At 37.5% G+C, this 144,179-nt stretch overlaps 2 protein-coding genes across 5 annotated transcripts; both read right to left on the reverse strand.

Annotated features, from left to right (window-relative positions):
- Positions 1-22,001: 22,001 nt before the first annotated feature.
- On the reverse strand, positions 22,002-55,983 carry HPRT1 (hypoxanthine phosphoribosyltransferase 1). Of its 4 annotated transcripts, XM_074277675.1 has the most exons (10): positions 55,737-55,938; positions 37,645-37,751; positions 36,259-36,442; positions 28,985-30,047; positions 27,670-27,735; positions 26,338-26,355; positions 24,012-24,094; positions 23,564-23,610; positions 23,332-23,408; positions 22,002-22,874 (listed from the first exon to the last, which is right to left on the reverse strand). In XM_074277675.1, the coding sequence occupies exons 4-10, from the start codon at positions 29,945-29,947 to the stop codon at positions 22,827-22,829; spliced, it is 1,302 nt and encodes a 433-aa protein (XP_074133776.1). In that variant the 5' UTR covers positions 29,948-30,047; positions 36,259-36,442; positions 37,645-37,751; positions 55,737-55,938; the 3' UTR covers positions 22,002-22,826. The 4 variants fall into 4 exon arrangements, with proteins under 4 accessions (XP_074133776.1, XP_074133778.1, XP_074133777.1 ...); XM_074277677.1 differs by lacking the exon at positions 28,985-30,047 and having other exon boundaries at positions 55,737-55,983; XM_074277676.1 differs by lacking the exon at positions 26,338-26,355 and having other exon boundaries at positions 27,661-27,735.
- A 46,354-nt stretch (positions 55,984-102,337) lies between these two features.
- Positions 102,338-136,469, reverse strand: PHF6 (PHD finger protein 6). Its single transcript, XM_074278050.1, has 11 exons — positions 136,278-136,469; positions 131,775-131,958; positions 131,471-131,572; positions 119,286-119,419; positions 118,912-118,955; positions 111,204-111,373; positions 110,916-111,059; positions 110,058-110,162; positions 106,706-106,839; positions 104,335-104,464; positions 102,338-104,033 (listed from the first exon to the last, which is right to left on the reverse strand). The coding sequence occupies exons 2-10, from the start codon at positions 131,910-131,912 to the stop codon at positions 104,335-104,337; spliced, it is 1,101 nt and encodes a 366-aa protein (XP_074134151.1). The 5' UTR covers positions 131,913-131,958; positions 136,278-136,469; the 3' UTR covers positions 102,338-104,033.
- Between the last annotated feature and the right edge of the window lie 7,710 nt (positions 136,470-144,179).

The raw sequence follows: 144,179 nt of genomic DNA on the forward strand, positions 1-144,179 counted from the left end.
TTCCACTTAGTGTATGGAAAAGCAAATATTCCAGCAAATTTTAATACTTCTCTTGATTCAACTATTGCAATCATTTTATGAGAGTCCCTGGTACTTGGATAGGCAAAAAGTCTCAAATATTCTACTTGTTTTATGGGAGTCAGAGGCCAAAAGTCTCAATGCATTCTGGAGAGCATTTCATTCCACTTAGTGTCTGGAAAAGCAAACATTCCAGCAAATTTCAATACTTCTCTTGATTCAACTATTGCAATCATCTTCTGAACATCAAGTATTTGATTTATTTTATAAAATCATAGGCAAAATGTCTATTCTACTTGTTTAATGGGCAAAAAAATCTGCATTCTGGAGAGGCAAGCATTTCACATTTCCACATGTTGCTGAGAAATGTAAATATTCTTGAAGATTTCAGTATTTCCCTTGATGAGTAAGAGGCAAAAAATGTCAATGCATCTGGAGAGGCAAGCATTTCATTCTACTAATTGTTGGGAAAAGCAAACATTCTAGCAAATTTCAATATTTCTCTTGATTCAACTATTGCAATCATTTTCTAAGAGTCAAGTATTCAGTTTGTCAGAGGCAAAAAGTCTCAAATATTCTACTTGTTTTATGGGAGTAAGAGGCAAAAAATTCTCAATGCATTCTGGAGAGGCAAGCATTTCATTCCACTTATTGTCTGGAAAAGCAAACATTCCAGCAAATTTTAATACTTCTCTTGATTCAACTATTGCAATCATTTTATGGGAGTCTCTGGTACTTGGATAGGCAAAAAGTCTCAAATATTTTATTTGATTTATGGGAATCAGAGGCCAAAATTCTCAATGCATTCTGGAGAGCATTTCATTCCACTTAGTGTCTGGAAAAGCAAACATTCTAGCAAATTTCAATACTTCTCTTGATTCAACTATTGCAATCATCTTCTGAACATCAAGTATTTGATTTATTTTATAAAATCATAGGCAAAATGTCTCAAATATTCTACTTGTTTAATGGGCAAAAAAATCTGCATTCTGGAGAGGCAAGCATTTCACATTTCCACATGTTGCTGAGAAATGTAAATATTCTTGAAGATTTCAGTATTTCCCTTGATGAGTGAGAGGCAAAAAATGTCAATGCATCTGGAGAGGCAAGCATTTCATTCTACTCAGTGTTGGGAAAAGCAAACATTCTAGCAAAATTTCAATATTTCTCTTGATTCAACTATTGCAATCACTTTCTGAGAGTCAAGTATTCAATTTGTCAGAGGCAAAAAGTCTCAAATATTCTACTTGTTTTATGGGAGTAAGAGGCAAGAAATTCTCAATGCATTCTGGAGAGGCAAGCATTTCATTCCACTTAGTGTCTGGAAAAGCATATTCCAGCAAATTTTAATACTTCTCTTGATTCAACTATCCCTGGTACTTGCATAGGCAAAAAGTCTCAAATATTCTACTTGTTTTATGGGAGTCAGAGGCCAAAAGTCTCAGTGCATTCTGGAGAGCATTTCATTCCACTTCGTGTCAGGAAAAGCAAACATTCTAGAAAATTTCAATACTTTCTCTTGATTCAACTATTGCAATCATTTTCTGAGAGTCAAATATTCAACTTGTCAGAGGCAAAAAGTCTCGAATATTCTACTTGTTTTATGGGAGTAAGAGGCAAGAAATTCTCAATGCATTCTGGAGAGGCAAGCATTTCATTCCACTTAGTGTCTGGAAAAGCAAACATTCTAGCAAATTTCAATACTTCTCTTGATTCAACTATTTCAATCATCTTCTGAACAGTCAAGTATTTGATTTATTTTATACAATCATAGGCAAAATGTCTCATTCTACTTGTTTAATGGGCAAAAAAACCTGCATTCTGGAGAGGCAAGCATTTCACATTTCCACATGTTGCTGAGAAATGTAAATATTCTTGAAGATTTCAGTATTTCCCTTGATGAGTAAGAGGCAAAAAATGTCAATGCATCTGGAGAGGCAAGCATTTCATTCTACTCAGTGTTGGGAAAAGCAAACATTCTAGCAAAATTTCAATATTTGTCTTGATTCAACTATTGCAATCACTTTCTGAGAGTCAAGTATTCAATTTGTCAGAGGCAAAAAGTCTCAAATATTCTACTTGTTTTATGGGAGTCGGAGGCAAAAAATGTCAATGCATTCTGGAGAGGCAAGCATTTCATTCCACTTAGTGTCTGGAAAAGCAAACATTCCAGCAAATTTTAATACTTCTCTTGATTCAACTATCCCTGGTACTTGCATAGGCAAAAAGTCTAATATTCTACTTGTTTTATGGGAGTCAGAGGCCAAAAGTCTCAGTGCATTCTGGAGAGCATTTCATTCCACTTCGTGTCAGGAAAAGCAAACATTCTAGAAAATTTCAATACTTCTCTTGATTCAACTATTGCCATCATTTTCTGAGAGTCAAGTATTCAATTTGTCAGTCAGAGGCAAGAAGTCTCAAATATTCTACTTGTTTTATGGGAGTAAGAGGCAAGAAATTCTCAATGCATTCTGGAGAGGCAAGCATTTCATTCCACTTAGTGTCTGGAAAAGCAAACATTCCAGCAAATTTCAATACTTCTCTTGATTCAACTATTGCAATCATCTTCTGAACATCAAGTATTTGATTTATTTTATAAAATCATAAGCAAAATGTCTATTCTACTTGTTTAATGGGCAAAAAAAAAAATCTGCATTCTGGAGAGGCAAGCATTTCACATTTCCACATGTTGCTGAGAAATGTAAATATTCTTGAAGATTTCAGTATTTCCCTTGATGAGTAAGAGGCAAAAAATGTCAATGCATCTGGAGAGGCAAGCATTTCATTCTACTAATTGTTGGGAAAAGCAAACATTCTAGCAAATTTCAATATTTCTCTTGATTCAACTATTGCAATCATTTTCTAAGAGTCAAGTATTCAATTTGTCAGAGGCAAAAAGTCTCAAATATTCTACTTGTTTTATGGGAGTAAGAGGCAAAAAATTCTCAATGCATTCTGGAGAGGCAAGCATTTCATTCCACTTAGTGTCTGGAAAAGCAAACATTCCAGCAAATTTCAATACTTCTCTTGATTCAACTATTGCAATCATTTTATGGGAGTCCCTGGTACTTGGATAGGCAAAAAGTCTCATATTCTACTTGTTTTATGGGAGTCAGAGGCCAAAAGTCTCAAGGCATTCTGGAGAGGCAAGCATTTCATTCCACTTAGTGTCTGGAAAAGCAAACATTCTAGCAAATTTCAATACTTTTCTTGATTCAACTATTGCCATCATTTTCTGAGAGTCAAGTATTCAATTTGTCAGTCAGAGGCAAGAAGTCTCAAATATTCTACTTGTTTTATGGGAGTAAGAGGCAAGAAATTCTCAATGCATTCTGGAGAGGCAAGCATTTCATTCCACTTAGTGTCTGGAAAAGCAAACATTCCAGCAAATTTCAATACTTCTCTTGATTCAACTATTGCAATCATCTTCTGAACATCAAGTATTTGATTTATTTTATAAAATCATAGGCAAAATGTCTATTCTACTTGTTTAATGGGCAAAAAAAATCTGCATTCTGGAGAGGCAAGCATTTCACATTTCCACATGTTGCTGAGAAATGTAAATATTCTTGAAGATTTCAGTATTTCCCTTGATGAGTAAGAGGCAAAAAATGTCAATGCATCTGGAGAGGCAAGCATTTCATTCTACTAATTGTTGGGAAAAGCAAACATTCTAGCAAATTTCAATATTTCTCTTGATTCAACTATTGCAATCATTTTCTAAGAGTCAAGTATTCAATTTGTCAGAGGCAAAAAGTCTCAAATATTCTACTTGTTTTATGGGAGTAAGAGGCAAAAAATGTCAATGCATTCTGGAGAGGCAAGCATTTCATTCCACTTAGTGTCTGGAAAAGCAAACATTCCAGCAAATTTCAATACTTCTCTTGATTCAACTATTGCAATCATTTTATGGGAGTCCCTGGTACTTGGATAGGCAAAAAGTCTCAAATATTTTATTTGATTTATGGGAATCAGAGGCCAAAATTCTCAATGCATTCTGGAGAGCATTTCATTCCACTTAGTGTCTGGAAAAGCAAACATTCTAGCAAATTTCAATACTTCTCTTGATTCAACTATTGCAATCATCTTCTGAACATCAAGTATTTGATTTATTTTATAAAATCATAGGCAAAATGTCTCAAATATTCTACTTGTTTAATGGGCAAAAAAATCTGCATTCTGGAGAGGCAAGCATTTCACATTTCCACATGTTGCTGAGAAATGTAAATATTCTTGAAGATTTCAGTATTTCCCTTGATGAGTAAGAGGCAAAAAATGTCAATGCATCTGGAGAGGCAAGCATTTCATTCCACTCCGTGTCAGGAAAAGCAAACATTCTAGCAAATTTCAATATTTCTCTTGATTCAACTATTGCAATCACTTTCTGAGAGTCAAGTATTCAATTCGTCAGAGGCAAAAAGTCTCAAATATTCTACTTGTTTTATGGGTGTCAGAGGCAAAAAATGTCAATGCATTCTGGAGAGGCAAGCATTTCATTCCACTTATTGTCTGGAAAAGCAAATATTCCAGCAAATTTTAATACTTCCCCTAATTCAACTATTGCAATCATTTTCTGCAGAGTCAAGTGTTCAAATTGTAAGTCAGGCAAAAAGTCTCAAATATTCTACTTGTTTTATGGGAGTAAGAGGCAAGAAATTCTCAATGAATTCTGGAGAGGCAAGCATTTCATTCCACTTAGTGTCTGGAAAAGCAAACATTCTAGGGAATTTCAATTCTTCTCTTGATTCAACTATTTCAATCATTTTCTGGAGAATCAAAGATTCTACTTTTGTAGAGTCAGGCAGCAAGTCTTCTTGCCTTCTGTAGAGGCAAATTTTCCACATGTTGCTGAGAAATGTAAATATTCTTGAATATTTCAGTATTTCCCTTGATGACAAGTATTTCAATCATTTCCTGGAGAATGAAATATTCCACTCTTATGGGAGTTACAGGTGGATCATGGAGAGACAAGCATTCCACTTGATATTGAGAAATGCAAATATTCTAGGAAATTCAAGATAAGTAAATTTGGTACCCAGAAATCAAAATATTTTGTCTCATTTTTGAAGTCTCAATTTTGGACCCACTAGGTTTATGGGATCACAATTTTTTTTTCCCTGCCTGGTTTCTGGAATCTACATTTTTCCACCTGGAATCTACAATGTTTTTCCCAACTCAAGTGGAAAGAACCTACTAGTTATTTTTCCCCCTCTGCTTGGGTTTCTGGAATATTCATTGTATTTTTTTCTGCCTAATTTCTGGAATATTGGCCTTTTCTATGCCCAGTTTCAGAAATGTAAAATTTTATCCTGTGCTTTCTGGATTTTTTTTTCCTGCCTGGTTTTTGAAATCTACAATTTTGTCCTGTGTTTGATTTTTGGAATTTTTCCTTCTTGGTTTCTGGAATCTACTTTTTTTTTTTTTTCTTAGTTTTTGAAATTTACAGTACTATACTTTGTTTTTGGAAACATTTTTCATGCTTGCTTCCTGGAATCTACAATTTTTCCCCCCTATGTTTTCTGGATTTTTTTTTTTTTTTTTTTTTTTTTTTTTTTTTTTTTTGGTGCCTGGTTTCTGGAACCAGCACATTTTACTCTACCATGCTTGTTTTTTGCAGTCTTTTTTCCCCCCCTGTGCTTTATGTGGAATATTAATCCCCGCTACTTTCACTTGGAACATTAAATTTTTCTGCCTAGTTTTTGAAATTTTTTTCATCTGTTCTCCCCCCTTTCACTTGGATTATGAAATGTGTATTTTTCCCCTCTTTTTTTTTTTTTTTCCCACCAGGTGGAGTATTGGTAAGTATTGATTGGTAAGTATGATAAAATTTTATTCATTTTGTGGCTTTGGTAAGCGCCACTTTCCCCCCCTAGGTACTGATTTCAACATTTTTATGTGCCTTCTGGGACATTCAAGCCTTCTCCAAGTTTTGTGGAATACAAATTATTTGTCTGCTGGGAGATCTAACTCATCCTCCTTGATTTTTATGGAATACAATCCCCCCCCCCCCACCAAATTTGTGGGATCCAAACTATCAGCTGAGACATCCAATCATGTCCCCCCTCCCCCATTTTCTATGGAATACAAGCTTTCCCATCTTGTTTTCTGGAACAAATGATTTTTTTTTTTATTAGTGACTGGGAGATCCAATCATGCCCCTTTTTCTGTGGAATACAAATTAAAAATTTGGGGCCACTGAAAGAGCAAATCGCCTTTTTTATCTGTGGAATACATTTTTTAAAAAATTGATGGCTGGGACATCCAATTAGTTTTCCCCTTTATTTGTGGAATACAATTTTTTCAATTTTGCAACTGCAAGATCCTTGATCTGTGAAATACAAATGTTTTTAAATTGACATTTGGGGGATTCAATCATTCCTTTATTCTGTGGAATACAAGTTTTTACCTTGGCAACTGGCAAATTGTCCCTCTTGCTTTTGGAACACAATTTTTAAAAAGGAATTGGTTGATCCACTTTTGTGTTTTTGTATTGTCCCAACTTGGCAGCTAGGAGATCCAGTCATCCCTTTTGATTTGTGGAATACAACATTTTAAGATTTGGTAGCTGGGAGAGCTACCCCTGTTTTCTGGATTATAAGATTTCTTTTTCAGTTTGGCAGTTGGGAGACAATTACTTTGTAGAATGTGTTGGCTTTTGTTTTTAAATTTTGATTTAAAATTTGGCAGCTGCGATGTCATTGTCCCCCTCCATTTGTGAAACACAAGTATTGGGTTGTTTTGGTATTTTTGGTTTGTTTTTTGTTTCTAATGGCAGCTGGGAGATTTCATCCCCGTTCATTTGTAGAGTATGAGTGTTGGGTTAAAATTAAAATTGGCCACTAGGAAATCCAATTACCCTCCTTTGTGGAATACAAAAACTTTTAAATTTGGCAGTTGGGAAATTCCATTTCATTTGTGGAATACAAGTGTTTTTGTTTTTGTTTTTTAATTTGGCAGCTAAAAGTCTAATCATCTTCCTTGTCTTGTGGAATACAACACAATTTTAAAATTTGTCAACTGGGAGATCTAATCATTACTCTTCATTTATGGAATACCAGTTTGGTTGTTTTCCATTAGAGAAAAGCTTGGAGATTTTTATTTGTGGAATATAATTTCAAAAAATTTACAGCTGGTTGATATAATTTGTGGAATCTTTTGTGGTTTGGCATCTGGGAGAGCTAATCTGTTGTGGAATACAAAGGTTTCAATTTGGCATGTGGGAAATATAATTATGGAATATAAGGGGTTTGGTTTTTTTTTTTGTTTGTTTGTTTTTTCCATTTGGCATCTGGAGATCTAGTCCTCTCATTTTGTGGAATGCAAGTTTTTGCTTTTGTTTCTTGTTTTGTGGAATACTAGCTATCTTGTTAGTATGCCCCTCCCCCTCCCTTCCTTCCCAATTTGGCATCTAATCCATTCCTCAGTATTAGTTGTGCTTTTATGCTTTTATTTATTCATTTATTTAGTTTCTTTTGCTGGAACATTCATTTATTATATTTGTGGAATATAATTTTACATTTTGCAATTGGGAGATCTACTTGTCTTATGTTCAATCTAAACTTTGCCTACTGGGAGATGTAATCAATGTCACTGGTTTGTGGAATACGAGTTTTTGTATTTTTAATTTGGCAAGAAATGTTTTTCTTTTAATTTGGTGTCTAATTATGCTAAATATTTTAGACTAAAAGTTTGTAAATTGGCAGGTGGGGGAGATCTCCTTGGTTTATGAATACCTACTTCCTTTCCCCACATGTTTGTTGCATACAAATGTTTAAAATTTAGCTGCTCAGAGATTTTGGTTTATCAATTCAACATGTTTTATTTAGCAACTCATTGAAGCAGTTGACCATCTTAGATTGCTATTCCCTACTTTATGCAATATTTTTTTTTGCTGCTCTAATTGTTATCTAGGAGAGCTAGTTGATCTCCTTGGATCATGTAATACTGGTTGTTATAATTGGCTTCTGGGAGAGCTAATCAATCCCCATGGTTTACATAACATAAATTGTTATTTTAATTGGCAGCTGGCCTCCCTTGGTTTGTGCAGGATAGTTGTTGCTTATTTAATTGGCAGTTAAGAGATCTAATTTATTTTTATTACATAATATTATGTAATACAATATAAGTGGTTATTAAACCAGCAGTTGGAAAAGCTCATTGTTTCTCTTGGTTTAAGCAAAATATACAAGTTGCATTTTAATTGACAACTGGCAAGATCCAGTTAATCCCTTTGCTTTATGGAATAAAAGTTGTTGCTTTTCTCATTGGCAGCTGGGAGATCTAGTCAAGTTACTGACAATTTAGAGAGATCAAATGGTTAAGTTGGTTTATGCTTGACTACTGGGAGATCTTAATGAATCCTCTGGAATTGTGTTATTCTACAAGTCGTTTTCATTGGTAGCTGGAAGATTTAGTGACCAGTAACCAAAATGGATTTTTTGTTTGTTTGATTGGTAGTTAGGAGATCCAGTCATCTCCTTTGATTTGTGGAATAATTAGTGTGTTTTGGATTTGGTTTAGAGATCCAATTGTGTCTTGGTTATGGAATATGTTTATTTTGTAAATTTGGTTGGAAGTAACAATTTTGCTTGATTTGCTATGAGATCTGATTTCTTGCCTGTGGATTTTGTTAATGATTTGTGGAATATGTTAATGATTTGTGGAATATGTTAATGATTTGTGAAATATGTTAATGATTTGTGGAATATGTTATTGGTTTGTGGAATGTAATTTTCTTTGGCAGCTGGGAGATATAATCCTCTCACTTTTGTGGAATACAAATTCTTATCCTTGTGGAATACAAATTCTTATCCTTGTGGAATACAAAATGCTTTTGGCACCCTGGAGATCCAGTCTTCCTTCATGGCTTATGGAATACAAGTTCTTATCATTGTGGAATACAGTATTTTTTTTTTTTTTTTTTTTGGTGGCTGGAAGAATAAACTATCCTCCTTGATTTGTGGAATACAACTTTTTTTTTTTTTGCATGGTGTTTTGTTTTATTTTTGTTTTGTTTTTTTCATGGTGTATTTTTTGGGGGCATATGCTGCCTGGAAGATCTCTTTGGTTTGGAATACATTCTTCTTCATCTGTGGAATACAAACTTTTTTTTTTTTTTTTTTTTTTGTGCTTGGAAGAAATCACCGTCCTTGGTTTGGAATACAAATAATTTTTCCTCTGCATTTGTGGGAATACATGTTTGGTTGGTTTGGTTGGTGCTTGGAAGATCTCATCGTCCTCCTTGGTTTGTGGAATACAAAATTCATCATTCCTCATTTGAGGAATATAAGGTCTTTCGGGGGGTTGCTTGGTGGTGCTTGGAAGATCTCATCATCCTTGGTTTGGAATACAAAATTTATTCTTTGTGGAATACAAGGGTCTTTTTTTTTTTTTTTTTTTTTTTTTGTGCTTGGAAGATGCCATCATTGGTTGGAATACAAAAAGTTCACTCATTTGTGGAATACAAAGTCTTTTGGTGCTTGGAAGATTTTTTTTTTTTTTTTTTTTTCTTTTTTTGGCTTGAAAGATTTCATCATCCTTGGTTTGGAATACAAAAAAAATTTTTTTTGGGTTTTTTTGTTTTGTTTTGTTTTTTCCTCCTTTTGGTGTTAAGAAGATCTCATCATCCTTCCCTGATTTGGATTACAAAATTTATCGTTCTTTGTGGAATATAATTTTTTTTTGGTTTTTATTTTTGGTGCTTTGGGTCCTTTTGAGTGCTTGGAAGATCTCATCATCCTTGGTTTGGAATACAAAATTTTATTCATTTGGAATATAAATATTTTGGTGTTTTATTTTTATTTTATTTTATTTATTTTTGCTTTGAAGATGTCATCCTCCTTGGGCTGGAATACAAAATTTATTGTTTTTTGTGGAATATATTTAAGAAATTTTGTTTTTGTTTTTGTTTTTATTTTTGGTGCTTTGGGTATCTTTTTTTGATGCTTAGATGATCTCACTTATGCTTGGTTTGGAATAATTTTTATTTGTGGAATACACAATTTTGGGGGGGGGCTTTGAAGATCTCATCATGCTTGGTATTGTGGGATACAATTTTTTTATTTTTGTTTTTATTTTTTGTGCTTTGGGTCTTGTGTGTGTTTGGAAGATCTCATCATTCTTGGTTTGGAATATAATTTTTATTCGTTTGTGGAATACAATTATTTGGGCTTTTTTTCTTATCCTCATTTATTTATTTATTTTTGCTTGGAAGATCTCATCCTTGATTGGAATACAAAATTTTTTATCATTCTTTTCAATTCTTTTTGGTTTTTATTTTTGAGCTTTGGGTCTTTATTCTTTTTGTGTGTGTGCTTTGAAGATCTCATTCTTGATTTGGAATACAAATTTTTGTTTTTTACTTTTGATGCTTTGGGATTTTTTGGTGCTACAAGTTAATTGTTTTGGGCAGAATACGAGGGTTTTTTTGGTGCGTTAGATTTTTGTTTTGTTTTCGTGTGCTTAGGAGATCTCATCCTCAGTTGGAATTCAAAATTTATCCTTTGTGCAATACAAGGGCTTTTTTGGTTTTTATTTTTGGTGCTTTAGAATATTGCATCATTTTTCATTCTTTATGGAATACATAAAGAAAAAAATTTGGTTTTTATTTTTGATGTTTTGGAAGATCTCATTTTCTTGGTTCCACAAAATCTATTTTGTGGAATACAAGGTGGTTATTTGGGGGGGCTGGAGGCTACTTAGAAAATCTCATTTTTCTTGGTTTGCTATTCTTTACATTTGTGGAATACAATGTTTTTTTTTTTTGGATGGTATTGGTAAGTGGAATTGTTGTTAAGTGGGATCTTCTCACTTCATATAGGTAAGTGCCAAATTTAATCTTGATATCTGCAATATGTAAATATTCTAAAGGCTTCCTGGGGAAGGGTGGGAAAAAAATACAAAACAGGAAATCTCCACCATTGGAGAATGAATAAGAGGAAAATTATACTCGTTTATAAAATTATAGACTATAATAATATATAAAATTATATATTAAATATAAATAAAAGTATAAAATTATAGACTCTTTTATAAAGCATTATATTTCTTGATCATCTGGAGCCAATGTTTTATTTACATGACAGGTAGTCTCTATTTCTGGGAGTAAGTAAAGTAAGAGGAAAAATATTATAATTAAAATACAGCTCTGCTGTATTTTAGAGGATGCTCTGCTACAATATTGAAAATAACATTACAAGACTTGGAATTAGGGAATTTAAAAGTCCTTGGTTTGAGGCTGTCACTTTCTCTCCCTGGGCCTCCATGTACTCCTTTTAATGTGTGGAATTGAAATTTAGTTGATCTCTGAGGTCTCTTCCACCCCCAAGTCTTCTGAAAGTCTGTAGTCTTGCAGTGTGGTAGATGAAGTTTATATTTAAAAAATATAAGTAAAATTCAAGATTTAAAAAATTAATGAATTTTATTATTTAAAAGAGTTTTTCCAACCCTCATAACTATGTATGTAATATGTATAACTTGCTTTCTAGGTGTGGTACAGCCCTCAAGTAGCCGTCCAGGTTGGATCCTTTCATTGTGGATTTCTGGACCAAAATCATACATGTTGAAGGTATAGGTTCTTATTCTGTCTCTTTAAGGGAATGTCTCCTGTACGGGAGATTTGAGGTCCTTTGAAGAATGCATCAGTGTATATATCTAAGACTCTCTGGGTGTCTTAGGAGACCACTTTTTTTTCCTTCTCTGTATTCTTTATCTCTTGTGAGATATAGTGAGACATTCTAAATAAGTATTGTGTAGTCATTTCCTAAATAGATTTTCTTTATTACAATCCCTTTAGTGATAGAAAAAGAAAAAAAAAATAGTTAGAAAATTAGAAAAGTTCTCCATTTTTTGCTATTGACTTCCTTGAAGCATATTCCCATTTTGGTTTTTTTTGGTTATGCTCTGTGAACGACCTTATGATCCTTTAAACATTTATAGTGTCCCGTGGATGCTGGATAGCCACCATCTGACATGTTCCTTTCAATGAGAAAGAGCTGCTATAAGGGCACCTGTAGGATAAAGGATAGTGATCTGGTGCTTTAAAGTCTTTAAAGCCCTAGGTTCCAATCAGGCCTGTGACATTGTTTTAGATTCAAAGGGGATCTTCACCCAAGATAATGTCTGTCTCATAATCTTGTATAAAGCTTTTGGTAGAATTCTGAGGGATATTAGAGATCTGAGACTTTGTTTTACAGCAGAGACAATGCAGGCCTTAAGAAGGAAACGAGTTTCATGATGTTCTTAAAGGATTCCGTACACTACTCTCGTTTTTTCTTTGTTCACATGCTAGTTGCATCCATTGTCGAGGAAACCTACCACACCTGTCCTGGGACCAGAGAAGAGGAATATCCATCCACCAAGAAGAGGAATATCCATCCACCAAGAAGAGGAATATCCATCCACCAAGAAGAGGAATATTCACCAAATTTTTTTTTGTTGTTAATTTCTTCAATAATTATATGTCCTTTGTCATAATTATAAATCATGTCCATAGACTATAAGCTTTATCTGCCTCTGAATTGTTAGTTTCCCATCCTTTCCCTGTTATCTTATGCTTGTGTGAACTCCAATGTTTCTTTCTGTAAACTTGCTGCTTTCCTCACTTTTCTCTCCTCTCCCCTGTCTGCAGCCCCACCCCCACCCCCAATCATGTACAATGAATAAAACTTTCTTTTTAAAAGAACTTTCTTGGTATCTGAAATGATTTCTTGAGGGGTAAATCTGGGATCCAAGCCAAGAAGAATCAATTTATTTTGAGTCAAGGAGATGAGCTGATTGGGTGGTAGCTGTCCAGTTGATTAGATCACTAATCTAAAATCAATTAATCACTAAGGAATCACTAATCCCAAATTCTGGGTCTGAGTTACTGGTCTCTTGGCCACAAATTCCTCTTCAAAATGAGCAGAATCCGAGTCTGCATCTAGTTGCGTTTGAGTCTACAGCAGACCCTGTGTATCCAACCCTTCCCTCCATGCTAGAAATCAAGGCTACCAGTCAACACCTTGTTAGCCTGCCCGATGATTGCAATTTTAAGGCAGACCCTGGGGGGTCCCTGGATTTGAACGACACCCATCATTTTTTAGGGATAGATAGCCTCTGCTTGCCTCATTACTTAGCTCAGGCTTATTTACCACAATGGTTCCTAAGCTTGATTTTCTCAGCCTCCCGCCACCACCTCCCCCATTCTCCCACATTTATCTGGCTCTGTTTATAAGACCTTCCCTACCAGAATCCTTTGGTAACTGATAGGGCCTCATACCCACAATTCATCAATTCCATTTTTATAGGCACATCTACATAGCAAAGATGTACAGCTGACACAAGGGGGCGCTACAGCTACGGGTCGACAGGAGGATCCCTGTTCTGCTTGAGGGGGCCAGTCCGGGGGAGATGAGGGAATCCTGGGGGGTGGGCCCTGAGGGAGGGAGGGGGGTGGCTAGCAGGGCAGCTCCGTGGGAGGTGGGAAAGAGGCCTTCAGCTATAGAACACCCCTGCTGATTTAAGCATAGCCCAAGAGCGGGGCGAAACCCCCAAATAAGAGCCCTGCTCTAGAACAACTGAAAACATGACCACGCTCATTTGGAAGGCAGCCCAAGAACAGGCCTGCTGTTCAGGTGGGGGGTGAGGGGGGGATGAGAAGGGATGAGAAAGATTTAGCTCACCAGGTTTTAGTTAAAACCACCAGGGAAGCTCCTGGCTTTGCTCCTCACCATCCTCCCCAGGAAGAGGCCCTCGAAATCCGTGAGAGACCCCAGCTGAGCTCCCGGCTCCCCACGCTCTCCCTGCCCACCCGTGCAAGTGGAGCACCCTTTCCTCTGACAGCTCTTCCTGGGCCCGAGGGCTTTGGGGAGATGCCAACAAGAAGGGGACTCCTGTTACATCCCGGCATTCAACACAATCCTCGTGTTTGGGGGCTAAGGAAAAGAAAAGGCCCTTCTTCCTTCCCTTCTGACTGGGGGGGGAGGGTCTTTTACCCATCTCCAATAACAGAAAGAGTGGCCAGTAGAAGGAGACCTCTCTCTCTTTTATTTTAAAATTTTTATTTATTTAGGGTTAAACTGTTTTTTTGTTTTTGTTTTTTAATTAAAGCTTTTTCTTTTTCTCTTTTTTTAAAATTAAAGCTTTTTATTTACAAACTATATGCATGGGTAATTTTTCCAACACTAACCCTTGCAAAACCTTCTGTTCCAACTTTTCCCCTTCTTCCCCACAACATCCCCTCCACTAGCTGGCAGGCAGTCCCATACATGTTAAACACGTTAAATCCAATATATGGATACATATTTATAAATGGGATCAAGAAGGAAAAAAAAGCTGGGAAAGAAAATAAAATGCAAGCAAACAACAACAGAGAGAGTGAGAATGCTAGCTTGTGAACCACACTCAGTTCCCATAGTCCTCTCTCTGGGTGTACATGGCTCTTCATCACAGATCATTGGAACTGATCTGAATCATCTCATTGATGGAAAGAGCCAAGTCCATCATGCTTTTAATTTTTCAAAAGACTCACATAGATAACATTCATCCTTGCAAAACCTTGTGTTCCAATCCCCGCCCCCTCTTCCCCCATCCCCTGCCTAGATGGCAAGTAGAGACTTCTAGGAGTGGGCAAAAAGCCCTGAGGTTCCCCCCCCCCCTTCCACCTTGTACTATTCTTTATACTCCTGTTTCTAGAGATAAGTTAGACATTTACCTGAGTCACTTCTTTAGTCCTACAACTTTGACCAATCCCTGATCAACGAACGCTGGCCTAGAATTAACTTAGGCCAGAATTAAACTTGGACCACAATTAAATAAATTTTATTCAGCACCCTCCCTCCTCTTGGTAGGCTGCTGAATATTACCCGTTTGAGGCCTGAAATCTTCTGAAACACTATTCCTTTGCCCTTCCTGCAAACCCTTGGAACACTTTTAGAAAATGAATCCTAATTAAAAGGAACTTTAGGATGTAGTCACTGCATAGGGAGGGGGAATCAGGCCACAAATAGGGTCCAGAACTGAGAACCAGCTCCCCCAAACTCTACTGCCCTGTAGGGTTTCTTACCCAGGAACCCGTGCCTTTTGAATAATTTGAATAATTTAATAATAAGCTTAACTTGCAACATAATATGAATTCACTTACATTTTTAGTCTTTTAAAAACCTTATAGTCAGAAGGGAGCCATGGGCCTGCCCAGGTTGGGACCCAGATAATTCCCCAAGCAGGATGTGAAGACCCTATAGAATCATGCACCTCAGATTTGATCCCATGATCCCACAGTAGTTTCTGAGGCTCTGCTGGATTCATTTTCCTGCTGCTTTGATACCAGGAAGGGAGTCCTAAGTGGGGAGTACTTGTGTGCCACCTCTAACCCTGATTTCCTTCTTAGCTATGAGAAGTCACCCACGCTCCCAATCTAGATGTCCTCCACGTTTTATCAATTGTATTTCCCATCTTCATCAGGCCACATTTGGCCTACTGCTGGCCGCTGCTTGGCTAGGTCTTATTTTTATTTATTTTGTTTTGGGGTGTTTGTTTTGCTGAGGCAATTGGTGTTAAGTGACTTGTCCAGGATCACACTGCTAGCTAGAAAGCGTTAAGTGTCTGAGGTGGGATTTGAATTCAGGTCCTGCTAATGCCAGGGCCTGGTGCTCTATCCACTGCGCCACCTAGTTGCCCGTTTCACTCCACACTCCATTGGGCATCAAATCAATCTTCCTTAAGTCTGGATATCTTGGGTTCCTCATCCCTCCCAATCAATAAACTAGTGTTTGCCCCCAGGATCCCATAGAAAATCTGGCTTTTGGGGGAAAGCTTTTTGGAACCTGGGCCCTTCTTAGGTTTCCATTTCCTTAGCGCATCTGACTCCCCTGGCCCACCATGGCAGCGGTCTCCTGATTGCTCTGGCCCTGGAGCCAGCTCCAGAATCCGGGCATTTCCTGGGCTGCCTGGGATTGCCTCTGCTCTGCTCTGCCTCCTGTTCACCCAGTGCCTCTTCTCTGAGACCAGCTTCTTCATTAAATTACTCTTAAGTGTCCACCTGAGCACCCACTCCCTCCCCCCCCACCCCCCCCCCACCCCCGGGTCTGGGGGCTCAGGGCAGCTTTCCACTACCCCAGGCCTGCAAATGCTACTTTACAGCAGCGATCTCAGAAGCCGGGGACAGCAGGACCCGGACCGGCTCCCTTTGTGTATCCGGGGACCCGGGTCACATCTGGCACCCCCTCCCTTCCTGTGAGCCCCCTGATGGCGGCGGCTCTGCCCCATTTCTCTTATTTCCCAGCTCCAGGGCAGCCTGGCCCCAGCACATGCTTAACAAACTGAAGAGATATTTATCTTCCTGGTGAGCAATGATGATGGAATGGGTTCCAAAAAGCGGACGAAACCAAGGAGACTGGCGTCTCCCCCAACCGCCCAACGCACCCAAGTGGTGTTGCTTATGTTTTTCCCGGGGGGGGGGGTCCGCGGAAAGTCCCCGTACCCCATATAAAGGCCCAGAGGGGCCTGGCGGTTTGGAAGCCTAGTGATCAGGGTTACGCCCCTTGTTCCGTCATTTGCTGCCTGTGGCGCCTTGAGAGGCCCTTTCTGTTCATCGTGCTTCAGTCTCCTGCTCTATAAAATAAGGGGATCGGAGTAGATGCCCCCCGAAATCTCTCAAACTCAGGTTTCCGAGGGGTAAAACCCAAGCGCACTTCTCCAATTCGGCCACCAGGTGGCAGGCCAGGACTAGAAATAGAAGGCTGGAAACCTGGTTTTTGGCAGACGGCACCGGACACAAGGGGGCGCTCCGGCTACGGGCCGACACGGCGGAGCCGCGATCTGCCGGACGGGCGCGGAGCCGGCGAGCCCCGGGCAGATCGGGGAGCCTCTGGGGTCCGGGGCGGCTTAGAAAGGCGGCCGAGACCGAGGGGAGACTCGGCGAACTTCGGCGAGTCTCGGAGAGCGAGCGCGCGCATCCGACTCGGCTGAGCCGGGGAATCGGAGGCGGCGCGGAGCGGAGAGGGGGGGGGGGGGGGGTCTCGGTCTGCGGCCGCGCGCTCGGCCTGGGCCTCCGCCGCTCGCCCAACACACGCGCCCATGAGAGCCCCTTGGCCCCCCCCTGCTCCCCTCTCGGGAGGATCCCGAGGATCCTCCTATGTAATGAAAAGAAAGGGCTCCAGGCGGCCCCACACAAGGCTTTTGGAAGCCGAGACCCTTAAGTCCGGGGCCTTCCCTACCCCTGTCCGGACACCAGGGGGCGCTCTTCGACTACAAATAACCGCCTTTGGCCCCCGTGCAATGACCGACCCTAGCCAACAGGGGCGCTCCTCGACTAGAAATAATGCCCCGGGCGCCAAATACTGGCCAATGAGCGGACGCGGTGGGGGCGGGCCGGACGGAGGAGCAGGAAGAGACGAGCCAGCTGCTGCCGGAAGGCCCGCGTGGTCCCTTCTCTTCCCAGCGTTTTAATCTTTGAAAGGCAACCGATCGCCTCCAGCTCGGGAGGGGAAATTGAGGTAGTGCCTTTGCCCAGCGTCCCTCACTTCAGTCCCATGCTCTGGCCTCCCTGCCTCCCGGGCCCCTGAGAACGAAGGGCAAACAGCCCGTAGTGCAGCACTCTTCTCCCGAGAGGGACGAAGTTACTTTCTAAGCCCCGGGGCGTCCCGTGCGCACATGGCGCACGCTGCCTCTTTTTGCCCTGGGTTTTCTCCTCCCGCAGCTTAGCCCAACTTCCGCCTGGGTCCCTCAGTTTTTCCTATGCCCCTTTCACCTCATTCGGCCGGTCCCCGCTCGGGGGGCACGCAACACCTTGCTACGTGGATGGCGTAGGATCTCTGGGCTAAGGGCGCGAACTCGTCGTTCAATCATCACTGTTCTGCTCGCCCCGGAGTCGAGCCACTTATTAGCTGCCGTCTGTTTGCCCAACACTGCCTAGTTTAATCTCTCTCTGCCAATTTGGTGGGCACGGACTCAATCGCAATTTGCATTTCCCTATTTATTACTGATTTGGAAAATGTTTTTATATCTGTAATAGTTTTCATTAAAAAACAAAACAAAAACAAAACCTTTTTATCCTTTGCTCATCTTTGGGAAAATAACTTAGTCACCTATCTATTTACCAATTCTGAGTATTTCTTGGGTATCTGCTTTATAGATTTTGATGTAAAACTGCTTCCCCCCCCAAAAAAAAAAAAAAAAAAACTTTCTCCTGTTAGGACTGTGCAACAATGATTTTTTTTTTGTGCCCTCCTTTAGCTTATGATTATAAAGTTTGCTTCAAAGCCAAAGCTGCAAAAGATACTTCTATTATTTTGAATAATTCGACTCCTTGCCTTCAAGTTGCTTCTCAGTTTGCAGCTTATTTTGTATCCCTTCAACCACTTAATGAATGCTCATTAAAAATGTCAGCCTGGACCCTGGTTGATCACCCCATCCTGTCCTCCACCTAGACTGCAGGGAAGGAGAAGGCTGCTTTCTTGGCTCCAGGCTAACCTGACAGCTCCTTCTGTTTTCTTATCTCCATCCAGGCCACAACCACAAACTGCAGAGCTCCTGATAAGATCCCATGGGGTTAAAGATCTGTAGATGTCTCAAAGTTCCTGGCAGCTCCAATCTTTCCTGAGCACTAGTCCCATATCCCAGTTCAGCTTCTTGCAAGTCCTTATCACCTTGAGCTGGCCAATATTCTTCAAAATATCTTCCCCACATCTCCTCTTCCATTTTCTTATTTGTTGACTTGGATGTATTTTTGCATGACATGGGGTGTTCCATCCTTTTAACCACTGGCTACTCCCCACCCTCTTCCTCTATATTTGTATTTTCTTCTACCAGTTAAGAGAAATAGCAAGTTCTATCCTTTTTTTTTTTTTTTTTTAGTTTCTACATTAGTATCTTCCTTTTTACCCTCTCCCAAACCATAAAATAACCCATCCCCCCCCACATACCCCTCTCTGTTTTTCTTATTTAGCTCTTTTTAAAATTTTGAAGACATTAAGGTTCTAAAGAACAGTGGGTTTATCCCACTGGTCAAAGAAATGTTTCCCTAGATCTCTTTGGATTTGGGGAGACTTTTCCCCCTCCCTCCCATAACTTTGGTCTTTACAGGCACTTTAAAATCTTGTTTTCTATTAAGGCCCATTTTCCACCTTGCAAGGAAAGTTATAAACCTAACCCTTTTAAGCTTTTGGAATAGTGCATTATTGCATTTGAACCATCCTCTCGGATGCTCACATCCCCCTTTCAGCAAGAACATAATGTTCCAATTCTTGCAAAATATGCCATTTGTTCTGGGCCAGACTTGAGCAATTTCATAACAATTAATGGAAAATGCTGAAATAGAATGAAACACTCATACTAACTCAAAAGTTAACAGAAGCCGTGGAAGGAGATGGAAAAGGTCTCAGGAACACCTTGAGTTGATTTGCACAAAAAGCACTATTCACAATTCTCCACACAGGGGGCTTGAAACTTCTCCTACATGTTTTTGCAATCCGGAGACCAGGAATTGGTAAGACTGAGCCTTAAAGATGGTCTGGAAATATTTCAAGGAAAAATTAGCTGAACTTGGAGTAGGGAAAGGATTTGTTCCATTATTGTTCTGACCACATGCCCTAATTCATCCCCACCTGGACTACTGACTCACCTTCCTCTCTCATTTCTTTTTTTTTTTTTCTTTTCTGATGCTGGGGTTAAGTGACTTGCCCAGGGTCACACAGCCAGGAAGTGTTAAGTGTCTTGTCTGAGACCAGATTTGAACTCGGGTCCTCCTGAATTCATTCCTATCCACTGCACCACCTAGCTGCCCCCTCCTCTCTCATTTCTAATCTACCTTTTGCACAGCACATATTCAAAAGCACAAGCCACTTTGGTTTTGGTCCTCTCTCCCCACTACCGTTTAACATAGTTCTACAACTGCTAGCATAGCAGTAATATGAGGCCAAAATGAGAGAGGTAGTAACAAGAAAACAAAAATGGTTTTCATTTACAGGTCACAAAATGGGCCTCTTGGAAAACCCAGAAAAATCCCTCACAAAACTGAGATAAATATCCTCAGCCATGTCAGCAGGATACAAAAACGTCTACTCCTCCACAATCATCATCATGTCTATACCGGTACCAGTACTGATAAATAAGCCAGGAGAAAAATTCTACTTACAGGCCCTTCAAATGTATAAAAGAAATTTTTAGGTAAAGTGACTTCTGTACACAAACAAGATTCATAACCGTAGAACTATAAGCCACTCTCAACTTTATACCAATGAAGTACCCAAATAGGTACTTAAGCAAAATAATAAAATCCATCCGTTAGAACAAAAGGGAAAAAGAAGCTTACGAAACTACAAAAACAGGCAGAGAAGAACATGGAAGGCAAAATCCACAAATACACAAAGGTGCTGAAGAAGCACGGGCTGCTGGTGTGAGTTCAAGAAAGTCTATCATCTATGGCAACTGGACTCCTGGCTCCTTCTGTCCCTTTGTGCCAGTGCCTCCCATCAGGGGAGGGAGCACTTTGGGGGCCCCCATACACAGCAAGCAGGGCTTGAAAGGACATTTAGTGCCATAGATTTGTCCTTAACTGAGGAAGGAAGGAAGGATTCCTAAAGTAGGATGCCTGCCTCTGAGGAGTGGTTTGTTTTCCCTCCAGGGTTAAAGTGATGTGGCCTGGGAATGGAGAGAAGGGTCAGACTACATCTGCAAACTCCTACAATCTTGGGGTGAGGGCACTGGAAGGGATGGGGGGAGAGAGGTCCTGTGGGACTTGAAAATCTTTCCAAAGACAGAGCTTGGTATCTGTACTGCTTTGTACCCACAATCCAGATGCTTAATAAATAAAATGTTGAATTAAAAAAAAAAAAAAAAGGAATTCAGAGAAAAAGTATGGAAAAAAGGGGCAGAACTTATTAGACTGCAAATGACATTGTAAAAACACTACTCATCTGAAACATTTTGATACTGGTTTAAAAACAAAACAAGACACAAAAATAAACCAGATTAGATAAGTAAGAAAACCAAGGCAATCAAAACTAGCATCCTATTGTTCGAGAGACCCAAGAAGATAAGATTGCCAGGGGAAATAATTCCATTTATACTTGGAAGTCTCTTATTTGTTATTATAGGGTTTTTTGGGGGTTTTTTGTGTTTTTTCTTCTAGTGTGGGGAAGGGACAGTTGAGAGGAAGAGAAAATAGATTTTTGCTAATTTAAAACTTTAATGGGAAAATTCCTAAGCATACAGGATCATAAAAGGCAATTAACTGTCTAAAAACGTGGACAAAAACCTGCTTTTCAAATCTATATAGACAGAAATATCTAACTTCCTAATAGCTGAGTGGTCAAAGGATAGTTCTTGAAAGTACCTATGATCCATTTGAAAAGTCTTTAATAAATTAATAAAAAATTCAAATTAAATCTTTGGGCTTTTATCTTACCAGCTGCAAACTGGCAAAAGATGAAAAACTTGGTTACACTGAATGTGGAAAGGGTTTTATGTAACTGGTACACTAACTACTGTAGGAAGCTGACTCCTCCATTCTAGATATCAATTGGAAATTGTGTAAAAAAAAAGTGAATCAATTTTTTTAATAGTCTTTTGACACAGCAATCCTTCTAGGTATGTACCCGCCCCCACCCCCACCCCAAAAGGAAAGAAATCAAGGCCTATTAAATACTATAATTCATGGCAACACTACAGCAGCGACCCAGAAACCAGCATTATGTCATGTGGATGTAATGGAAGACTAAGGAATGATGAATCAAGAATTTAGAATACGTGAGATTTATATGAAGTACTAAGAGAGTAAAATAGATGCCAAGAGAAGATACAAAACATGATACCGCAAATGAAATGAAGTGATTCCTAAAGAACTGAGCAACTGAAATGGTCTTGGAGATACAGAGAGACTCTGTTGTACATACTGTCAGATGCCTTCACTCTAGTGGATGTTTTTGCTTAATTGTTTTTCGTAAGGAAAAGGTTCAGTCTGGAGGAAGGCGCTGAAATGTTTCATGTAAAAGACAAAAGTCAAATTTTTTTTTAAAGAGACAGCCTTTATTTGAAGCGTTTTGCATTATAGATTTCAAAAGTAAAATGTCCAGAATGTCAATTTATACTTAAAAGAAAACTACTTTTGACTGGCGAGCACAGAAAGGAAATAATCTGTAAGAGTGGGACAGACAGCTCAGCGAACTTTTTTTTTTTTGGCTTTTCGTTCGTTTGCCCATCTCAGTAAAATTAACTCTTTGCTTCCATTTTAATTCCTGTTAGCAATAACAATCAAAATTCTTGAAATAATGTAATATCAGGAGATAGCTAGGGTTTAGATAGGGTTATCATAAAATAATCAAACTTCTTGGATTCTGTAACAGAACTGGAACAGATATTGAAATTGACTGCTCCCTCTTTGACACCGAAAAGGTGTTAACTAACAATATTCAATCACTTCTCTGCATTTTCAGTAACATATAAAATTAAATTACCAATTTAAAAAATCAATATATCCTCTTTAAACATCTCTTACATTCACAATACTTTAACTATTTCAATTCAGTGTCGGTGTGGTTTAAGTAATTTCCCATTCGTAAGTCAAACAGCAATTCAAGCAATACAACCCACCCAGGGGTAGTGATAGTCTCTTTAGGTTTTGTAGTGCAAATGAAACAGCAATCAGAACTGCAGCAACTGTTTGACATTCCTAAAATATAAAACAGACAAGATACAGTACATGCAAAAAGCTCTAATAAGCAGATGGTCACAGGGCTGAAACATTGGACAAATTTAGCTGGTGGTCCAGAGGTGAAGTTGATGGGTTTCCCCCAAGTGTTTCAAAGCTTCTCTGCACACCAAGTTGCATCTCATGCTTTGTACTTGTCTTTGCCAGTCTCACTAATGACACAGACATGCTGGAGAAAGAAAAGCCGGAAGGAGACATTAAGAAACGGAATGATTGATCCGAGATGCAAGAATCAATTGCATGTTCTAAGACGAAAGACAAGATTTATTTGTGTTTTATGTTCAACTTGGCTTTTTTCCCTCATCTCCTCCAACTCTTCACAAAGGTATCTGTGTGACTCTTGCCATCAGAGAGTGGGATTTTGACATTTCCAGGGGGAATGAATGAAACCTCTCTTTAAGTTTGGTTTCTCATGGACAAATAACAAGAGAAAGTTGTTCAAGGGGGCTCTGATCAGCGGGAACGTTCCCCCTATCCTGGTCAGGCGCCAAGCTCCAAGAAATGTCTGTTCTGGACAGGAGCTTAATGTGCCTACTGGGAATTACCAGACCGTTTAAATTACGAGGCATAGAGAAGCAAAACAATTCTCTTTCTGAAATGTTATTAAAAACGAGAGCATTACTTACGTTTAAGTCCCTGAAGTATTCGTTGTAGTCAAGGGCATAGCCAACGACAAATTTGTCAGGAATTTCAAATCCAACAACTGAAAAGAAATCACAATTTCTATCACTAACATACAGAAAATCTAATGCAAAGGAACAAATGCTTGCCAACACATCTTCCCGACGTAGTTTTAAACATCTATGTCATTTTATATATTAACAAAAATTTAGGCTGAAATTCATGAAGCTGACTTACAGTCAGGTCTGTATCCTACACTGCGAGGTGTTCTTTTCACCAGCAAGCTGTTAAAAAAGAAAAGATGAAGGGAGATACTTAGACAAAAAGATGGAGAGGCTAAAAAATGGTGCAAGTGGAAGCTGAACCTTGGAAATCGGCTACATGGCTCTGAGTGCCATTTTTCAAAATTCAGTCAAATTATCCAGGGTACAGGGAAGGGGACTACTGTAATGAGGCACCTTCAGTCTACAAAGATAATTAAAGAAAAAGGATAGATGAGCAATAGTTGTGTAGTCATGAAAAGCTCAGAGATGCTTTATCAGGTCATGGAATACAAGACTACTTCTTGAAAATTCAAAGGTTAATAGAACCACTTACTATAAAAGCAACAGTTGAACCAAAACTCAAGGGAGGACTTTTTTATGCACTTCAAATTAAAAACCTATTTACTATCAGGATGACATACCTGGCTACTTTCACCATCTTTGGATTGTACTGCTTAACCAGGGAAAGCAAAGTCTGCATTGTTTTACCCGTGTCAATTATGTCCTGATGGTAAAAAAAAAAAAAGAATATGTTAAAATTACAAAGTAGTACCTTCAAGTTCTCCAGAGCTCCTCCTTGTAGATAAGAAACAGCAATGCGGGGGAAAAACGACCTAACTTAAAGTGGCAAGAAGAATGTCATAGCTCTCATGAATTTAAAAATGCTGAGTTTTTGCTGTGAGGTATGGATTATCATATCAAAGCAGATGATTTTCATCCTTTTTTTGTTTGCTTTTTTCCCCCTGTTTCTTTCCTTTTGTTTTTTTTTTTTTCCTCACAACATGACTCAATATGGAAATATGTTTAAAATGATTGTAACATGTAGAACCTATTTCAGATTTCTGTCTTGGGGAGGGGAGAGAAAAAATTTGGAACCCCAAATCTTTTGAAAAAGGGAATGTTGAAAATGATCTTTACCTGTAACAGGAAAAATAGAATACTACTGAAAAGTCCAAAAAACGTTTGCTCTTACTGATTACAGGATCAATCATTTCAAGCAGAAAAATCTTGGAGGTTGCCTTAGTTCAAACTGCTCAAGTAGAAGCCCAGCCCAGCCCCATCTCCCCCAGTGACCATCATCAACCCAGGAAGTGACAACTTCATTTTCTTCACAGAATTAAAAAATAGACAACTCTCGCTAGATTTAGTCTAAATTTTAGATTGATGTATGAACATCTTACTTCAAACAATCAGGGAATACTTTCCATCAGATTGGATTGATTTTCATGTTTAAAAAAAAAAACCTGTCTATAAACGGTTCCAATTCCTTCCAACTTTTAAGACTGCTTTTAAACACAGATGCAACTGAATTCCAACACTAGGAAATGTGGCTACATCTCACATTCAAAACATAGATAAGTTCCCATTTAAAAACAAATAGGGATACATGCCTGAATCCCATGTATAACTTTATGTTCTTCCAGTATACTAGTATCTCCTGATAAGAAATAAACCAAAGGCATAGCCCTGAATATAGTTTCTTCAAAGAGCTGTGGATTATTACTAAGTTGTCAAAGAGGGAGGGGCCATTTTATTCAATAAAAAAAAGTTCAGAGGCTGTAAAATACAGATTCCCAACATTCTGTGTGACATTTTGGACTCTCCATCTCCAAGTTGCAACTGCAAGGTGGCTCGGATCTAACAGCCACCAGTCGGTCATGCCCAGAGAGCCAGGAAGCTAGGAGAGGCCCACCCTAGCTCTCGGGACTTTGGGTAATCCAATTGGCTTCCTCCTCTGGAAGGGGAGGCTAATGATTCTTAGGGTATTTACCTCCTCGGTAAATCTGAGTTTTCTGTAAATAGCAGCTGTAACTCCAGCTTGAGCAAGTTGAGTTGGTGAAGAGAAAGCCAGTTTCCAGAAGCCTGGAAAGGCCTGGAGGTCCTGCCTTGGACACACACTAACCCTGCCTTTGGAAGAGCTGCAAGGTTTGCCTTCGACTCTGTTACAGAAAGTTCCCTTTACTTGTATGTCCAATGAAACCACAGGCTTATTCCCTATCTCTCTCATTACAGTCACTGGAGTGAAGTGTCACAAATAAGGTTGAGCAGGGGAAGAAAGTGACCCATTTTTGTTAAAAGGGACTTTGAAATGTTAACACTCATTGGGTATCTAAGTTCTTGAACATTCATGGTTTTTAAAAAAAATGTTTTATAATAGCTTTTTATTTTCAAAATCCATGAAAAGGCATTTTTCAACATTCACCCTGGCACAACCTCGTGTTCCAAATTTTTTTTTTGTCCTCCCCCTTCCCTCTCCCATTCCCAGACAGCAAATAATCCATTATAGATTAAATATGTACAATTCTTCTAAACATTTCCATATTTATCATGTTGCACGAGAGAAAAGTCAGATCAAAAGGGGGAAAAAAAACAAGCAAACAACAAAAGGTGAAAATACGAGAAAATTTATGTTTTTAAAAAACCTCATTACTTCAAACTTAAACCACTTCAATGGGCCTCCTGATGAAATGCTCAGGTTCCCAGACTCCATTCTTGTCCCACTTTTACCTCTAAAGATGTTTTAGGTATAAATGCCTCCAGAATCCTCTTTGGTCTCCTTGCCTGTTGCATTTCCACCCTGAGAAAGCTCTCCTTTGAGGTCCTCCCCAATGACCACCCCCCAGGAGCTTCTCCCTCTTCAGCTTCCCCCTTTGCCCAGCGCTCAGCACAGTGACAAATAAATGTTGGAACTATCTATCCATTTAAATCAATCACCAGAAAAAATTCCAATAGTAACATAGTACTTACTTCAACAATCAGGACATTCTAGAACAAAGAAAAGAACAAGGTGAAAAACATTATGTTCAAGTCAGAAAACAAATATTTTTAATTCCCAACCCCATCCCATGACTGAGGTAATAATGCTTCCCAAACTTTGAGCTAAAGGCCCACATGGATGGTGGTGAGGAGGGGGGCATAGTGACTTTGCAAGAGGCCTGCAACTTTATGTGGAAATAAACAAACATACCTTCAGGTGGACAGACTGCCTCACACATATTATATATTCATTTTCCCAATGATGCTGCCGTAATCAATAAGACATCCATTTCAAAGCACTACTGGATTCACAGGAGCTTTTTCTCATTGAGCACCAAGTATTTCTTTTCCTCATCATGGATACTAACAGTACGCTACTATTATGCAGGGATCTGTAAAATTTTTTGCTGCTACAAGGGGTTCTCAAATTTGAAAAGCTCTATGGAACTGTACTTGGAGAAACACTGTTTAAAAGAAGTGGTTCATTAGATAGAAATATTCAATGGAATGGAGTTGGAATAAGCTCTGGGGTCCTGAGGTACCTTCTAGCTTTACATTTATGATTTCAAGTCCCTTCATCTCCCTGGGCCTCATTTTCCTTCCCAGTAAAAGGAAGGGGTTAGACTAGGCCTTGGAAGGCCCTTCCATCTGTCTTATCTACGATCCTGAGTCCAGGCCATGGAAAGTCAGGGTTGCAGTTTTGAGCCACAGACTATACTACATTTGGTGTCTGCTAATATAATCTTGTACCTTCAAACAACTATTCCTGAGGAAAAATCATCGCAGCATCACGTGGACGATTTGAAGAAAGTAGAAAGACCAGATCAGGGAGATTAATTAGAAACTTGCTCCAATAATCTCAGCAAGAAGGTGAGAAGGGGCACGAGTGGAGAGAAGCTTGGATGGAACTAAGAGATACTGTAGAGATGGGATTGGCTGGGCGAGTGAAGGAGAGGCAAGAGGCCAAGCTTTGTGAGCGTAGGGAACCGGGATGATAGGGATCCTCTTGAGAAAAATAGGGAGTTTAGGATGGGGTGGATTGGGGGTCAAGAGAGAAAATTTTGTTTGAACACCAAGTTCTCCATCCCAAAAGTAGGTGGGTGGTAAACATCATTTAAAACATGTTTATAAGCCCTGCAGATATTATCTCAAAGTCTGGTGTGGGCTTAAGCTTATATGCTCCCATAAACTGGAGAATAAAACACTAGATGTTTTCTAATAGGTCACTAGGACTCCACAGCATCTGAAGAAAGCCATGGTAGCGTCAATTACAACAAATCTGTGAACACATGATGCTCTTTCTTTATAATCCACTATACAAACCTTTCCAGTTAAAGTTGAGAGATCATCTCCACCAATCACTTTTATGTCCCCAGTAGACTGGTCGTTCTGTTTGAAAAAAAGTAGGTATTTACGACATTCCGAGAATTAATGAGAAAATTGCACAAGTTAGCTGTTCATGCCATTGGGATATTACTCTCTGTCTAGCTGTATATGGTTACAAAGAAGTTAGGAAGAAGGACGAGGAGGGGGGACACAATTGTACAAGCTGGAACTGGAGAGGCATAGGGAATATTCCTCAGTTTGAGGGGAGTTGGCAAGAAGGTGGAAATAAAAACATAGGTGTGGGAAAATGCTAGTGAGGAACCTTGGCATGGGAAGTGGCGGGCCCGGGCACCTTGCCGTTACACTGGTAAGGGAGTGTTCAACACTCTGCTAAGCTGCTAGACATCTTAAAACTCTTTCTTGCTAAGCAAAAGGATCTCAACTCGGTATTTAGGGAGTAATTTTTTCCCCCTGGGATCGGTAGTCCCACTTTCTAATGGAAGTCTAGGGATAAATAAGATTCTGAAATGTAGCTAGAGATGAAATTTAAAAAAGTAAGTCTGTAAAGAGCTGCTTTTTGCAACCAGGGGTAACTAAATAAGGCAAAATATACCTAATTGGTTTTTTCCAAAGCTCATTAGGGTAGTGAAGAAAGGGTTAGCCTTGGAATAATAAAAAAAAAAATAACAAACCCCAGTCCTGCCTCTGAGAGATACTAGCTGGTGACAGACAAGTCACTTAAGAGCATCAGGCAACTCGTGAAGTCTAGACCTGTTACAGGTGAGTTGCTGATGAGCTGCAATCGATGGAAGAAGTTCCCATCCTGATGGAAAGCAGGTTGAATAGAGCCCTCCCCAGTTTTAGGAAAATCCTGTATTTATTTTCTTTCTCTTGTTTCTCCCTCATCTCCCTTTGTTTGACTATTGTTACTACTCTGTCCCATATCATCATTGCCAATATTTAAGTACCCAATAAATGAATCCAAGGGAAGGAAAAAAAAAACCTTAATGGATGACATCCTTAGCAAAGTAGTCAGAATGACATCTCTAAGACTCGGCAGGGGAATCGTTCTTACTCTACATTAATAAAAAGGACAGCCAAATAGCAACTATCACAGCAATGTAATGATGGACAAATTTGAGCAAATTTAAGATTATTTTCTTAAAGAGATTTCAACAGGCTGAGATGGTGACTAGCCTCTGGATTGGGCATCCCAGAGCAATTTTTAATGTTGTGGAATTGGCCTTTTACTTTAGGGAAAGAATAAACTACTGTGTTTGGTTTATTTTTATTTTTATTTTTCTGTGCTTGCCTGAATTTCTTTAACATCCTCAGGAGAGCTAGCTTCTTGAGGACTTGGGGAAATCTTCTCCTCAGTTTCAGAGGACTCCTGGCTTTTTGATTTAGGGGTGACCGGCTCAGAATCTGTTGTCTCCTCTTCTAGGTTGGGTATTTCTCCATTCTGTGCTGGGCTATCAGGATCAGACTTATTTTCGAGAGGATTATTATTTTCAATTTCTTCTTCCTCCTCCTCCTCTTCCTCCTCCTCCTCCTCTTCTTCCTCCTCCTCCTCCTCTTCCTCTTCTTCTTCCTCCTCCTCTTCTTCCTCCTCTTCTTCTTCCTCCTCTTCCTCTTCTTCCTCCTCCTCTTCCTCTTCCTCCTCCTCCTCTTCCTCCTCTTCAATCTCCTCTACCTCCTCCTCATCTTCCACCTCCACCTCCTCTTCATCCTCATCTACCTCTTCTATCTCCTCCTCATCCTCTGCCTCATCATCATCTTCCTCCTCTTCCTCCTCCTCCTCCTCCTCTTCCTCCTCCTCCTCCTCCTCCTCAGACAGTTTTACCTTTTTCGGGGGAATCTTGTCATCAGCTTCAGAAGCAGCTCGCTTGGCAGGCAGATTCACAACCTTCACATTATTTTCTTCGACATCTTCCTCCAGCGCAACCAGATGCTGGCCACTAATGTACACGGGCCCGGAACCGCATTTCAGACGCAAGACGACCGGAGGGGTGATCTCAAAGCCACCGAGGGAGACCGTGGGCTGCACGGACAGTTTCAGCGACGCCAGGGTGACCGTAGTCGGGCTGCCTTCAAAATTGAGGGCCTCGGCTTCGACGACGTGCAGCTCGTCCTTGGCGCTGGCTCCCAAGCTCACGGTTCTCAGGGAAAGCTGGTGCTCGGTTTGGTCGTTCCCCACCTTGAAGTGGAAATCTTTGTCTGCCTTGAGCTCACACCCGAAGAGGAAGCTCTGCGCCCGGATGTGGTTCACATCCATATCCGTGTTGTCAGTGGGGCAGTTGTACGTAAGGCAGCGGGAAATGGGGGGTGCTGGGATGGGCAACGGGTGGCTGCTGGGCTCTGTCTTCCGTGGAGTTCTGCTCAGAACAGAATCACACAGAGGAAAAAAAGCAGGAAAGTATATTCTTTCAAGCCATTAGGAAACTGCTTTCCAATTATCCTCAGTCTACCTGTTTACTCGCTGGGACACACTCATCTCCCCTGTATCCAGCTAGTCGGAGATGGAAACGTCTCCTCCTCCACATTTCCTACCCTTTGACCACATCCTATACACATACAAAAATGTCTACAGAGCATATACCTTGGGAAGCCGTGGGTCTGTCAGCCGGGCCCCTCCTTCCACTGACACAGACCGTGACCCTTCTATGGTTTCAGAGGGTCCTGAAGAGTTGCTGTGACCAAAAAATTCATCTCTATGTGGCCAGCCTGGTGGTAGAAGCCTTTCCATACTTAGTTAGCCTAGGTTCAGGACATAGTGTATATAACCAGTCTGGCCTATCCCCAAAGCTTTTCCAGCTCTCTAGAACCCTGCTAGGGTTCAAAGGGCTGTGGCTCATCCTCCAAGAAGCTAAGTTCAGCTTTGTGTTATAACGAGGCACGAGACCTGACTGGAACACTTGTACCTAGAGCTCTGTCAAATACATGCACATGCACACACGCATCGCACAGATACATGTGTGTACAACACAGATGTCACACAAATACACACACCCGCACGTGTGTGCGTTGTGTGTATGTGTGCACACACATTTGACCATGCTCCCTTCCCTCCCTTCCAATCTTAAGAAAGAGATATGAGAAGATCAATTGAGTGTTAGTGTTTTGGAACTCCAAGGGGCTTAGTCATCATAGTGACAAATCTTGAGGAAGCACTTGTTATGTGCCGGGTACTATACTGGCATTTAATACCACACGGTACCCTCACGGCCCGGAGATGATGATGTTATTTTTTTCTTTGATAATGTTGTTATTAACTGCTACTCTGGGGCTTACTCTTCAGACTTGTTTAGGCTGTGGAACCCTTTGTTCTTTTCTTTTTGGGAAATGCTAGGATCCTGGGTTGGGGCCAGGGCTTAATGGTGAAGGCACAAATTAGACCCATTCACCACAACTACTTTCTTTCCTGGCGTCTTTACTGAATCCTGAGAAAACTGAATTCCTCAGACCACAAGCTGAAAAACCAATAACTCCAGCTCCAAAGCAATGAATAGGTCTGCCCAAAAGGCTGCCTACCTACCCAAGTAATTGAGAAAGGGACACGCCCCATCTTTTTTTTTTTCGGGGGGGGGGGGGGCGGGCACTGGTCTTTGAGCTGGTTTGGAGCAAGTTTCCCAATTACCAGCACAGGTATGCCTTATTCCCATCCCTAATTATTTAAATTGGGTGGATTTTCACACTCTGCCCTTTGGTGCAGTCATGAATTCTATTTACTTTTTATCTGTTTATAAAAGCTAAGCTTTAAACAATCAACTGTCAAGATGTGCAGCCAATTTTTACCAAAGTTACTGACTACAGACACATGCACACAAAGGTCAAGCTGAAGCTACAACATAAAGGACTAGAAGAAAACACACAGCGAGCTACAATTCTCTTTTCCTGTTCTGGTCAGATCACGATCTGAGATACTGTGTTCAGGTCTGAAGTGCCACATTTTAGGAAGGGCATTGCCAAGCTGAAGCATCTCCAGAATAGGGTGACCGGGAGGCTGAGGGAACTGAAGTTCATGTGATACAAAGATCAGTCGAAAGACCTAGGGATGTACAGCCTGGGAAGAGAAGACTTGGGGGGCAGGGGGGAGAGGAGGTTGGATGGTTTGAAATGTTTAAAAGGCTATTATGGGGAAGACCGATTCAACTTAATAGTCCCCAGAAGGCAGAACCAGCAGCAGCAGGTAAAAGTTGTAGAGAGGCAGATTTGGGCTCGATATAAGAAAAAACTTCCTAGCTCAGAGCAGTTCCAAAATGGAATGGATCTCCTTGGGAGGTGGTAGGGTCCCCAGCGCTGGAGCTCTTCAAGCGGAAGTTGATGACCCCTCATTCAGACATGAATTGGAAGAGATGACCTCTGTGGTCCTTTCCACCTCTCAGATTCTCGTAGTTTTTCTAATTATCATTAGCCATCAAATGGCAACTTTATATTGATGTTTGCATGTATGAAATGACCTTTGAAAGCATCCATGTCTGCCGAGTTCTCCTTCAATGCTTCACCGCGGCACAGGGATGGTAGTAGGAGCTCAAGTTCTGGCAGGTTCTACTATGCTGTAAAGGCTTTGAATAGGTCTTGGCAACAGACCAAGTCTGCTTTCCAAGGATCAGCCTAGCTAATTATGAAGAAGCTCATCACCGGCAAGTTAGCCACTTGGTTACGAATTCTTTGGCCATGGCAACTCAGAACAAAGAAAAATACAAAATGGCCAGTGTTTCTCTTTCTTCTACTGGACTGATGAAGATCAAGCAGTAGAGAAAGGGGCAGGGGATGATATATATGAAGCTAAAGATTAAGGTGAAACACAGGGACAGGTTGAAATACAATTCTTCGTTTCCCTCGTACTTCTTTGTCTATGGAAATGCTGACGTTTGTTGATGCCTGTCAAGTTTCTAAACCAACTAATCGGCCTCGGGCGCTCTAAATGTGAGATCTTTATCCAGGGAATGAAGGGACATTTTTACTAGAGGAATGAAAATCCTGTCGATCTTGAATTCTTGCTATAAATGAACCCAGAGAGAAGAGGAAGCTGCAGTCTATTACCAGCCAAGAATTGTGGAGAAGTGGTATAAAGGAAGTCACCAGAGAGATGTAGAACTGGAAAGGAAGGTGGGTCAATCATGTAGTGTGAGCAAGGGGCAACAGATGGACAAGCCGTCCGCTCCAACGGTATCCGTGCGTTGTCAAGAGATCTAGAGGAAGGCTCCTATCCCAGCACGTTGGGTGCACTCCCTGTGGAGGATCTACAGGAGGACATGGACAAGAGGCACACAGGATAAGAAGGCGTGATTGGTGTTGCAGATCTGCATCGCTGGAAGGAATGGCCATGTATCAAGGAGATCACAGATCTATCCAAGTGCCTATAAAGTCATTTTAATCTTGAAGCAGGAAACAGCTGCTTATTCATGACCCTTAGCAAGTGAGTGTAGTGTCACTGAAGACTGACGGTTGTGACTTGGCTGTAATGAATGAGGAATGCTGCTGGAAGAGGCGAAAATGAATAGCTGGTTTTCAAGCAGAAGTCTCTACTAATATGGAATGAAGAAAGAAATAGGGCATGAGCCCCAAGGGAGGCGTGAACATTTGTCAACAGATCATAATTCTTAAGTTTCCCATGTAGTGTGAGATTTCAAAGTCTTCACAGATTTTTTTTTTAAGTGGGAAAGAAGAAATTGGGGCAGAAGGGAGGGAGAGACAGGAGAAAATAGCAATATCAGAAAGGAATACATTTTGTTTTTAAAGGAGAGGCGTTTAGAACACACTTTCTTTAACACTACTCATGACCAGACTAATCCTATTTTAGGCACATATCGGATCATTTAAACTTTCCCTTTGGTTATTGACTATGACACAAAAAAATGGCAAATGCCTGTCACCCTTACCTGTCATGACTTAAGAACAGAGATCTGGGACAAAATTCTTACACTGTTCAAACTTTATTGCCCTTCCAAGATACTTTAACAAAAAATTTATTAGAGAGTGTGAAATGAAATAAAAATTGAACAGGAAATCACATTTGCACAAACAATGCATCAGTAGTGGGTTGGGTTTTTGGTTGGTTTTTTTTTGCATAGCCAGAAAATTTAATAGGTTATAGAAAGGTTCAAGATTAGTATGGATTAGCTAGATTAACAATTCACTGTTTTAAAATAACTTTAAAACAAGTGCTTAGAGATCAGCATGTGAATTCATTTTATCCTCCTCCCATTAATGTTAGCTGATCCCATAAACAATTTTAATCTCCACTTCGTGGATTTAAGAAATTAAGCTTCCAATTTTTAAAACTTTCCATTGGCTTTCCATGTGTATACTTACTTGAAAGGCACTCTTTTGTGATTCACTGCCCTCCTCCCAAATTTTTAAAAAAATCATTTCTTGAAACAAATGTTTTTCAACAACAAACAGATTTTTTAAAATAGTTGCAAGTTAAAAGTTTCACATGGATAGCCACAAGACAGAAATTAGTTATTAGGATTAAAAAAAAAAAGAATTAATTTGCTTCCACTACAATGTTATGCCTCAATGTGATGAGGTAGGCACCCTGGATTTTCTAAGACTATACCAATAGAGCAAATGCTCCACCAGGTCCTACCCAAGCTGGAAAGGCTTCAAATACAGGCTCTGTGATGTCTGTTGTTTGAAGAACACCCCGTTTGGAGAGGGCATAAAGGGAACAAATGACATTTTTAGCTAGAGCAACTCTCTGCCAACCAAATTAATATAGAGGGGTTAAGATCTGTATCGATGGAGAGGATTATCCATTCTAATGAAATTACAGATCCTTAAAAAAATCTTCCAGAATTTTGACTAGCAGGGGAACATTTTTAAGAATTTGATTTTTCCCCCCATTTATAATTTCTAAGAAAATATTGTTCCGGATTTGCTCCAATTTCTTAAATAAAATTCTTAATTAAAAATAAGAATAGAAAAATCTGCTTCTCTCTTTTTATATAATCAAAAAAGTAGACATTTTCAAACTGCTAGCTTTTTATTAAAGTTTACCTTGATAATTCCATAGGATCTAAAAACAATCTAAATAACTTTGAATAAAAATCTTAAAAGCAGAATCAAATTGTTAAATATATGCCCATGCCCTTCCTTGAAATATAGCTATTAAGAGCAGTAGAGAAGAATATTTAATTCTTAACACTTTTTAGTTCAAAACAAATGGATTTCATTCACTGCAATTATTTCTTCTACTCATCTCTGCTTTCTTAAAGGAAAAGTTCTCTGTCCAATTTCCCAGGCATATGAGTTTTGGTCATAAAAAAAAAATTAATCACCAATGTTCTCAGGTGGCTACTGGAAGAGGAATGGACTTGCTCTGAATGGAGACATATTGCAACAAGTTTTAGCTTGCAACAGCTGCAACCTCAAGGTCAGTCAGCCTTGCCACCAACAGCTGTGCCCAATGAGCGAGGGCCATTGTTGTTTTGCTTGCTCACCAAAAAAAAAATTAATGAATGAGCCTTATTTAGCGCAAAGATTCTCAAATTTTGTGCAGTAAAACAAATGTGCAAGTGAGACATCTGGCATGTTACAAGAAGCTTTAGGGATGGAAGAACGTCTGGTCGGAGCTTGAGCTGGCACCAAAATTTTCAAGATGGTGGTGGGGAAGACAACATCCACACTAAATGGTCTGGTCTATTGCCAACAGAGATAAGTACCAAAGGATTAATTCCTTCAGACAAGCAAACCATTGTGCGAATGAGGCCAACTCCAGCACCCCAGTTTAAATCGAAAGAGAAAGCATTTTCAAAGAAAATTCCCACATAAGGAATTTTCTATGAAAACTATGGCATCCATTCTGAAGAAAAAACAGAAATGGCGAATATGATATTTTGCTCTGATCTTTTGAGGGAAATGAGACAAAGCAATAGGCTTATTGAGGAAGAAAGTAATCATGATGGAAATAAAAAGTGTTTCCAGCATGACTTGGGGAAAAAAGTGTATAATTCCACAGTGGAAAATAATGAAAGTCCCAAGACCCCCAAAAGCATACATATTTAATCACAAATGGACACAGCGTTCTCACTGTTCATGGACAATTCATCCCATAACACTTAGATAGTCAATTACTTCTGTAGAAATTCAGAAGCAATAGAAGACTTCTGTTTTAACAAAACAAAAATAGAATCTCATTGGTTTGTAGCAATTGCTCAGACTCAGAAGTCACTGCTTGGGAAAAAGGTTTTAATCAAAAATTCTATTATATGACCTACCTTCTTCAGGCTGGGCTCCAAGTAGCCACTGGCTTTTTCTCAAAATCAAACCTATCTTCTCAGGACAAAAACTTACCTCAAGTGCAGACATGCTACAAGCGCCAAAGGTAGTTTGGAAAAGTAACTGCTAACAACACAACTTATTTAAATTCATATAGTCATAGATTTAGATTTACTTTTGTCTTAAAAGCACACTAGATAAAAATTGAAAACCATAGAATTTAGTGCTTCAGAGAACCAATGGCTCAGGCTTTACAGAAAATGGACAGAAAAACCTTCAATTCCCATGTAAAAACCCATTCCTAACAATTTTTCCACAGGAGACTCTTCAATCACTTTAAACAATCTTGAATATACTTACACAGTAGCTCTTCAGTCTGATAAAATCTACCGTCATAGGAATTGATTTGTCACTATTCCTGTTCAGTGCCTTGATATAATCCAGCAAATCAGCAAAGAATTTGTAGCCACCTTTGAGGACACACAGGGCAACAATATGGTGGCCTCCCATCTCCTTCATCACATCTCGGGCCAGACGTTCAGTCCTAATTGGAAAAAAAACCGAAAAAACAAAAAACCAAAAAACCCAAACCAATATTTTAACAGAATGTGTTTAATATTGAACACTCTTTCCTAAAACTCCTTGAACTCAAGTCTTGAACTGTATTCATCTACCCTACTCCCTCATTGCCTCCTAAAAGAGTTGATTTTATTGAGGTAAAAAAATTCATTAAAAAATCCAGCACCCACCAATGATGAGTTTCTTCAGCGCACCTTGTTACACAGAAGATGTATAGGCTCATTTGGCCTCTTGTATTTCAGCCCCATTGAGTTTCTCGGTAATGGGAAGGCTAATATATAACTGGTAGTTTCACAGAAGAGTTCTCCATATTCTCTAGCATCTGATTCGGGGTTCCATTTCTCTCTATAATACTCATTACTAGAGATCTCCCATTATCCAACAATGTTTTTTAATTTAAAGATTATTTCCTTTAGATTTTTGTTTTTCTCAGTTATTTTCTACTCCCTACTCCCCTCCGCCCCCACATTAAGCAAAAGCAATGATCCCATCTGACGGTGTATAGACAATATAGCTGTAGTCCATTGCCTCAATCTTCTATGTGTCTGTTTCACCATTAGCCTTTAGGATTGGAAGAATGGTGGTTTTAGGTTTTTGTGAAGAGGATTTTAAAGTATGGAGAACAATGGCAAGAGAACTGGACCCGGAGTCAGATGGCCAGGGCTCCAATTTCCACTGTTAAAATTTCTCTGGGTCCCAAACAATCAGAAAGTCAAAGCTGGAATGACCAGTCTGTCTAATCTTCATTTAGAGATGATAAGACTAAGGACCAGATGGGTTAAACATCTTGTCTCTTATCACAGAGTTGACAAAGTGTCAGGTTTTGAACCCAGATCTCCAATATTCTGCATTCAGATTCAATACTGTTACTCATCCTGCCACTTTCCTGATAACAGATTGGTCTTGATGGACTTTCTTTAAAACCAAAGTCCTATTTAAATTCGATATGCCTTTTAAGTTGCACAAATCAAGTTTTCAAATCTTTTACATACATTAGTAACCAACATTTTCAAAATCACATTTGTTTTGTAATTAAAAAAGAAATTGCTCAATCTTGGAAAAATTACTCATGCATATACTTTGTAAATAAAAACCTCTAATTTAAAAATAATAATAAATTACATTTGTAAAGATTTGACATTCTGATTAATTTAAAATCTCACTGACCTGTCCATGATAAGCCCATGAGGAATGAATACTTTCTCCAAATCCTGGGCATAATGCTTAGGGATGCAAAACAAGTCCAGGTCATAGCCTGGTTCATCATCATCAATCTGAAAAAGAAAGTTTCACATAAAGTAAGAGAAGTTGGATAGAAATAGCACAAGCTGCTGACCTTGATCCGGGAACATCAAGTCTTAGGCCAATAGTTGCATGTCAAGCTGCAAGATTAACAAGGGACTGCTGCCCTACAAGGTCCTAACATCAATCTACAGATAAATATCTATAAAGAAGTACAGTGGAAGACTGAGCCTAAATTCCAATCACCTGACATATACAGCTAAACCATCTGCTAAACATTTATTTCGGCCCTAACCGATTCCTCTAGGTAACTGGGAAAGAATGGGGCTTGCAAAATCACTGTCCCAAAAGAATGAAATACAAATTACAAAGAACAAGTTTGCCTTTAAAAAACAGGCCTTTCTCCTTCATGGAGTTAGGGGGTATAGAACATTACCCCCCCAACATCTGATCAGCTTTGCTAAAAATAAATAAATAAATTTATTCCCCCTTTAAATAATAAATCTCTGGTCTACAAGAAGGTTCTCTGGGAGGGGAAATGATACGAAGGAAAGGAAATTTAGATGGTATAAAAATCAAATATATCAAGTGTCCCATTTGGTTACCTTTTCACAAAATCCCAAAATGCTAAACATGACTTTCTCCATGTCCTTCGTGTGGGGCTTTTGGACCCTTACTGCTTCTGCCAATAGTATCAACCGGGGCCAAAGGCTCCCTTTAATTCTGAAACAGGAAGGGCAGAGCTTTTCTTGGAAGATATAAGGTTGGGGAAGTAAGGGGCCTTGAGTGATTGGCTGCAGAGCACTAGCAGGAAATTAGGAAACTGCATTGGGAGCTAACAAAATCGAAGAATCTGTCTCTGAAGAGATCTCACAGGCCATCTTGTCCAAGTGAAGCAAGAGGCCACTCTTTGACATACTTAAGAAGTAATGATCACTAGTCTCTGAAGATCTTTACCAAAGAGAAAAAATCATCATCTTCCCAGTTAGTCCCTTCCATTTTTGGAAAGCTGGTTTAATAAGTTTCCTCCAACTTCAACTTTAAATCTGCCTCTTTTTGCAACTTAGGCACATAAATCTGGAGCTGAAAGGGCCCTCAGAGGTCATTTGCTTCAAGCCCACTCATGACACTGCCCGGAACCGCATGCACATTCTTTTTTTTTTCACTTCCCTGGGACTACTCCAGTAGTCTCTCTTGTCTCTCCCCATTCAGCTGGCAAATTCATTTTTCTAAACCCCAGGCTTACCCACGTTATACTCCTCTCCCCCTTCCAAAAAACTCCAGTGACTTCCTAACACTTCCAGGAACAAATATAAAATTCTGTTTGGCATTCAAAATCCTTGGCACTGCAACCTGGCCCCTCCTAACCATAGGGTCTTCTTATAGTTTTGTACTTTTTGGCCAGGCAATTGAGGTTAAGTGACTTGGCCAGTGTCATATAACTTGGAAGAGTTAAGCATCTGAGGCTTCATTTGAACTCTGGTCCTCCTGATTTCTATGCTGGCGCTTTCTCCACTCTAGCACCCTCTAGTTGCCATCTTGACTATGCATTTTTACCAGCTATCCCTAGAAGATTCTCCCTCCTGGCTTCTTTCAATAAGCATTTACACACACACACACACACACACACACACACACACACACACACACACACACACAATGACTATGTGTTATTAAAAATAATTATTTTATATCAGGGCACTTCAGGAATCAATGCAGGCTTTGCCTATTTCATGCAAGATTAAGAAGCTTAATTAAAACAGATTCATATTATCAATGCAATTAAATCAATATTAGTTTAGTTAGCTGAAATTAACAAATATATTTAAAAGTGGGCAGCAACAATTTCCATGTCTAGAGACATAAACCACAAATTAAAAGTAGACCATTACAATCACCAGAGCAGTACCAGATAATAAATTAACACAAGCAAATACAAATGGACCATAGTTTTGCATCCTTCTGTAAGGCCATACTTTAGTAACATCTTAACAGAGAAAGGGATGAAAAATGTAATTAATAATTGACTTTTCAATAACTTTAAAGTTTACAGTGCAGTGAGAAAAGATAATAAGCATTTCCTAATTCCTTTCCTTTGGTTGGTTATAACTAATTTATTCTGTATGCATCTTGTTTGTATGTAGTTGTTTGCCTATTGTCTTCCCTATTGGACTATGAGTATTTTGTGGGGAGGAACTGTCTTTTGTCTTTCTTTGTACCCCCAGCTCTTAGCAGTGTCTGGCACATAATAGGTATGCTTTAATTAATGAATGCTTATTGACTTGATTGACTGAGCAAGTTATTTCTCATAGTTACTTCCCCTTACAAAGAGCAATTAACCAACAATGGGTAATTTGGTTCAGCAACAAGGTATCAACACCAGACTCTACCCCCTCCCCATTAAATTTTCCAATCAAATTAATTTTCCTCTTCTAGTGAATTCACTCGTGATAATAAAACTTTAAGCATCTAATTATAATTTATATATTAATTTAAGCCAATTCTTTGTTTGTTTTTTGTTTTTTATACATGTACGGTCAATTGAAAACAATTCCATATTAGTTATATCCAAAAAGAAAATTCAGAAAAGGGAAAAACCACAAGAAAGAAAAAAAGTGAAAAATAAGATATGCTTTGATCTGCATTCAGTCTTGATAATTCTTTCTCTGGACATGGATGGCATTTTCTATTTCAAGTCTATTGGAATTGTCCTAGATTACTGTATTGCTGAGAAGAACTACATCTATCATAGTTGATGTATAATTACATAATTTTGCTGTTACTGTGTACAATGTTCTCCTGGTTTGGCTCATTTCATTCAGCATCAGTTCATGTAAGTCTTTCCAGGCTTTTCTGAAATCAGCCTTAAGTCTACTCTTTGCCATTCCATTAGATATATAATATAAGGATGATCCTCTGTTTCTAATAGGGGAGAAAACTAATACTCAGGAGTTTCAGTGATGTATCTCCTACCATCTGTATTCTACCCCCAAAAAATCATAAAAAAGGAAAAAGGAGCCACATGTACAAAAATGTTTGCAGCACCTCTTTTTATGATGGCAAGAAACTGGAAACTGAGTGGATGCCCATCAGCTGGGGGAAGGTTGAATAACTTATGGTAGATGTTCTGTAAGAAATGACCAGCAAGAGGATTTCAGAAAGACCTAGGAAGACTTATATGAACTGATGCTGGGTAAAATGAATAGAACAGGAGAACATTGTACACAGCAATAAGACTATGTAATGATCAACTCTGATGGACTTGACTTTTTTCTTTTAAACAATGAGGTGATGTATGTCCATTCCAATAGACTTGGTTCTTTTCATTAATAACTTTTTATTTTTCAAAATACATGCAGTTTTCAACATTCTCCCTTGCAAAACTCTTGTCTTCCAAAATTTTCTCCCCCCTCCCCTAGGCAACAAATAATCCAATATAGGTTAAATATGTACTATTCTTCTAAATATATTTCCATTTATCATATTGCACAAGAAAAATCAGATCAAAAAGGGAAAAAATAAGAGAAAAAAACCAAGCAAGCAAACAACAAAAAGAGCGAAAATACTACGCTGTGATCCACACTCTTTCTGGCTGCAGATGGCTTTCTCCAATGATCTCCTGGTTCTCTGCTCATTTCACTTAGTTATATATGTCTCCCCAGGCCTCTCTGAAATCATCCTGCTGGTAGTTTCTTTCTTTATTTCTTTTTGTTTTTTGCTAAGGCAATTGGGGTCAAGTGATTTGCCCAGGGTCACACAGCTAGGAAGCGTTAAATGTCTGAGGTCACATTTGAACTCAGTTCCTCCTGACTTCAGGGCTGGTACTCCAATCACTTCACCACCTAACTGCCCCATGTTGGCTGTTTCTTATAGAATAATAATATTCCACAACATTCATATACCACAACTTATTCAGCCATTTTCCAACTGATGGGTAGCCACCCAGTTTCCAATTTTTTGCCACTTCAAAAAGGGCTGCTACAACAGGGCAGCTAGGTGGCACAGTGGATAGAGTGCTGGCCCTGAAGTCAGGAGGAGGAGGACCTGAGTTCATAAATGACCTCAGATACTTAACACTTCCTAGCTGTGTGACCCTGGGCAAGTCACTTAATCCCAATCACCTCAGTAAAAAAAAAAAAAAAAAAAAAAAAAAAGGTTGCTACAAACATTGTTGCATATGTGGGTCCTTTCCCCTTTTTATGACCTCTTTGGGATACAGGCCCAGTAGGGACACTGCTGGGTCAAAGGGTATGCACAGTTTATGCCCTTTGGGCATAGTTCCTAACTGTTCTCCAGAATGGCTTGAATCCATTCACAGTTCTACTAACAATGTATCAGTGTCCCAGTTTTCCCACATCCCCTCCAACATTTGTCCTTGTCTTTTCCTGCCATCTTAGCTAATCTGAGAGGTGTGTAGCAGTATCTCAGATTTCTCTTAATTTGCATTTCTCTGATCAACAGTAATTTGGAGCCCCTTTTCATATGATTAGAAAGTTTTAATTTCTTTGTCTGAAAACTGCCTTTTCTTAGCCTTTGACCCTTTTTTATCATTTATCATTTGGAGAATGGCTTGTGTTTTTATAAACGAGTCAATTCTCCATATTTTTTTAAAAAATGCCTTTATCAGAACCCTTAGATGTAAAAATTTCCCTCAGTTTTTGGCTTCCCTTCTAATAATCTTGGCTCCATTGCTTTTATTTGTACAAAAACTTTTAAAATATAATCAAAATTATCTAGTCTGCATTTCATAATGTTCTCTAGTTATTCTTTGGCCACAAATTCCCTCCTTCTCCACAGATCTGAGAAGTAGACTATCCCTTGTTCTCTTAATCTGTTTATATTTAAATCATGTTTATATCTAAATCATGAGTCTTTTTTGACTTTATCTTGATATAGGATGTTAGATGCTAGTCAATGCCTAGTTTCTGCCATACTAGTTTCCAATTTTCTTATCAACTTCTGTCAAATAGTGAGTTCTTATTCCAGAATTTAGAGTCTTTGAGTTTATTAAACACTAGATTACTTTTTTCTTTTTTTTAAATTAAAGCTTTTTATTTATAAAACATATGCATAGGTAATTTTTCAACATTAATCTTGCAAATTTTTGTGTTCAAAATTTTCCCCTTCTCCCCCCACCCCCCTCACTCCCTTTTCTAAATGGCAGGTAATTCAATATATGTTAAATCAAATATATGTATGCACAAGAAAAATCAGATTTAAAAAAAAGTGAAAAAGAAAACAAAATGCAAGCAAACAATAACAGAAAGAGTGAAAATGCTATGTTGTGGTCCACATTGAGGTCCCACAGTCCTCTCTCTAGGTGTATTTGGCTCTCCTCATCACAAGATTATTGGAAGTGATGTGAATCATCTCATTTTTGGAAAGAGCCACATCCATCAGAATTGATTATCATATATAGTCTTCAAACACTAGATAACTATAAGTCAGTTATCACCAAATGGTTTTGAGGATTGATGCTTTATAATATAGTTTTAGATCTGGTACTTGGTTTGCATTTTTTTCATTAATTCCCTTGAAATTCTTGACCTTTTGTTTTTCCAGATAAATTTTGTTATTTCTAGCTCTATAAAATAATTTCTTGGCAGTTTGGTTGGTTTGGCATTGAATAAATAGAGATCTAAGTTTATTTGTATGAAAAGTTTTGTAATTGTGCTCATATAGTTCCTAGCTTTGTCTTGGCAGGTAGATTCCCAAATATTTTATATTATCTTATTATTTTTTTATATTTTAACATATATTTTAATTTTATATAATTAATAATAATGTATAAATATATTATACATCTATTTTTAAATGGAATTTCTCTTTCTATCTCTAGCTACTGGGCTTAGTTGGTAGAGAAATGCTGATGATTTGTGTGAATTTTGTATCCTGCAAGTTTGCTGAAATTGTTAATTATTTCTAGTAGTTTTTAGTTGATTATCTAGGATTCTCTTAAGTATGCCATCATTTTAATTTTTTTTCTCTTGCTAAAGCTAACATTTCAACTGTTTGGACATGTATACATATATTGTATTTAACATATGCTTTAACATATTTAACATATATGGGTCTACCTGCCATCTAGGGGAGGGGCTGGGGGGAAAGAGGGGAAAATTTGGAACAGAAAGCTTTGCAAGGGTCAATGCTGAAAAATTACCCATGCATATGTCTTGTAAATAAAAAGCTAATAAAAAAAATAAAGCTAACATTTCTAATACAATATTGGATAGTAATGGTAAAAGTGAGCACCCCTAATCTTACTCAGAATGCTTCTAGTTTATCTCCATTGCAAAAAGTTCTTGCTGATGGTTTTAGATAGATGATGCTTATCATTTTAAGGAAAACTACATTTATTCCTATACTCTCAAGTGTTTTTAATAGAAATGGGTGTTGTATTTTATCAAATGCTTTTTCTGTGTCTACTGATATGATTATATGATTTCTGTTAATTTGGTTACTAACTAAAATAATCAATTATTCTAATAGTTTTCCTGTTATTGAACCAGCCCTGCAATCCTGGTATAAATTCTACTTGGTCACAGTGTATTATTCTAATGATAAGTTGCTGTAATTTCTTTGCTAATATCTTATTCAAGATTTTTGCATCAATATTCATTAAGGAAACTGGTCTATAATTTTTTTTTCTGTTTTGACCCATCCTGGTATAGGCATTAGTACCATATCTATGTCCAAAAATTTTTTTGGTAGGACTCCTCCTAATTCCAATAGACTTGTGATGGAGAGAGTCATCTACACCCAGAGAGAGGACTGTGAGAACTGAGTGTGGATCACAACATAGTCTTTTCACCTTTTTTGTTGTTTGCTTGCTTGTTCTTTCCCTTTTGATCTGATTTTTCTTGTACAGCATGATAAATGTGGAAGTATATTTAGAAGAATTGTACATGTCTAACCTATATCTGATTGCTTTGCTGTCTAGGGGCAGAAAGTTATGAGGAGGGAGAGAGAAAAATTTGGAACACAAGGTTTTGCAAGGTTGAATTCTGAAAACTATCTTTACATGTATTTTGAAAAATAAAAAGCTATTATTATAAAAAATAAAAGAATATTACCTATCTGACATCTCGTGTGTGTGTGTGTGTGTGTGTGTGTGTGTGTGTGTGTGTGTGTGTGTGTGTAACTGGGCAAACTTTAACTTCTCAAAGCTTCAGATATTCTATAAAATGGGGATGAGATAATAAGAGGGCTATGATTGAATTTCACTATCTACAAAGTGCTATACAAAATAAAACAAAATTGTTATTAATTTATTAATATCTATGATTTTATGAATATTAATTAATATATGGGATTATGATCCTTACAATTTTGTTAATGTAAAGAACACATTTGATAATGATAAAATTCATTTTATTAATTGCCAAGTACCATGGAAAAATAAAACAGCATTGTCATTCTATTAAAATTTTGTTAATGTATTTTTACCTTTTCAATTCTGTTAACATTTAAGATTTAGTTTATAGGATCACTGTGAAAAACAAATGAGATGATGGCCATGAATTCATTTCATTAACAGTAAAATCCTATTATCTTAGTGATTTTGTTAATGTTAATAGTTAGGATTTAGGATTGTGATTACCTAGTTGCAAGGAAATACAAAATGGCACTGTTACTTATTAAGCCAATAAGCATTTGATTTCCTTATATTAGCACTGTTATTAAGAATATCTTTTTAATTTTGTTAATGTTAATATCTACTATTTAGGACTGTGATCTTTACCATTTTGTTAAGGTAAAGAGCACATGAGAGAATGATATGAATTAATTTCAGGAATTGCAAGGCACTATACAAAATAAAATGACATTGTTAATTTACTAACATTATCCATAATTTTGTTTATGTAAATTAGTAGAGTTGTGATTTTTGCAGTCTTGCTAGCATTAACAATTACATTATAGCATCTCTGAAGAGCAAATGAGATAATGGCCAAGAATGTGCTTCATTAACAGTAAACTCTTAGTAGCTTTGTGATTTTGTTAATGTTAATAACTAGTATTTAGGATTGTGATCTTTACCATTTTGTAAAGGTGAAGACCACAAATTCAGTTCATTAACTGTGGTGCTATACAAAATAAAATGTGTTATTAATTTATTAACAGTTTTACATTTTTGCTAATGTTACATAGAAATTAAGATTGATTTTTACATTTTGTTAATATCAAGAATAATGAGATTTATATAAATTCACTTCATTAACAGCAAGGTGTTATACAAAATGAAATGGCAGTTATTAATTTATTATTCTTATTTTAAATTAAATTTTTGTTGATGTATTTTTACCTTTACAACATTGTTAACATTTACAATTAAATCATAAGGTTGTTATGAAGAGAAATGATATGATGGCCATGAATGCATTTCATTAAGTGCTTACACATAAAACAAAACATTATTATTTTAAATTATTCATTAATAATTAATATTACCTTTATGTTTTTATTAATGCCAATAGCAGATATTTAGGATATTAAATTTAAATAGCATTGTTATTAATTCGTTACTATTATTTCTATTAAAATTTTATCAATGTTTTTACCTTTACGGTTTTGTTAACATTTACAATTAGTTTATAACACTGTGAGGAAGAAATGAAATAATGGCCATGAGCATATTTCATTAACTATAAGGTGCTATACAAAATAACAGTATTTTATTATATTATTTTTATAATTTTCATAAAAACTAATAATTAGTATTTAGCATTGTAATTTTTAGATTTTATTAATATAAAAAGCAAATGAGATAATGATTACATTTCATTAAGTACTAGTTGCTATCAGATAAAACGGCATCATCATTAATTAATTTTCACCTTTATAATTGCTAGTGTAGATAATTAGTTCTATTTTTTAAAAGCAATAATAATAATAAAGCTGCCAACATCCAGTGACTCCATCAAATGTGTAAATAATACTTGATACTATATAAACAATTAGCCCCAAATGTGATTCAGTTCCTACCTTTTCTTCTGGTTTGACTCCCATTCAACATGGTTCGAGATCTTCCGGATGTATGAGTGAATGCTACTTTGACACCCTCAGAGCAGCACTATGGCCTAAGGTTGAAGTCCCAGGCCAGCTTGTTTGAACCCTAAAATCTTGCAGAGAGCAGGCCCTACAAAGGCCTATACAGATAAAACATCGATTCACCAAGTAAAAGAAAACTTGGGCCGGAAGGGCAGTACTTTGGCAGATACAGGTGTAGTATAGGGCTAGGTAATTAGGACACAAAAAGCATAGCCTCTGCCATTAAGGCACTTCCATTCAAATTACTAGGAGAAGATGGCATATAGTAGGGAGTGGTAACCAAGAAGGGTTATTTTGGTCAGGGAAATCACAGGGATTGCATCCAATTTTGAAGGTCCATTAAGCAATGACAGTATCCAACTTTTTCTGTGGACACAAGCCATCATGTCTGGCTTCTAAAACAGTTTAATCAGGGCCCACTGAAGCAAGCTTCAGCAAATGTCTAAGGAGACCCATCCAAACTGGCAAAGATGGCTGCCGGAATGGGAGCCAAACTCTAATACAATCCAGAAAGATTTGAATCAGATTGAATAATGATTTTTAAAATTACATTAGAAACCTAAGGGACTTCTGCTGCCCTGCCATGGGTACTCTAAGACCAGGACAGCAGAAGTCTCTACTCTTCTATTCTGAGGATCCCTGAAGATCCAGTGCTCTGGATATGCTATTTAATGCTTATTTTAAATTTAATATCCTAAGGAAAATGTTGGAAAGGCCAACACAAGGGCACTTTACCCAAAAGCAGAGAGCAGAAGGAGATAGAACCTTTCCTTAACACAAAGCCCACATTCAGGAAGTCAAGCTTGGAGATGTGAGTAAATCAAAGAGACCTGGATACAAAACTAATGCAAAATTTGAGATTTATCCAAAAGAAGAAAAGAGGGAAAGTAACTATTTATTAGAAGTATCTATGGGACAGTGGATAGAGCACCAGCCCTAAAGTCAGGAGGACCCGAGTTCAAATTTGACCTCAGACACTTAACATTTCCTAGCTGTGTGACTGTGGGCAAGTCATTTAACCTCAATTGCCTTAGCAAAAGAAAAACAGTACCTAAAGAAGGTCTTCTAAATGAAGTGGCACAATGGATAGAGTTCTGTGCCTGTGTTAGGAAAATCCTAAAAGACTCGTGAAGACTTGGACAGGACTGAAAAAAATAAACTATGGGAAAGAAAACAGTAAAATTTTTCTTCAACTAAAAGCTCAGAGGCTCAGAAAAAAAGGATGGGCCACAAGGACTACAAGTAAGATTTAAAAAAACAAAACAAAACACACACACACACACACACACACACACACACACACACACACACACACACACACACACACAAAAACCGAAATCAAAACCTTGTAGGAAAGAAATGAGTCAAATAGCTTATAAAAGAGGCAAATGTAATTCAAGAAATGGACTCCCTGAAAAAGAGCACTTAGAACAAAAATCAACATTAAAAAAACCAACTAAAATGTAATGTCAGGGAGATGATATAAAAAAGAATTTGTAGTAATTTCATCTAACTAGAAATACTGCCTATATATCAGCTATGGTAACAACCAAAGTCAAGCAAAAAGGAATCTTTTATTTCAAAAAATCCTAAGATTCATTAGGATCTTGCTCAGGTCTATTAGAACCACAGGGCAGAAGAAAGAATCCCAAAAGGAAATGTCAGTCAAAATCCATAGTCCCCACAAAACCCTGCAAAATCCATAAAGAAGCAGTTCAAGTATCAACAACTCCAGCTAAGCAGATTGCAGATTCTTTTAGAAAAAAGGAGATTTTGCATGACACTATTCTGAAAGGAAAAAGAGATAGGCTTACAGCCAAGCATAACTGGTCCTGCGCCAAGTTGTATACAATCTTTCACAAGGGGAGCAAATGATTTTTTAATGGAATATAAGACTTTCAAGAATTCTTCATAAAAAGACCAAAGATGAGAAAAGCACTTTGAAATGCAAATATAAGAATTTAGAGAAACTCTGAAAGGTAAATGTATTTGAATAATTGAAAGCTATATTGTGATATAGTGCTAACAGATAAATAGGGGAAGAGAACAAACAAGTGTCCCTTCAGAGTTTTAACATCTTCAAAGGCTATTAAAGGAATTAAGGAAAAACAGAGGAGGAAGGGTGATTGGTTCTATATATTGTGGGTTCTTACGAGAAGAAAAAGGAAAAGTTAAAAGGAATGCATTAGTGTAGAAAGAAAGAAGGGGGTGAGTAAAAAGAAAAGCATACAGAGGTAAGCCTTCTCTTTGAGGAATGACTAAATAAATTATGGTAACTGGATCCAATGGAATATTATTTTGCTCTAAGAAATGATGAAATGGACAATTTCAGAGTTAGCTGATAAGATCTCTGAACAGAACTAGAACAATCAACACAATAACAATATGAAGAAAAACATTTTAAAGACTCCTATAGAACCCTGGTTTAATGAAATGAAGAATCCAATGAAGCTTAGAAGTAATGAACTTAAAAATGCAGAAAGACATATATTTTCAGATATGGTCAACATAGGAATATGTTTTGCTAGATTATGCAGCAAATTTGTTTTGCTGGAGTCTAAAAAGCTTTATTTTCCAGTTTCCTAAAAAAAAAATTACTCAATGGTAGGGTTCAGGAAGGGACAGATTTGCAAAAACTACTGCCAAATGATAAATTTAAAATATTTATTAATTTAAGAAAAATAAATCTGTTCTGTGTTAACAAATGCTATTTCCTAATAAATTAATTTTAGCGAGAAGAATGGTATTGTTTTATGTGTTTCTGCAAATCTCTTTAATATTTGGCTTAATAGAAAACAGCTGGATTCTCTTATCTGCTTTTGTTTTTAGTTTAAGAAAAATTGCATCTTCACAGATATGTAATTGGAAAAGGGAGGAGTAATTAAAGAGGCAGTATTTTATATAGTATTTATAGCTGTAATGTTTCATATGTTATATATTTTGATATCATTTTAGTATTATGGAAATAGTTTCTATCTTTCAGGTTTTCTGAAATGGTTTCAGAGACACACTTCCCCCCCCCCCCCCCCCCCCCCCGGAGTCTGAAGAACTGATACATGAAATTGAACTCATTCTCCCAGATCCAGTGCTCTGTCCATTAGTCCACCATCTAAAAAGTGGTTTATTAATGTGGTAGAGAATTATACCACAGGAAAGGACAAAAGTGATGATTTCAGAGAATACTGATGCAAAATGAAAGGAGCAGAACCAGAAAAAACAATTTAAGCCGCAGTGTTAAGAGCTTTCAAAGCCTTCTTATCAATTTAATGACCAATCTTATCTGCAGAGGAATTATGAGGAAGCCAGACAGACCTTTTTAGATGCAGCCACTGTGGACTCATTTTGCTCAATTGTGCTCATTTGTTCCTATTTCTTTATCTCATTCTTTAATGGGGGAGTAGGGAGAAATCATGGGAAGGTGGAATTAGTACTGCCAAAACAAAGAAGGCATTGTAAAAAAATTCTTTAGAGCTAAAAAATAGAAGGAAGTTCAGACCAGTAGGACAGTTTTGAATGTATAGACTTTATTATATAATTTTTTAAATCAATCAACGATCCAAAAAAGAGATCCATGGTGTCATATGGATTCCTCTGTATCTTTTGTGTTGTGTATGAAAATGTCTCCTTTTTGGGGGAAGGGATTGTTTTAGAATTTTAAAAAAATCACCCCCAAGAAAAACAAAGAAACTCAAGGATTAGTCAAGGTTCGCTCTCTCAAAATATTGTTTGAGAATAAAAAATCATGGAGAGAATGTTCAAAAATGAGTGAAATATTTGTCCACATCCCATTTTCCCACCCCAAGTCCTATATCTGGAAATCAGGCCAACAGTTTCCCATTATCATTAACTCTTCACCTAGGCACTCCAGAAATACTCCAACAAGTCCTCAGTCACAACAAATTCAGATAAAAGTACAATGATCAAAAAAGGAAAATATTAACACGTTACATTTACAACACAGCCAAACCCGAACAATTCATTGAAATTCAGTCTAAAATTCATGTAAATATGCTTTACTTTGTCATGGAAAACATGAAAATACCTTATTTCAAAGACAACTAGCATAATACATTTTAAATAATTTCATGATTTAATAATTTTATGATCTAATGATTTTATGACTTATGTAGGCACACAGATCATGCGTAATGGGAAACAATCTTCTTTTTGAGGAATCTTTATAGGAAAACAAAGAAATGAAGCAGTCTGCATTTACCCCATCAATTCACTATTTATGATTACTGATCTCTAAATACCAATCAAAAGATGGCAACAGGATCAACACAAGAGTCTCTCAACAAGAAAAACAAAATGGCAGCAAAGGGGAGCCCCAGGGTTAAGAGAGGCACAGTCTTTAATACAAATAAGGTAGTCTATATTTTTAATATCTAGCTTTACAACTGTAATTTACTTTTTTGATTTAAGAGATCCTCATTGTTCAAAAGGCACTCTGTGGAAGATTTTCACAAAATATTTTCATGAAATTAATTTTGATAAACATCTGAGATCATCTGAAATAGCCTAGAGTTTTATTAAGGCTGCTAGTAAATATTGAACTACATGGTATTAAATGTTAATTAAATTTATAGACACTCAGTATCTTATTTTACAATAAGTCTTGCAAAAATGTACTATTTATGTGTTTGTAGTTTTAATATTTTTACTATCAAAATCCTCTTCTTTCAAGGCTCAGCTTTCCTCCCTGAAGCCTACTCTGCAGTTCCCCTTTCTTTTTTTATATTTCAAGTACATGCCACAATGACTAGCAAATAGGAGCTTAATAAATGTTTTCTGATTGAGTTCAGAGGTCATTAATGATTTTTCCCTTCTTCAATTTATCTTTGGATCATAGAGTTTTGAAAGATTTCAAAATCTCAAAATTCAAAATCAAAGGTCAATGAATCAACCCCCTTATTTTACAGATTTCCTGGGTCCCAGATAAGTTGTAATTTGCCCAGATCATATAGCTAAGCTAATAAGTGAGTGAGGTAAAATTCAAACCCACAATTCCAAGGCCAGACTTTATCACCATTTCACACTGCTTTTTCAATTTACTTTGATGCTTATTTGTGGACCTGCGATTTTCATTTTTGTCTTTGAATTGTCCTGTATCTAGCATAATACCTGACTTATGGTGGATGTTTAATAAATAAATGTTGACTTTTTTTTTTTTTTTTGGTAATGTTTTATTTCCTCCCAATATTTGGTAATTTAGTATTTTATTTTTCCAATTACATGCAAAAACAATTTTAACATTCTTTTCTCCTCCAAATTGAGTTCCAAATTCTGTCTCTCCCTCACTATGAAGCAAGTAATTTCACATAGGTTCTACATGTGTAATCATACAAAATACTGAATTTTGACTTCTTAAATTCCCTTCTTCTACTGCCATTTACCCCAAAGAAATTGCAGTTCTATATGTGGTACTAAAATACTTCATACAGAACTCAAATTTTTGCCTCAGACACTTAATAGCTGTGTGATTCTGGGCAAGTCACTTCCCCCTGCTTGCCTCAGTTTCCTCATCTGAAAAAGGAACTAAAGAAGGAAATGGACAATCATTCCAGTATCTCTGTCAAGAAAACCCCTAATGAGGTACAAAGAGTCAGACATGACTGAAAGGGCTAAACAATTAAAATACTTCAAGTATCTGATTTGAGGGTGCTTACTCCTTCCCCTAATGCAGAAGGAAATCCTTCTATAGCAAGAATTCACAGTTGTGGAAATTTAAATGTGCTAAGGAAACTTGGACTTTAAGAAAGCAGGAAAAATAATTAAAATCAGCAATCTTAATCTAATGCTCCCTGGCTCCAGTAAACAACATCATCCATTCCTCTGCCACACTGGGCTCCCCCCCTTTCTTTTTTTTAAACCTTGGAGACCCTCTGATAAATCTCTGAATTGTTAAGGACTATTAAGGTCCTTGAGGGTTGGGCATATTTCTGCTTTTTTGTTTTTGTTTTTTTCTTCTTTGTCCTTAGCAGAAGACTAGAATCAGGTGTTTAGATACATGGGTACGTCTCCAGGCAAATCTGCAAGCCTTTTCTGCTAGGTAAAACCTGATGGAAGCTTGGACTGGGCTGCGTTGCCTAGGAGACCACAGAGTGCCCTCCACTCCAGGATGAGGCAAGGGTGGACTGGAGGAGGGGAGGGGAGAGGAGGAAAAAGAAAGGGTAAACAAATACCTAAATTCAAAGGCTTTTATGTGGCTTCACAGATCTAAAAAATTATTAATTTGCAATATTAATACAAAATAGGCAAGAAGGTAGCCAGATGCCAAAAACAAAACTGGAGGGGAGCCCCCAGAATTTATATCCCAGCTCTGCCAGTTACTACCAAGCTGATCTTGGTCAAATCTTTTAACCTTTCTGAGCCTCAGTTTCCACATCTGTAAAATGGTGGTGGTGGTGGTGGGGGAGTCAAGAAGGTGATTTGACTACATGATCAATTTAAGGTCTTTTCCAGCTTATCCTAGGATACTGTTAAAATTACAATGGCCTCCTTATTTTTCCAGATTAATTAGGCAGCCAAAGGCAGGAGAGCATGTGTGATTATCTTATTTCTGATTTTTCAAAAGTCAATCTGCCATCATTTTGATGTTAATATATGTATTTTTAAAATGGCAGCTGATGCTTTTATTCGTATTTTACTGAAACGAAGGAGAAATCAAGCTCCTGTGGTCTTTTAATGTCCATAAAATAAATCACGCAGATAGGAAAAGAAGGGGATATATTAGCAGATGACTGCCATCATGTCTGCATCATGGAAAAAAAAAATCCGCAGTCCAGTTTCTGCCTAGCAAACCTCAGGTACTGAAAAGCAAAGCAACAGATTCCCCCTCCTCTTTTGGATTATGGTAGGCTCCATCTCCTTTGCCTTCCATTCTAACTATGGTTCCCACCTGCATTATCCAGATAAACACTGTATGATTAATCATAACACCGAATTGAAGATATACAGTGGGAGTGGCAAAGCATCCTCATTTCTCAAAATTAAAATAGCTTTTAATTGAATACCTTAAAGAATATTTTTGACCATCTACAGTCTAATTTCTAAGCCTTGACAACACAGCTGCTGGACTCTAGGTGAGAAAAAACATATTTAATAGCTCAACAAACCCTATTGCCAAGGTGAAATTCAATTCTAGCACAGGGATTAACATACCAGTAATAACAGATTTCAAATTAAGAGAACAACTGCACCTATCACATTATCTATGTACACATAACACCCAAAGTGCTCATTAATTATGTACAATTTAAAAAAAATCCTCTTCGCCCTTGCTGCATAATTTTTTTTTAAGCTAGAATTTTTTTTTAAAAATTTTCCCCCATTGTCTAAAAGGTACACATCATCCCTAGGTAGTCAAGGAAACAGACATGGCAGACAAAGCATGATGGGATTACCCATATGAAAACATCTCACCATGGGCAAAATTTTGACCACCATCCATCTTAAATCACACAATACAACAAATAAACAGCCCCGAAATTTTATTCAAATAAGCAGCACCAAAATCTTACTCAATCGCAGACAACCTTTATACACCAGGGCTTTAAAACGTATAAGGATCGATAAAATACGTCGAAATTTAATTTCTTCAACGTGTACTCCCTTCCAATAAAATACGTAACAAAACGCCATCTCCTAGGTTTAAAATGATTAACGTTTTTCCGTCTCAAATCTCCCCCCCCCCAAAAAAAAGTACGTACATTTCCAAGCCTTTAAAAGCTGAATATTAGCTCTATGTGGGGAGGGATCCTGTTATCCCACCTAGTGCAATGTACATAGTAGGAGCTTTAGTAGAAGGAATTTCTGCCCCTTGAGGGCAGAAGTCTATGATGTTACCTCCCCGCTGCGCGGGCCTAGGACTGTGCCCTAACACGAAGCATAACAATATTTCACTATATTAAATTGACGAAATAGTCGAATTGTATTGAAAAAATCTCCCTCCCAATACGTAAAAAACGCTCTTTTTGTAGGATTCACTTGGTTCATTTTTTCCTGGTTAACTGCCTGGTTCAGGTGATTCATATTTTTTCAAATCCAAAAAGAATTCATTTTCAATTACTAGAAGCTGAATGTAGCTCTGCAAGAACGGAACGGGCGGGGGGGGGGGGTGTGGTGTGTGAGATACGTCTGGTCAAACAGTATATTCTCCTGGGTATTTAGTGGTGCGTGTGTGCGCGTGTGTGTGTTGTGTGTGTGTGTGTGTGTGTGTGTGTGTGTGTGTGTGCGCGCGCGCGCGCGCCTGTGTGTAAGAGATGCGTGTGGTCAAACATTTTATTCCACTGGCTATTTTATGCATAATGGAAGCTCCCCAAAGGGTAATTACGGTCAATACAGCCGTAGAAGATCCCCCCAGGTGCCTAGTTCTGGGGGCCTTATTTGCACTCGAGGGGCACCAAATCCTTTTGCAGGATCGCACTTAATGAATGAAGGGGAAAAACGGCGCTTTTCTCTTTCCCAGCTTATTTGGCTCCGCCCTTCATTTTTGGGGGGACCCTCCACTCCTCCCTAGAGGATCCCCAGTCTGTCAAGCCTAAAAGGAGTCCAGCCGCAAACGTGGGTACCCGGCTCATCCCTCAAACCCTCCATTCTCCGCCATCCTGGTGGCCGCATATCCCCCCCCAACATGGCTGGTGACCATCTCTCTCATAACCCGCATTTTGGAGCGCAGCCCCCCTCCCTCCTTTCTAGCTCCTTCGACCGCCCCCCCCCCTTCGCTTTCCCTCAGCCGCCCACGTCGCGAAGCGGAGCTGGGCAGCGCCCCCCCCCCCCCCCCCCCCGTCTAGTCTAGTCTGGTCTGGTCTAACCCAGTCTGTGCCAGCCCAGCCCCCTCCCCCCGGGATCTGTCCCCCGGCCCTCCGGGCCGCCCAGCCGGGGGTCTGCGGGCAGGAACGGACAGGGGGGCAAAGGAACGGATGAGGGGAGGAGAGGAGCGGGCAGGGGCGACGGGGTCGGCTCACCACGATGCTGGGGCTCACGTTCGCCATGACGATGCGGGAAGCTCGACGGCAGCGGCCGGGCAGCAGCAGAAGGAGAGGATAGGAAAGGTGGAGAAGGAAGATGAGGGAAAGACAAGTAAGAGGAGGCGGCGCCCAGGGAGCAATGGAGCGAGGGAGCGATCGAGATGCGACCGTGCCAGCCCAAGCTCTGAGCTGAAATGGCGCAGACTCCGACCGCCAACCCAGCAAACCACCTCCTCCGAGGCCCCGCCCCTTCCCTTCCCCTCCCTCCTTAGTCGCCTTTTCCGCGCCTCCTTCCCTTCCCCCACCCCGCTTCTGCCCGCCCCCGCCCGGCCCGCGGCGGGCAGGCACGCGCCCCGCCACACACTCACACACTCACACAGGTACTGCCTCCCGCCTTTATTTATTTAAGAAATCAACCCGATCCATTAAAGCACAAATTATGGGCCCACTAGTGTGGGCGTCAGGCGCTGGGCAAAAGCCAGGGATGCCAAGACAAAAAGATAGTCCTTGCTCTGCCTGGAGCTTCCATTCTGGAGAGAGCTCATGCACTCTTGCAGCATGACCTGTTCTCCCCAGAGCCGGACTCCCCACCCCGCGCGCGCCATTTTCCCCCTTGAGCATCGCCCGTGTCCACTCCCCCTCCAAGGCCTCTGCAAAGCCGAGTCCCTTTCTGGTTCCTGGATGAGCTGGCTCTTTGAGGCCTTGTGATGCAGGCAGTGCTACTGCTAAGGGCCTCCCAAGACCCAGGTTCCAGGCTCATCTCCGCAGTTAACTTTTGTGACCTTGAGCAGACTGTAAAATGAAGGGGCTAATATGGATGACGTCTACCGGCCTTTTAGACCTAGAATCCAGAGCCCCTCATTGCACATCTTGCAAAGCCTTAGTCCAGGGCCTAGAACATGGTATAAAAAAATATTGGCGGCATGAATTCTCCAAAGGTGGGGCTTATTTCCCCCTTCTGTACTTGGACACTGGATGCCTCCAGCTCCTATTCCCATGCCTTCCTCACTTGGATCTCTTGGAATCCCTACTTCCTTTCAAAACACAGCTATGAAAATTATTTCCTGATACTGCTTTTCCCTTCTCAAATGATCACTTGTTAATGGTTTTCTTTTTACACATTATCTCTGCCTAGTAAAGGTAACATTGGATCTGTCTTAAACTCTCCAGTATGTATAGTGTTTAGTAGATAGTAGACACATACTGATTCAGACACCTATAGGCAGCTTCAAGACTCAACTCAATCACTTGTTAATTGTATGACATATTACTTTGTCTTTCTGGGCTTCCAGTTTCTTCATTCCAATGAGAGAATTGAACTAGTTGACCTCTAAGGGCATTTCTAACTCTGAGGTTTCTTGGATTTCTAAGATTGGCTCATTTGCTCATTCAAAAAATATTTGCTAAGGGACTACTGGGTGTTTCCTCTTAGGCCCTAAGGGGAAGAAAAAAAAAAAAATAAAAGGTTAGCTATTCCAGGGTTGCTAGTTAGAGGATAAGACAAAGAATTAAGTGAAACATGATCCAGGGCCCCAGGTTCTGGTTTGGTTAATGGATATAGATATAAAAAAAAAAAAAAAAAAAAAAAAAAAAGATACTGAATACGGAAGTATGTATACATACACACATATAGACATAAATACATATATGTATGCATGTATATACATATCAGGTTCTGTTTTGGGGCATCCTTTTCAAATGAGAGCACACTAAAATCACATGCACTTTAGTCCAAAGCAACTATTTAAGTGAGAGCACAGCAATCAATCAATCATCAATTTATTTAATTTTTTTTGCAGCTCTTTAAGATTTTTATTTATTTTTAAATAATATTTTATTTTCAAAATCCATGCAAAGACAGTTTTCAGCATTCACCCTTGCAAAACCTTGTGTTTCAAATTTTTCTCCCTCCCCTCCCTACTTCCCTAAGACAACAAATAATCAGAATCATCACTTCAAAAGAAAACTCGAGCTGGCCTGAAAGTCAGAAAGACTTGAGTATGAATCTTATCTCTGTCACATACTAGCTATTGTGACGCTAGTCAAGTCACTTAAATTCTCAGTGCAACGGAGACTATTAAGTCTTAAGATTTTACGGGTCCAAGAAAGTTGTTGTTCAGTCACTTTTAGTTCTCTCCCTCTCTGTGACTCCACTTGGGATTTACGTGGTAAAGATATTTGGAGGAGTTTGCCATTTATTTCTCCATCTCATTTTATGGATGAGGAAACTGAGGTAAAGAAGGTGAAGTGACTTGCCTAAGTTCTCACAGCTAGTAAATGTCCTTATGATTCATTTTAAAAACTCCACGAATTTTTGATGTGTAAAAAGCTATGGAAAAAGAAAAAAAAACAACCTGGAAAAAAATGTCTCTACCCTTAAGTAGTTTATATTGTACTGAATATAGAACTGAAAGGCATTTATGAACCATGCAATTCAACATTTTTATTTTATTTCATTTTGTTTAGGGGAGCGGTTTTCTTTTTGAAAAATAGAGTATTTTATTTTTCCAAATACATGCAAAGATAGTTTTAAACGCTCGGTTTTGCAAAACCTTGTGTTCCAAATTTTTCTGGCTCCCTCTTCTCCTCCCCCCACCCCAAACAGCAAGTTATCCGATAAAGGTTAAACATGTAGCACTCGTATTTTAAAGTTGAGTAAAGCGGGGCTCAAAGAAAGAAAATGACTTGCTCAGTGTTACTGAGCAAGAGGCAGAGCCACATCTTTACAAATGGGAGACAATTGTTATATCTTGAGTTTATAGAGTCTCATTCTGTCCTCACAACAATTCTGGGAGGTAGGTGCTATTCTCATCCCCATTTTGCACTTGGCAAACTGAGGCTGAAAGAATTGAAATAACTTGCCCAAATTCACTCAGCTAGTGTCTGAAGAAGGATTTAAATTTAGGTTTTCTTGACTTCAAGGGCTGATGTGCAGGGTCTTGGAAAGCTATTTAGAGGGGAGGTTTTTGTTTTTGTTTTTAAACTTAATAACAGCTTTTTATTTTTCAGAATACATGCAAAGATACCTTTTAAACCTTCACCCTTGCAGAACCTTGTGTTCAGATTTTTTTCTCCTCTCTCCCCACCTTCCCCTTCCCCAGACAGCAAACAATCCAATATAGGCTAAACATGTGCAGTTCTTCTAAACGTATTTCCACATTTATCATGCCTCACAAGAAAAATCAGATCAAAAAGGGAAAAGAACAAGGAAAAAATACCCAGCAAGCAAGCAACCAAAAAACGTGGAAATACTATATTGTGATCCACATTTAGTCTCCATAGCCCTAGAGAGGACGTTTTAAGAGTAAGTTCCCTTATTATCCTCTCTGTAAAATCTGGAATAATAATAATAATAATAATAATAATAATAATAATAATAATAATAATAATAATAGCATTTATCTAGCACTATTCCAATGCACTTCCCAAATATGATCTTATTTGATCTTCACAATAACCCTGAGAGATAGGGCCTATTATCATCCCAATTTTACAAATGTAGAAACTGAGGCTGGTTGTCTTTGAGGCTGTCTTTGAAGCTTGATGAGAACCAAAATAACATTATTATGTTGGGGGGAAGGTACAGTGTGTTCTACTGTGGTTAATTAGGCCGCTAGGAGCTGGAAGGGATGGGTACAAATCGTCCTCATGAACATTTGGAGTGGAGATAGCTCTAATTTGTGCATTTCTTTTGAAGTCCTGTAATTTCGTTTTGCTCATAGAGTACAGTGCCTTCTTTGATGCAGGCATGCCATGCTGGGAGGTCCTGGGTCGGTTCATCTCACAATTGATTACCAAGTTCTTTAGAGAGACCTTGAGACCATTTATGTATCATTTCTGACCTCCATGTGAGTTTTTGCCTTGGTCGAGTTCTCAGGAAAACCGTGTTGATTGTGGACTCCTTTCTTTGGCTCCGACCCAATGGGGATAAGGCCTGAACCTTGGATTTCTTGAGCGTGGGGATCTCCTGGACGAGGAACCGCTGCTCCAAATCAGGGGGACACTTTTTCTCTTCAGTTTAATAGTTTAGAGATTGCTTTGGGCAACTAGAGAGATTAAGTAGCTACTCGTGGTCAAGACTGCTCTAGGGAAAGGAGTGGAGGTGGAGATTATCTGAAATGTAAGTAAAAGGCAGCTTTCGCCTAACTGACCTAAAAAACTGACCAAGATCTGACGCACTGTCAGCCATGGGACTGGACACAAACCTGAGGGGTTCTTCTTGGTACAAAATCGTGGCCATCCCCACATACGGCATACCCATACCCCTCAGGAAAGAGACAACAGGCACTAGAGAAAGAAGGACAAGTGACGTGATGAAGAGGACCGAGGCTGATTCTTCTGTCTAGAAGGATAAAACTGAGAGAGAATGGAAGTGAAACCACAAATGGTAATAAAACAGGCTACTAAGCCCAAACCACAAAAAATTACTTTGGAAACCCTTTAGGGAAACATTTCCACCATCTTTCGGTCATGGCGTGTATATCTAAGGTACAGCAATCAATAAGCCTTTCCAAGCATAGTTTCCATGTGCCCCGAATTGTGCTGTTCACTATGGGGCATCAGAGGGAAATAGAAGCATTAATGCCTTTGAAGAGTTTGTGCTCCCTCCTCCCCACTTCATAGTATTTTTTCCAATTGCAGGTAAAGAGAGTTTTCAACCTTCATTTTTGTAAGATTTTGAGTTTCCAATTTTTTCCTCTTCCTCGTTTCTCCTCCTGAAGATAGCAAGCAATCTGATATAGATGATACCCACCCAATCATCTTAAATGTATTTCCACATTAGTCATGTGAAAGAAGAATCAGAACAAAAGAAAAAAAAAACCCCACAAGAAAAAAGCCCCAAAAAAATGATTTAGAAAAGTGAAAATGCCCCTTGCCTCAGGGAAAAAAAGTGAAACTAGTTTGCTTTGATCTGCATTCAGGCTCCGTAGCTCTTTCTCTGGATGTGGATGACATTTTCCATCATGAATCTGTTGGAATTATCTTAGATCACTGGATTGCTGAGAAGAGCTACCTCGATCATAACTGATCTTCAAACTATGTTGCTGTTACTGTGTGCAAGGTTCTCCTGATCCTGTTTACTTGCTTCAGCAGCAGTTCATGTAAGTCTTTCCAGGTTTTTCTGAAATCTGCCCAAAGGGCTTGCACTTTAGGACAATTCTATTACACACAAGTAATGGAGAAAAGTATCTAATTTAGAGCCTAAAGAAGGGATAAAGACTTAAATGCCATAGGTATTCAACGAAGAAGGAAGAAATCTCAGGCTGGAGTAGGACTTCAAATGGAAGTTCATTGAGGGCAGGAATTATTTCACTCTTGCCCCCCCCCCCCCCTATTCTTAGGCTTAGCACAGTGACTAACACTCAGCTAGCCCTTAAGGAAATATTTGCTTAAGCAACCAAAGTACTCAAAGGCTCATAGGATTTGATTCCTGACTTTTCCCTTGAATGGTGAATAGGATTGAGAAGGAAAGACAGATGGGAAGGAGGTGAAGATTTGAAGCAGACAAAGCAGCATGAAGGAAGACCCAGTGGCAAAAACAAACAGTGATTGTGAATACTAAAGGTAAGGGTTCCTGCTAGCAGAAAAGTGAGGAAAGGGCTGGAGCAGTAGTTTAGGTAAAATGAACTGAGATTAGAAAGAACCTCAAAATCCAGATGCAAGTTTTTGAACGTAATGATAAAATTCATTCATATAGCCCTTTAAGATCTACAAAGTAATGTGTATCCATCATCCCATTTGAGCCTAACAACGGCCTTTAATAGATGTTGGAAATGTTGTTAACCCTATATAACCAGGGAAGAGACTAAAGTTTAGAAAAATCAAGTGATTTGCACAGGCATTCAAATAACCAGGATTCTAATCCAGGTGTCTCTCTCCTAATTCCAAATCCAGCTCATTGTACTATATTCTCAGAGGAGTCATTTTATTTTATTTTTTAAAAAGAACAAGGCTTCAGATACGTTTTTTGGTACCTTAATTACATTTAGTCAAATCCATCGGTATGATAATGTGCTCAGTTGCTTATGGGAATTTGTTCTTTCAATAGAGTGAAAACAATCCCTACGTGATATTTATTTTGGAAAGTTCAATAGTGTGCTTCTCAGCTTCCATTTCTATATAAGTCTTGCAAGGGTAGAATTGGGAACTTTAAAAAAAATGGACAGTCTACCAGCGTCATGCCGGGAAAATGAATTGCTTCCATTGAATTGTCTTATGAAGATTTTGTTGTTGTTGTTGTTGCTGTTTTTTAAATAATAAGTTTTTTTTTATTTTTCAAAAACATGCAAAGATAATTTTCAACATTCACCCTTGCAAAACCTTGTGCTCCAAATTTTTCTTTTTCCCTCTTCCCCTCCTCCATTCCCTGAGACAGCAAGTAATTCATTATCTTATGAAACTTCGGAATATTATCTGGCAAGATAAGGTAGCAGACTGTGAGGTCCTCTCTCAAGCTGAACTGCCAAGAAGTCAAACTCCATTTCAGAGAGCGCAACTCTGATGGATTGGCCACTTTGTTCCAATGCCAAGAGTATCCCACCTTTGAGGAATCTTGTCCCAAGGGAAGTCACTTAATCTTTCTTAGTGCTTAAGGTGATCCTCTAAGACAATAAACTGCAGAGAAAGTGCCTACCTGAATTGGTAGAGGGCGATTCCTCTTCTAGGGGAGTCCAACACCAATAAAATCAAGGGTCCCAGCTTTTTACCCTGTTGGGTTGGAGCCAAGGAAAGGAATCCACAATTACCATTGGGTAATTGAAATTGTCTGTTTGCTGGTACACTGGAAAGAGTGCTGCATGTAGAATCAGAAGGTCTAATCAATATCCTGGCCCCATCACTTATTTCAATCATCAATAAACATTTATGAATTGCCTACCATTTACCGGGCAGTTGCTAAGCTCTAGGGAAACAAATATGAAAAAAGAAAATGTCTATCCCCAAGGCTTCTTACAATCTAATGGAGGAAGCCAGGCACTCAGTGTGAGTGGCAGGGTGGAGAAGTCAAGGTAGTGAAACCAGATGAGCAAAGAGGAGATATTCTGAAATGTTTGTTCAGTCGAATTTGATTCTTCAACACCCTGCCTCAGTGTGAGATGAGCTCCCTCCTTGAAAGGAGGCTTCAGAGTTCATGGGCCCGACCTTGGTGATGAAGGAGATTTTCAAAGTTGATGGGATATTGTAGGATAATGTGGTTTTCTCAAGATTGAGCTTAATGGAATTGGAAACTGAGTGGCTGCCCATCAGTTGGAGATTGGCTGAATAAGTTATGGTATATGAATGTTATGGAATATTATTGTTGTGTAAGAAATGACCAGCAGGAGGAATACAGAGAGGCCTAGGGAGACTTACAGGAACTGATGCTGAGTGAAATGAGTAGAAGCAAGAGAATATTGTACATAGTAACAACAAGATTATGTGATGACGGACTTGACTTGGTTCTTTTCAACAATGAGGTGATTCGGGCCAATTCCAATAGACTTGTGGGGGGGGAGCCTTCTGTACCTAGAGAGAGATTGGGCACTGAGTGTAGATCACAACCTACTATTTTCACCTTTTGTTGTTGTTTGCTTACTTGTTTTTTCTTTCTCATTCCCCCCCACACACTTTGAGCTGATTTTCTTGTATAGCATGATAAATGTGGAAATATGCTTTAGAAGAATTGTATATGTTTAACTTATATTGGATTACTTGCTGTGTAGAGGAAGAGGGAGGTGGGTGAAGGGAGGGAAAATACAGAACACAAGGTTGAAGCAAGGGTGAATGCTGAAAACTATCTTTGTGTGTATCTTGAAAAATAAAAAGTTATTATTAAAAAAAAAAAGATTTGCAAAAGAAAAAAGAAAGAATGAGCTCAATGCAGCATGATGTTGAAGTCAGTCAAAGTTCCAGAGTAGTTCAGTCAGGTGACAAATGAGAGTAAGTGATTTAACCTCGCTAGGCTTCTGTAAAATGAAATGGCTGGATTAGAAACCCTCTGTGAAACCATAATACTTATCTACCTGTATGACCTTGGCTTAGGTCAATTCTCATTTCTCAGTCTTATTTTCTTCTTCTCTATAAGATCGGCTCTGAGGATATACTAAAACATATTTAACATGTATGAGTCTGCCTGCCACATAGGGGAGGGGGTAGAGGGAGGGAAGAGAAAAGTTGGAACAGAAGTGAGCACAAGGGACAATGTAAAAATTACCCATGCATATGTTCTGTCAATAAAAAGTTATAATAATAATAATAAAAAAGATCAGCTCTGAGATATTCAGATATTACAACTCCAAGAAACATATACCTCATCCCATAATTACCTTTGTCTTCCAGAATTTTCTAGTACTAGGGTTTCTAGCACTTTTGGGAAAGTGAGGTGGGTAGCAGTTCTTCCATGAAATTGGAACTTGTGTGGGCTGGTTGGCAACAGAGCAGCTAATACTCTGCTCGGGGTTATAGCCCAATCAACCCTCAGTGGGGATTCTTTGTCCTCGACACAGTTGGGAACACTGACAAAATGAGCTGATGACAAGGGGTGCTGTATATATCATTTTTGCAAAGTTTCTGGTAGATCGAATCAACAAACGTCATCATTCTGACTCAATGAACATCTTAGCATTTCAAAGTGATCTGATCCCACACAAAGCATTACAGAATGTTCTCATCTGAATGGAGAGGTGGATGCAAGAGACTGTGGGTGGAATAGTCTGGACTCAGCAATGATTTTGTGTAGGTGAGGATTGAGAGATAAGGCTAGAAAGGTAGGTTGCCATGAATCCCGGGCTAAGAAATTCAGACTCTAATATGTTAGCAGTAACTACACTGTAATTTTTAAGTGGGATAAAGACTGCAACAGGTTTATACAAATCTTAACTATTCTTTGGCCCACTTGCAACTAAACCCCAAGAGGATAGAAATGGCAAATTTACTTTGGCTAATTTTTTTTTCCTTTAAAAGTCAGAAATAATCTAGATACTTTATTCAACTTTTAAAATGGTCTTTATTATACAATTTGCTAATTATGTATTAGCAAACATGAACATTCCCATATACAAAGAACATAAACTTGTTGATGAAATTATGAGTTTCTATTACTTTGAACTTGGTTTTATAAAAAGTGTACAGTAAATTTGTCTTACCTTAGATACATACGGGTTGTGTGACCCTGGGTAAGTCACTTAACTATCTTAACTAGATAGCTCTGTGAGACCAAAACATAGCAGAGTAGCCACCAACCTGCCTTGGTAGAGGGGATTTCTTCACCCATATACCATTGAAATCATAGGTCTACTCCATAACCCCATACATTACATTCAATGCAGTCCTCCCAACACTGCTTGTCTTGTTTCCTTCTGAATTGTTTTTTGTTTATTTCTTGAATATTTCTTTGACGCTTTTCTTCATTTTTTTTTTTTTGGTGAGAGCTACCCTTTCACTCCCTTCTTCTACCTCCCCCATCATAGATGAGATATTTCTGAAAATTGTTAGTATGTGTCTTAGCCAGTCTTGGATCAACATTTATGTGGACACTGCATAAAATGGTTATAATATTTCTCACAGACCCCAATTGACCAAAATTCTTGGCCCCGATCTCGTTTCAGGCCCTTTTTAAAGAACTAATAAAGATTTACTAGTTTTTCCATAATTAAAAAATCATTCCATATACATTTGTAGATTCATAACCTTAAAACTAGAAGGGATCTCAGAAGTCATAATAAATTGGTAGCAAATAAAATCGGCACGTTTTGCTACTCCCTGCAGTCTGGGTGGCGTTTGTTTTTGGGAACTGGATGTCTGTAAAGCTGACTTCTCTTAAATAAGCCATTTAAGCCAGTTCAGTTGGGTGAGTTTGGATGGGAGACTTCCCCTTTGAAACCCATTAGTATCTTTTTTGGGTGGTTCTGTTTCTTGAGTATTTTCAGCAGAGACAGGTACATTTGCCTGGGGTCACCCAATTTATGTTGCTCTCTCCCACCCTTCTCCTCCTATTTTTTGTTTGTTTGTATATCAACCAAAAAATTTGAGTAATTGAGCCCTGAGTAATTTTTTCACAGTGGGTCCGGTTTCAAGAGACAGCATGGTATCATGGAAAGTTTATGCCCAGAATACCTGGATTTAAATTTGAGTTCACTACTTGTGGGACTTCAAGCAGTTCACTTAACCCCTCTGATTCTTGGTTTCCTCGTCTATAAAAGGAAGGAGTTGGACTCTTTCTGGCTCAATTTTATGACTCTAAGACCTGAAAATATCAGGAGTATGATGTGTGTTAAAGGGAGCAATGGGGAAGCTTCCTGACCAATTGGATGAGTTTGCAAGGTGCTGAGCCTTAAACGTCTTTGAAAGGATACACATACCAACTACATACTATAGCATAGAATAATGATAGCAAGTTGAAAATTCTTGAATAAATTCTTGTTCAAGAAAGAAAAGAAAAGGTTGGACCAGAAGGAGACCCAGGCCACAAGTATTTTCTTTACTTCTTTGCTTAATCATCTGGTTTTTGCCATATTAGAAGGTAAAGAATTTTGTATAAGACATTTCTTGTTTTTTTTTTTTTTGTGTGTGTGTTTATTGGATTGATAGTTATTTGATTGTTGATAGTACATTTAATATATTTTAAAAACCGATTTATTATGCTTGGCAGTTTTTTCAGTATGCAAATAGCTTTCTCTATTTATATATCATCTACATGAATGTTCCCAACTCTCTACTTTTATCCCAGGCATATTCCATACTCCCAGACCTCACTTCCACACCCTCCCTGGCCCCATCATGTTTTAAGGCCAAAAGCATTCCATGACCAAATGAGTGTGGTTTATTTTAAATGTAGTACCAACAATCAGTGCTCTGTCCTAAGCAGGCTGTGTGCTTTCTGAGCTTTCTAGCTCTTTCAAAGCCCTACATAAACTTTATTTGTTCAAAAAAAAATTTGTAGAATGTTTTGACATTCTGTATTTTGTCAGAAATCACCTAGCAGGCATTAAAAGAGAAAAAACCCATCAATGTTGGGCCTTTGAATAACTTCACATACATTTGGAGCTATGATTTTAGAGAAATGAGTACTCTCTCCAATGGAAACCTATCCATAGGACTGATTCTGTGGGACTCTTGTCCATGTCACCTATATATCATGGACTTTGAACTGAGGCTCTGTTTTTAGTGTGTACCTTTGAAAGATAGACCTCCTCCCTTTCCCCCCACCCCACATACATTGAAAAGAAAAATCATTGCATTGATTCATGTCTCTGGCATTCAAAATTCAACCTTTAAAAATTGCCCAGAGTCTGGTGTTAAGACCAGAAGCTGGGAACTATGGTCCAACTCGTAAGCAGAGGACTTCTAGTCGGTGTTGAAGTCGGAATATGATAATTATGGATGAGTCAATTAGGTTGTTACTGAGGCAATATCAGATAGAGGATGATGCTTCTGACTAAGTTTGATTCCTGGCCTGCCACTTAGGGAATCAGCTACTGTGCTGAGCACTATATAGATTGAGCCCTGAATAATTTTTTTCACAGTGGGTCTAGTTTCAAGAGACAGCATGGTATCATGGACAGTTTATACCCAGAATACCTCAGTTATCTCAGTGACTATTAGCTTATTGACTGGATGCTTCAGGAAAGTCATGCCATTTCTTTGAGAGAAGAAAGTAGCATGTCATAATACAATGAACAGAGAGCTGGACTGAGATGAGATTTCAAGTCTTCACTTCTTTTTAAAAGTTTAAAAACATTAAATGTACTGTCATCGAAAAGAATGAAATAAACACACAAAGCAAGGGGCCCAAATTTTACACAAAATTCTTACCTTGTAACATGGTGTAGAATCAAATGAATTAACAGAGAAGCCAAGAAAATGCTTTTGGTCCTCCCTCCTCCCCCTTTAAGCCAGTCTTTTTTTCTTTCTTGAACAACAAAAAATGTGAATATACACATACCCATTTCAGACTATTGCTTTCATTCTGCATTAACTCATATAGATCTAATCTTAAATTATTGCATGCTTCCATGCCCTAAATATCCCCCAATTTGTTTATATATTTTCCAATTATACAATAATAACATATATTTAAATTATATATATGAAATTTGTTTTCAAACGCTATAAGAAAGGCTCACCACCCTATACATTCATCTGGTTGGTCAGGAAACTGCAATCAATTCCTTTACACAAACACACACACACACACACACACACACACACACACACCAGCTACATGACTTTGGACAAGTCACAACTTCTCAGTACTCTTCTGGCAATTCTCTAAGGCTATAAGTTGCAGAGTAGCCACTGACTTGCCCTGGTTGAGGGAATTTCCCACACAGCTAGATGGCTCAGTGAATAGTGCTGGGCCTGGAGTAGAAAGACTTAAGTTCAAATACAGTCTCAAATACTTACTAATTATGTGACCCTGGGCAAGCCACCTAACTGCTGTTTGCCTCAGTTTCCTGAACTGTAAAATGGGGATAATAACAAAACCTACCTCCTAGGGTTGTTGTGAGGATAAAATAAGATATAATATCTGTACAGCACAGTGCGTGGTCCATAGAAGGCACTATATAAGTACTTATTGCTCTTCCCCTTGTCCCTTAAACCAAAGAAACTACAGGTCTAGGGTCCGGTGCCTAGTCTTTCTCCTCCCTTCTAGACAAAATATGAGAATAGGTTTATAGCATTTAACACTAGAGGGGACCTTAGAGGTCATTTAATATAATCAACATTTATTAAACATCTACTAGGGCATCTAGGTGGCCCTAGAGTGGATAGAGCATCAGATCTAGAGGCAGAAAGACTCTGCCATCACCACTTTCAAGTCACTTGTCTCCCTTTCTGAGTCTGGACCCCCCTGGGTAGAACCAGCTTTATGCGTTTTTCAGCCTAAAGTAGCTCCAGAAGATGAGACCTTCATTCCTTTGTCTCAAATGAAATTAGGAGAGGAGAATGGAGTACAGCTTCTAAAAGAAATATAGCAGTAATCCTAAAGTCCCCTGACCTTACAGTGCTATTGTCCTAACAATCTGTCTGTCAATGATTCTAAAGTCTTCTGGCTTTAGGATAGTCCTTACAAACATTGCTGACAGACAAACATATAATCCACTTGCTGATCGTGATAACCAAGTTCCTGAGACAATAGTGAATAGGCCACTCCTCAGTTCTACTTCTGGGCCAGAAAAAATTCTGGGACATGAAGAACTGGATCTCTCTGTCTTTTCCTATAAATTTGTCTTCTTGCTCCTGGTTCTTTGCTAAAATTCTCTTTGGAACATAGCCTGCTTCAATTGGCATTACAATTACAATAAACTTTGCCCCTTGACTTGGGGAAAAAAAGGAAGACTCCTCTTCCTTAGTTAAAATTGGAGCTCAAACACTTTCTAGCTATGTGACCCTGGACAGGTCTGGAGCCAGAAAAATGTCCACAGCAGTAGTCCAACTCTTTAATTTTATGGAATCAAGACCAGGAGTCAGGCATGTGCACCTTGTATTTGGATATTCTGAGTGTGACTCATTTATCGCCATTTTGGAATGAGGCTATGAAAACAGTAGGGAGCCATTTAGGACCCTAGAGCCCCAAGGATCATGTGTTGGGTCAGGTGGTCAGCCTGAATTCCCTACCATCTCCTGCCCCATGTCCCCGGTGTTTGGAGAGCAAACACAGCGTGAATTCAGATGTGCCTTCTCCTAGTGAATGGGGACTCCAATCAACTTGTAGTTTTCCTGTTTAATAGCTAGCAAACACTCATCTCTTGCTACACTAATCCTGTGATTCGGGGTCACTGTCAATCAAAGGGTAAACTCCCTTTCCCAGATCCTTCTTCCTATTCCCATTCAGGTCATTTCTAGAGAAGTCCTCTGACCTCCCTTTCCATTGTAACCTTTGGAAACTCTATTCTAATATGAACAGGCTGCCCATCATCATAGATCGTTATCATACTCTCTGGTGGCTCCTTTTGTTTTCATTAACATGCTGGACCAGCAGGAAGAGTGAGTCCATTTACTGGCACTTCCAAACCCTTCCAGGGTTACTCCATCCAGATCCATATTTCCCACTTCAGATCTTCAGGGCTTCAGGTTTTTAGGGAACTCTTCATCCTTTCTCAAAGAAGTTAGGCTATCTCTCAGAATCTTCCTCTCTGCCACAACCCCTACTCTCAGATTTGGGAACTTCAGTATTACACGTTGATATCCTCCTGAATACCTCAGCACCCCAACTTTTTTGGCTTCCACCATGTTCCATCTTCCTTCCAGCTCAGCCTCCCAGAGAGATGGCCATATATCTTCTAGAGCACAGGAGATCCATGTGATCCATAACTGAACCTCGTCCAATGATCGACCAGAATCCCATCCTTTCAAATCTCTTTCCCTCACTTTCCCTATCCTATTCTTTATACTTTCTTCTTTGTACTCACTGCAACTTGTCATTTCACCTATCCCCATTCTCTTTGTTCTCTATCACCTCTTCTCTGGCCTTAGTTTCCTCCCTTAATCTTGACCCTGTGCTTGACCATTTCAACTATTCAATGTCCTTCCTGCTTAAAATGCCTTTCCCTTTGGTCCTTTTGCTATTCACACTGCCATTAACCCACCACCTGTTTCCCCCCCACTCCCTTATACGCCCAAGCTGCTGAATATTGCTGGAGGAAATCATGAAATTGTGCCAAATGGGTTCACTACAATTGCATATTATCTAATCTGGACTGGGTCCTCATGGACACAAAACAGTCCTTTTATTCTCTTTGATTGACTCCCTTTAACACTCACCACAGCAGCTGTTCCAAACTTTCTCTTTTCTCAAGTCCCCTGAACCACCCCACTCTGTCCTTTCAACAAAATTGAGGCCATCTGTCATGGGCCACAGACTCACAGAATCTCAGAGTTGGAAGGTCCCTCAGTGTCCATCTAATTCAAACTATACTTGACTAGGAATCCCCTTTGCAACACCCCTACCAAGTAATCATCCCACCTCTACTCGAAGGCCTCCTAGAAGGGGGAACCTACCAACTTTCCAAGGAAGACCAGTACAGGTTTGGAAGGGCTGTAGTCTTTGGGAAGTATTTTTATCTCTTCCACTCCATGTCTCAAAATCTCTCTACAACTCTCCAGGGAATGAGGAAGGATTAGTCCTTCTCTTTTTCAAAGCAAACTTCAAATTCATTTCCTCCCCTCCTATATTCTTCAGGAGTTTATACAATTTATTCCATCTCTTTCAGTCTCATCTTCAATCTCTTTTTATCTACTTGATCCTCACCTCATTTGTTTAGCAGTGTGCTTATGGTGCTCTTGCTTTCTCATCTTCACTATCCCCTTAAGCTTTCATCCTCTATTTCTCCTCCTTTTTTCCTTTTTCCTTCTTTGTTACCACCCTTTTTTAAACCTCTTGAAATCTGACTTCCCCTGCCACCTCTCCCAACACCTATGAAAATTATTTCTCTCCAGGGTTATCAACAGTCTCTCTCTCTCACTGAGGCAACTGGGGTTAAGTGACTTGCTCAGGGCCATACAGCCAGGCAGTGTTAAGTGTCTGAGGATCTGAGGTCACATTTGAACTCAGGTCCTACTGACTTCAGGGCTGCTGCTCTATCCACTACATTCAACAATCTCTTAATGACTAAATCTGGTGACCTCTTCTTTTCTTTTGGCCCTCAATATTTTTGATTTCTCTATGGCTTTTGACACTGCTGATCATCTCTCGCATTCTTTCCCTTCTCTTGGCCTTTAGGACACCACTGTTTCCTGATTCTCCTCCTACCTACATGACAGCTCCTTTTCTGGGGGATCATCATCATCATCATCATCTCTCTCTCCCCTTCGGTGCAGGTATTCCACAAGGTTCAGTCTGGGCCCTTTAAAAAAGGTCTCTGTCCCTTGGTGACTTCATCAGCTCCTGTGGACTCAGTAATTGTTTCTGTGCTTATGATTCCTAAATCTATATATCCAGTCCCACTGTTACTTCTGAACAGCAATCTTCTATTACTGCCTGCTGGATTTCTCCACCTTGATTTTCCTGCTGACATTTCAAATGTAACAAGTTCCAAACAGAACTGGCTATTTTCTGCCACCAATTCTATCCTTCCTCCAAACTTTCCTATTTCTTTTGAGGGCATTACTGTCCTCCTTTATTCATAACCTCAGAATCATCTTTGTGACCTCCCTGGGACTTTCACTAGGGAAATACACAGATCCTTGTAAGCTATACAAGTCTCTGGCCATCTCTGATTCTGCTGGAGGCATTGGTTTAGCAGTTCCAATGTGGATTAGACCCTTCCCATCCAATTAGTCACCAAGTTTTGTCATTCTACCTTTGAAACATCTCTTTAAAAAATTAAAATTGTATTTCATTTTTTCCCAATTACATGTAAAAATAATTTTAATATTTACTTTAAATAAAATTTTAAGTTACAAATTTTCTCCCTATCTTCCCCCTCCTTAAGATGGTAAGCAAGTTGATTTAGGTTATATATGTGCAATCCTGTAAAACCTATTTACATTTAGGTCATATTGTGAAAGAAGAAACAATTTACAAAACAAACAAAAAAAACATGAAAAAAATAAAGTGAAAATAGTATGCTTGGATTTGTTTTCAGATGCCATCAAATTTTTCTCTGGATGTGGATGGTATTTTCCATCATGAATCTTTTGGAGGTGATCACTGTATTGCTGAGAAAAGTGAAGACAATCATATTTGTTCATCATACTTGTTGCCACTTTATACACTATTCTCCTGGTTCTGCTCACCTCACTCAGCATCAGTTCCTGTAAGTTTTTCCAGGTTTTTCTGAAATCCACCTGCTCATCATTTCTTAGAACAATAGTATTCCATTACATTCCATATACCACAAATTGTTCATCCATTTTCCGGTTGATGAGCATCCTCTCAATTTCCAAATTCTTTCCTTGCAACTTCTCCTGTAACCATCCTCTTTCCTCCATTCACATGGTCACTTCAGCTCCTCCTCATTACTCATTACTTGCCTGGACTATTGTAATAGCTCCACAACTAGCCTCCCTGCTTCCATTCCTTCCCTCTCCAATCTATCTCTCCATAGCTGCTAAAAAAAGTTTGCTAAGTCACAGCTCTGGCCATGTCAGTCTACTGCTCAAATATCAAGGGGCTCCTTGTTGCCTCTAGGATAAAATACCAACTCTTCAGATTGGCATTTAAAATCCTCCCCAGGCCTTTATGCCTGAATGGAAGGCAGGCCATCCAGCTTCCACAGAGCTACCACAGAAAAACCCTTAGATTACCACCGGACAGAATAATGATCAAGAAACCCGTGAAGACACTGTAATAAGTAACTTTCTCTGTCTACCTTAGAACCCAATGAAAAGTCAGTCTGAAGCCCATGGGCAATGAATGAAAGTTGCTTCCAGCAAAATCCACACTGGAACTGCTAAACCAATGCCTCCAGCAGAATCAGAGATGGCCAGAGACTTGTATAGCTTACAAGGATCTGTGTATTTCCCTAGTGACAGTCCCAGGGAGGCCACAAAGACCCAGGGAGAGCAGGGAGCCCAGGTGTAAAGATCTTGGAAGCCCCAGGAAGTAGAGATGACTGGAACAGAGTGGTAGTACTCAGAACAGGAGGACAGCCTAGGTTGAAGGGCCCTGAGGTTTTGAGATGCCAAAGGTGTCCCCGATGATCCATAATCTCAGGATCCTTTTGATTTGGATTTCTCTTATTGAACATTCTTTCATATGGTTGTTAACAGTCAGCAGAAACAACAACAACAACAAGCATTTAGTAAACAACAATGTGCCTAGAGTTTGTGGGAGCTGGGGATGCAAAAGAAGCAAAAGGAAAGATAGTTTCTGCCCTCAAGGAGTTTACATTCTAATTGGGGAAGACAACATATATAAGAGGAGCAGAGAAGAGGGGAGAGCACTTTCAGGAATAGAATAGAGAAAGTTTTGAGAATCAGGATTGAAACCCAAGCCTTTTTTTTTTTTTTTTTTTTTGATAAAAGTAAAAGAACTTAGGTTTTAATTATGATGATCAAGCATGTGTTAAAGCTTCATAAAAACTTAAACAATTATTAAGATTCTTTTTTATTTTCAAAATTTTTATTAAAGCTTTTTATTTACAAAACATATGCATAGGTAGTTTTTCCCCACTGACCCTTGCAAAACCTTCTGTTGCAACTTTTCCCCTCCTTCCCCCCAACTCCTCCTCTAGATGAAGCCTAAAATGGAGGCTTTTGGAAAATCAATCAGGGGAAGGGGTGACAGAGGCAAAATGTACTTCCAATTTGAGGAGACCAGGAGAGGAGTGAATTTCTAATGTGGGAAAACTGCTGACCACATAATGAGAAAATCAACAATGTTATATTTGGCCATAATATCTTCGCTCCTAAATTACATTTTTCTAGTTGTCTGAATTTCTGATAAAATTGCACAGAATGGTTTTATAACTTCAGAAATGTTTCTTTCCATGGCATCAGTAACAAGAGGACCTGGCAGAGACAAGGGCTCTCCTTGTGCTGCCTCCCTCCTTATCTATTCTTCTTTTGAGACTGTTTGTTCATATTATTTGACTATGTAGCTAATGGGGAGCAGCTTTTGGTCTTGAATATTTCCATTGGTCTCTGGAGCTTGTATACTAAATCCTTACACGAGAATTTAGTACAAAGATTTTCCCCACTTATCTACTTTCTCATCTTACATATGTTGACTTTGTGGGTGCAGATGCTTTTCGATTTTATACAGGACAGGACATTCTCTGCCACCCATAACAAGAGAATCCCATACCAATGGGTTTTGGGACAGAGATTACATTCAATTTCTGCCTTGTAATGACTTCTCTCTTATTTTTTAGGAATATGTCTCCTGCCCCTAGCTGGGAAAGATAGGTAAACTGCTTTCCTTCTAGTTTTCTTATGGGTTACTTCTAACATTCATGTTCATTTCACCAATAAGCATTTATTAAACATCATGTATCAATGAAGCTGGTGACTCTGCCCAGCCTCGCCTCACTTAAATCCAATTTATGTGCCAGGCATATGCTTAGAGCTGGGAATACAAAGAAAGGCAAAAGAGACAGACCCTGTTCTTAAAAAGCTCACAGTCTAATGGGGAAGGCAGAAGGAAAAAAAAACACACACACACAAATAAAACTATGCACACACATGTTACACGTAGGATAAATTGAAAATAATCAACAGAGGGAAGGCATTAGACTTAAAGTGGATGGGGAAAAGCTGCCTATAGAGTTATATATACATTTTAAATTGGTTGTGGATGAATAGAGGACTTTTCGGAATTCTTGATGAAAGAACCAGAGTTGAGTAGGAACTTTGAAATGCAAGTACAAGAGCCTAGAGAAATTTAGAAAACCATTTTTTGAGCAATCGAAACGGCTGTATAATGACATAGTGCTAATGTTCTAATAGGGGAGAAGAAATATATGTCCTTTTAAAACCTTAATATCTTCAAAGGGTAATAAGGGTATCAAATAAGAAAAAATAGGTTGAGGGGAGAAAGGAATTGGTTCTGTCTGAACTTTTGTAGAGAGGAAAGAGAAGGGAAGGTAAGAGTCTAGCAGCATAGAAAGAAGGAAGAAAGGAGGGGCAGCTAGGTGGTTCAGTGGATAGAGCACCAGCTCTAGAGTCAGGAGGACCTGAGTAACACTTCCTAACTCTGTGACCTTGGGCGGGTCACTTAACTCCAATTGCCTCAGCAAAACAAAACAAAACAAAACAAAAAGGAAGAAAGGGGACCATAATAGGTGCTCAATAAATGCTTGTTCCCACTCCTCTCCCCCTGCCCTATTTCTTATAGTCATATAACAATATGGAAGAAGGGGTAGAGGAAAGAGGCACCAGGTGAACCTCACTTATCTGAAATAGACAAAGAAAGATGGAACACAGTTTGTTGTGGAAATACATAATGCAACAAGCAGGGATAAAGAGGAAGTGCTAAGAGAGACGATAATCACAAACGAAAGAAAAAAGAAAAGCAAAGAACTAAAATATAAGGAATAACCTTAGACTGGAGAATATCTGAAATTAAAGTAAATAGCTGAAAAAAATCTGGTATGTGAATGTAATGGGATGTTACTGAGACATAAGAAACAATGAAATAGACAATTTCAGAGCATCCTGAGTAACAGGAACTGATGTAAAGTTTGCAGAACCAGGAAACATTTTATAGAAGGACAACAAAATACATCTTGAAAGACTTACAAATTTTCATCTATGCAACAGACAGCAGAGACTGCATTAGTATTGTTTGTACAGAAACGTTTTAGTTTGATGGAATCAAAATCTTCTATTTTGTGATCAGTAATGATCTCTAGTTCTCCTCTGGTCATAAATTCCTTCCTCCTCCACAGGTCTGAGAGGTAGACTATCCTCTGTTCCTCTAATATATTTATGATCTCATTCTTTAGGCCTAAATCATGGATCCATTTTGATCTTATCTTAGTATGTGGTATTAAATGTGGGTCCATTCCTAATTTCTGCCATACTCATTTCCAGTTTTCCCAACAGTTTTTTTTTTTTTTTTGTCAAATAATGAATTCTTATCCCAAAAGTTGGGATCTTTGGGTTTGTCAAACACTAGATTGCTATAGTTGTACCCTATTTTGTCCTGTGTACCTAACCTATTCCACTGATCGACTAGTCTATTTCTTAGCCAATACCAAATGGTTTTGGTGACTGCTGCTTTATAATATAGTTCTAGATCAGGTACACTTAGACCACCTTCATCTGACTTTTTTTTCATTAGTTCCCTTGAAATTCTCGACCTTTTTTCTTCCATATGAATTTTGTTGTTATTTTTTCTAGGTCATTAAAATAGTTTTTTGGGAGTCTGATTGGTATAGCACTAAATAAATAGATTAGTTTGGGGAGTATTGTCATCTTTATTATATTCGCTCGGCCTATCCAAGAGCACTGAATGTCTTTCCAATTATTTAAATCTGACTTTATTTTTGTGGCAAGTGTTTTGTAATTTTGCTCATATAATTCCTGACTTTTCTTTGGTAGATGGATTCCCAAATACTTTATACTCTCAACAGTTGTTTTGAATGGAATTTCTCTTTGTATCTCTTGGACAGCCGAGACTCTGGAGGACATATGATGAAGCATGCTCCCCATCTCCTGATGTGATGGACTCAGGGTGCAGATAGACTTTTTTTAGATATGGCCCATTTGCTTTGCTTGACTATGCATATTTGTTATACAAGTTTTTTGTTGGGGTTTTTTTTTTTTTTTTTGGCTGAGGCAATTGGGTTAAGTGACTTGCCCAGGGTCACACAGCTAGGAAGTGTTAAGTGTCTGAGGGCAGATTTGAACTCAGGTCCTCCTGACTCCAGGGCTGGTGCTCTATCCACTGCGCCACCTAGCTGCCCCATGATTTTCTTTCTTTTTCTTTTTTTTTTTTTAAGGGGAGAGAGAAGTGGAGGGAAAGGAAATAGATTTTTGCTCACTGAAAAAATACATTAGAATTTTCAAAAGAAATAATGGAATATTATTATACTGTAAAAAATGATGAAAAAAACTATTTCAGAGAATCCTGAATAGTATGAACTGATGCACAGTCAAGTAGAACCTGGAAAACAATTTATACAACAGCAACAACATCATAAAGACAAACTATTTGGAAAGATTTAAGAATTCTAATCGGCAATAATCAACCATGTGGTCCAGAACAATGGGGTCAAATTCAAACAGAAACAGATCCCTGCTGGCAGCATGTTGACTTAGAAAACCACAAATTAACATTAGCTATGTCATATTATATTGTGTATTATTTTTGTCAAACGTTTTCCAATTACATTTTAATCTACGCTGGGACTTTCCTGGGAAATTTTGCAGGTCTCAACTATTGGCTGCTAAGAATTTAACTGCTCCAGAGGACATATGATGAAGCATTTGACCCACCTCCTGATAGAGAGGGTGGACTCGGGGCACAGTTTGATGCATACATTTTTGGACAAAGTCATTGCAATTATGTTTAACTGTTCACAAGAGGTTTTTTTTCCTCTTTCTCTCTTCTTTCTTTTTTTCTTTCTTTTCTTTTCTTTTTCTTTTTCTTTTTTTTGCTGAGGCAATTGGAGTTAAGTAACTTGCCTAGGGACATCTCTCTCTTTCTTTTACTTATGGAAAGGGAGAAGACAAAAGATTTTTAGCAATGGGGATACCAAAAAAAAAAAAAAAAAGGTCATTGAAAGAGTTTTTAAAATGAACAAAACGGAACAAAAGAAAGCATGTACAGCATAGTTTGAAAGTAGCAAGTGGATTTAATATACACTTTTAAAAAGTAAAAAACGTGAAATGGAAATTTACAATTTCGCAAACAATTCTATTCTTCTATTCTATGTATAAGGAAAAGGTTGTTGTTGTTTTGAAAGGGGGACATTTCAGTGCATAATAATAATAATAATAATAATAATAATAATAATAATAATAATAATAAGCCTCTCCACAATTTTGCTACAATTTACTTTTACAGCCTTATTTCATAGGGAGGTATCCCTTTGCTAATTCTATGAATTATTAGCCATCTCTGAGTGTCAATATTTTATCCCCACCCTCTTTGTGCATTCACATAATTCACATTTACTCTCTCCTCATCTCTGCTTTTTAGATCCCTTATCTTCATTCAAGATGGCACCTTAGATGCTATCTTTTCTGAAGACTTTCTTGATCCTGAGGGTATTTCCCTTCTCAAATAACTTTTTATTTATCTGTGTAAACCTCCCCCCTCTTCCCCACTAGAATATAAGCTCTTTGAGGAAAGACACTGTTTCATTTTTACATTTGTACTCCACCTCCAGTGCCTAATATAGGCTTTTCATTTAATAAATATAAATTTTGGATTGCATTATTAAGTAGCACAATAAGAATTTTTGGAGCCCCTCTCTCCCAAGGCTAATATAAGGAAAATACTTTATAGATAGATCTGATTAAAAGTGAAGCTGTTTATTTAGCCTCATTTACCTAAGGCTAAATGAATATAAAGGTCACTTTCACTACAAGATATGATGGATCAATCCCAAGTATTCCCATCCCCCTCCTAGGGAGTCAGCTGTCTCTGTCAAATCCAGGCCCTGCCAGATGTGCTCCTTGGTAAAGTCACTAGATCTCTCAGCAGCTGCCACATGCATATTATTTGCCAAGTTTCATATGATACTCCTGAGGCCCTAATACCAAGCAGAATATATGAAGTAAACTAAGTAAATGAGCCTATGGAAAATGCTTGGAAAAATAAAATTCCCAGCATGAAATACAAGACATCTAACTAATTTTTACATCCATTTAAACACATGTTGGAAAGACTTAAAGCAAAGGATCATATATATCTTCTCCTTTTATTTTCAGAATTTCAAATTTGGTATTTAATTGGAGGTTTTAAATTTGTTTTTTGTTTTTTAGTTGCATGCCCAATTCATTGGTCTTCTCTTTATTTTTTTGATGTAAGCATCTAGAGATATAAAATTGCCCCTAAGAACTGCTTTGGCCACATCCCATAAATTTTGATATGTTGTCCATTATTATTTTCTTGGATGAAATTATTGTTTCTATGATTTGCTGTCACACCCACTCATTCTTTTGGATTTTTATAGTTTCCAATTATTTTTTTTTTTTATCAATTTCCCCCTGGTCCTTTATTGCATCATGATCTAGAAAGGATATATCTGTGCCTTTCTGCATTTGATTTTGAAGTTTTTGTGCCCTAATACATGCTCAATTTTTGCGTAAAAAATGTGTTGCCAAGCAAAAAGTATATTCTTTTCTGTTCCCATTCAATTTTTCCCAAAGGTTTATCATATCTAACTTTTCTAAAATTCTATTTATCTACTTAACTTCTTTCTTGTTTATTTTGTGGTTCAATATCTGATAGAGGGAGGTTAAGACTGCCCACTAGTATAGTTTTGCTGTCTATTTCTTCTTGCAACTCTTAACTTTTCTGGGAATTTGGATGCTATACCATTTGGTGCATATATGTGTGGTATATTATTTCATTATCTATGGTACCCTTTAGCAATATGTAGCTTCCTTCCTTCCTTATCTCTTTTAATTAGATCTATTTTTGTTTTTGCTTGATCTGACATCAGGATTGCTATCCTTGCTTTTTTTTTTTTTTTTTACTTCAGCTCAAGCATAATAGATTTATAGATATCTTCTCCATCAGTTACTTCTTTTTTCATCTGATATCTTGTGCATATGGTGATATTCATATAAATGGAAATTTTCACAATTTTCCATAGGTTCAAGCTACAGCTATACTTAAGCGCCTTTTCTTTTCTGACCTGGATCATCATCACCTTGATCCAGCTCTCAAGTTGAGAAGAAAGAGCACTACTTTAATGCCACAGTCAGTAGAAGCAGTCCCATGGGCCTAGTTCACAAAATCTAGAAAATTAGATATTATCTGGTCCAACCTTGAACCTTTTTTTTTTAATAATTTTTTTAATTTTAAAAACATATGCAAAGACGTTGATCCCTGCAAAACCCTGTATTCCAAAATTTTCTCCCTCCTTTCCCACCACCCTCTACCTGATAGAAAGTAATCCAATCTAGGTTAAACATGTATAATTCTTCTAAACATATTTCCATATTTATCCTGCTACACAAGAAAAATGAAATCAAAAATGAAAAAAAAATGAGAAAAAAAAAGCAAGCAAACAGCAACAACAACAAAAAGGTGAAAAAGCTATGTTGTTATCTACACTCAGTCCCCACGGTCCTCTCTTTGGGTGCAGATGCCTCTCTCCATCACAAGTCTATTTGGAATTGGCCTGAATCACCTCATTCCAATCTTGAACCTTTATAGCAATAGCTTCTACAACATCTCTTAGAAGTCCTTGCTTAAGCTTTTTGGGGTGGTAAAGAATTAGAAAATGAGTGGATGCCCCTCAGTTGGGGAATGGCTGAATAAGTTATGGTATATGTAAGTAATGGAATATTATTGTTCTGTAAAAATGAACAAGCTGATTTTAGAAAGGCCTGGAAATATTTACACAAACTGATGCTGAGTGAAACAAGCAGAATCAAGAGTATATTATATATAGTAACAGCAAGATTGAGTGATGATCAACTATGAAAGTTCTCAGTAGTTCAGTGATCCAAGGCAATACTAACAAACTTTGGATGGAAAATACCATCTGCATCCAGAAAGAGAACTATGAAGACTGAATATAAATCAACACGTTATGCTCACTTTTTTCTTTTTTTTTTCTTTCGTGATCTTTCCCTTTTGTTGTGATTTTTCTCTCCCAATATGATTTATAAGAAATGTGTATTAAAACATTAATATACACATATACCCAGAAAAAAACAAAACAATTAATTTTTTAAAAGGCAGGCAAAAAAGGAAGTCTTTGCTTGAACCTATTCAGTGATGAGGAATTTGCTACTTAGTGATGTGGCCCATTTCACTGCTGAACAATTCTTCCTTATATCTGCCTGTAACTCAGTGGTCCTAATTCTGTTCTCTAGAACTTCACAATTGAGCACAGCCGGGAGAATATTGTACATGAGAACAGCAAGATTTTGTGATGATCACCTATAATAGACTTAGTTCTTCTCAGCAATACATTAATTCAAGACAATTCTAATATGGAATTGCCATGTGCATCCAGAGAGAGAATTATGGAGACTGAATGTAGATCAAAGCATACTATTTTCACTTTTTTTGTTTGCTTGCTTTTAGAATTTGGAGGGCCTTTTTCCTTTCCAGTATTGCCTGTCTTTTTCATCAAGCAGGAAGAAGACGGATCAAAGGCAGGAGCACTGTTTGTTTATTGTTTTTTGAACCCAGTTTGCCTACACGTTTGTACCCACTTAAAGAGGCTCCTTTTTATTACCTGATTAATGAAATGGAACTAGTTACAGAAAGTCTTCTCCAAACACCACGTGAGGAAGGACTGTGCTAATGTTCAGTCCTCTTCCAACAAGTTTCCCATGATCTGACAAATAGAACATATTCACAGTTGGTTGACATGCCTAGGTTCTCATATGAGTAGATAGAAATGACCCTAGCTGTAATAAGTGCTTTGAAAGGCTCCTCTGGGCCCAGGACCCTTCTAAATACCAGCTATGTTATTGTTGGTGCCAGGAATCTGCTTCACAAGGGTTGGACCTTTTATTAGAGTTGAGGGACTTGCCCTTTTAGAAGGGTATGCAGCTAAATAAGGATTCTACACTAAGCATCACATGCAAAGGAGGTTAGCTTGAGCTCAACCTGATCCAGGTGGTGTTAATCCCATAGTATTTTTCCTGCCCTGGGTTCAAGTACCAGACATGTTCCAAGGCTTGGGTAATATGGGGAAACTGCCATAGCCCCCAACCTGTGCCCACTTCTACAATAGCCCTTAATAGATCTTTGTTTAATTGAAATATTCCTTAGTAATGAAATGCAAAATTCAAGGGCCTGCAAATTCAAGGAACGGGAATTTGTGCCCTGTTTCATAGCAAGGACTTTAGCTAGTCAATTCACTTTTAAGTACTTTGGTTCTTCTGTGGAATCGGAGGAGAACCTCTTACATAATGTTTTTGTGAAATGGTTTTTGATAAGAGTATTTACAAAGGGTTAATTAACCAGGAGATTTGGGTATAAAATTATACTGTGGAAGGGCCAAGAAGAAAATGTTAGGATTTTTCTAAAATGAAATTTACAGTATCAACTTCTCTCTCTCTCTCCCCCCCTTTTTTTTCCCCCTGAGGCTGGGGGTTAAGTGACTTGCCCAGGGTCACACTAGGAAGTGTTAAGTATCTGAGACCAGATTTGAACTCGGGTCCTCCTGAATTCAAGGCTGGTGCTCTATCCACTGCGCCACCTAAACTTCTCTTTTGATAGTTATGTTTTAATTCCTTAAAAAGAGATGAGTTTCAACTTTTTTCTTTCTTTTCTTTAAATTTCTTTTCTTAAAATTGCAATCCAATAGCATCACATATAGTGGAGACACTTGGGAAACTTAATTTGCCTCCAGATTTCATATGTGCTAAGTACTCAGCTTCAAGGACTTATGCTTTGTCCTTTTTTGTTGAACAATTAATTGTGTTGCTATTTGTGCCAAATGATGTATATTCAAATCCTTGTTCTGCTTGCTAGAATACTCAAAAGCATCTGTCCCTGTCTAAGTCTGGAGCTGTGGTTGGGACTGAGTTCCACAGAAGAGTTTAATACATCAATTTTCATATCAATGATACTTTTCTTTCTTGTACAGTGAAGGATATTGTACTAGGATGTCTAAAATTAATGGCAAAGGACAAAATGCCCCACGATGTGTACAAGCAGTTCACGGCTGGGTATCACTTTATACAAATAATAGCTCTAACATCTATATAACATTCTAAGGTTTGCTGGGCACTTTACACATGTTATTTCGTGCGATCTTCCCAACAACCAACCCTGTGAGGGAGGAACTTTATTATCCACAATTTTACAGATAAGGAAACTGAATCACAGTTAGGTTTATTGACTTGTTGGGATCATACAGGTAGTAAACATCTAAGCAGATTTGAACTCCATTCTTTCTGACTTGCTTTATAAATGGAGTTTCAACCCCAAAGCTAAATTTAACATTTCCTATATATTGTTTCCCTTACAAGCTTTCATTTCTTAGACAAATGTATAAAGTTGTTACCCTACTATGAGTTTATAACCCAGTGTCCCTAAACTCATTAAAAAATATTTTGATAAATGTAGTTCAACATACTACAAATTGCTTTTCTTTGTAATCCTATGCGTTTTATTTTATGCAATTAAAATTTTTATTCTGAGAAGGGGTCCACAGACATCCTCAGCCTGCCAAAGGGGGTCAGGACTCTTAAAAAAGGTTAAAGACCTCTGCCTTAAAAGCTAAAGAGCCCCCAAAAGGGATTATTTTGTAATTTGATGGCCATTCTTTATACCAACCGAGCAGTATAGAATTTAACATTTATTGAGCAGCTAAAATTTCCTTGAGAAGTAGGTCTCCAACTGGGGTTTGTATTTTCACACTCCATAGGAGGGAGAGGTCACCCCTGTGTGCCCCAGACTGCAGATGCTTTTGCAGGCATTGCCTTAAGCTCATGCCTTGCATTCTCCCTATCAGAAATGAATGGAAATCTTCTAATCTTGCTCTTTCCCACAATTGCTACTTCAAACCTTCCCACCCCTTGGCCTGCCCCCTCCTTGCCTTTTGGGCAGTGGGAAGGAGATGAAATGCCTGAGAAAAACCCAGCTAAACTGTAATTTTTTTTTGCAAACTGTTTCTTCTTTTCGCAACATGATTAATATGGAAATAGCTTTGACATGTGCACATATATTTGGCAAATTGCTTACCATCTTAGGGAAGGGAGAAAATTTGAGACAAAAAATGTTATTAAAAAAAGAATGCTAAAATTGTTTTTACATGTAATTGGAAAAATAAAATACTATCAATTAGTGGGGGAAAACCCTGTTAGAGGATTGTTGGTGAGATTTTTGAACACAGTACAAAAAAGCCCCTTTCCAGCAAATGTTAAGAAAACACTCTTTTTTCTTCAGTTCTCTAACTAAGAATCCATGGAGATGAGGGCTCAAAGAAATGTTTTCTACTAATGCTAAATCAAAACTCAATTTATAACCTGTGCTTGCTATGCAGAACTTAAAAATAGACCTCTTCATTTGAGTGTGTAGTGGAAAGAACATTAGCTTAAGAGTCGTCTATGGTGCTTTAGACGAATCATGACTCAATTTTCACCTCTGAAAAATAGGCAAATGATCCCTTTATTACCTAATGTTTAAGGCTATTGCCAGAAAAGTACCTGTAAGCAAGCCCCAAAATGCTCTCTAAAACTGAACTCTATAAACTTTCTTAAAGAAGAAGAATATTTAGAAATCAGTCTCTATAGTAAAGTCCTTTTTAGCACCATATCCTTTCAGAATATATAGCTCCTAATTATTGCTTTAATTTCCTCTTCATTGGTGGTAAGTTCACCCTTTTCATTTTTGATTCTGGTAATTTGATTTTCTTATTTCCTTTTTCTAATCAAATTAATTAAAAGTTTATATATTTTGTTGGTTTTTTCATAAAGCCAACTCTTAGTTTGTTTATTCAGTGGTTTTCTGACTTTCAATCTCTTATTTTCAGAATTTCAAATTTGATATTTAATTAGGGTTTTAAAATTTGCTCTTTTTCTATTTTTTTTTTTAGTTGCATCCCAATTCATTGATTTTTTTCTTTATTTTATTCAAGTAAGCATCTAGAGATATAAAATTTCCCCTAAGAACTGCTTTGGCTGCATCCCATAAATTTTGGTATGTTGTCTCATTACTGTCATTTTCTTGGATGAAATTATTGATTATTTCTAGGGTTTGTTGTTTCACCCACTCTTTTTTAAGGATTAGATTATTTAGTTTCCAATTAATTTTTGTTCTAGTTTTCCCCAGCCCTTTATTACACGTAATTTTTATTGCACCATGATCTGAAAAGGATGCATTTACTATTTTTTTTAAAATTATTATAGCCTTTTATTTACAAGACAGAGGCATGGTAATTTTTCAGCACTGACCCTTGCAAAACCTTCTGTTCCAACTTTTCCCCTCCTTCCCCCCACCCCTCTCCTAGAAGGCAAGTAGTCCTATACATGTTAAATATATTAAAGTATACGTTAAATACAATATAAGGATGCATTTACTATTTGTTACTTTCCGCAATTGATTTTGAGGCTATCATTTCAGAATACAGCAGAACAGTTACACTTCGGAGATTTGTTGCCTATCACTTTAAGAACTGAAGTTAAAAAAGAAAACAAAACAAAACAACCCAAAATACCACAGAATCAATCAGCTCAAATGATTCATTTAGGGGAGAATTAAGGGGAAAAAACACTGAATTAGGAAGGTATGAAATTTTCTTCAAAAATACCCATTACTTGGCTCTCTTAAAAATGGAGTGATTCAAGGCAATTCCAATAGACTTGGGATAGAAAATGCTATCAGCATCCAGAGAGAGAATTATGGAGACTGAATGTGTATTTTCACTTTTTTTTCTTTGTTTCTTTTTGTTCTTATGTTTTTCCCCCCCTTTTGGTCTGATTTTTCTTGCACAACATGATAAATATGGAAATACATTTAAAACAATCACACATGTTTAACCTCTATCAAATTGCTTACTATCTTGGGGAGAGAGGAGAAAAATTTAGAATATAGTTTTACAAAAATGAATGTTGATGTTTGGTCATGTACACTTATACTGTATTTAATTTATACTCTAACATATTTAATATGTATTGATCTACCTGCCATCTGGGATGGGGGGAGAAGGAGGGGAAAAATTAGAACAAAAGGTTTGCCAATCGTCAGCAAATGCTGTAAAATTATCCATGCAAATATCTGGTAAATAAAAATTATTAATAAAAAAAAAAGAAAAAAATGAATGTTGAAAACTTTTTATATGTATTTAGAAAAATAAATTATTATTGAAAAAGAATGAGACGTATATGTTTTGGACATGGCCAATGTGCAATTTATTTATTATGCAAATTTGTTATAAAGGTTTTATTTTACTTTCTTTTTTTTTTCCTGTGGGAGAGGGAAATTGGAGGAAGAGAAAATAGATTTTTTTTTTGTCCACTGAAAAAATAAAATTAAATAAAATAGTAAGTTAAAAAAATTATCCCATTAATCTTGAGTTTGAAATATGCTCATTATGGAATGGGTAATTTTGTATCTAAACCTTTGTTTCTAGCTGACTTTCTGGGGAGTGTAAGTCTGGTAGTACAATGCTGGTTCAAAAGGTTTAGACGGTTTAGTCATTTATCTTGCATATTTCCAAACAGATATCCAGGACAGTTAGACCAATTGAGAGGTCCACAGACAGTATGCTAATTGACTGTCTCCCATAGCCTTGATAACAATAACTATTCTCATTTTTGTCTTGGCTAATTGGCAATATGTTGAAGAAGGCAAACCTTATATTTGTTTTAATTTGTATTCTTCTTAATTACTAGTGATTCAGAGCACATTTTCAAATGGCTTTAGCTAAAGCTTAAGGCCTCATTAAGACTTCTGGGACATCTTGTATATTCAACCAAGAATCATTCTCCAACAGATGAGAGGTCAAGGACAAAAATGGGTTTTAAAATATTGCATACTATAATGATTACTCAAAAACACACTCTAAATCACTAGTAGCAAGAAATGCAAATTTAAACAATTCTGAAGTTTCATTTTGTATACTACCAAATAACTATTAAAGCTTTAAACTGCCCTGAGACACCCTGTGTTTATGACAGTTCCCCACATATTTTCTAAGTTAATTTTTTCAGTAATATTTGATGCATTTCCCCCACTAGATAGTATTTCTTCTTATTCCATCTTCATTGATTTTGTAGACACAAAACTTTTAACAATTCTATATAATCAACATTATTTTGTCTTTTATAATCTATCTCTGGTAAGGAATTCCCCTTCCATTTCTCCTCCCTCCCCCATCCTAAGTCACAGATATAAAAGGTACCTTCTATAATTTTTAGGTGAATTTTTATACTTAGGTTGTGTAGCCATTTTGAATTTATTTTGACACATGGTCTAAGAAACTGAGCTAACTTTTCATCAATGAGATGATTCAAGGCAATTCTAATAGAAGTGGTGGAAAGTGCCATATACATCCAGAGAGAGAACTATGGAGACTGAATGTGGATCAAAGTATAGTATTTTTCAACTTTTTTTGGTTGTGTGTTGGCTTGTTTTTTATTTTTTTCTCATGTTCTTTTCTCCTTTTGATCTGATTTTTCTTGTGCAGCATGACGAATATGGAAATAAGTTTAGAAGAACTAGATTGGATTGCTTGCTGTCTTGAGGAGGGGAGAGAGGGAGAAAAATTTGGAACACAAAATTTTGCAAAGGTGAATGTTGAAAACTAGCTTTGCATCTATTTGGAAAAATAAAATATTAAAAAAAGAAACTGAACTAAACTGAATTTGTGCCAAACTGTTTTCCGGTTTTCCCAGCAGTTCTTGTCAAATGAGTCCTCCTTGTAATAATTTATGTTCTTGAGTTTATCAAACACAAGGCTACTATTTTTGATTGTTTCTATTTTTATCAAGCTTGTTCCACTGATCAACTTTTTTGTTTCTTATTATGTGTGTCAGGATCCTGTGAAAATGTCTATTTCATAATTTCTTTTTAAAAATCGTTTTCCTTTTTTCTGGTAATACATGTACAATTAAAAAATATACATTTGTTTATGAATCATATTGGGAGAGAAAAATCAGTACAAAAGGAAAAACCATGAGAAAAAAACAAGAAAAAATTTTAAAAAGTGAACATAGTATGTGTTGATTTGCATTCACTCTTCATAGTTCTCTCTTCAATATTTCTTATGGCACAAAAGTGTTCCATTATATTAATATACTAACATGTATAGCTATATTTTAAGAGCATCTTATTTTTCTAAAACCATGTATAGTTTTCAACATTCATTTTTGTAAAACTTTGTGTAACAAATTTTTCTTCCTCCCTCCATTATCTCCCCCTTTATGTGTGATTTAAAAAAAATTTTTTTGCAAACATTTATCATCTCTCCTATTCTCTTCCCATAGAAAAAAAATTTAAAAAGAAAAAAGCTTCATAAGAAATGTGCATAATCCAGCAAAACTAATTCCCACATTGGCCATGTCTAAGAATGTATCTTATTTTTCATGCTAAGTCCATCATTTCTTTGGCAGGAGGTTCCCTTTTCAGTCCTCAAGAATCTTCTTTTTAATTGTATTCATCAAAGTCTAAAAAGCTTAAAATGTATTTTTTGAAAAAATGTCATCATATCAATTGTTCTACTTCAGCTCATTTTGGTTCTTTCCTTCCTTCCTTCCCTCTCTCTCTTTCTTTCTTTTGCAAGACAATTGGTATTATGAGACTTGCCCAGAGTCACACAGCTTAAGTGTTTGAAGATGGATTTGTACTCAGGTCCTTCTGATTCCAGGAATGGTACTTTATGCGCTGTGCTATCTGGTTGCCCCCTGCCTTATATATCTTTGTCAGAGACACTTGCTACAAAGATTTTTTTCTCCAGTTACCTATTAACCTCCTAATTTTAAGTTCATTAGTTATGTTTGTGCAAAACCTTTTAAAATTGGCACAATTAAAAATGTCTATTTTATTTTGTTATTCTTTTTTTTTGCATGACAACTTTAATATATATTTAAAAACAATAGTGAGTTGTACATAATAGATTGGAAGTTTCATGTGCTATCATATTTTTTTTATTATACCATGTTATGGAAATGCTTTTTATTCCATAAATTAAAAATAGAATAAATTTTTAAAAATAATTTTAGTTTGCTGCAAAAGAGGAAAATATAAGTCAAAATTCAAAATATATTTTGTATTTTAGTTAAATTACTTTTCAGATGTATACCTAAATTTTGAGTGTGAAAGTTTTACTTAAATCTATTATTCTTTCTATCCCTTGCTTGGTCATTAGTTTTCTGTTTTTTTTTAACCACTACAAAAGAGTGATGATGACTATTGCTTTATCATATAGTCAGAAGTTGGGTAATGCTGGGTCCCTTTCAAACATGACTTTTCTAATTATTTCCCTTGAAATTCTAGACTTTTTGTGGAATGAATTGCTAACAGGCTTTGCATGGAGGGGCAACTATCTCCCAACCATTTGCTTCTCTTCATTCCTCTCTACCAGTTACTCGGAGCAGGAGAGCTCTTGCACAAGGCAGGTTGAACTCGGTCCAGGCTCAGGCCAGATCAGACCACCACTCACCATTCTCTTTAACTCCTCGCTCCTCATCTCCACCCCAGGTGAAGAAACAGACCCAGACTTTATGCATTACTGCTTAGAAACTGTGAGCTTCTCTCCATATCTGCCACCCAACTATTATCCCTCTGGTCCTTCCTGTTTCTTTCCTTATGACTGCAATAATTAATCGCAGGCCATTTAAGGAAAAAAAACAAACAAACAAACAAAACCCCAACGGTCTCCTGCCTCCTCCTTCCATTCTCTCAAGCCAGTCCCATTCATGTTACTCTACAATGCCTCCCACTGCCCCCTACTGGAATTCCCATTATTTTATAGAGATGTAATCCTTCATCTTGGACCTTTTGTACTTCTATTCTCTATTAGTCTTCATGGAGACTGGGCTTGCCTGTGAGGACAATGCATCCTTGCCTATCTTCTCCAGCACTTTGGTTTCCCGCTCTTACTTTCAGACTTTCCTTTCGCTTCTGTCAGTAATTTTTCTTTCTTTGAAGTCTACACAATTACAATTTTCAGTCCAGTCAAAAATGGATAGTCATACACTGAACCCCAGATTATAAAGCAACTACCTTCTTTCTCAAGGAGTTCAGCCTCTGGCTCAGCATTTTTCTCTCCTCCTCAACTCCTGCCTGTATACCAGGGGGCTCTAATATTTATGTGGATGGTCCCTCAAACTCCCTAACCTTCCATTTCTTTAACCTTTTAAAGTCCCATGACCTACCCCTTTATTCCACCTCAGTCACACATAGGCGTGCATGGTCATACACTAGATCTGGAGATTACTCACAAATGTTCCATTTCCCTAATTAGAAACTCTGACATTCCCCTATCTGACTATAACCTCCTATCATTCCTCGTCTCCCTATGTTTTCCCTCTCCTACACCTGTTCTGCTCTGTCATCGAGACATCTATTCTTTCCACCCCTTAGTTCTTTCTCAGGCCATTGCCCCTGCTCTGACTTCCCTCTCCAAACCAAAGTTAGTAGTTTGCCATTCTAATTCTACCTGCTACTTTGCTCTTCAATTCCTTGTCCCTTTGTCCTATTCTCTCTCCCTCTCTTTTCCTCCCTCTCCCCGCAATTTGTCTCACCGTATCTCAGCTCTGGGTTATGTTCATTGCTAATCAAATCCACTTCTATTCATAAGCCACTAAATGAAGCTGGAGGATGTTGACTGGATACATGAAAAATTCATGTTATTCAAGCAAAATTGGGCCCTCACTACAGCAAGGCAATCCTTTTATTTCTTGACTTTTTTTTTTCATTCTCTATAGTAGCCGTTTCAAAATTTCTTTCCTCTTGAAGCCTCCATATCTCCTCCTTGCTCCTTTTCTTGCAACTGAGAACCTTGCCTCTTTACTGAAAAAAAAAAATGAACATACAAAAAACCCCAAACTGAGGCCATTCGTTGTAAGTTCCCTCTGTTTATTTTCTTGATTTAAAAACTCTTTGACCCTCTCCTTTCTCCCTGTTGCTGAGAAAAGGTGACCTTATTCCTCTACATGTGTACCCATCTTCTCCAGATGCTTGCATCCTCAGTCATCTCCCTTGCCCAGGCTCCTTGAATCTTGTCCTCTATCAACTAGTTCCTTCTCTGCCTTCATACATGCCCATCTCCCCCAACCTTTTTTAAAAAAAAAATCCTTCATTGGACCTTTTAACCCCTTAAGCTATCATTCTATATCCCTCCTCTATTTCTCATCCAAACTCCTTGAAAAAGTTGTCAACACTTACTACCTTTACTTCTCTTCTTACTCATTCCTTAACCTTTTCAATCTTTTAATCCAGTTATTTAACCGAAAATGTTATCTCCAAAGTTATCAATGATTAATCTCCAAATCTGATGGCCTTTTTTTCAGAACTGCAGCAGTTGACATTATCAACTATCTTCCTTTACTGGATCTTTTCTCCTCTTAAGGTTTTTGTTAGCCTGCTTTTTGCTGGTTTGCCTGCAACTTGTCTGACCATTCCTCAGTCTTGTTTTCTAGCTCATCATCCACATCACACCTTCTCATTGTGGGTCTGTGTGTTCTGTCCTGAGCTCTCTTCCCTTAGTAACTTCATTAGCTCTTGTGGGATTAAGTATCATCTCTATGTGGAGGACTCTCAGTTCTATCTATTCAGTCCCAGTCTCTCTTTTGAGTCTTAGTCCTATGTCACCAACTGCAACTGGGTATTTCAAAATGGATGTCCTGGAGAACTTTTAAACCCATCATGTCTAAAAAACTCATTATCTTTGTTACTAAATCATCCCCTCTTCCAACCTTCCTTATTTCTCTTTAAGGCACAACCATCTTTTTCAGCTTCTTAGGCCTGTAATCTTTTTTTGCCTGTTTCTTTTTTGGTTTTCAGTAGTATTTTATTTTTCCAATTACATGCAAAAATAGTTTTCAACATTCATTTTTGTAAAACTTTGTGTTGCAATTTGTTCTCCCTCCCCCTTCCCTTCCCCAAGACAGTAAGTAATCTGATATTGGTTAATGCAATTCTTTTAAAAATATTTCCATATTTGTCATGTTGTGAAAGAAAAATCAGACCAAAAGGGAAAAGAAAAAACACGAGAAACAAAAAAGGTGAAATTTCCATCCCAAATCTATTAGAATTGCCTTGAATCGCCACATGGCTGAGAAAAGCCAAGTCCATCACAGGTGATCATCACACAATCTTGCTGTTCCTGTGGACAATGATCTCCTGGTTCTGCTCACTTCACTCCATGTAAGTCTAGGTTTTTCTGAAATCAGGCTTGTAACCTTCACATTATCCTGGACTCTTCATTCTTCCTCACTCCATAAATTCACTCACTTGCTAAATCTTGGTATTTCTGCCTTCATGACATCTCTTGAATTCAACCCTTTCTCTCCAGTCATATATCAAACACTGTAATTCAGGCTCACATCACCTGTTACCTAGATAATTATAGTAGCCTCCTATTTGGTTCCTTTTCCTCAAGTACATCCTAACCATCGTTTATCAAAGTATTTTTTAAGCTCAGATCTAGCCCAAATCAGTTCTTTTATTCAACCAATTTGAGTGACTTATTGCTTCTCAGATAAATATAAATGTCTCTGTTTAGCTTTTAGCTTTTAAAGTCAGGCCCCAACCTCTTTCCAGCCTTAATGGTGTCCATTATGCTTCCTCCCATACTCTGTGATCCAGCCAAATCGGTCTCCTCTCTAGTCCTCACCCATGACCCTCCATCTCCCATCTCCCTGTGTTTGCATTTGTCATCCCTTATGCTTAGACTGCAATTATGTATCATCTGCTCCTGGAGTGATTTTCTTTTCTTTCTTTAAGACAGCTCAGATACCATCTTCAGCATTTTGCCTTTCCTAATTTACTCAAATTGCTACTGCCCCCTCCTGACATGTCCAATTATTGTGTGTGTTTGTAGAGATGTTTATTTATTAATTTTAAATATGTACTTGTTTTCTTTTCCATTAGAATGCAAGCCTCTTGCCAGTAGGGATTCTTTCTTTTTTTTTTCTTCTTTCTTCTTTTCTTCCTTTTTCTTTCTCTTTCCTTTTTTCTTTCTCTTTCTCTTTCCTTTCTTTCCTTCCTCTTTTCCTTTCTTTTTCTTTCCTTCCTTTCTCTTTTTCTTTCTTCCCCTTTCTTTTTTCTTTATTTCCTCTTTTCTTTCTTTCCTTCCTCTTTCTCTTTCCTTTTTTCTCTTTCTCTTTCTTTCCTTCCAATTTCTCTTTCCTTTTTTTCTTTCTTTTTCTTTTCTTGTTTCTTTGTTTCTTTCTTTTGTTCTTTCTGTATCACTAGTGTCTAGTACAGTTCCTGCAATATAGTAGGTGCTTAATAAATGCTTGTTGAAGAGAACATTATCATTTGCTTATTTTATAAGTACAAAGCTAAAACTAAATGAATAAAATAAACTTTTTTTTTTTTTTAAAGAAAATCAATGAAACTGCTACTTATAGGAAATCTTTTTTTTTTCTTTTTCTTTTTCCCCCTGGACACTCAAGTTAAATGTCTGTTAAAAATCTTCAGCTGAAAAAGTGAAAAATGTAATCAACAACTGCTTTAAAAAAATAGTATACTTTTAAAAACTAACTAGTTGTTAGACCTAATTGTAACCTTAGGAATAAGAAACATCACCCTGCAGAGGGTCATTTGATCCTTCCACTAGAACAGTACACAACACTTCAAGTGTACTGAACAGTCTACCACATTTAATTTTGCACGTATGGAGCAGAGTCTATATGGACTCAAGGAACAGCTGTTGGGCAATTTGTTCCACTTCTGAAGTGAGGGGGAAGGGAAATGCTCCAGCAGCTCCCCTGCTGCCAAACCTTAAAATATTGCTGTTAATAATAAATAAGAGGGAAAACCTTTTAACCTTAACCCTTTCATAGATAAAAACTAGGGATTCAAGAGTTTCAAATGTGACTTTAGTTTCTAAAGCACTAACTAGTTTGAAGGTTTAAAGCATTTTTATTTTCCATTCCTGAAGCAGGGAATACAAGCATTATCATTCCTATTTAAAGAGCAGGAAATTGAGGCTGGGAGCAGGGAAACATTTTCATCTCATTCAGTTTGGCTAAATGTTCTGGCTTGCTTTTTCTAAATGTCATCCACTGTATTCACTACTTCTAGAGCAAGTATGCCCAAGGTCACATAGAAAGTGGCAGTCCTTTTTAAGTTTGAGATGCATGCTATGATAAAAAAAAATGAAAAAAAGACTTGCCAATAATTAGCTGCAGTGCTTTTTACAAGATAGCAGACCCCTTCTGCCGCCATTTTGCCCAATGCTAGCAGAAAGGACACAAGATCTGGTGATATCTTTCTCTTTCTTGATAATTTCTGAAATGGCTATTCACATTTTTAGAACTCTTTTCTTACAATTGCAGGAGGGAGGAAATGTTGCAAGTTATAACGACCTTCTTTCCCCCTTGTTTTACAGTCAATGAAATGGAGATTCAGAGAGGTAGTTAAATGGCTGATCTGTTCCTTGAATTCAAGAATTTGGACTCTTCCCCCATGATATTATACAATCACCATTTAAAACATCCTCCTGCACTTGGCCCAAAAGAAAACATTTTCCTCAGGGAATCTTAACCTTTTTTTTTTTTTTTTTTTTTTAAATATATCCTGTATCCCCCTAGGGATAGTTTGGTGAAGCACATGAATTCCTCAGAATAATGTTCTTCAATATTAAAGGAAATGCTAAATTTCAGTTAAAGGTTAATGAAAAGAAAGATGTAAAAATTTTCCCTTCCAAATTCACTCACTCCTTAAAATTTATCTGTGGACCCTCAGGACTTAACTCCTGTCCAAGTCTCCTAGTCTAAATAATTATTGGGTACTGATGATTTAATTTTTTTAAAATTAGTTTCTCTCTTTCAAAAAAATGCTATTTAATTTTCCCAAAAAGATAGTTTTCAACATTCACTTTTGCAAAACCTTGTGTTCCAAAATTTTCTCCCTCTCCCCTCCTCTTCCCAAGACAGCAAGCAATACAATATAGGTTAAACATACACAATTTGAAGGTGTTTTTGTTTTTTTTTTAATTAAGTACTATTAAGAAATGGGATTTATACTTTCCAGCATCTGGTTAAATGAAAAAGGAGCAAGTCCCCTCTATACCTTAATAGTGGAGATGTCCCTTTCTTATGGCATATGGCCAGAGAGTCATTTAATAGCACAAGGAAGGCAGGGTTATAATAATGGATAAGCAGCAGAATTGAGTTAACTTTGGAAGCATAGATCTAAAGGCCACTGGCTAAATATTGTACATATGATCATTGTAAACAATGTTCCCAAAGGCTTTGGAATTTCATCAGCATGGATATTCCCTCTACCTTTATAGGTAGGAACCCCCAAATCTTAATGGATAGTCTTTAGAGATACTATGGCTGAAAAATTAATTCCTTTGTAGCCAAACTAATGATGAGCTTTTAAAATAATAATACTACTATTAATATAGTGTTATGTGCCAGGCCCTTTGCTAAATGCTTTCAATGATTATCTTATTTGATCTTCACAATAACCCTAGAAGGTAGGTGCTATTGTTATGTCCCACATTTTACAGATGAGAAAATCAAGGTAAATAGAGATGAATTGACTTACCCAGGGCCTCACAGCTAGCAAATGTCTAAAGCCAGATTTAAACTTAGGTCTTCCTGACTCCAGATCCAATGCTTCACCCACTGTGCCACTGGGATAAATTTACTTAGGCTGGGTCTTTGTACCAACAGATGTTACTTGTTGCCAGGCTCATCCAATCTAGTTTGGTAGAACCCATTAGAGTGTATGCTTGACAGGCAAAGAAGCCAAGGATGAGGGTCACTTAAAAGGTAAGCCAAATTAGCACATTGGCTACAAAGCTTTTCCCCTCTTAGAGATAGGTCAAGTTTGAGAACTTTTCTAGGAAGTACCATCAAGCAATTTTTATCAACTGTACGATGGGGGAAATGGGTTTGATGACCTCCAAGGTCTCTTCTAGCTCTATGATGATGTGTGTTTCTTTGGAATGCCTGCTATTGGTCACGAACAACTTTAAAGAAAACTAGAGCTTCTAGTATGTCAAGTTGACCAGCATTTACTAAATATCTACTATGTTAAACACTGTGCTAATTGTGGCAGATACAAATTAAGATTAAAACAATACCTGCTCAATAGAAATTACCCATCAGGCCAATTCCAATAGGATTTGTGATGGAGAGAGCCATTTGCATACAGAAAAGAGGACTATGGGAACTGAATATGAATCACAACATAGTATTTTCACCTTTTAAAATTGTTGTTTGCTTTCTTTTTTTTTTTCTTTCTCATTTTTTCCCCATTTGATCTGATTTTTCTTGTGCAATATAATTGTGGAAATATATATAGAAGAACTGCATAGGTTTAACCTATATTGGATTACTTAGTGTCTGGGGGGAGGGAGAAAAATTTGGAACAAGGTTTTGCAAGCATGAACATTGAAAACTATTTTGCATGTATTTTCAAAATAAAAAGCTATTATTAAAAATAAAAAAAAATTACCTGTCAGCTCTATGGATAGGAAGTTCATAACCAAAGAAAGATATATAGGAGATAGGAATTTAGGTTATATAAAAAATTTTAAAATTAGTACTAACAAAACCTAATGCAGCTAAATAAAGTTGGAAAAGCAGGAAATCTGGGGGGGGGGGGGAATCTTTGTAGCTAGTTTCTCCAAAAAGGTCTAATTTCGAAATTATATAGGGAACTGAGTCAAATGTACAAGAAGAGCCATTCTCTCACTGATAAATGGTCAAAGGATATGAATAGGTAGTTTTCAGAGGAAGAAATCCAAGCTATCATTAGCCACATGAGAAATACTCTAAATCCCTATTTTAAGAAAAGCAAATTAGAACAACTCTGAGGTTATCACCTTACACCCATCAGACTAAGATGACAAAAATGGAGAATGGCAAATGCTGGAGGGCATATGGAACAATAGGCATACTAGTTCTTGGGCTATTGGGGAAGCTGTGAGTTTGTCCAGTCATTCTGGAAAAATAATTTGGAAAAGTTTATTAAACTGTGTGTATCTTTTGACCCAGCAATACTATTACTTGGGTTACACCCCACGGAGAATAAAAAAGGAGAAAAATGACCCACATATACAAAAATAATTATAGCAGCTCTATTGGAGTTAGCAAAGACTTGGAAACTAAAGGGATGTTCATCAATTGAGGAATAGCTAAACAAGTTGTGCTATGTGAATGTGCCAGAACACTATTGTCCTATAAAAATTGGTTACAGAGAAACCTGGGAAAAACTCATATGAAGTGATACCGTGTGAAGTGAATAAAACCAGACAATATACACAGTAACAACAATATTGTAAATATAATCAATTCTGAAAGATTCAGTAATTTTGATCAACATAAGGACCCATTATAATTGCAAGGACCTCATAATGAAACAAGCTATCCATCTCTAGATAGAAAACTGAGACTCAAGAAGACAAACTGATATTTTTTTTGGTGTTTCCTTCTGAACATGGTTAATTTGGAAATGTTTTGCATGTTTTCACATAGCTATAAATGAATTTTGTCTCTCTTGCCTTCTCATTAGGGGGAGGGGAGAGAATTTTGAGATTGAAAAAAAGAAGTCTGTGATTTAAAAAGGAAAAAAAAATGGGGAAAGGATATCCCTGTTTTCAAGGAGCTCTTATTATAATTGGGGAACAACATACAAATAACTACATATGTATATAATACAGACAGGGCAAATTCAGAATCATTAATAGAGGAAAGGCATGAGCATTGAGGGAAATCTGGAAAAACCGCTTACAGAAAGTAGGATTTGAGCTAGGAAGCCAGTGAAAGTGAGGCAAAGATGAAGGGCATCATTCCAGGTAAGGAGGGGATAGGCAGTGAAAATGCAGAGTCAAGAAAGGAACGGGGAGGTCAGTGCCACTGGATCAAAATAGGAGAAAAGAAATAAAAGTATGAGTATTGGAAAGGGACCAGTCTATGAATAGATTGAAAAGCCAAGCAGGATTTTATATCTGACCTTGGAGGTAATAAGGAATTGACTGAGTAGGTAGGGGGTGAACATGGTCAAAGATCACTTTGACAAATGAATGGACTAGAGGAGATAAGAGTTGAGGCAGGGAGGACAACCGGCAGACAAGTGCAATAGTCCAGATGTGAGGTGCCAAGGATGCATCAGGATGAGAGAGGCAGCAGTGCCAGAGGAGAGAAGGGCGACATATTTAAGAAATGTTTTGAAGGGCAAATTGATAGGGCTTGACACAGAGTGGATAGGGAGTACAAGTGAGAATGAGAAATTCAAACATCTAGGTTGTGAACCTGGAGGACTGGAAGGATGGTGGTGCCCTAGAAAGGAATGGGGAAGTTTGGAAAAGGGGAGAGCTTAATGTAGAGAAGATAATGAATTCAGCTTTGGATGTGTTGTGATTTAAGATGTATGTGGAACATCCACTTGATGGACAGAGATGCACGTTGACCTCTAGTGATATTCAAAGGAATGATTTTTCTTTTTTTTTTTTAAGGGATAGAAGAGAGGATGTGTTTGCTATTAGCAGGGAAACAGCCAGTAATTTAAGGAGAGTAAAAATGAATGAGTGGGAATGATAAAGAGGGCACTCTGCTTAAGAAAATGAGATGGGATTGGATCAAGGGTTTATATACTGGGGGTTTCTTTGGGGGGAAACTTTGGAAAAGCTACTGTAATGAGTGGAACAGTAAATCTGTTTGGGAGATGAAAAAGGCCATCTCTTTGGGAGACAAAAGTGAAAGAGGAGAGAATGAGGGATAGTATCTGGGTGATGTGAGATGAGGAGGAGGGGAGAAGAGGGAGCTCTCAAACAATAGCCTCAATTTTAAAAAGTAAAATATCTTTTTTTTTTTCCCCCTTTTTTTGAGGCTGGGGTTAAGTGACTTGCCCAGGGTCACACAGCTAGGAAGTGTTAAGTGTCTGAGACCAGATTTGAACTCGGGTCCTCCTGAATTCAAGGCTGGTGCTCCATCCACTGCGCCACCTAGCTGCCCCCTAAAAAGTAAAATATCAAGCAGTTATTAACTGAAGGAAGGAGTGCCACGGGAAGTTTGAGGAAGGATGAAAAGGTCTTGTAAAACCATTGTAGTGAGGAGAGTGACCTAGGGAGGTGAAAAAGGATTGCCTTGCTGCAGTGAGCCTCCAGTTGAGATTATGACATAAATCTGTAGTGAACTCAGTCAGCATGGTCTCATGATTTTTTTTCTATCTCCTTTCAGCAGTATGTGAATGGAATCAAAAGTAGTTGATGAAGGGAATAAACCAAGACAGTTTAGCAAGGCATGATCAGTGAAGGTTAAGAGAACAAGGGAATAGAGAGGATAGTGTAGAGTTGAACGTGGTTACCAAGGGGCTGATAAGACACTGTAGCCAGTGCCAGGAGTAATGGCCTGGGAAAACTGAGGGGTATAGGGGATTAGAGGTCATGGTGAGGATAAAGAGCATAGGGGGTATAAGATACAGAGAAATATGGAATAGAACAGATGTTTTAGGGTTTGTAAGTAACAAATACCAGAATCTTGACTAGGTAATAAATATGGACGGAATGAATCTCAAAGGAAAAGAGGTTGCTGAGTGATGGTTGTAGAGAGAGAATCTGAAAATCACAATGGAATATTGTGATCCCTTGCCCCCAAAAAACTCCTCAGTAAGGTTGGTGGGTATGAGTAAACTGTTAGTGGAAAGAGTACCAAGGATTCTGTCATTAAGGGAGCATGAGAACTCATTGAGTGCTAGAAAATAGGAGTAAGAAAGGAAAGATGTAAGATGAAAACAAGTTTGTTAATTATGGAGCAGACAGATGCTCCAGTGGTGGGGTTAGACAGATTTCCAGTGGGTCATTAAAGGAGATGAGAATAAGGGTGATAGGAACTGGGGTTGGTGCAATGACTACTGGGGGGGGGGAGAGAAGGTTCAGAATCACTGGGATGAGGAAAATGTGATGGAGTGAGAATATGCTTAACTATTGAGGAATGAGTTGGGGCCCATTATCAGTGCCTAGAGAGAAGTCTACTGCTGTTAAGCAGGTAATTAGACAGTAGGCTCATTCACAGTTAGCTAAAAAAAAAAAAAATCAACTATTTAACTATCCATATTTTGACTGCTCATTAAAATATGATCAAAATAAAATTTTCACATAAAGTTATTAAGAAATCTTCATGAACTAAAGCATACTAACACACAGCAAGACACTTTGTCATGTTCTTGTATCAATTAGGACCTGTTTTGTACAATTTACTGTTTTGATCAATGCCTGGACACCTGCCTTGGGTCAGTCAATAAGTCAGGTTGCGAAGAATCAGAAGGGACATAAATGAACACATAAAACACTTGCTCCCTATCTGAGGTACTGTCAGTTTGAACAACGTACCATTTGTACATAGTGTCAAACGAGCCCTAGCATCAATGGAAATTTAGAAATAATAAGAGTGGAGCCCCCTCCCCTCATTTTTTGTAATGGAAAGATTGGACTGATAGCCACTATAAAACCTGGGTAGTATTAAGCTTTTTTGCTGTACTATAACAAGTATGAGTGTAATATCCCCATGAACACACAATCAGTATATGTAAATGCATGTAATAATAGGCCAGGATGTAATGGAGGTTGGGTGGGAAAGAGATGTAGGAAGGGAACTTGAACTGAATTTTCAAAAGAAATAAAAACACTTTATTTGGTCCAAAATGACATGATCCTAATATGTTGAAGGAGAGAGAAAGAGGAGTCGATCTTTTAATAATGCTTTTACGTTCTTAAACTTTGTATTTTCCTTCCTCCCACAAATGATTAGTTATAAACTGTAACTACCACAAAATAATGCAGGGCTAAGAGGAATTCAGCACATAATGGCTCACAGAGCTAAACTATAAGCTTCATCATATGCTTTCATAAAAAAGACATGCCAATAAGAAAGTTTTAACTCATTTATTGAATATATGCAAGAATACCAGTAAAAAGAAACTAATACTGCAAACTACAATTTTGGAAACAAAAGCCAACAGAACAAGAACAAAATATACATAACATAGTTGAGAGGAATGTTTTTGTTTGTTTGAAACCCCATAACACATTCCTTATCTTAGTATTTAGTGTAGATGTATGTGAGAGCAAAAGCTACAGGCTGTGGTAGAAACAAACTTCAGCGCTTTTCAAAAAGCACCATGCGAAGATCCTCTCTAGTTTGTTTTGAGATAAAATTGACATTTCGCTGATGATTATTTTATGTGCATCTATTTAAGTATACAAAGGTTGACTAAATGGAAGATCTATATTATTACTTGCCTAGTAATAGGATGCAATCCTGAGCAAGAAATGACTGAAATCTTAAAATTATTAGAGCTCTTGGAAATAAATTATTTTCAGTTGTGGTCTTTAAAATTGTGAAATGAAAGTAAAACACACCCATTAAGTTGTTTTCTTTTCCAGGAACAAATAGATCTTATTAAAAGTACAGAAATTCAAGTCTATCTTTCTACTATAAAGAACTTTCTTTACTAACATTTCTGGTAAGGCAATAAATGCTCCAGAATAATCTTCAATATATGCTTGCAAAGATTACACTGTTAAAAAAAAAAAAAAAAAAAAAAAAAAAAAAAAAAAAAAAAGAAAAAAAAAAAAAAGACACTCTTAAAATTCCAAGCTAAAATACGCATAAAAGACAGTAATGGCAGTATTGTTTGCTTTTAAAATTATGTCGATGCTGTATACTGATCAAATAATTTTCATGCTTAATAAAAGTACAGTTAAGGACATAGGAGATGTATAGTAAATACACTGCTGAGGTACATTTTTCTAAATATTGACACCACAATGTAATTACTACCCAGAAGATGATATTGGGAACATAAGTACTGTACAATTTTTACATTGTAAGGCACTTTGACTCAGCATATGACAAAAATATGAAGAGAATTTGAATCTTATAGGTTTCTGACCCAAAGTGATTTTTCATGTGACTTTAGTTTACTTTTCATTACGAATGAAAAATCATTTTACCAAATCATCACACCACAGTGAAAGAATAGGTAGCCAGCCACTTGTTCTGTCAACCAAAGGTAAAGTGCTATTCTGGTTGCTAGTGGCACAGAATGGATTGAAGAAACCCATACACACTTAAATTTAACTAAAGACCAAATCCAGCAATTGACACCTAGAGCATTGAAAGTCCTTGTTTATACATTAATTATATTAGACTGGCCATAATTACCCCAAACACCTTGCACTTTCCTTAATTCAAAGCAATACAGTAGTTGTCCAGAAATGAAGGTGTTCTGTTTCCGTGGGTAAGCCATGCCTGTGGCACACAATATAAAAAAGTGATCTAGACACAGTGATTTCAAGATTTAGACTAATTCACTTTCAAGCTGTTATAAGAAACTGAAGTACAGATCTTTCAGGGGAAAAGTCACAAACCTTGGTAAACAATTATCTAGAGATCTGTCATTGCAATTCAAGTCATTTAATTTTGAAAATCATATTTACAAAAAAAAAATCAATGGCATAATTAGAACAAAAAGAAAACATTTATAACCTACAGGACAAGCTCCTACTAAAGCTACATTAGCCTTCTAGAAAAAAAAGAAAAACAGTTCAACTCTAGCCATAATTGGGTCCCTTGTTTTAAGTATATGCGTGAAAATATATTTGACAAATGTGGCTTTAAAATACTAACAATTAAAAAAAACCAAAATCTTAAGCACAGTGTAAGTTTTCACCTGTTACATAAAAAAAAAAGAAATGTTTATATCAGCTGCAGAATAATCTTCTCAATGTACAGTCAAGTTGTCAATGTGTCTTGCTTGTCGATTTGCTTCAAATGTAGAAAATCAGAATTCCTACCTTGCTACTGAGGTGCTATGGTAGTATCAGGCAGACCACAAAGGTTTTTTTGGTTTTATTAGAAAGAAATGTACCCATGTGCTTCAAGAAGTAAATGCAAGAAACTAATGCTTATCACTCACTAGAAGGGCCAGTGGAAAAATACTCTTTTAAAGAGAACTGAGCAGTTAGCCACTGATTAACCCCAACCTAAGGAATCACCAATCAAGAGCACACGGAGCCAGCCCTACACACACAAGATAACAAACAGTAGGGCATAAAAATCAAAGTAATGACCAAAAAAGTCAAAAATGTTATATACGGTTTCTAAAGTAGTGGTCACATACTCAAAAGAAATACTGCTGCTTTATGAAAAGAGTCTTTATTATTCCTATAGCACACAAGACCTACTTTCATACTTGGGACCAATGTGTGAAGCTTTCCATACAACAGGGCACTTGAGAGGTGTGGGTTCCAGACACGGTGGCTAAATTCCTCAGTGAGTAATGACCCTCTAAATTTCAAGGAGGCTTAATTTGCTGCTTCCATATATTAGTACAAAGATTTCAACCATTTTTGCCGAAAAGCTCTTGGTATATTTTGGAAAGAGGAAAGGTGTATGGGCAAGGGCAGGGAGGCAAGGGGAGTTAGAAAAAGAAAGTACACACAGCCCTTTGGCGTAAGCACTGGAGCTCACCAGTTGCTTGGAGTCCATGCTGGTAAGTGGGAACAACTTCAACTGGAACAAACTGAAAAAATCTTTATTTAGCACACTTTGTGGTAAAGAAAAATTCTTTTATGCATGTGCTTTCCAAGCAAAGAGAGGAAGAACAGGAGGCTATCTCCCTTTGTAGCCTCAATTATTTGCATGTGTAGAGAAATCACAAAACTTAAGAATTAACTGTGCTGTCACCCTGGCCACATCTGCAATGTGAAGTACAACTGGCTTCAACTTTTCCTTTGTACTGAATCCACTAAACATTTTACATATTCCAGATCTTAGAATTTTATTCAGTCCAGAAATAGAGCTTAGTTCATTTCAATGTCTGCCTTAACTTTTGACACTGTACATATCATTGAGTGTTTCTATTTTTTTTTTCCAGACACTGCAGACTACAAACTACATAATATCAACAAGTAAAACTCTGCCACTTATTGAAGGCTCACACACATGAACATCTCAGGCAGCTCAATGAAGGATCTAATAGCGTCAGGCAGTAGAAAGTTCCTAACCCTTTCTGATTTTAGAAAACAGTGAAAAAGAATAGTAGTAATGGATGTCTTATTCATTCCCAGTTTTCTAACTCTCTGTCCCTTGAACCTGTTCAAAAGATGATGAAAACAATTGTAAATTTAAAATAGAGAAAAGGGGAAAAAAAAAAAAAAAAGAATATCTTACAAATTTGACATTACATCTACATTTATTTGATAAAATGGCTCACTTGCTCTTTTAAAACTATTACAAAATCAGCTAAGGTTACAAAACTTTCCTTGGGTCTATGGGGTTCTCTAACAACATGCTATCAACTAAACACATTAGTATTTTTGAATCTACCTGAATTTAGTTATTTCAGTAACATACTGAGTGACGGGCAACTCTGTATCAGGAATAACTTCCATACCTAGTTTCCATTGAGTTGCTGCTGAGGGAAGCCACTAGGATCAGTTCCTATTTTTCCCCGGCTTTTGCTTTCTCGCTCTTCATCTTCTTCATCTCGCTCATCATTTCCACTATGGTTTTTACAGTACAGTCTAGAGCAGTGAAAACAAGGGAAAATTCATCAGGAAACAGAGTTCAATGAAATGGTAGCTGACAAGTGTTTTCTATGTTGAGAACCCAGGATGTCAGTATTAGTGGGTGAAATTGTCCTGCTCTTTTACATTGTGAAAGGCAGGATACTTCTAAATGGGATACATCAATTACAGGGGTACTTGTATGCCTTTTAGACAGTAATAAATGAGCTATTTCCATTATGCTCAGCAGTTTACCATTTGATAGGACTTAATTTCATTTTTCAGATATCAGTATGGCAATTAGTTCTGAAGCTAATTTGAATAATTATCTTATTGAAAATAATTACTAAGGTGATTTGGTCTGCCTCTCATGTACCCTTGACGAGATGATTACTCATTCCAATTAATAGACTTCCATCCCAAAAAGGAATAGGGATGGTCTGAGTGCAGTCCTTAGGGCCAATTGCACAAAGGAGCATAAAAAGATATATGAGTCTTTCAAGGATTACACAGTTCACAGAATGCCCTCTTGAGGTTATGACCTAAAATAAGGTATGATCAAATATGATAAGCTTATAAACATAAAGTTTTAAGTAGGGAGATAAAACAGAAGGAAGAGGAAAAAGATTCCACATATCAAATTGCTTTGCAGGGAGTGGAATTAAAAAGTTACATTAAGTCAAACATAAGTCAAATTTCTTCATGATTCAAGGAGATGGGAGAGGATATTATTTAACTATTTTGACTTATTAGAACTTTTTCCCTTTAAAAATATACATATACACATAACATATGTATGTATGCATGTATATCTCCCCCCCCCCCCCCCCCCCGCTGGGGTTAAGTGACTTGCCCAGGGTCACACAGCTAGGAAGTATTAAGTGTCTGAGACCAGATTTGAACTTGGGTCCTCCTGAATTCAGGGCTGGTGCTCTATCCACTACGCCACCTAGCTGCCCCTTGCATGTATATTTTTAATGAACTTTTAGCAGCCACAAAGAAATCATGCCAGCTAAATACTACCCCTTGGGAATGAGAAAACACTCCAGATCTTAAAATGGAATCAGGAAAAGAATTTCACCTTAGGAGGCATCTCAAGACACTGCTTCATTCTTAAGATCCTTAATGCAGATACCAAGTTCCCATCATCTCCTCTACTTAAACCTGGGTAACACCCATCCTTTTGCTTGTCCTACAAAATTCCCCTTATATCCTAGTTCTCTTTGGGGATCTAAGTATTTTCTATGAAAAAATGGAATTCAGAATCCATTTAAAGAACATGGCAGGCTTTTGGAATCCAGTCTGAATATGGGATCAAAAAGGGGACAGACAAATTGCAATTCCCAGTGTCCAGTTTAGAAGCAAACTGAAATAAGTTTGGCCGATCAAATTCAAAGGAATCAATGGAGGTGGGGCACAAGGCTATTTTCATCAGTAATTCTAATAGATCAGGTAAACAAAGATTACCTTCAACTAAGAGGAATAAAAACATCCATTACAATCTAAGTTTGCATGTTAGCATGTAACATTATAAATAGTTCAACTTTGTGAGCAAGAATTAGACCCTGCATGGTGACCCTAACAATTTGCTTGCCTAAATATCTTGTTACCTATGCTGTTAGATAGTGAATAAACAGGAGAACTAAAAGTCAAGCCTTTGCAAGTAAGAACATATGTCACTGTTTGTTGGAAGCAAGCCATCAACTAGTTTGGTCAATGAAAAGATGACAGCTAACTTTACTTTGGATAGGATAGGGCAGAACTCAGGGCAATGAATGAATATTCAATTTTCCCTATCTGTGGGCAAAGCAGCTGCACAAAAATCTGATGGAACAGATAGGTGGCAATGTTGCTCCGAAATGGAAATCTACCCACAGTGCATGGGGCCAGCAATGTCAGAAGAACCAGAGAAAACAGGCTAATATCATGCCCACTCTTCCCAGGCATGTAGGCAAAGTAGAAAGAGCCCATGCAACCAACTCTAACTTTGTGCTACCAAATGTATAGGGAACACCGATGGTAGCAAAGAGCGAGGTGCTCTTCCCCCCCCCCCCCCCCGAGGCTGGGGTTAAGTGACTTGCCCAGGGTCATACAGCTAGGAAGTGTTAAGTGTCTGAGATCATATTTGAACTCGGGTCCTCCTGAATTCAGGGCTGGTGCTCTATCTACTGTGCCACCTAGCTGCCCCTTCAAGGTGCTCTTTTGAAACGAAATTATTTTTTATGTCCAAAAGAAAAATCAAGAATTGTAGTTTCTTACTTGTAAATCCCTCGTGACATATTTTCAATATATTTAGCTTTGTCTTGCACGCCACAGTGGTAATGGTAAGTCTTGACACAAGCTTTTATTTCACATCCAATAGTAGCACCAGGTTGGCTACAAAGAGTACACTTCTGTTACCAGGGAGAGAGAGGAGTACCAGTTAGTAAGCTTGACAATTCACTCAATGGTCTATACATAAAACAAATACAGATAATAAATCACTATGTGGAAAAAAGCTAGAATTCACTCACAACCAAAGGAATCAAGACTAACTCAACTTTGATGTTAAATCAGCGAAATAAATAAAAAAAGATAACTTTAATGTTGAAAGAGGTATGGGGATGCGGTAATAGTGCTGTCCCAGAATGATCCTAACAACAAAAAGGCTGGGGAGGAGGACTGAGAAAAATCCAATTGCTCAACTACAGGAAAATGGTTAAGTAAGCTTTATCAAGATAGTGGATTATTGGAAAATTGGTTTCTATAAAACAAGTGTGATCTTATTTCTATTCACTATTATTTTCTGTAGTATATCTGTATACTTTTGCTTTCAGAGAGGTGTCAATTTAGGGGGGTTGCAAGCTATGTCTATATGGAAAATAGCAGAAGCACATAATTATTCAATAGCCTTTTTTTTTTCTTACATAATTATAAAGAGAGTGGGAAAACCTGCTGGAGTGTTGTCAGTAGTTTAAATATTCATTAAAGCTAACCTTGTATTAAATAAAACTACAAATTACAATAAAAACTTTAAATTCATATTAAGAAAGTACCATAGTTTTCAGATTCAAACATTTAATTTGTATATTAATACAATTGGCATCTCTTTTTTTGGTATAAATGAATATGGAGTACATTTTAAACTGTCCACTGCACAAATGCATTTACATTAGCTATAAGCTGAAATAGAAATAGTTGAGGCAGTGTGCTGTAGTGGAAAGAGCACTACAAAAGTTTAGCCATCTGACCATGTATAACTTCCTCCTTCTGCCCGTTTTCTTGTCTGTAAAATAGGAATAATAGTTTGCATTGTCTTATGAGGTTGTTGGGAAGACAGTATTTAGCAAAGGCTTTTGTAGATATAGCAGAGAGAAGCCTATCCCTACCCTGTGTTGTCTGGGCAAGTCCCTTCACAGTTCAGTGCTGAGCCCCAGTTTCTTAAACTGTGGTTCTCAACCCCATATGGGGTCTCATAACAATGTGGGGGTTATGAAATTCTGATTTATTATCAGTAAATGTTTCAATTGTATACCTATTTTATACACATATAAAATATATATAGTCAGAGTCACGTCAAAATCTCTCAGGTGAAAAAGGGCGGTGAGTGGAAAAAGCTCAAGAAGCCCTACTGTAGGCAACTTTCTAACGAGGACTAGAAAGTTGCAGAGAAGATGCTCACCTGCATTAGTAGTGAGAGTGTCTTCACCTAGGAATTCCCTATACCAGTGAAAATTCTAGGACCATTCTCCCTACTATTATTTTTTTCTCCCCCCCCCCCCCTGAGGCTGGGGTTAAGTGACTTGCCCAGGGTCACACAGCTAGTTAGTGTTAAGTGTCTGAGACCAGATTTGAACTTGGGTCTTCCTGAATTCAGGGCTGGTGCTCTATCCACTGTGCCCCCTAGCTGCCCCCCCTCCCTACTATTATTGCTAAAATTTAAATATTTCATTTTGATAAATGTCATTATTACCATGGACATTTCAAATAATGAAACCTTTACTAAAAAGTTAGTTGAATTAAAGCATTAATTTCTTCCAGAAATACTGTCACTCCAAAAATCTGTCCCCTCAAACATCTATCATTCAATGGCACATAGGAAAAATTAATAACACTGAGTATAAGATACCATACTACATACCCAAAAGAATACTAATCTATATCGTACAGAGACAGAGACTACTTCACTATAGAGGAGGCTGATATCCAGAAGATTAATTGGTGGCTTTTTTGGGGGGAGGAAATGAGGCAGTGGGATTAAATGACTTGCCCAGAATCACATGGCTATTAACTGTCAAGTGACTGAGGCTGGATTTGAACTCAGGTCCTGGATTCCCAGGACAGTGCTGTATTGACTACGCCAGTAAGCCACCCTTCAGAAAATTAGTTGATAAGTCATTATGGTAACCTGGTTCTAAGAGAAACTCTCCTATATCCTATTAGTCCATTTTATTTAAGAAAGGTTAGTTACTTGTTTGGGGCAGCCTGACATAAGTGATACAAGGTCAGCCTTGGAGTGGGCAAAACCTGGGTTCAAAGCCTGCCAATCACAGAACAGGCACAGAAAAAGCTCTCAGGCCTGGTTCCAAAGACCTCTTTAAGTTACAGATATTTGCTAATCTGGGGAATGACTTTTCTTAGAGGGAGATCCTCACACCATCAAAATCACCAATTCCAACCACTTTCTCAAATCAAGTGGGCTACTTAATGTGCTTCAGCGTCTCTTTTTCTACATATTCAAAACAGCATCTGGAGCAGGGATTTTTAACCTCGTTTGTGTTATGGACCCCCTATGGCCAACAGTCTTGGTGAAACCCATGGTCCCCTTCTCAGTTCATGTTTTTAAAGGCATAAAATAAAATAATCAGATTACAAAGGAAAGCAATCATATTGTAATACTTGATCAAAATTTTTAAAAATAGAAAGAGTTCAAGGATTCCAGATTAATAACTCCTAATCCAAACCATAAGTTTAAAGCTACAATATTTTTAAAGATAAGTGTCAATCTGGAAAAAAAAAAAAAAGTATGTGTATCTTCTACAATTGAGAATATCTGTAAACATTAATGGAGGTAGTCCATAAGCATGTAACAGAAGTTATAGACAAGAATAATCAAGAAAACACACCCAGTGTAGAAGGAATTTGTTATATTTTAAAAACACATTTCTCAAACGTAATGGCAAGGCAAAGATGGATATTTGAAAACTATGCTATAAATGTGTACTTAAAATGGATGCCTCATTAGGGGTCACTAAACTTGTTTTTACATATCTAAAAGACAACTCATTCTGCTTAAATAACAGAAACAGTTAGGATTGCATCACTGAATATGGTAGTTCATGTCCATTGCTCACAAAATTACCTGAAATCAATCCATCACAGTTCTTTTAATGATAACTGCTTAGTATAGGATTTATGCTGAAAAGAAGTAGTCAGTGCCATCCATTTATTAATTCCTCAAACACGTCAATATGGTCTGTCTACAGTAAAAAGGTACTTTGTCATAATAGTAGAACAACTTTATATTTAGGTTTTCTAATGCCTCGATGAATTTGAAGCATGTTCTAAATATACAGCAGAAAAATAAAGAGCAAATATCTTGGTATCAAAAGAGGGACAGAAAAGAACATACCATTCGCTTTCCACGCTTAATCTCTTGAAGGACAGTTTTAATATCAAAATCACCAAATTCTGCTCTTGATGTTGTTGTGAGTTGAACTGTGCCAGAAGAAAACAACTATAGGAAGAGAAACCCAAGGACATTAAAATCAGTATCTCTTTTTAATGAAGTGTAAGGAAGAGGCATAAGAGAAAAAGACATCCTAGTGCTTTTGTGTATGGATAAAATACGATCATTTTAGTATTCACATAGGCAAGCCTGCCAAAAAGAAGACTTGGGACATAGACACCAAGGCTCATTTTGGCAATAAGTAACATCTTGATTTGGAAATATTTTGGGGCTCTGAAGGCAAGAGCCATGTTGCTTCATCTTTTCCCCACATTTAAAAGACTTGCCTATGTAATAAAACCCTCAGCATATGATGAGTAGTTTGAAAAAAAATGTACCATTTGTGACCATGGGGTAAGTCTTTAGTCACTGTAAACACTCATTAAACATAGAGCTTTTGGGAGAGTGACTAAAAAATGATGGTGACTGTAAATTCTGACAAAGCAAAATACTCATAAGCTTAGAGAACATTTTATTCTGGCAAGACACTATGCCATATTAGAGCCAGTTTTGTTTTGTTTATTTTTTAATAATAGGAAAAATTCTTACATTTAGCATCTCACCAAAAGATTACTTGAAAATTTTATCAGAATCCCTTGAATATAAAATTTCATAAGTAATCAATAATACAATTTATTTGCTAAAAAGTGCTAATTCCAGTAAGAATAACTGAGGCCCAATTATTTTCTCTTAGTCAAAAGAGACATTTATTAACCATTTTAAAGATATATTTACAAACTACACATAACAAACCATGCTTACCATGCACTTATAATGTGCAGCTGCCTTTTTGGCATTAAATATATGAAGCTTTCCTCTTGCTTCATTCTCTTCTTCACCTACATGACAAAATCCACATTTAGGCCTGGTATCACTGGGACTGCTTCTGTGCGGAGACCTCTCTCTCTGAAAAATAGTCCCCACCCACAAAGAAAATCAATCTATGTCAGCCACTCAAGCTTTTGTTACTTCATATTATGACATCTTAATTGTTAAACCACAATATTAAAAGTGACAAAATGAATAAGGATCCACTTTCATGGTACTTACATAGGAACTGCTCTCTATTTCATCTGTTCCATGAGAAGATGTAGATCTATTATCTTCTGATTGCCCCTTTAAAATCATTTTTCTTGGCCTTCCTTTGCGACTTCTCTTTTTTCCCATGGGTGAAGAAGGTTCTAATTCATGTTCATTGATACTCTCTTCTACATCAGTGGCTTAAAATTTAAGGAAAGGTATACACAAATCAATCTAACAATAATGACTATTTGTCCTTAGAGTTTTTTTCCCTTAGCATGCAAGTTACTTTCTAGGAGAGGGACTAACTTTTAATTTATTTCAAAGAATCAAAAAGCATCAAACATGCCAGAAGTATTTAACAAATACTTCATTTTAAGAAAAATCTCATCTAAACATACCCCTCTTCTATACTAGACGGAAAACACATGTTTATATTTGTATCATACTATAACACAATATAGAATATTTTCAAATTTATTACCAGTTAAGATTTTTTAAAAATGGTCATATATAAACTTCTAGTTGTTTTAGGTACACGGGAAGCTTTATTTCATATTGTTATGAAATTAGATGCCTTCAAACATAACAGTATACTTACTTACCTAGATACTAATTTATAGGAAAAGAACTACATAATTGGGATGAGGGAAACTTAAGTATGATATGACTTTAACAACTGTAAAATAAACTTATGTTTGCCAAGGAAATCATGTGACTGAACTTAGCAAACTAGGTTGCTTTCTTTTTCAGCTCTCAGGTTCTCTTTTGATCAATCAAATCAAGCCAGCTGTTTATATAGAAGTACATTCCCAATCCACTTTGAAAAGGGAACAAAGAGTAGAAAATCTCAATTAGCAATAATCTCTATACATTTTAACCAATTAGAAAAACTTTAAAATTACATATTTAATAACTTTTATCCAATTAGACCTGGGGTAAAGAATCAAGCAGTTTTTCAATATTTCACAATTTTAGATCTCCCTTCTTGAACTTGGATAACTATCATTAAATAAATATATACATTCATTTATATATTTATGTGTCTAGCATATGTAGGATGTTAAATTATACTGAAAAATCTTGAGACATAGATACAAAAGCATTTTATTAACCATTTATTATGTACAAAGCACTATGCTTAAAAAAAACTAACACTGTAACTAAATGCTCACTTGCCCAATAGAAAATGGCTTTTCCAAAGAAAAGAAGTCAGATGGTGCAGAGGTTAGAGCATCAGCCCTGGAATCAGGAGGACCTGAGTTCAAATCCAAACTCAGACATTTAACACTTCCTATTGTGTGACTCTAGGCCAGTCACTTAATCCCAACTGCCTCACAAAAGAAAAAAAAAAAAAAGATATAAAATATCTAAATAAAAACTCTACAGGCTACTTAAATATCAAAAAAGGAGAGAAAGAAAAAGGAAAATGTGAGTATTATTCCTGCAATCTTTTTCTTACTTTCTGTTTCTTTTCTACAGATCACAAATAATCTTACTATTTCACTGATTAATTTTTTTACTAAGAAAGAGCAGTGATCCCTACTCTTGCAGATGTTAATTACTTTCCAAATATTTCAAAAGTGTTAAGTATCAAGTGAGAAGTCTAAGATGCTACATACACTTAGATTTGTCAAAGAGACTACAATTCTATACCTCAACTACTTTTTTTTTAAATATAAAAATTGTCCATTTATTGAACTGATACAGTGGATGTGTCCGCATACAGTATTTTTTTAGTGTTTTTTTAATTGAAGATTTTAATTTTCAAAACATATGCAAGTCTAATTTTTCACTATTGACCTTTGCAAAATCTTATGTTCCAGTTCCCCTACCTTCCTTCCCTCCCCCCACCCCATGGCAAGTAGTCCAATATATAATAACTACTTATTCTTTAGAGAAAACAGTATAAATATTGAATTCAAAAGAATTCATCTTGCCTTCTAGAAAACAAAGAAAGCTCAATGGATCTTCAAAATGCAAATATTTTCACTATCTCATCCTTTCTCAGACATTTTTCAATACCTAACAATATCTGTTTCATGGTTCAAGAAGGACCATGTACAGACAATGGGGTTTTTCTAAGCTATAAGATGAGATATTAAGACTAGTGTTTTTAAATTTTGAACCAAATTCTCCATCACTTACCTTTACTGTGTGTAGGATTCCTATCAATTGAAGAAAGATCTCCTTGGGCCTGAAACATTTCAGCAAAGTTGCTCCAGGCAAAACCTCAGTAGGCATGGCTACAAATTCTATGGACTTTCTAAGAGTCACCAGAGGTACTCCCCAAAGCAGTAGCAATTTCATCTCCTTTTTTATTAGTAGCCACGACTTAAACAACTAGCAGGGCTGTTGCTCTGGCCTCATGAAGCAGCAACGGTAGCTAGGCAGCAGTTGGTGGGAGAGGACCCATTCCTGAAGGCGTGGCACATCCCAGGGTACCTCTCCAGTGAAGTCAAACTCCAAATTCCTAATCACCAGCTCAGTGTAAAAATTCTTAACTAGTGACTATGAAAGAGTATAAGCCAGGGGTGCTTACACAAGTATCTGACTTGTTCTATATACCACCTGTTATAGGGCCAGGTCCAAATGGCCATTTATTTAATGCATTCTTTTCTCTTACTGCTGCCAGTACTATTCCAATGACAATAGCCAGCCTGGGAGGAAGCAGCGTCCTTTCCTCTCCTCTCGCTAACAAAGAGCAATATTCTAGCTCCTTTACATGAAGGCACAGTCTCTAGTAACAATCAGCAAATACTGAACTCGCACTTTACATTCTAGCATGTAGAGAAGGGAATTATAAAGGGGAAATAAACAATGGGGGAATTAAGCCATAAGAAAACTATACACAGGCAGAACTGACCTACATATTTCTAAATGTCATGGAAAGAATAGCAGCAGTTCACATTTATTTAGGACTTGAAGATTTACAAATGCTTTTTTTCACAATGCTCATTTGAGGTAGCTGTAGTGCAAATATCATCACATTTTACAGATGAGGAAACTGAGGTTCAAAGAGTTAGTAAAATGACTTGCCCAGCTAGTAAGCAACCGAGTTGGGACTTAAACCATTCTCAGAATTATAGCAGTTATAACAATCAAGGATAGTTAAAAGAGAGCAGGAGAGAAACGTAAAACAATTGGGTGGAAAGCTTGGTTTTTCCTCTTCCAGTACGACCACAAAGACCTCCACATCATCCTCTAGCTTCCATGAGTCAGATTGTCAAGTTCCAGCTAACATTCTTCTTAGTACTCAGTATAGAGTCTCATGGCATTTCCTATAGGACTTGGTCTACCTGGCTTAGAGAGCTGCACTGAAAACAGAATCTGTATTTACCTTCACAGGATCTAGATAACTAGAAATAAGAGAGAATTTGATCATTCCTCCAACTGACTATACAATATTTAGTTCACAATTTTTAATTATTGTTTCTAATAAATTGAGCCTTGTTACATGGGCAAGGAGGGAAAATTCTGGGACTAACCTAATATTTTCACCTCTTCCTAGTAATTTCCCTGAGTCTTATTATTCTTGGCCTTCTTAAAATAAGAACTTGTGGGCTCTTTATCAGTGACCCTACATTTAGTCAATGCCCAGTGAGTGGGCTGACAATTTTTCTGTGTTAATGTGCAGTAATCAAATAACCTAATGAGATACTGAAGATGAATTTAAATGCTAAATGGATTCAAATGTAATGGTTTTTCACATTGCAAAGATGATATAAAAATCCTCATTTTATTAAAACATTACAAAATAACTGGGTTGTTTATAAATTTCTGCCAGAGTACTTAAAAATCCAACCAAACATGTGATATGCAACATATGTTCTGCCTGTTATTTTTCAACATAAGTCACACAGAAATCAGTAGTGATAAAGATGAGAAAAGATGGGGTTTTTGAAATTATCTAAAGCTATTGTAAGTGACAGAGGTCTTAAGTAATACAATAAAAGACTTAAAGTTAAGACAGTTTAAAAGAGAACTTGTTTTGGGATTATGATCTGCTACAAACCCTTAGGATGGGTAGTTTAAAGAAGAGTATCTCAATAGTTGGGAACATTTTTTTTTCTATCTCAACAAAGGAATTACAGAATTCACCATCAGAGACGAGAAATTCATGATGGGATCCATCTCCCTTCAATCAATCACTACTAAAAAAGCCTGCATTTCTTATGGTGAGTGGTATAAAATGAAAAAAGAGTAGCTATCTTAACAACTAACAGTTCAATGCATCCATTACACTGTCATGTTCTCTGCAGTTGCTCAATAAATGTTTGATGGTTATTAGTACTTTAATAACAAAATGCTAACGAAAAAAAACTGACAGTAAGATTGAGCTACTGCTAAAAATGATACCTTTTCAATAATAGAGAAGTAACACTGACAAAAAAAGCAAAACAAAATCCATAGCCACTAAGCAACTATTATTCTGCTAAATGCTCTAGACAGAAAAAACAAAAAACCAACAACCCTACAATGATAAAAAGAAGTCATAGCACTGGCTTGAATAAGTACCTTTATTTAAATAATCTGAGTAACACAGTGCATGCTTTTGATTACTATTGCTCATTTTTAATAGTATGTATTACTTCTAACAACAGGCTAGGTAGGCCTTTGGAGAAACTGAAGTTTGGCCTTTGATTCACTAGTGCCTTGTGTCTGATGTTTATTGAACTGATAGATATTTGTCCTTCATGACATTTCCCTAAAATCTGGCCACCCAGGGTTCCTAACAATAGTATCTCCTACAGGCCTGGATTTCCCTTCTCTCTCCCCCACCCCAAAGCTCTCTGTCCAATGTCCCATCTAAAAGGGCCTTGTTTTTTTGCGAACTTGCACAAGCCAGCGGGTAGAAGTGAAGTAGGGGGAGAGGTAATGGTGTAGTCTTCAAGATATACCATATTGGAAGCCATCTACATAGCAAGGTATCCCTATGAAGAAGTACTTACAAAGCAGACTAATGAGAGACCAAGCAAGTGAGTCACATACATTTAGTTTCCAAGCTTGTATAAAAAGCAGCACTACTATCCTAGAATGATAGCTCAAAACTATTTCCATTATTCTGGGCTGTTCTGGCAATTTTGAGAAAAAGATTACTTTTAAAAAAGTTCTTATAATTTATGACTCTTGGTGACATAATTACAAGGCTTTACTATTTTAAAATTCTATTAGAAATTAACATCATCACATATCAAACTTGATGTGATACAGTAAGCTAGAACGGTCTACATATGAGCCACTGTACTGGCTACGTATATATCTACCCAATAGAGAGTATGTGACTATGAAGCTAGCATGCAAAGCTAGTTTGTTCCTATATAAAGGCAGTACTTGTTCATTCATGCAACAGATCCTTGGAAACCAGACCACAAAGTAGATTCTGTTTTCTCAAAGGAACAAATGTTATATCACGGAAACAAACTTACAGTCAAGATATACCTTTATCAACCTGACTACAGCTTAGCCTTGTTCATTTTTAGTGTACACCTTGGCCCTTTTTCCTTTCAAAGATCTTACTTTAGGAGTGTGGTCTATATTTAGGCCAAAGAGATAATAAAATTAAACTCCAAGTCTTGTAAAATAAGCTTAACTATAATATACATCAGTGCCTCTTTTGTGTTTGTGTTCTGAAATATATATATATATATATATATATATATATATATATATATATATATATATATATATATATATATATATATAGAGAGAGAGAGAGAGAGAGAGAGAGAGAGAGAGAGAGAGAGACTGACTTCTTATTTCACTACCTTAAGGATCTGGGTTTTCATAAGTGTAAGAACTCCCTTCATTAATACAAATCACAGTTATTCTATGATAAAGGGGATTCTATAAGAATTGCTGTGACTGATAAAAATCCACCACCCCATGACAGTCAACTGGCTGTACTTAGGTAACTATCTGTATCTCTTTACTGTATCAAACCTAATATTTTGACTATAAGTAAACACTTAACTAATAATAGTTTTGTTTTGCTTTCTTGGAAATAAGATAGACTTTGGGGAGGACAATAAAGGTGGCTTAGGTCTTCTACTAAAAAAAGCTGTTCATGGAAGTTTGAACACATGTTTCTTTACTCTTGGGTAAATTTTCCTGCTGCATAGAGGCATTCAAAATCATTCCTCAGACCTTAAAATCTGGTTTCTCAAAACAGTAAAACAAAATGAAAACAGTTCCTTCTTTTTTTTTTTTTTTTTTTTTTTTAAATCACATGATGACAATACCCCACATTAGCACACTAAGAAATAAATTCATAAAATGGTAAAAAGGAACCAGTCTCTATTAGGAAATGTTTCTGAATAAACATATTGATAAAATTCATAGCGGCAGTTTAAGTGGGTACTCTATACTTTATACTCATACCAAAAAGTATTAAATTTTAATTCTAGTTTTAAATTAAAAGCTTACACATCTAAATTCATTAATGCTGCAAAAAGCACTTATCTAGTCTAGCTTATAGGGAGCAGTTTATACAGGAGGTCTTGATAACCAACATCTTTGGACAGCTAGGCATCTAAATAATTAACATACTTCCTTATATCCATAAAAGTTAGTTATTCTCAAAAAATTTCTAATTTAATTGGCATATTTGTATTAAATTTTAGTCACAGGGGAAAGCTACATGGTGCAGTGGATAGAGCACCAGCCTTGAATTCAGGAGGACCCGAGTTCAAATCTGGTCTCAGACACTTAACACTTCCTAGCTGTGTGACCCTGGGCAAGTCACTTAACCCCAGCCTGGAGGGGGGGGGGGGAATTTGTCACAAATGGATGGAATAAGATCCAATCAGTCATTTATAAAAGATAAAAATTCCAAAGTAAAAAGAATACTTAAATTGTTTTGATTTGCATTGATACTTTCACTGGGGCTAGGAAAAAGAACTACAATTGTCTGCATCACTAACTTAAATGGTGAGAGGAAGAAAGATGTAGTGACTAAGAGGCTGGCCTCAGGAAGCCTGGGGGTCATGGCCTATCACAGACACATACTTGCTATGTGACTGACCATGATTATGTCATCTAACTTCTCAGTACCCATGAGCAATTACAGAAAAACTGCTGTCTGAATAAAGCAACAGTTTCTACACATCAATAATATCACAAGTCTGGAACCCCCAAAATCTAAATGATGAGAATGAAATGAAATAAAATCCCTGATTAAACTAAAGAGCATTTTATATCAACATATAGAATAAATCAGGTTGTTGCTTTCCAAAAATCATGTGCAATTTGCCCCAACAGAAACCTGACTATCCAGTTTTATATAAATTTAAAAGGGAAAATCAATATACTCTGTGTATTTTGTTAAAATGCTTTCTTTAAAAAAAGTATCAATGTGATTTTTAATAGGTTTAACAATCATAAACTATTCATCTTCTGAATCTTACATACTCTACAATAACTGAAATATTATGGTCAAGAGCAATCCTAATGACTATTTTTTAAAAAAACTACTAATTCACTTACCTGTACTTATAAATCATCCACCAAAAAATTCCTAAAGAAAAGTATATCATCTTCCTCAATAACCTTAGGACAGATGTTTATTCAAAAATTCTTATCATTTCACTCTGTATATTAAGTTTACCCTAACATTTTACTTAATTCTTCCAAGTCCATTTAGGATTTTCAGGTACTTTTAAACAATATGAATTAGTTCAATCAATTTATTGAATTAACGCATCTCCATTGAGACCAGAAAATGGGTGAATAGTTTTACCTTCAGAGTTATGTGGAGTTTTCTTGTGTTTTCGGCAATAAACCCTATAAAATGAAGAAGTTAAAAATTATCAAGTAAGCAAATAATATTCAGTTTTTATTGAATAAAACTATTCATTTTCAAATGGATTTGTCCATTTGAAACATTTGTCCATTTGTACATTTGTCCATGTAAATGTACATGTAATTCAAACGGATAATTTACTCTTTACAACCACAAGAGAATTAGTGTAACAACTCAGTATCAAATTTCCTCCAGTTTTCCTTTGTGCAGTAAACTCCACATAATTTAAGTATCATAAGCTTGACTATACAGAGACTTTCAGATTTTTGGAGATTTCTTAACCAAGAGGGTAAACATGAAAAAATAATTACATGTAAATTCCTTGTGAGGGTTTCTCTCGTATTTGAGCTTTGTCATGCAATGCGCAGTGGTAATGATATGTTCTGCGACACGTTTTCACATCACAGCCAATTGTTGCTCCTGGACAATGGCATAAAGAGCACATCTAGAACAAAACACAACCCCCCCCCCCCCCATAAATATTATTAGTGTATAAGATTTCATTTGGAAACATGACATGATTATACTAGAGATCCTTCATTTTTTGGCCAAGAGAAACAGGTGAGTCAATGCAGTATTCAAACTAATAATATTATTTTCTTTCTTGATCCTTCCATCCTGGAAATAATTTCCAATTAATCTCAATTGTAAGGTAACTTTCTGTTTCTAGTTAAAAACTAACAAAGTCTACACTATTATTATGAAGTTTCATGTAGAAAACTATGGTGGTCAGAACAATGATTACAAAAGAGGCTTATGGCCTCACTCCCACCTCCACTACTGTCCCCAAAGCAAGCCAGTTTAGGAGTTAATCTTTTTTGTGTGTCATGGACCCCTTTAGCAGGCTCATAAAGTCTATAGAACCCTCTTAAGAATAATGTTTTTAAATGTGTAAGATATAATATGTAGGATTATTTTATACAAAGGAAATCAATTACACTGAAATACAGTTAGTGAAATGTTTTAAAAATTAAACAAGTCCTTAGGTCTTAGGTTAAGAACCCTTGCTCTAGATCAATGTTCTCAAAGTGTGGTCCAGAGAATCCTGGAGTTCTCTGGCACCCTCTTAGAGGGTCTACAAATTCCAAATTTGTTTTTATTTCTAATATGATAAATATCTATAACTCACATAAACAAACACTTTTGGACATATCCTCAATAATTTTTATTGGCACAAAGATACTGAGAACAAAAGTTTGAGAATCACTGCTCTAGATAAACAAAACTACACAAAACAACATGCAAAGAAAAGTACCCTTTATCATAAAAAGAATTCTTCTCATAGGAGAATACAAACTTAATCCTATCTTTGGGCACAAACTAACATGAAACTTAAGGAGTTTTCAGAAAAAAGATGTAAAAACCTAGTAAGCTATCTATTTTCAGGGGTGGTTGTAGGGGAGTGGGTTTAGTAAGGTACATATATAATGCAACTTCTTCAATTTCAATAGCCTACAATACTTATATAAAGGTCAAATGCATTTAAGTTTACATAGTTAATAACAACTCATCTTCTGTTTCCATGAATGATTAGCTTCTAACAAATGTTCCAAAATACTTCATTGTAATGATTTTTTTTACTCTTAAAAACAAACAAAAAAAAACAAAAAAAAAAACCACTTTTATTTTTTTTTTTGAGGCTGGGGTTAAGTGACTTGCCCAGGGTCACACAGCTAGGAAGTGTTAAGTGTCTGAGACCAGATTTGAACGAGGGTCCTCCTGAATTCAAGGCTGGTGCTCTAATCCACTGCTCCACCTAGTTGCACCTCCCAAAAAAAAAAAAAAAAAAACTTTAAAAAGTTTTTTTAAACAGTAAAAAAAATTCATTACAATGAAGTATTTTGGAACATTTGATTTTACTGAAGTTTTTTTTTTTTTTTTGACAAGATTAGATTGTAGGCCTTTAAATAAACGTATGAACACTTTTCTTTCTTTCTTTTTTTTTTGGAGGGGGAAGATTTGATAGTAATATTCGTAGCTCAGAAAGTTCTATTCCCCCCCTTAGTTTTAATGTAAAGGGGGCAGCTAGGTGGCGCAGTGGATAGAGCACCAGCCCTGAATTCAGGAGGACCCGAGTTCAAATCTGTTCTCAGACACTTAACACTTCCTAGCTGTGTGACCCTGGGCAAGTCACTTAACTCTAGCCTCAGAAAAAGGGGGGGAAATTTTTTAATATAAAGAGCAAGATCATTAATACTGCCGCCATGCTGGCAGCTAGGTAGCAAAGTGGAGAGATTTCTGGGCTTAAAATCAGAGTTCAAATCCAGTCTTAGATACTAACTAGCTATATGACCATGGACAAGCTACTAGAATGTGACTTCTGATATTTTTTTCAGTAGGCATCTTGTGAATAAAACATTTAAACTGGTTTAGTCATGATGTCTTAGAGGATAATAGAATTAAGAACTAACAAAGATCTTCAAGGTCATTCAGTCTAAAGACTCACACTTTAGAGAGGGAGAACTGAAGTCCACTGACTGTAAATGACTTGCTCAAAGGTAGTAAGTAGCAAAGCTAATGCTGTTGTCCATATAAATTGTGACATATTGAGATATAATAATTTTGAAAAAAATAAATTATTTTTTTGAACATGCAAAAATAGGGAGAGCAATCTAAAATAGGTGAAACAGCATATGCTTTGAGTACTCATCTCTTTGTTGAAAATAATAAAAATGATATAGAAAGCCTAAAATGTGGTAAAAGATTTCAAGCAAAGTTATGCATCTAAACCTGTCACAACCAAATGGTTTAAATTACATGAAGCAAATGAATGAAAAATCTGCTTTTATTTGCTATCAAATATCTTCTGGGGTAAGGATGATAATGACTGTGTTAAAAGGACTGGCATATCTACATATATTCAACCTGTGTTCGTGAGCACTAGTTTTATGTGGTATTCACAGTGAACTCAGACTGGCAAAGAAACTGGAGAGCATACTAACAATTTTCTAAACTATCTAGCCTACCCACAGCTGTTTAAAAGAAACAAAGCAGCCAAAGGAAAAGGAAAAGAAATTTAAATGTCCAATTTACATCTGCCAAAATAGCTGCAAATGTGTTACTAAAGAGTTACTGAGCTCTGTGTAAATGTATTCCCAGTAAGTCATTTTACCCTTTAAAAGCCTGATCTCAGCCACTATGATGGTCTTAACTCCTTAGCCTGAGTGAGATTCAAAGTCCTCATTGAGCTCCAGCCTTAACTCTTAAAACTTAGTTAATAAAAACCAGTGCTCCACCTCAACAGCACTATTTGCTGTGTCTCAACTCTTAACTTACATTCTGCTTTGCAATGACAATGTCTTAAGGAATACATCAGACATACCTATATTTTAAGATATACCCCCTTTCTCCCCCAGGCCCTCCAAGCAAACTTTCCTTCTCAAGAATTATTTCTCAATGTAAATGCTAATTATAATTATTTTGGGATTCTAAATGCCATCAAGGTGTCAATTTCATGGGAAAATTATCAATGAGATTCTAGGAGTCAGATAACCTGGGTTTGGATTCTAGCTTTGTCGTTTACTACGTGACTGACATTGGACAAGTTATTCATCCTTACTGGGCTTTCCTTTCATCACTGTTAAATGAGAGAGGTGCACTAGCTGGCTTATAAGGTCCCTTTGAGCTCTTAAGTGGGGCAGCTAGGTAATCTTGCAGTCAGGAAAACTCTTCTTGAACTCAAATCCAGCCTCACATATGTAGCAGCTGTGGGTAAGTCACTTCACCCTGTTTGCCTCAGTTTCCTCATATGTAAAATCAGCTGGAGGAGAAAAAGACAAACCACTCCAGGATCTCTGCCAAACTCCCCCTCCCCCCAAAAAACTCTAAAAGGGTCACAAGAAAAATCAGACACAACTGGAAAAACATGACTAAACAACAAAGAACAAAAGCTCTAATTGTATGAATTGTAAGATAAAAAAAGGTAATGAAGAAAATAGATATGTTTTTTAAAAACTAAGTTAACCAGTAACAATCAGTGACTCAGTTTTTATTCTCCTTGGCCCTCTCAAAGCTTTTGTTTTAGTCTACCTAGCTATTCCTTCTAAATTATCTTCAAAAATCACAAAGGAATGTATCTTTTAGCATAAGTGGATAAGCAAAGCTCCTGCATTAAAATGCATGTTAAAATCAAAATAAGAAAAGCTCCATTTGAGGCCATAAAATTTAAACTAAGTAAATTGACCTTAAATTATGCGTATCCTAAAAACTCCCACTCCAATGTATTTTTTAAGACCTAATTAGCTAACTTAAAAAATAGATAGTGCAAAGCAACAATCAAGGAATTTGTAAGAGGGACCAGAGGGGCTTCTAATGACTGTATAAAAAAAGGGAGTGAGTGCTTACTAAATGAACACAGGATGAGTTATTTACTTTATGTGGCACTAACTGCTGCAGTATTTCACAAAGCGACAGCTAGATGAGTAAAGGCTGAAGAAACCTTTAAAGCCTTCTGTTTTCAACATTGTTCTCAAAAAAATGCTTTTTCTTCCCTTGATTGCTCCTTCCACTTACTAATTTTGCTTCTCTTTCAAATTTCTCAAGCAAATAACCTATAGTACAACTTGAACTACTCAGAACTTTCAGTTAGCTGGAATTGTTGGGCAGGGGAAGGAAGGAAAGGCATGGTAAAATGAGGTGAAATTACAAGAAAAACTGATTTCCATAGGACAACCTGCCATCTAGGGGAGGGGGTGGGGGGGGGAAAGGAAGAGATAATTTGGAACAGAAGGCTTTGCAAGGGTCAGTGTTGAAAAATTTTTATTTATAGTGTTTTGTAAATAAAAAGCTTAAAAGAAAGAAAGAAAGAAAAACTGATTTCCAGCATATACAGTGGATATATTCAGATCAATTTCCTATACATGACTAAAGCTATAGTCAATAGGATGTGATATTAAAAATGATGAGGCTGAGGTACTTCATGATTCTCAAGCAGAAATGAAAAGTTCACCAGAATGTACTTATTAGGGAAGGAATATAGATGAATATTTCTTAGACTTGCAACAGTGCTGAAACTTCAGTTAACCAGAGCACAGGACTGCCCGTGCAATTCATCTCTTCCTCTTTGTCTCCATCCTAGCTTTACAATAGGAAGTATCCCCAGGATGGCCCCAACTAAATGGTTTGCTTGCCCTCAGTCTTCTCCTATCTTTAAAACACATCCTTTACATAGTTGCCAAAATAATCTTCCTAACACATGGGGTCTGATCATATTGCACTTATACCCCAGACCTTTAGTTATTCTAATATTGGCATTCAAAGTTCCTCATTATAAGACTCCCAACCAACCCTTCCAGTCTTAATTGCAGACTCTTCAGCATGTAATCTACGTTTCAGCCAAACAAGGCTACTCATCAGTTCCTTCATCTTATCCTTTCCTTTCTTGCCTCTGTACCTTAGTCATGCTGCATCCATGCCCAGAATGGCCTAATTCACATATTTTGTCTCTCTCCAGCTCCATCTCAGGTGTCACCTCTTCCATACAGTCTTCCCAGGTCACTTCTAGCTCTCTAAGTGATTACTCACTTCTGGAACTTCTCATGACAATCTTTTTATTCACTTCTTATATATTAACTGGTGTTTATAAACTACCCCCCCCACCTCCCGCCCCTATTAGAAAGGGCCTAGTTTCATCTTCGTAATTCTAGTGCCCAGCATAATCCAGTACACAGAGAAGATGCTTAATACTCAGCAAACAGCTATAAATCACAGAGAGAGAAAAGGAGTTATTTAGGTTATACATAACACAAAACTTCCATATAATGAGGAATATTAGATATCAGGAAAATTACAATCTCAGTTCCCAGGAATATAAGAATGCCACAGACATTAATTTTATCTAGATTCAATCAATCTAATTTATGCCTAGAGGCAAGGGGGCAGAACTGAACTAACTTCTGAGATACTTTTTTGTTCTTGCATTCTAAGATGCTACTCTTTTTTCTCATCCTGATAACAATTTGTAGTTTATATAAGGCAGATATAATAATGATCCTATCACTTAATTTCATCTAGGGAAAAATGTACTTCGGACATACTGCTGAAGCAGACTCTGTTTCCTAACAATTTCCAAAAAATGAAGATAGCATTAATAGAGAATACGCTTTACTATCTTCCTCTAGAACCAACATTTCTTAGCCAGGGTCAATGTCTGAGTAGGAAACCCCATTCAGTGTTGCTAGGCGATTGCTGTCACAGCTAGAGAATAAGGAAAATGCCCAATTTATGGATTAGTTGTGTTCTGAAAGTTTCTAAGTCCATTGTTTGGAACTTAAAAACAAATTTCCTCAGTAAAACAGTGTTGGTTAAGGTTAAGATTCCCAGACCAGCTCACAAAAGTCCATTTAACCCAGAGCATCTAAGATATTTTGAAGGAGTCTAGACCTGTGATTTCCTTTGTATGGGTTTTTTTTTGTGTAGAAAATGCTTTTGGTGATACCAACAAACAACATATCTAAAACTTTTAGTTTTAGAGTTACCTGGAACACTATGAGGTTAAATGAAATGCTCAGAAGCCTTTTTTCATCTCTAATTAGCCCTTAATAGTAGTAGTAGTAGTAGTAGTAGTAGTAGTAGTAGTAGTAGAAGTAACAGAACAGCTCAGTATTTTTACTTTTCAGGAACTCAGTGACTCTGCTTGACCTCCCCCCCCCCCCCACCTCCTAGGCAATGAGGCACTACCCTCAGGCAGCTAAGTGGCTCAGGGGATAGAGCATCAGAACTAGGATGACCTGGTCTCAGCCCTGTACTAGCCAAGTGATCCTAGGCAAGTCATTTATCTATGTTTGCTTCAGTTCCCTCAATTTTAAAATGGGGATAACAATACCACCTACCTTCCAGAGTTGTTTCGAGGAACAAATGAGATAATATTAATATAGCACTTAGCATAGATAGTACTGGGCACAGAGTAAGCACTTAATGCTTTCCCCTTATCTCTAGCTCCAAACCACTGCTGGCAGAGTCCATGGCCTGGGTCAGACTCCCCAGAAGGGGCAGAATACAGTAAAGAAGAGAATACAAGAAGATAAGTATCTTGAACTGACTCTAACATCACTTTTATTCTGAGGGCCTTGACAATTGGCTTGCTTGCCTGCTTTGCTTTCTACTGTCAGAGGTATACTTAGATATGTGTGTGTTTATCTAAAGATCACCTATATTTTCAAGAGACTATTAGATTCAGAGGGTTCTCTAGGGGAGCTGGGGCTAAGGATCTTAACTAATAGTCATGAGAAAGGATCCTAGCTCTAGAAAGGACCTTAGGAAGTCACTGTTCTACAGGTTCTTAAACTGGGTTTGATGAACTTGTTTTAGTAATATTTTGCTAACTATTTTTCATCATAATTAGTTTTGTTTGTTATTTTATGTATTTTCTTTTATGCATTTAAGAAATGGAGGCCTTGAAAAGTGAAGCAATTTTCCTAAGGCCCCATCATGACAGAGTTGGTGCTAATAAAAGCAAGGCCTGTCAAGTCCTAGTTTGGTCATCTTTCTGCTCCATGGTTGCTCCCTAAGAGATCACCATTAGGCTCTGCCAGTCACAGGAGTGCTGAAGAGAAATAGGGAGAATGCAGAGTAGGGAAATCATTTATTCTTTCCCTTTTATTCAATACCAGATGCAGCAATGTACTTGGAAGGAGGGCTGGATTTGCAGTCAGTCAGCTTTCAAATTTTGGTTCTGCCACTTACTACTTTTGTGACCATGATGAAGCAATTTAATCTCTCATCTATAAAGTGAGGGGGTTGGATAGAGGAGCTCCAGTCCCTTTCAGCTATAAATGTACAGAAACAGGATCTGGAATAACAGAGAAGGAAAATGAGGCCATCCCAAGTATCAGGAGCTAAGAAGGAAAGGAAGTTCCATAGAGCCACCCATTCTTAAGGGCTAGCCACAAGTCAGGGGCTCTGCTCCTCTTCAGCTTCAGAACCACTTTCTCCACTCTGGGTACTCATCTATCTTCTTCCTTTCCTAAAGGTGCTTGAGCAATACCAGGTGCAGGTTGTTTTAGAAAGCAGCTAAGCTCAAAAGCCTTTGTTCTTTTCCAGAGGTAATTGCTTTCAACTGGCACCCATGCGCCTAGAAACACAGATGAACAGGCAGCCTGCTGTGCTGACAATAGATATGAGATGAACAGGCAGTGTGCTGTGCTGACAATAGACATGCTCACACGGTGAAACGTCTCACACACAAAAAAAGTCAACTTGGGGGGCTGGGGGGGGGAGCTGATGTTTATCCAGTTGATCAATTACACAGATGCTCTGTCCTTCTGACTGATTTTGACTTTTTTTGTCACTCACTGAAGACAAAGCAAAGCAACTATAGTTTGTCAATTCTGCTACTTGCTAGCACTTCAAGGTTTGGTGGAAGTCAAGAGACTTTGAATTATACGTGGATTTTATTAATCCAGGTTATCCTCTGGTTCCCTATTACAAGAGATGCTTGAAAAATGATTGTTCTCATTACTATAAGTAGTGTGTGTGTGTGTGTGTGTGTGTGTGTGTGTGTGTGTGTGTGTGTAATATTTTAGTTTTACCACAGAGGTTCAACAGTATTCTCAGTGATATTCAATAGCTACGAGTGGTACTATATACAAATCAACCAACAAGCATTTATTAAACACCTACTACATGTCAGACACTGTTAAGGGATGAGGTTACAAAGAAACTTACACTTATTACAATTCAGTCAGTACCAGGTAACTGGGATGGGGAGAGAGTAGGAGCTGGAAGGGGGAAAAGGTGAAAATCAAGAAAGGCTTTAAGTAGGAGGTATTACTTGAATTGAGCATTGAAGGAAGATAGTGAGAGATTCCAAGAGGCAGAGGTGAGAAGGGACTGCAGCCTAGCCATGGAGAATTACTTGCACAAAGGTACACAAAGACATGGGAAACTGAGTGTTGTGTTACAGAAGTAGTGATGAGGACATTTTGGCCAGATGTGGAGTGCATAAAGGGAGTAATGAGTGAAAGTTTGGAAAGCTAGAGGAGAGCCAGACTCCTAAGGCCAAATGTAAATGCCAAACAAAGGAATTAATGTTTGATCCTAGGCAATAGGGAGCCATGGGAACTTTCTGAGCAAGGGAATCAGGCATTTCTTTGGGATTATCCTTTTTTGTAGAGAATGGATTAAAGAGGAGAGAGCTTGGAGGCAACAGACTATTGTAACAGTCTAGATGAGAGAAGATGAGGGCGCAAACTAACATGGCTGTTAAGGAAACAAAAATGAGGTGAAGCTAAAGACACAGTGGGGATAGAATCAATAAGATCTGAAAATCCAAATGGCCTTTACAGGATAATACCTTGTCTTTTACGAAGCAACAAATTATTCAGCATCATAATATACTTATTTAGTAAGCAGTGGTTATTCAGTCAGTCAACAAGCATTTCCTAAGTGCCAAGTATTGCCCTAAGCAGCAGAAATACAAAAAAAGGTAAAAAGCAGTTCTGCTCCCAAGAAGCTCACAGTCTAATGAGGAAAGACAACATGCAAAATATGTTCCAAAAGATGTGTATACAATAAGTTAGAAATAATCTGAGACTGAAGGTGTTAGCATTAAAGAAAGTTTTGGAGAAGGTGTAATTTTAGCTGAGACGCAAAGGAAGCCAGGAGGCAGAGATGAGCAAAGACAGAGCTGCAGGCAAAAGGGACATGCTGTGAGTCAGGAAATGGAATGTATTATCATTCACAGAACAGCAGAGGTCAGTGGCACTGGACTGCACAGTATGCATAAGGGAGAAAAGGCAGAAAATACGTAGAGTTTTCAAAAATAGTTTTTTCTATTTCTTCCTGGAGGGAAGAGGGAGCCACTGAAGTTTATTGAGTGGGGGTGGGGGAAGAGGTATGATGTGGTTATTAGTATTATCCTCAATCTATCCCCAAAATGTAGAACTTTAATGACTTATCCAAGGCTACAAAGTGAATCAGGAACTAAGTTAATATTAAAATCCTGACCTCTTGAAGAATGTACAGGACAAGGTCTTTCTTAGCCTGAAACACCATATCACCAGTCAAAAAACTGAGTTGATTTTTTTTTTCCCTTTTATCTCATGAAAAAATAGAGGGATTAAAAAAATGATTTATGGCCCAATCTACTGGAGTTCTCTACTATGTCCCCCCTACAATTTCTTATGGTATGTCGGTGAGACCCTTATACTGACTCACACCATTGACAAGACTGTAGCTATATTGTCCTTAAGAACCTCTGATGTCCCCTTCACAAAGAAAGGCCCAAGTAGATAAAATTCTCTCAGAGAAATATGTGGTCCCTCAATTAACAATAACAGGAATGCAATGCCTACTGCAGTGAAATAAGGGTTCCTGAAATGAAAATAAAGTTGTGGCTACTTAGTCCTGCCTAAGGAGAATAATTCCTAATTCAGTATTTATGTCCACATCCCAGAAACATGTAAATGTAAACAAAGAAATACTGGGGTAACGAACGTCATTCAAAGTTCGAATGGGTTCAAGTATATAGCATTGTTATACTGCGGATGAATGTGATTGAAGGATAAAGAATGTGACTATATTTTAGCAAGTTTCCTATTTCTTTAAGCTAACTTGTAGTATAGGGCATTGAAAAAACCAAAACCAAAACCAAATCCTAAATATGGGGCTTTCCATTTAACTCAAAAATTTGGAGGGGGGGATTAAACCTTTGAATGTTCTTTATTTTCAAAAATGAAACCAGGTTATAGAAAATGTTTTACTTTGGGGATACTAAGGACTAATAATATATGTATTCTGATCCTAATGAGGGCTAAGGAGAAAAAAACCATTATCATTGCCAAAAGCAACTTCCTTTGACTACGTTTTTAAAAACTGCCTTTTCCTAATCCAGTGATGTGGTACTTTCCTTGCCTTATCAAAATACCTGTCTGATTGCCATCATGACTACCTCCCTCCTCACATCATCAATTAATTTAAGTCTGTTTGTTAAGATTCTAAAACAGAACTTAGAGGCAAACTATATCATAACTCTTTAAAATAGGGAGATGAGAGCAATGAGCAGAGGGGATACAAAGAACAAGATGAGACTGTCCTCAAGGAACTTATGCTGTCTTTGGGGACAAAACATAGTGTGAAGCAGTATTGCAGGGTTGGGGATAACAACTAGGCAGATTCAGAAAGGCTTTGGGTAGAAGGTAGCATTGGGGCTAAGCTCTGAAGGGAGCCAAGGTTCCCAAAAGTCCAAGGAGAGGGACAATCTGTGCACAGGCCCCACAGTGGGAAAGATGGAATGTCATGTACAGGAAATAGCAATGGGCCAGTCTGGTTGGAACCCAGGGTGTGTAGGGGGGAGTAATGTAAAATCAGGCTGGAAAGCAAGGCGGAAGCCAGCCTATGAAGGGCTTTAAATGACAAGAGAATTTGATGTTTTAATCTTAAAAGCAACAGGAAACCACTAAAACTTCAGGAGTAGGGGAATGCCATGGGCAGAGTGGAGCTTTAGGAACACCAATTTGGCTGCTATGTGTAAGATGGACTGAAAAGGGACACTGGAAGGGCACATTCAATTATTTTACTTTCAATAGACTTATCTTAATAAAGATTCTAAACCAAAATACTCAAATATGAGAAAGAAGATCTTTTAATCTTTGATCTTTTAAGGATTTGAAAATGTTATATCATTTAAGAAATTTTAAATGAGATAACACTACTTTCCTAAAACAATGGGCAATAGCAACTTCTCAGACATGTTACTGAAGCAAGAACTGCTAGTTTATTATACTAGTATGACTTCAGTGAAATTTCCACAAGGATTCCCAGAAATTATTAAAATCTCATAGTTAACTTCACAAATATTACTTGATATCCTCTATCACCGGAAAATCCTATTTTTTTTAATTCAGTGCTAAACATCTTAGTAAAACTATATTATCTTTCTCATTTGTATTGGTCATACTAATTTTGAGATCAAAATACACCAGCAATTCATGATGGGGAAAAAGAAATTACACAAAGGCCACTTGTATATCTTGTATATCACACCAAATAATTAACTGTCTAATTTATAAGTAAACTTAGTCTACCTCCAAATCCTTATTCTTTCTGAGAAAATGGGAACACTATTCTCATATGAATAAGCCATATGTATGGACAAAACATAGTGTGAAGCAGTATTGCAGGGTTGGAGATAACAACTAGGCAGAATCAGAAAGGCTTTGGGTAGAAGGTGGCATTGGGGCTAAGCTCTGAAGGGAGCCAAGGTTCCCAAAAAGTCCAAGAGGAGGGACAATCTGTGCACAGGCCCCACAGTGGGAAAGATGGAATGTCATGTACAGGAAATGTAAAGATATGTAAAGATAAACATACATACCAGTGTATATTTGTGTGTGTATCTATATAAATATATGTTAAAAGCTCTTTTGCACTACATTTTGTCTGTTATTTATCATTCCTTGAGTTTCAGTGGCCCATAAAAAGGGCACACCATAATTGCAAATAATTTCATACACTGTGAAATGAGTAAATTTTCAAGTTTGGTAGTTCATAATTGACTTACCAGTTTAGTGCCTCTTTTTATTTCCTTTTGAACATCTTCAATAGAAAATCCACCAAGACTTTCATTATCAGAGTGTGAGGTCACCAATGCAGATGAAAAAAGCTATAAGTTATACAAAAGACAACATTTTAAAAGCTTCTTATATTAAAGTACTACAGTAAAACCCAATATGGTAACATTTCTAATCAAAACAGTGTGTTGTCAGTCACATATGATTTCCATAAAGAGTTAGTTGAGATTTTAAGACTAATTAATATTTTCCTAGTCTAATGAATGACTTCTTTTTGTGTTTTACTGTACTTACCATACATTTGTGATGTGCTGCCACCTTCTGGTTTTCAGATATCAATAACTGTCCACATTCTTTGTCTCTATTAGATTTACAAAAGCCACATTTGCGCTGTCTTGTAGACCCTTTTTTCTGTCCAACTGAGCTTGACATGATTTTTAAATTGCCTTTAGAATGCCACTTTAAGTCTCAAAAAATGCTACAGAGAATAAAAAAGGCAACAACTGTTCATTTCATCTTAAAATTGCCTCCTTGTCTAAATTCTTTTGTATTTGCCATATAATTAAAAAAAAACCCACTTATTTCGAGAAATATGTCTAATGTATACATAGATTCATATTGAAGCACAAGATGGGACCACAATAAAAAGGCACCTCAAATGAACACTTCCCAAATAAAGTTTATAGAAATATTTCCTGAACTACAATTTAAAATCTGGAAAAGAACCTATCACTTAGCCTAATGAAAATTGGAAAATATAATTATTTGTACAATATTCTCTACTTGACCTATATGTGTATGATGCAAAAAAAAAAATAAATAAATTAAATAAAATAAACCAATATCTTTTGACAAAGTAATTTTTTTAAAAAGCAAATTTAGGTGCCCCTGGGGAAAAAAAAAAGAATCACAGGCCATAGTATACAATGACAACCAAAAAAGTATCATTGACTAATATTCTATATTCACAATAGTCAGAAGAGTTAAGCTTTATGTCTCAATAAAACAATGAAAGTGAAATAAATTTATCTTTTCTTTATATAGACTTTCAGAGATAAGGAAACAAGTCACAGTGACATTAATTAAAAACTGTTTTTAAAAGGTGTGAGGTGAAATGGTACAAGGATACAGATCTATAATTTTATAGACAGAGAGACCAGCAGAGACTTCACTTATGATCACACTGTGAAAAAGATTAATGGTAAACATCTCATTACTCCCTTTTCCCAAAAAGGGCCCTCATTATGCTATGATTATTACATGGTTACTAATCATAACAACTTTCCTGCAATTATTTTGTTAATAACTCAAATTTTCAATTCTAAAGAAATATTCTGAATATTTATTTTTGTGAATTATACTTACACCATTCTATTTCTTTTTCTATGGTAAAGGAAAATTTAAGTTAATAATACTACACTAAAAAATTTAGGATTTTAGATTTTGCTGATTTTATACACCAATATATAATCATTTCAGTGACTCACAGCTTTGTTGTTAATTAGGTAGGCCTTAGGGATAAAATATGACAGTGACCTAAATGCAGAAACCTCAATAGTAATAAGTGGAAAAAATTTCCAAATGAACCTTAATTTTAATTTAAGTAAAATAAAGATAGTAAGTGGCATACTTAGAAACAAAGGGAAGAAGGGGGAAGTATCCCATTTAGAACCACAATTTCATCATAGAGAAAGCATTCAATTATTGACTTTGATTTACATTCATTTTCTACAATCTCAAATCAAATAGAATATACAATTTTATATTCAACTGAATGGTTCAGGGTCCACGGCTTGCAAAATATATAGCATATCCTATATAACTTCAAGATTTTTATTTTTTAAATAATCACTATTAATATTATTTTATCCTTTGTTGAAAAGCACTTATTTACCTATGGGAAAAAAGTTGGGTTTTTTTTTTTTTTGGGGGGGGGGTGGATGTGAAATTTAATAAACATTTAATAGCATTTTCCAACAATATATTAAAATAAAGAATTACATCAAATGTTAAATATAATTACCTTAAAGTAATATCAGAAAGAAAAATTTTGTTGTGATTTATTTGTAGTTTTCCTTTAAATTTGAAATTTAAAAGGAGCTAATAGTTTTAAGAGCTTAAATCTAACTTACTGCCCAAGCAGCTAATAGTTTGTTTTAAGAGCTTAAATCTAACTTACTGCCCATCACAATTTTTAAAATGGCACTCCTAATGATTTACAAAAGTATTTTACTTATAGCACTACCAATATACTTTGAAATTGATGAAAATCTATCCTAAAATAAAAAAGAATATAAAAAAAGTATTTCCACATTTGCTCTTAAAGTATGTGTACAGCTGCTTTGCCCTGTTTATATATAGCTGCCAAAATCTTTAAATGTGAAACATCAAAATTAAGAAATTGCCCCAAGATTATCCATCTAATGGTCAAATTCTAAATTAATTTTTTTGATCCCAATCATTCTAAAACTATCATCCTGCATTCTTATTTCCGTTCAAAGAAAGAATGCTATACTATAGATTTAATCTGTATGATAGGTATCTTTGTTGAATTTAATTTTTAAAGTAGTTTCTATAAATTCCCATCAGTGGCTGTAAAATGGCTTATGGCAAACCAAAAAAAAAAATATTTTGGGTTGTGAGGAAGAGCTGGAACTAGAAATAATAAAGTACTTTTTATTCTTAAAAAAAAAAAAAAAAAAAAAAGTAACTTTTATTTAATCCTGACTATGAAAGGGTCAATTTTCTCACTTTAATTTAGATAACCTCCTGTTCTTTCTATCAAAAGACTACAAAGTCTGACAAGAGTAAATTGATGGCATAAATTCAACTGATATAATAAAAATATTTGTAGATTTTTAAAAAGCTAAAACCTATTTAGATTCATAAGGAGAAAGAAACAGGCAAAGTATGGATCAATTCAATTATACTCTTTTTCTGAAATAGGGAAGAAGTAGAATTTCCCATTCTCTCTAGAATAATGCTTATGTGTACAGACTTCATTAAAATTTTTGTAGCCACCTAGTAAAACCTTAAAAGGAGTTTATTGAGGAAACAATGACTCCCCAGCAATATGGCATAAAATACAGATCTTGAGCTCATAGCACTATACTTGTGATCTCTACCTAGGAAGATTTGGGGGTTTGCCAAGAACTTATATTAAGGGGTTCATAGCCAGATGGGAATTTATTTTTAGTCCATAAAGCTTTTGTGTGTGTGTGTGCATATAAAGCTCAAAGTTGGATACTCTCACCCTGCGACTGAGCCTTTTTCCTTAAAAGTTTTGCTCTTCGATGGCCTTTTAACTGTTTTGCCTTACAACTGCTTACTGCAAAACATCATTTAAATGTCTGGAAAATAATTAAGAGCTGGATCAGTTAGACTGAAGCAAATCAATGCTTTTGTGATATCTCAGATCACTGTGTAGCACCCTGGTACTGAAAGTAAATCAAACATCAAGGAGAGCATTCAGGAGCCCAGCATCAGCTTCAAGAGCATAGAATCAGTTCATTCAGTGCCTGAGAATCACATTCAGTCTAATCTTTATTTTCAGTGAAATTCAACAAACATTTATTGGACTTTTACCATATGATTTTTGGATCCAGATGAATTAGAAGTCTCATGAAAAAATAAAAACATAGGGCAAATAAGTAAAAGCAACATATAAATGTGATTGTAGGGTTTTTAACTAAGGACAAGCCGAATTCAGAGGAAACGTGGGTACAAAAAATGTGCTAAAGGAATAAAATGTACCGGAAGGGCCTTAGAATTTGGAGGGCTGGTTAGTATCAGATTTTTCTTTACTGTCTTCTGCAGTTGCTCAGAGGACTAGTGGGAGGATTTTCCAGTGAGGAACCCAGAAATACAAAGAGAGCCTGCAGCAGCCCCAAGTGTATGACTGAGTTTGACTCTCTAGGCAGTAAGGACACACACACACACACACACACACACACACACACACACACACACACACAGACAAAAAGGGGGGGGGGGGCCCGCAATGCCATTTTTCGGAGTTAACAATTACAACGTCTCGCACGGAACAGGCATTCCATAGATAAATTTTTGCCCGGCTGCTCCGTTCCTAGACAAAAAGAGACGCTCAAACGCACAAGGATTCCAAATCAGGCGCCTTTCACTCGATGCTACTTACCTGGATAGCGGCCCCTTTCACTAATGACACCTCTCCCCACTTTAGGGCCTTGAGGAACTCTCGAACACTTGCTGGGAGCCCACACAGTAGGATTCCCACTCCCCCTAAGCTCCTCGTTCTAGTTTCCCCCTTTCCCCGCTTTCCTCCAACTCCCCTAAAATCTGGGATGATCCTTAAAGCCTTCGCAAAAGTCAGGACCTTTGCGATTCCCCCCAATAGTTTCTTTTCATCTCTCCTTCCCCCGGGCCGGCCCCTCCCCCACCCGTTCCCCTACCCCCAGCGCACTCCCTGCAGACTGAGACCCTCCCCTTCCTAAGCGCCCCAGAGCCCCCCAAGTCCTCCCTCCAAAAGGGCGATCACCCCTCTACCTGGGTACCCGTCCTCCCCACCCCCCGAAACGCCCCCTTTTCGGCTCCCCGTCCCCCGGGCTGGGCCCCTCCGACAAGAGGCCGCTAAGGCTCGGTCCCAGGGTCGCACAATGCGGCGGAGCCCACCGAGAATCCCCCCCGCAGCAGGGGCAGGGGCGGCGGCCGCCATCCTCCTCCTCCTCCTCCTGCAACTCCCGGGAGCGGGACTTGGGGCCTCGGGGTAGGCACTGCCGGCGCGCGGGCGGGCCGGGGGGCAGGCGCGCGCGGGCGACTCACCGACTGGGCCCCTCAAATTAGACAGGGCCGGCGAAGCGGGCGGAAGCGAGTGCGAGCGGGATCGGGCGGCAGGGCTCCTGCGGCGGCGGCGGTGAGGGAGCAGTCCGAAGCCGCCGGAGGTTGTTTCCTTTCATTCGAGGAGAGACGGGGCTCCAGCCGAACACCCTGACGTCGCCCCCCCTCCTCTCGCACGCAGCCGACCCCGAGTAGCGTAGGCACGTTCCCGGCGCGCCGGGAATTCCGATTGGTTGCCGAGGCACCTCCTCCGAGGCTGAGTGGCGCGTTGGCGCATGCGCGGGAGGCGCGGCTCGGGCGGAGGCAGGGCTCCGGCCCCCCTCTGCCGCTTAGCGGCTGCTGCGGCGCCTTGCCCGGGCCCGGGGGCGTTGCTTTGAGATGGGGCCCGGGAAGCGAGGGGAGAAAGGGAGGGAAAGCGAGTCCTTCCTCATTGGCGGCGGGAGGTGGGGGAAGAAAGCCTGGGTTGGGGCTGTAAACCGTGTGGGGTGGAGGCGGGCTCTAGCATTCAAAGCACTTTAACTTCCATTTTGTCCTTCTCCTCACACAGCATCTCTGCGGGGTTTTAGTTTTGGGGCCGCCTCCCCCTGGGAGAAGCGTCTCGCTTCAGGCTGTCCCACAGCTGAGGATAGAACCCAGGTGGCCCAGGCTCCCCGTAAACTCCTTTGCTTCTCGTATCTACCCCGGGGCCCCACAAGTTGAGACTTCAAGCCAGAGAAAGACCCACAATGTCTTGTGTCACTAAAGATGGCAGGAAGGAAAAGGCTTTGAGGTTTTGGGGGTTTGGTTTGATTTCCTAGTAGTACAGCGGTGGGTTTGCCCTGGTATCATCCTGTGTATCTGTTTAATATTTTCTTTATTTCAGTTTCATATTTAAGATTAAGTTCCTAGAAGAGAAGATTCCTGCCCTTTAAGTCATTAGATTAAGTAGCCACAGGGGGTTAGGATTTTTGAGAATCTGAAAGAGCTCTAGAGACCTGCTGATTAATAAGTATTAGTTATTGGCCTACTACGTGCCAAGCACTGGGATGTTAGGGATACAAAAACTAAATGAAACATTCCCTGCCCTTCGGAGAGCTTTAAAGGAGGGAATTGGGAAACAAAAAAGATGAATGGATTCACAAATTGGGATATGAAAGAACCTCAGGGCATCTAGAACAACCACTTCCTTTTAAACTGGCTAGAAGCTGAACTGGCTGGGCCAGTCACCTTAAATAAGAAAGGATATAGTCAGGATTTGAATTCGGGTATCCAGACTCCAAATGCACATATTGCCTAAAGGAAGTGGAGGAAGTCAAACTACTTTGCAGACAGGTTCCACTACAAATTCCTGTTATCTAATCTCCAATAGGCTTTTACTACGACCAAGCAATCCTTTTTCTCTCCCCTAATTGGATCTTTATCACAGTCCCTGCTGTGGTGAGTCTAAAACATTTTCACCTCAGACCTCCCACCACCAGCCCAGTAGATGACTTCACTTTATATTTTACGGAGAAAATAGAGGCCATTCATTATGGCTTAAATTACCCTCTTCTTTCCTCTTCTACATCTCAAAACTCTTGGACATCATCCCTCATTCTCTCCAGTCTTTTCTCCAGTCTTCAATGAAGAAGCAGCTCTTAACTATACAACAATTTCCTTTAAGTACCTTTGAACATCTCCCCTCCAGAAATCTTCAACAAACTGTACTTCTCTCTAACCTTCAGTCTTTCCCTTTTTATTAGTTCCTTCCTTGAGCCTTACAAACAATTCCAGGTTTCCCCCGTCCTTAAAAAATCCTCACTTGACCCTACCATCTTCTCAAGTTTTATCTTTTTTTTTTTTTCCCCCTATCATAGCCAAACCCCCTAGCTATCTCCTCTCTTACCTTCTTCACCTCTCATTCACTTCCCCATCTTTTGTAACCTGGCTTTCAAGCTCATCACTAAATGAAACTGCTCTTTCCTAAATCACCAGTGATCATAACTGCCAGACATGATGGCCTTTTCTCAATCTTTCTCCTTGATCTCTTTGTAGCATTTGGCCCTGTTTACCATCTTCTCTTCCTAGATATTCTTTACTCTCTGGTCTTTCTAGACACCATTCTCTCTCTGCTTTTTGGTACTGAGATCAAATCTGAATTATACTGTTTGGGGGGCCTGGTGTTATAGCAAGTAAGACTGCAGAATCTTTAATAAAAAGACTAGAACACGCCTATATTCAAAACACTCATTTGAAAACACATTCAAAATACCTGTCTGTAAGTAGCAATTTCCACCAAGTTTTCACCCATGTACCAATTTTGTGGTAGTCATGGCATAATACCTTAAGGGCTATGGTACCCATGAAATGAATCTCCTTTTTGATTTGTATAACATTTTTGTTACCTTATAGTTTAACTACTTTTATTCATTCTTTTGTTATTCAGTGTGGGTGGGTATTGCATAGAAAACCAAACTTGCAGTCAGGAAGGAAGGAAAGAAACATTCATTAAGGATCAATTTAGCATCCGGCACTGTGCTAAGCACTTTACAAATATTGTCTCATTTTATCCTTGCAGCAATCTTGGGAGGTTATTATTTTCCTCATGTACTAGTTCAGTTAACTGAGGCAGATTTAGTGACTTGTCCAAGGTCACATAGTTAATAATAACTGCCTGAGTGTTTACATGAGCTCAAGTTTTCCTTACTCTGCATTCAGTGCTCTTATCTACTTTAATGCCTAGCTGCCTCTATCATATATAAACTGTGTGATCACAGGAAAGTCACTTGGCCTTTTGGTGCCCTAGACATCTGTCTAAGACTGTAAGTTATGAAGGAGTTGCCAATTGGCCTCAATGGAGGTTGCTTCTACTCCAGAGAGTTCTTCCACATTGATAACAAGTGTAGACAAAACAAAACAAAACAAAAACATTCATTTATTGAGTATGCCTACTTGGTAGCTGACAGGGATACAAATCACAACAAATCATAGTAGAATCCCATAAGAGAAGTACAGACTTCTGCTGGAAGAGTTCAGGGCAGGGGAAGATCAATGAATCCACTTTGTTTTCAGATCTGAACCAAATGCCACTTAACTTCAGGTTACATTTATTAACCCAATTATCATCATTTAGATGCCACTAAAAGTAGTCACATTGTGCTAACATGGCTTGGTGGTGACTAACAATGCATGCTATATTTTGAAAATGTTAATTTTTTATTGGTTCTCTGCTTAGTCCCCTGAGGCTTACAGACCCTTTACTTTTTCTTAAAGGTCCCATTTCCATTTTCTGACCCTCACTAACAGGGCCCAAACTAGTTGCCTCATTCCTCACACTAAGAAGATTAAAGCTATTTTCCTAAAAGTCTCATAAGCACAACTTGTCTTAGCATTTCTCTTTTTAGCCTGTTTCTTTTCAAATTAAGAAGTGGTGGAGGGAAAAATAAATTTGCAGAAAACTTGATAGAAGAACTAACTGAACAAAGTCATTCAAAAAGCCTTTAAGGATGAGACTAGAAGAAGCACATCAATCATATGAAAAGTATAAAAAATCTGTAACAATTTTGATAACAAACTTTTAAAAATCCATTATAATGGAGCTATAATATCATGTCCCCCATGATACTAAAGATTATATGGTACAACCATCTAATCTAGAAATTTCTCTGGGTTAAGCAAAATTAATACTTTTGGGAAAGGATAACATATCATGTGTGACAGAAGGGTTCAAATATCCAGAAAGTTTTGAGCTAGAGTCAAATGTTTAAGGAATAACTGAAAAATGTTCAAATCACCATGCTGAGGAAAGTGTTATTTATTAATAGTAGTATGCTTTTAAAATATGGTTTCTCACTACCTTTTGTCTTTACATCATGATTATCCTTCCTCCTCCCATTGAATTCTTCCTTGTGATAAAGAAAAAAAATTAAGGAAAAACATTCCATATAGAGACTGTATCCTACAATGTATACCACACCAAATGCTTGCATTCTTATATCTCCCTTTCAAGAGGAGGGAGATATATTTCATTGTTCTCTAGATTCTTTAATGGTTTTCCCATTACTCTAGTAGGAGTTTATCAACTCAACTATCTTCATTTAGATCCCAATAAAATTAGCTTTTCTAGACTTTCTTCTTTTTTAAAAGTTTCATTCACATTTGCTATCCCTCCCTGTAGGATCTCTGTTATTCTTCATTCCACCTTTCTCATCAGCTTCAGCAACAACTGCTGATCACTTGCTACCAACAGCTTCCCTTCAGAGTGTCAGCACCTCATAGACCACCAGTCAAGATTCCAGCCCAGTCTTCACAGCTGTCATCTGGGAAAGCAGCTTCTGTTGAGAAGGGGCCACCCATCCTCATCCAACTGCCACACACACACACATACACACACACACACACACACACACAACCAGCCTAGTTGAAGCAGCAGGGTGCTTGGACAGAGATAGAGGGCAGGATGTGCCTGCCTCTGTCTACAGACCACTTCTACCACCTTGACTACCATCTCTCCTCAGTTCTTAATGGAGACAGGTCAAGAGCCTAAATCCAAGGGCCTTGAGAATAAAAATGTTTACAGTCCAGTGGCCTCAGCAACCATAATGGGAAGCAACCCCTAGGAGATATAGCCTGGCCATTGCTCCTGCAGGTGCTACAGCTACAGCAACGTCCTTGATCTTGTCAAATGGATCAGTACAGAAGCTGATATGTTTTTACCAGTAGAAATTATGTAAAAAGGGAGAAATTACCATCTGCTTTACCACTGTACCCTAAGGACTATGGGGCTTTTCCATCTCTGCTATTTCACTTGGTGATCTCATCAGCTTCCATGGATTTAATCATCTCTATGTAGATTTTCAAATCTACTTATCTAGCCTTAACCTCTCTGCTGACCTCTAGTCTCAAATCTCTAGTTGCTTATTGGATCTCTCAAACTTGATGTCCTGTAGACATCTTAAACTCAGCATGTCAAAATATGAATTAATTTTCTTCCCTCCCCCTCCCAACAAAAAACCTTTCCCTCCTTATAACTTCCTTAATACTATGGAGGGTACCACCATCTTCCCAGTAACCCAGGCTCAAAACCTAGGTGTTATCTTCTACTCTCCATTGTTATTCCTCTTATTCAATCTGTTGCCAAGTCCTGTCGATTTTACCTTCTTAATATCATATATACATTATATATATATATATATATACATATATATATATATGTATATATATATATATATGTATATATATATATATATACACACTCTTCCATCTTTACACTGCCACTGTGCTGGTATAGGCCTTCATCAAGACTACTGATCTATTACCACAGACTATTGGTTGGTTTCTCTGTCATCAGTCTTTCCCCACTCAGTCTATCCTCCACTTAGCTGTCAAATTCATCACAACTGGTTTGACTTGTAGGGGAAACATCAGAAAGCTGAACGTTCAATTAGAGTTTAAAACTAAGAGAACCCCATCACACACCAAGTTTTTCTCCAGTGTTTCCTATGAACTAGGGTATCAGAGAGATCCAAGGATCTCTCCAGAGAAAATGCAAAAGGCTCCCAAACTAGCTCAGATGAAATCCCCACAGTGTAACATCCCTTATTCTCACCCTCTCAAAAATCCCACTTGCATTGGAAGGCTGGAGACCTAGAGTAGTGAAAATGAGTTTTTCAAGTAATTTAATTTTATTTTTATTCTAAATTTAATGAGCACAAAAGTGAACATATCTATATATAAAGTAGAACATAAAAGAGGCTTATATAGGAAACTGGATCTATTAAGCACATTTTTCTTAAAAATATATATACATACATACATATAGGTATAGACATATATTCAATATATTACTTCCTAAGCTTTCCCATTTCCCTGTTCTGCTCTGAACTTCCTTCTGTTCCCTTCTGTGCATTTTAAAAGATGCTTCATTGACCCTCTTTTATTTCATTTTTGTCTTCACTTTTTTGGGGGGCAACATTTTCAATAACTACCTTCTTTCACAAGTCCTCCTAATATAAAGGGGAAAAACAAAATCTTAATGTAAGTATAATATATACTCCTAATATAAAAGGGAAGACACAATATAAAAGATAGAGAAGCAAAATAAATCCATATATTATCCATGTCCAAAATTGTATATCTAATTCTGTACTTCATGCCCATCATCTGTCCACCAAGAGGTGGGAAGCATGCTTTATCTTTATTCTCTTGTAATCATGGTTGGTTATTAATTCTACTTGTCCCAATTTTTTTCCCCAGTGATATTGTTATTGTATAAATTGTTTTCTTTGTTATGTTCATTTCCCTTTGCATCAATTCATAAAATCTATCTCCTTTTCTCTGAAACAATTTCTTTTATTATTTTTAATATCACATTACTATTATATTAAATTCATGTATCATAACTTATTCAGCCATCCCTATATGATGGGACATTTTCCCTATTGCTATAAAAAAAGCCACTATAAATATTTTTGCACATATAGTGTCTTTACTCTTTGTTTTTTTAAAGGGGGATAGGTCTTGTAAGTGGTGTAGCTGAATCAAAGAGGATATATTTTTAGTGATTTGGGGGGTTTAGTTCCAAATTGTCTTTCAGAATGGCTGGATTAATTCTCAGCTCTACCAACACTGTAATAAGTACCTGGCTTCCCTCAGTTCCTCCAATAATTATCATTTTCATTATGTTATCTTTGTCAATCTGAGGAATGTGAAGTGGAACCTCAGAGTTGTTTTTATTTGGATTTCTTTAATTACTAATGATTTGGAGCATCTTTCATGTGTCTATTGATTCAATGAGCTTTTTAGCCAAGTTATTTTTTAAGATGACATAGTAAGAACAGATGTCAAATGACCAATGCTGGAATTTGTTTTGCTTGACTATCTGTATTTGTAACAGGTGTTTTGTTTTTCTTACTTTCTTATTGAGGGCAGGAGGTAGAAGAGAAACACTAAAAATAAAATACAATTTAAATTTTAAAAAATTTTGAAGGAGAAAACAATAAAAAAAAAATCTCCCCCCTCCCCCCAAATCTGGGTTATACTCTTCAGAAAGGATAAGGACTGAAAAAACCCCACTGAATATGGCAACTAGTTATTAATGCAATAGTTATCAGAGAACAGTTGTAGACATCATTGAGTATTGTTTGTAGTAATTGTAGATATTTTTAAAATAGGTTTATATATAACAATAAGGGAGAAAAGAGAAACAACAAGTAAGTGGATGGGCTTCTTTAGGATTTGCCAGAGCTAAATGTGTTTGTAAACAGATACAAAAGAACCATTAGAGAAAGGGATATTGTAATCTATGAGATAAAGGATGATGACTGTTGGAGTAAAATATAAGAAGAAATAAGGAGGAGTAGGATAAAAAGCATAGATAGAGGATGAGCCTTGATGAGTAATAGTAGATAGTATATAATAGAATAGAAGTCCTTCTTATGACCAGGAGTAATTGGGACTCAGTTTTATAAAATAAGCCAGTTGGATTAGATGATTTTCAAGTTACCTTCAAAGTGTCTAACTCTGACATTCTATGATATCAGGAGTCTGGGCAATGACAATGAGAAGTTAGGAAGAATGGAGGATGATCATCCTTTATCTGATAACTAAGTTCCTGTCTTATCTCTTGGTACCTAAATCTTTGCCTGCTATTTGAATTCTTCTGGATCTGGATCTTGCTTTGTTCCTTGTAGACCTGTCTCCAAGTCATAGTTGACACATCTATGCTCCCCATATTCTGAATGCTAACTCTATGCTTGCTGGCTACTGTCAGTATCATAGGCCACCATAGTCAGTGTCCTTGTTTCCTACATTATAACTAACTCTTCTGCCTTTCCAGGATTCCCTAACCTCAGTTCCCTTCTTTTTACTTACATAGCCTCTTCCCTTGTTCAGGCCCTCATTGCTTCTCAACCTGGATTATTTTAACTG

This window comes from Sminthopsis crassicaudata, chromosome X, assembly GCF_048593235.1.
Source record: "Sminthopsis crassicaudata isolate SCR6 chromosome X, ASM4859323v1, whole genome shotgun sequence".
NCBI lineage: Eukaryota > Metazoa > Chordata > Mammalia > Dasyuromorphia > Dasyuridae > Sminthopsis > Sminthopsis crassicaudata.

Excerpts from the sequence above, each read along its gene's own strand:
- HPRT1 (XM_074277675.1), bottom strand. The coding sequence starts at position 29,947 with ATGGATGTGAACCACATCCGGGCGCAGAGCTTCCTCTTCGGGTGTGAG. Across the intron at positions 27,736-28,984 it reads AGGATGTTAAAGAAATTCAG|AACGACCAGTCTACTGGGGA; the intron begins GCAAGCACAGAA and ends TTTTTCAAACAG. Across the intron at positions 22,875-23,331 it reads AATACTTCAGGGACTTAAAC|CATGTCTGTGTCATTAGTGA; the intron begins GTAAGTAATGCT and ends TTCTTTCTCCAG.
- PHF6 (XM_074278050.1), bottom strand. The coding sequence starts at position 131,912 with ATGTCAAGCTCAGTTGGACAGAAAAAAGGGTCTACAAGACAGCGCAAA. Across the intron at positions 111,374-118,911 it reads AACTCCACATAACTCTGAAG|CCACTGATGTAGAAGAGAGT; the intron begins GTAAAACTATTC and ends TTAAATTTTAAG. Across the intron at positions 106,840-110,057 it reads TTAAGCGTGGAAAGCGAATG|AAGTGTACTCTTTGTAGCCA; the intron begins GTATGTTCTTTT and ends CCCTGGTAACAG.